Genomic DNA, 144,179 nt, shown 5'->3' with positions numbered 1-144,179 from the left:
GTGTACACATTCTTGGAGCCAGATGTTCCCATTGTAGGGTGATAATAATTTTGTGGTTATTTGGAAAAACTGGGACGGCTTCTGGAACATTTAGCTATATACACAAAAAGACCTGGAAATATGTCTATTGACATTCAAAATGAAAACAAAACGAAACAAAAAAACATACTTGCAGCAAGACAAAAAACAAAACAAAACAAGAAACAGAAAAATGGCAGTATTTCTCAAACTGAGTCTTTCTCAGATGCTAACGGACTCTGTATAATATGAACCACTGACAACACTTGGTCAAATGCTTGACCCTTTCTGTTTTCTGTTTCAGAAGCATAGACGGAGAGGAGCCAAAAGGCTGAGAAATTTAAAATTACTATAAAACTGCCCCCATTTTTTCCTAATTAAAGAGCAGCCTAGTCTGATTCAGAGAAGGGCTAAATTAGAGAACACCTCATAAGAAATACAATTTATGGCAATCCTTGACAGGAGAAGGAGAGCCAAATTAAAAGATTGAGTTTTTTTTTTTAATACCAATAAAGTCAGAACCCTTGTAAATCATTCATTACTGCACATAAAGGATACACTGGACTGGTTTCCTGTATTCTTTTGGAAAAAGCACAGCCACTTCAGTATTTATGTAGACTAAACACATCCCTTCTTTGATGATCACTGTCCGGCTGTGTGGTCTGTCTGGAGTGACATCAAAACCTAATTTAAGAGTCCAAACTAATGAATTACGTTGGCTGTTCCAATATTGTGCCAGTTAAGAGTTTAAATCGGTGAACGCTGTTGGCTTTGCCAATAACAAGGCTGGTAGAGTTGATGCTGGAGAGACAGCTTTTACTATTTTCAGAAAAAATTTAAGTGCATGACAAATAATGCACATTTCCAACGTGGCCACCAGAGGTCTACCGACACTGCGGAGGTAGCAGGCTGCCGCCGGAACTGTGGGTGCAGGTATGCGCATGCGCACTCTGCCTAGTGTGGGGGACAGACTCTCCAGCCCTTCCCAGGCCTGCTGACTCAGAGGTTTTCTGTAAACTGCTCCTTCCCCAACTCCAGGTGACTCACATAGGGCTGCTGCAAGGGATGAAAAGGAAATGTGGTGTGTTCTATGTGTGATGGGGATTGAGACAGTTAAAAGTTCAGACAAAGGCCGGGTGTGGAGGTACTTGCCCTTAATCCCAGCACTCAGGAGACAGAGGCAAGTGTTAGTTCAAAACCAGCCTGGCCTACTAGTGAGTTCCTGGGCAGCCAGGGCTACACAGTGAAACCGACTCTCTGTCTCTGTCTGTCTCTCTGTATGTCTCTATCTGATCTCTGTCCCTGTATCTCACTCTTTAGCTATCTTAACAGTTACAATTTAAATGCTATTTTCGTCTCAAAACCATCCTTCCTAGACCTGATGTCACAGGCCTATAATCCCACAGCTCGAAACAGAGGCAGGAGGATCCCAAGTTCAAGGTCTGCCTGGGTTAAAGAGTGAGCACCTATCTCAAACAAGAATGTCTCAAAATAAAAGGTTAAAATGGACTTGGGGGTATAGGCCAGTAGTATAATATTTTACTTGGCTTGCATAAGTCATAGCTTCAACCTGCAGCACAAAAACTATTTAAAACAAGAAGAAAAACACTAGTCCTGAAGTATTCCTTGTATGGTACAATCTAAGTCCATAAATGACCAAGGCTGTATTTTTAATTTATTATTTGGCTTCCAGATATTTGAAGATGAGGAAGCCCTAAATATCACCTAATGCTAGTCTACATTTTTTTGTTTTACAGAAGAAACACCTAACCAGGGATTGGAGTGAGATTCCATGTCCAATATGAGATAGAACCCAAACCTCCAGGGAGTCACTGAGGCTGTGGGTTCCCACTTTTGTAGAAAGATGGGGCTGAGCTAGGAAAGTGGTGTGAGAATCTGTCAATCAAGCTGGGCAGAGCCCTGAGGTTCAGGGATTCTGTCATTCTGAGTGTTCTGGGTTTCTCTGAAGGACATATCTGAATGATTGTTAGAATATTTTTTACTGTTTGTCATATTTTTCAGGCAGGAGAATTTCCTGTCTCCATGTTTCTCTGTGTTATTGTCAGTATAATCTTGCTGACTCTCTCTTTAAAGAATATATTATCTAGTTACTGAGGCTCCAATTTCCATTTTGTTCGTTCTTTCTTCTCTCTCTCTCTCTCTCTCTCTCTCTCTCTCCCTGTCTCTCCCTCCCTCCCTCCTTCCCCCCCTCTTTATTTTTCTTCCTTTCTTTCTTTCTAAGATAGTATATCACTACATAGACCTGGCTGGCTTAGAACTCACTATGTAGATCAGGCTGGCCTCGAACTCACAGAGATCTTCCTGCTTCTCACAGGGAAGTTATGCAGCACCACACCTGGCTGTCCCTTGGTCCTTCTTCAGGTCAATCCCATCAGTTCTCATGACCTCTTACACCCTTGTCATCCTCTCAATTCGCTCTGTCTTTCCTTTACACGTATTAAACACCACTACCATCTCTGTTGTCTCTTCACAACAAACTACCACCACGGTTCTGCTGAATCTTCTCTCAGCTGCCTGTCTTCCTTCTTTCCTGAGTAGGTAGTTGGGTTTACAGGCCTGGGACAATCTCCAGGTGGTCTAGGAACATGATCACCCAAAGGACCCTATCAGCTAAGAGCTACTTTAAGCTTCAGCCTGTGGTCTTCAAGTCACACAGAGAGCAAGCATTCCAGTTTTGAACACTTGTGGTTAGAAATTTTCACAGACCCTCTTCTACTTTCCCTTAGTCCCACCACAACCACATGAAACACAGGCAGAGCCACTCCCTACCTTTTCCTCCAGGGCAAGGTCTTTCTTTTAGTCCAAACTAAGCTGGTCACCCAGGAGTGACAGCATTGTGACAAAGGTTCTCAGGTGAGGTTCTCCATGTTCAGGTCCTAGGCTCATTCTGAGCAAGATATACTATGTTATTACTGGAAATAGATCTGGTTGGTTATTTGTGTGCACACAAAACTTGTTGCTTTGCCCCAGAAAATCTTTTAGAATCCTCTGTGGTGGTTTGAATGTGGTGGAATGAAAATGGCCCCTTTATAGGCAGAGTTTTCCTGTACCAGCTGTTGCTCCTAAATAACCACTTAGAAACTTAATATTAATTGTAAGTGCTTGGCCGATAGCTCAGGCTTGTTACTAGCTAACTCTTACAGTGAAATTAACCCATATTTCTTATCTATGCTTTACCATGTGGCTCATGGCTTGTTACCTCATTTTCTACACATTCTGCTTCCTTGGTGTCTGGCTGGTATCTCTCCTCTGACTCTGGTCTTCTTTGTCCCAGCCTCTTTAGTTTGGTTGTCCCACCTATAGGTTATTAAACCAGTTTGAGTGACAAATCTTTACAATGTACAAAAGGATTATTCCACAGCACATAGGCTCATAGGGAGTGGCATTGTTAGGAGGTATGGCCTTATTGGAGGATGTGTGGTCTTGTTGGAGGAAGTGTGTCACTGAGGGAGGGCTTCGAGGTTTCAGATGTTCAAGCCAGTCCCAATGTCACTCTCTCTTCCTGTTGCCTGAGAATCTGGATACAGAACTCTTAGCTATTTCTCAAACACCATGCCTGCCTGTATGCTGCCTTGCTTCCTGTTGTGGTGACAATGGAATAAGCCTCTGAACTAGAGCCAGCCCCCAATAACATGTTTTCCTTTAGGGGCGGAGAGATAATTCAGTGGTTAAGGGCACTGGCTGCTCTTCCAAAGGACTTAGGTTCAATTCTCAGCACCCATATGGCAGCTCATAACTGTCTGTAACTCTGGTTCTAGGGTATCCTACACCCTCACACAGACATACATGCAAGAAAAAAAAAAACGGTGCATATAAAAATAAGTTTTCCTTTATAAGAATTGCCATGGTCATAGTGTTTCTTCACAGCAATAGAAACCCTAACTAAGACAGCCTCTTTGGGGCTTTACTATACAGGTGGGCTACCTCAATTTTCTGCCTGTTCTTCAAGAGCATTCTAAAATCAATTTTGCTTTGATTAGGTTTTTTTGTTTTGTTTTGTTTGTTTGTTTGTTTGTTTGTTTATCTAGAGGCTGTTTCCTAGTAAAAATATGCAAACCATGTTCAGTAAACATCCAGGCTACAGAATTTAGTTTAGTTGTGCCTTCATAGCACAAAAATAAATGCACAGGAAGAGAAAGAATAAAAAGAAGACCAAACCAGTTAAGTAACCTTAAAAAGATTTCCTAGGTCTCATAGGACATGGGTATGGTGCCCATTGATGACTAATTGTGACAGTCACTAGAGTTACACTCAAGATAAGGTAACTTCATATGGACCTTGTCTTGGAAAGAATCCTCCATCCAGGTATACTTCACTGACCCATGTTAAGCACTTGAAAAGCACCACCAAAATCTATAAAAATCACCATTGGTGTTGATGGTGAGTTCTTTAAGTTCTTAATGTAAATATATCTGATGTCCAATTTCTTTTAAGTAAGCAAGACTATGGGGAATGAGCCAACTGGACTCCTTGATTAGCAGCTGTTGAACTCTCCTTTGCTGCCCTTGATGCCTTGATCAGAGAGACTGTCAGTCAAAACCATGTGGTCCTTATGCCAGCACCAGCCACCCTGAGCACTTTGTGACTGGCTTGAGAAAACAATGCAATAATAACTGATTGCCCTGGCTTCTGAAGGTTACAGCTTCATCCAGGGCTATATGAAGCAGTTTGTATCACATGGGTTTTGTTATTGTTTTTGTTTTTTTGTTTTTTGTTTTTGTTTTGTTTTTTTGTTTTTTTTGCTATGACAAATATTGGTGAACTTCATTTCTATCTAAGCAGGTGGTGGTGAGAAGGGACATTTCCCCTGATGAACTAGCAGAAGGACAGCCATGATTGGTGCTAAAGAGACAATGCTGTGGTTGGTGCAAACACAAACCCTCATTTGCATGTGGGGCTGTGCTGTGGTTGGTGCAAACACAAACCTTCATTTGCATGTAAAATGGGTTGTGATAGGAACAGACACTTGTTCTTTAGCAGGCTGTTTTAGCTCACTTAGTGAATTTGCTAGGAGACACCCTCCCTGCTGTCTCCCCAGTGGTGTAACATCAAGCCCAATAAATAGTGTCTCATCTCTCAGGTAGCCTTTGCTTTTCTATGTTCAGAATGCAGCTAAAACTAGTAATGTGAAGAAAGAGGCAGCATGCTGACTGTGAGAGCAGGGACAGTGTTGCTACAGCAGCGGCAATAGCCGGCGAAGCTGCAAAAGGGACAAGATGGTTGGCTGCTGGACAGCTGAATAGGAGGCGGCTAAACAGTTCCAGAGGATGGTAAGGATGGGAGCGATGGGATGGTGGAAGTCAAGAGGACAGAGTCAATGGGATGAAAGACAATCTTTAAGATTGGAACCAGACAGATGAGAAAGAGAAACCTTGGCCAGTGGAAGAGTACCAGAGAGCCATCAGGCTCAGAGCAAGGGTCTCGGTCACCCTAGATTGGGAGGCTGTAGTACTGACCTCTATCAAGGCTTGAGGAATCCTGATGTCTAGATCTATCCAGAAGCTCTAATGCCTGTTGAAGCCAAAGGCTGGTAATGCCTACTCTGTAGGCCAGCACAAGGAATGTTGCATGAGAAAGCTAAGGGGCTGAGTTTTCTTCAGTAGCATTTTCCAGCCCCATCTGGCTTCCTGCCCTCCCATTAAACACCTTCTATAATTAATAGTCAACTATTGGAAATTAAGGAAAGGATGTTCCAGAATTAAATTATCTCTGAGCAAATGAATCTGTGTGTGTAGTTTATGGATTCCTGGCTGGTGTCCTAAGTATGTATCAGTACAGTCCCCTGAAGCCTTATAATGTATTCTTAGTTCCCCCACTTGTCTTCAGAGCTGCTGGGGACTAATTACTTACCTCAGGCGTTTCTGGTAGGACAGAAAAATGGGAAACTGTTGAGTAACTTCTCATTTCCCAGTGCTGGAGTTCAGTGAAGATGATGAGTCTCTTAGGGCAGTGGTTTGCTTTTGTCCTCTCTGGGCCTGTCTCTACCTCTGTCTGTTTACCTTTCTCTGGGAAGATCACACAATCCATTGTACCGGGAACCCATGTCTAGTCTTCAGTAGTATTTCTAAGGAGACTATTGAAACTGGACATGAAGGATCCTTGGCAAAGGCAGCAGGGGCTGCTTTTTCTGAGAGAAGGATCAGCAAGGACAGCCCAAGGAAAAACACATGGGTCCTTTTTCTTTTTTCTAAGGACCAAGCAGACTTCCTGGGTTTGTATTTCGGAGAAAGGATGCAACCAGTTGCAAGGATTTTCCAGAATTTTCTTCTAGTCCTGCCAGGATAGGAATCATATGTCACTGAGGCTTTATGTTAAAAACAAACGGTTCTTTGTAAATGGTTTCTTCTGCACACAGATTTAGGTTTACAAGTGCATGCCCTCCCCCAAGTATCTGTGACCAGACAGCACCGTCCGTTCTCAGGCTGGCTGCACAGGTACGGGCCTCATTTCCACAGGAAGCTGTGGGAGTTTTGAGGCAGAGAGACCTACAAACCACAGTGATTCTATCCGCTTTTGAGAAACCCTGCGTGAAGATATTTACACAATACAGTGCTGAAAGGAATTGTTTTTCAATAAAACACACATCAGATATTGCTTAAAGAACTCGGAGTAAGACACCTGTGAAAGTACTGAATGTCCCCAAATCAAATCGCTTTAGAGAGTTATACCACTAAGCTGTACATTATAGTAAAATTTAAAAACAATCCTAGAGTTACCTGGAATAATTTTGAATTTCAAATTTGGCAGTTTTCTTGGATTCAATTATTCTTTCTTTTCTTCCTTTCCTTTTTTATTTATTTATTTTCAGGATAGGGTCTTATTTACTCTGTTGCCCTGACTGGATGGAAGGCATGTGCCACCACACCCCATGCCCAGCTGAAAGCTATGATTCTTTAATTTGCTTGAGCAAATATAATTGCCGTCCTGTGGGGCAAATATTTGTGCAGATTTCATATATTTCACCTATATACGTGAGAGGAGTTCTGCCTTCTGGTCCATATGTAAAAAACTTGAAGAATGTCACTCCTGTCTTCATAACCAGGAAAATAAGTGGACAGAGGAGAAATCCACGGCTGTCCTTAGAACTGCTGGAGGACTGAGGTTCCCTGGCTGAATGAGGAATTCATTCCCTGTCAGGAATGAGGAGGTTCTCAGGAAAGCTATTTGTGTCTTTCCCTTCAGCCATTAGACTCTTGAGACAATTGATCCAATGGCCGGAAAGAAGTTCAATGTTTCCCAGGAATCTCTGGGGGTGGTGGAATGAGGGGTAGCGGCCCTTAAGCCTCGGTGTCAGGATGGGCCAGGACTGTTTAATTATGTTTCCCTCTTGTCCTCCATTTAATCCTGAAGCTCAGATCCCTGCTCTGAAGATAGAGGTGTAAGGTGCCATGGGACCTCTTCCCAGGGTGGTCATGCTGAATGGCTCACCTTTCTCTGCTTTTCACTGTTACCTTGTCTATTTAATTGGCCCATTGACAATGGGCTTGTTAGGGCTTTGGGCTTTTACCTTCAACATTTTGATAACAACCTTCCCCCCACACCGCCCCTCCTGCTTCAAGAAATGATAGGCAGATGGGAAGAACCACAGCTTACTAGGAGCTGAGCAGGAGGCAGCTGCCTGCCGCAGCCCAAATCAGCAATGAAACTTCCATAGTAGGTATATTCATTATTTCATTGTTGGAGGTCTGTGGATTAGCCTGAGTTCAGAATTATGGATCTCTACACTGCCCAGGAGACCTAGCAGGTTCTTATTTTGAAGACCAGAGAAAGATGATCTTCCATTTCCAGCAAAGAAACAGCTGCATGTTTTTTGAAATTATCTTCTCTAGATTTCTTTCCAAGAAGACCTATCCTGAAGGGAAACCATGTTACCAGAGCCTGACCTCCTGGGGTTATTACCAAAGCCTGACCAGTAGGCTCAAGTGAAAGATAGAACTAAGGCTCTTGGAAGGCCTGAGCCCTAAGCATGGGTCTCTAAATGCCTCTTACTCCCCAGCTGAGGACATTGCCAGCTGCATATAAGGAGTCTCTGGGAAAGTTCGTCAACAATGGAGATGAGAAAGCAAAGACCCTAACAATTGTTTCAGTCTCTAACTCCGAAGCGTTGGCAAACAGTAATGCAGCCTAACCCCTGCCTGGATAACCCTCATCATACCTCCCAGCAAAGGCTGGCCCACTTCAGCCAATGTTGCCCTGTGAAAAAGAGAGCCCGATGTCATCAGAAAGCTCGAAGAGGCTGCCTCAGAGGTAGGATGCAGGCACACTCTGAATCACTGCTCACACATCTGCACAGGTTGCAATGACTATAGGAAATGGCATTACTAGAGCCTCAAAAAAAGACAGGTCCTTTCTTGACGACTGATCCTGAGCTCTGCAATCAGAAAATATCAGTGCTGGAAGAAATCCCTCAGTGTGCTCAGATCTTACTTGGTAGAGGATGACACTGTCCGGTCAGTGTACTGCATGCAAATAATTGGCAGAGCCACCTTGGAACCCAGCCTTCCTTTATGAAAAAAAATGCATATGGAATCAGTTTATATATTTAACACTCTGGGTCTTGGGATGTTGCCTTGAAGAGCCCTAGCTTGCCAGCTTCTGATCCACCCAGTCATGAGTAGGTAGCCCCACCTCCAGCTGAGTAGAATTGGTATTGCATTTACCGATGCTTCACCCTCTCCGTCTGCACTTGGGAGAAACAGCAGAGAACACATTCTTTGCTTTGGTCTTCTCCACCATTTTTTGAGCTTTCCTGCAGACTCCTTAGACGGGGTGGGGAATGGGGAGGCAGCTGGCAATCCTTTCAGCCACATAGGGCTGGTGGGACAGGTCTCAGATGTGTCCATATTTGTTCTCTTCATCATGGTTCATCACATCATGTCTGTACAGACTGCTCATGAATTGTTTATCCACCTAACATTTGTGGGCATTCAGGCTGACCCCAAGCTTGACAATCTATTTCACCATGCCATAAAAACTGTTAGCCAGCCAGCTAGGGATCACAGATTCCTGGGACGGAGTCAAAACCAACCTGCTGTCTCGTAGCTTCACTTTTGAGTCTGAGTTTTCTGAATGATTCTCTGAAGGCCCCTCACTTTGGTGTAAGAGGCAGACGGGGCTAGCAGGCAGAGGCAGTCAGACTCAACACTCCAGCAACAATAGCCTAATCATCTCTACTAATCCCTTCAAGTTGCAACAGTCAAACTACCTCTTGCCCTTGGCGTGGGTGGATGTCTAATGGGCTTTAAAGTCACCATGGGATAAGAAAATGGCGTCTTGTCCTCAAGCCTCAAACAAACCAAGACAGAAATGGCCTCATTTCTCTACTGTGTGGGTGGCGCTCCATGACACGCCTGCGCAGTGCCATCCCTTGTTCCTCTTTCCTCCCTGCACCTGATCCTCGAACCTTGAGGCTTCTCAGAGTGGAGTCACCGAGCTCTCCATCAATATCTGTGAAGGAACTATGGGGAGGGAGGCAGAAGGAAGGAGCCGCTGGCAGGGGAAACTTGAGACAGAAGAACAGGGGGCGAGGAACTGGAAACCCCGGCTGTATAGATGATGTGATGGTGCTCCCACTGAAACTCTCAGTTGTCCTTTCAAGGAAACACTTTAGTGTCTGCCCCACCTTTCTGCGGATTTCTAGAATAGTCAGCATTTATTCCTCTTTATTACCATGTTGGCAGGAAAGGTCGGCATCATAGCGCAGAGGTTGGTTTCACGATGGTCCAGCTACATTTGAGCCGTAGTCCACATTGTGGTAAAAGCAAAAAAAATGGCCATTGAAGTTCCAAGTGCGTGTATACCAACAGCAAACCACCTTTGGCTGGTTATGCGTGCGGCTCTATGTTAGAGCAGTTGCCTGGAATGCACAGGGCTGTTGGTTTAATCCTCAGCCCTAGCCAAAAATAAGAAAACCTTGGGGCTGGACAGGTGGCTCAGTGGTTAAGAGCACATATTATTGCAGAGGACTAGGAGCAAATTCCCAGCACCCACAGGGTGGCTTTCAACCATCTATAATTGCAATTCTAGGGGACCTACTGCTCTCCCTGGGCATCAGGCACACACAAACATGCAGGCAAAACACCCAGACCCATAAAGTAAATCTAAAATAAGTTTTAAAAAGAAGATTGCCTGTGGTGATTTCCCCATTTACTCAGAGTAAGCCTTATTATTGTCCATTTTGCCAGCATAATAAATGATGGCCCCTTTTCACTCTCCAAATATCCACATTTGAATACTAGATCATGCATCACTCTTTCTGTGACATTTAACTATAGTGCAGGATCTCTCACTGCTTGGAGGGCTTTAGAGTGCACCGTGCTTTATACTGTTGAAAGCAGAAGTGGAAAATTGTTCCTACTGACAGCAGCAATTTATAACTTGGGGGAAAGTACTTTTCTGAGAGTCAGTAACATATCTGGTGCTTATAGTCTTCAGGAATGAGGGGGTCGGTCCTTTAGCTAGACCCACTTGCAAAGGGAGGAACTGAGTCATCACATAAATGTAGCCCACATGCTGCTAGCCAGCCTGGCATCTTTCACACCAGAAACCAGAGGAACCCATTTCACCCGGGGTGCCACACACAGGCATTTCTAGACACAAAACATCATATCCCCTCCCTGCAAAGCACAATATTGTTGAGAATGTCCAAATAGTCACATGTGTTTCCCACAAACCACACTCATGTCCCCATGACAACTGGGACATTCCTCATTTCCTGCTTGGTCGTCCTTTCCATGTCTGCTGCCTACAAAGTCACTTGGAGGAGTCCCATTTTCAGGACAGCCTCCAATCAGAGTGAGAACCCACGCAAAGTCCTTGCCCAGTAGTCCCAAATCCACGCATGCTGAATGGCATTGCCAGTGTTGGATTCCAGAGGCTTTCAAGGAATGCCTTCCTCTCCCACTGCCACAGTTGGTCACTGGGTTCCTCAGAAGCAGGCTTGTGCTCATTTCCTGGCCTTTGGTTCCCATTCCCACAAGAGACCAAATCAAAACAAAGAACAAGGAGAAATCACGCAGCACGTATTTTCTGTCCCTTCCAAGGAGACCCCACCCCTGCCATGGTATCGTTTTGGGCACATAGTCTCAGCGAGGGAGATGCCAACTTCCGCAGGAATACAAACCCAGCCCCATATTATCCCACAAGGACTCGGTGATAATTAGACATGTTACAGCTACAATGCCACGTCTACTTGGATCATGATTTGTTCAAAAATACTAGTAATATCACAGGAATAACTGGTCTGTGTCACTATCCACAGAGGGAGTCTCTGCCATCATTGAGAACTTAGCTGTGAGGCCACTAGGCTACCTGCAGTTTCAAGTCTATGACATACTGCCTAGTGACATACTTAGAGAGATGAAAAATAGGTCTATGGTGAGCTGGGAGTATAGTTCAGTGGCAGAATGAGTGCTTAGTGTAAGTAAGGGATTGGCTTTAATCCTTGGCAACCAAAAAGAAAGAATAATTAAACTCATAATATGTTAATTAAGGCATGTTATTTCTGAGCTTGGAAAAGGGAACTGGACCAAGTTGTACTTCCTAAGCAAAGCTTTGCTCCAAAGTTCCTGCTTGCTTTGCCTCATACGCTCTTATGTGTCAGTTTGAGACCTGACATTCTTTGGGGGTTTGTATACCGTCTCTCTTTAGAGCTGAGTCTCAAAAGCTGTTTCAGCAGGCTGTAGGGTGAGTGGACCTCTCTCCATCCCCTCCAGCGTGCGTGTGAAATCACTCAGTTGCCCCACCTTCTCCTGCTAAGAGAAGCAGCCATTCCAGACAGTTTATCACTTCCTTGTTTCCGGTCACATACTATTCATCAGGGCGGGATAACGACAGGATGTGTGTGGAGCTGTGAGTAATTGTTCTTCCCCCCTCCAAGAGTACCTAATCTTTTAGTTGGTTGCTGTTGCTATCTCCCCACCCTCCTAACCCGGGCAGGAGGCCTGCTTGGCAGAAGAGCTGACATCCTGGGTGAAAATGAGGTCACAACAATGCCTCCTACTACTATCATTCCATTTGTTGAAGACTTAGAACTTTGGAGAATCAAAGACAGCTGAGAAACTAAATAGCCTGAAGACTTGCAACATGACAACTAAGAATATAACTTTACATAGCATATATGGTATGCATATGCTTAGCTTATGTAAAGTTATATTTTTAGATGTCATGTTGCAAGTCTTCAGGCTATTTAGGCTATTAATACATATATAGTGTAGGAAGGAAGGATATGTATATCATATATATGAAGTACATAAACATATACATGGTATGCATATATACAATATACATATAACATATGTATGAAATACATACATCATATATAGCACACATGCATGGTATATATATATATATGTGTGTGTATGACATATATCATACCCAAATATGGTATAAGGCATATATGTGTGGTGTGTGTATATATATATATATATATATATATATATATATATATATATATCATACACACATATATATCATATATAATGTATATATGCCATATATATGATATGCATATCCTTCCTTCTTCTACAGTGAAGCCTCATTATACAACCCTTGTATGATCCCTCCATCAAGTTCTTTGATATGCAGACAAGGATTATGGAAATGATTATTTATAAAAATGTAGTTACCATACTAAATGCATTTACTCTCACATGCAATAAACTAGGAAGTGGTCCCATGCCTGTAGTCACAGCAATGAGGAGGTAGAAGCATGAGGATCAGCAGTTCAAGGCCAGCCTTGGCTACATAGGAAGTTTGAAGCCAGCCTGGGAAAAATGAGACTGTCTCAAAAGGAAGGAAGGAAGTGGGGGAAAGATAGGAAAAGAAAAAAAAAGATAAGAAAAGAAAAAAGGAAAAAACCTAGGAAGTGTCTGCTTTATTGGTGCAGTGACATGAAAAACATGTCCTAGTGAGCCTCTCTGGCCCAGCTTCGTGCTGTAACTTGACTCCCCTCTGCCTTTCCTGAGCTTTCTAGCACATTCCTCCATTACTTGGCCTAGATCTAAGCTTGCTGCTCTGGACTTTACCTTTCTGTCTTGGAATTTTGAGCTCTTTGGAGAGGGGGGACAGAACTGGTGTTCCTTAAACCTTCTCACATCCAAGCCCTAATACTCTTAGTGTCTGTTTAAAAACTGTTTAAGATGATATTTAACACATGAAAAAAAAATATCGCATATGGAAGCTCACTGTGCAAAAATAAAAAATCTGCAGAACTGGAAATATTTCCCTCTTCTCTTCTCTGCATGTTTCTATTATAATTTGATTACAGAATGTAGTGACACACCCTGGCTTCTGTTTTGGTGCCTTGAGATGGGTATTGAAAGATGAAAGTCTGAGTGCTTTTCAAGGCTTAAATAAAGCTTGTAACAGCTCATGTCACCTGCTGCGAAGGCTTTTTATGTTTACCTGTTCCATCGTCATAGTCACTTTTAGGGGAGAGACCAACATACGGAAGCACAGATACTCCAAACACACCAGTGCAGACAGCCACACGGATTTGATGCGAAGTTGCTATGAGTTTCTTTTGCTTTGATTTTATTCAGTGTAAATTGATAGAGACAGCTCTGACGCAACAGCTTCCACAACTCGCATAGGTCAGTATGATGGAAGGTGGTTGGTTTTTTTTTCCAGTTTGCTTTTGATAAACAAGCGACATTAGGAAAAAGATTAGTTCCATGTATAAACATGTATTCCCTGTTCCCGGGATGTCAGATGTACACTAACTCCCTTTTGTGTAAAGAGATCATGTTTAAATCCCTTGAGTGGCCGTTCAGCTAAAGTTTAGAGTCTCTTAATCTAGTATTTGATGCTAAACCAAATAGGCCCTTAGGGAAGAATTAAGAACAAGCCAGACAGTATAAAATTCTTGTTTTGTTCAAGTTGAACAGTCTCTGTTGTAAGGGGTGTAACCAGGGCAGTCACTGTGGGGGTTAGTTGAGAACACTGTCTATATACAAACCCTCCAAAATAAAGCAATGTGGGATACAAACGGGCTAAAGAGGAGATGAATATTTTACCATAGTATTTGCTGCTCAGAGGCCTGCCCTTTTCAGTGAATCAAATGTCACTCAGATGAACAGTAAGGTCAAGCCAAAACAAACAACAAAAACAACAAAATGAGCCTTATATTGAAAATCTTGATCCAAATGCCATGGAACTTCCTCTCTTTATTTCTCCCAAGACAAGATTTCTCTGTGTAGCCCTGTCCTGGAACTTACTTTATAGACCAGGCTGGCCTCAAACTCAGACATCTGCCTGCCTCTGCCTCCTAGTGCTGGGATTAAAGTTGTGTGCCACCACCATCCAGCAACTTCTGTATTCTTGAGCCTTGGATTCTGTCCATGGAAACACTGGGGTTATCCAAACGAGGGAAAGAAGACTCACTAGCAATTAACAAAAAAAAAAAAAAAAAAAAAAGGAAAATGAAAACAAACATGAACTCCATGGAATACTTGGACCTGTAACAACTAACTCTCCATCAAGGCCGATAGCTCTTTCTTCCAAGGAAAACATAATAATTGGCATGAAGACATTTTTCTGCTAAATCATTGATCTTACTTAAAGCCTAAGACAAAATGAAAGTTCCTTCAGTATTTCCACAAAGCTGGCTGGGTTTTCTTCTTCTTGGAGGTTAGTTACACTTACAGCAATCACTTGTTTATTGGACCCTGCCTTGTATTGGATTTTCAGGGACTCTTTGCGAGCGTGTTCTTATATCTATTTGTGAATAAGATGGTTTTCTCTTTCTTCCTGTCTTTCTGTTTAAACATCACTTCGCTAAGTGTTTCTGTGAGGGCCAGGTCTCTGCATTGCTTCTAGACACTGTGGCAGCTTCTGTATGAATCCATAGATTCAGTGGCTCTTGTAGGGCATTCTGTCTTTCCTGGATGCTAGGCATGGGGCTGAGCAATACAAGGTTGCTGGGTGTCTGCCACCTGCCTCTGCCACCTATGGGCTACCAATGCCTCCCAGAGCCTGGCACCCATACAGCAAATCCTGCGACACTGAGCTTTGCAGATTGGTAAAAGCCTGCACAACAGGTTCTCTTCTAGGGGGTTCCACTAACTTCTACACTGCTTGTACATGAATGTTTTGAGAAACCACCCTATTCGTTTTTTGCTTCCTCTACTTTGACAATATTCCAGTAAGACTGAGACATGAGTCCATGGTCTGGACCAGGGGACAAATCTGAGGGGCAGACACACCCATCCTTTGCTTGGCTCCCTGAATCTTTAGGTTTTCTAAGACTTTACAAGACACCAGCCCAGCTTTCCTTCTCTTAGGTCCACATATGTATATATGTCTGTGCTTGCCTTTCTCAGGGTCCCTTTGGTCTTCATGGTGACAAACAGCTAGTTACCCATGCTGTGTGTCAGTGCCAGAGAAGGACATCGCTGAGGTCGGAGAAGGCATGACATTGGATAATGGGCATGCAGTCTTGCTTGGTGAGGAACAGGAAACATGTTATATGAGAAGGAGGGACACTGATTCCAAACCTCACCACTGAATTTATTCCTTGTATACTTACATGATGCGATACTCGGGTGGTGGAGTCCCTCTCCCCGCTCCCCACCTCCCAGCACAGGGGATTGAACCCCAGGGTCTAACATGCTAGGAGAGTGCTGGGTCACAGAGTCACTTCTCCCTTAGAGAATTCACTTACCCATAGCCTACAACCACGGATTATTTCTCCAATGCCTCAGTCCTCTCAGCCAGAGGAGTTAAATAAATTAATCCATGTTTCATGCTTCTAAAAATGCTTATGCGCACACGGCTATTTAAGTCTTAGCAATTATTATAACTTTCCTAGCTTTCTATTGATTTTGTCACGCCCTGTGTCTCAGGAGCTTGCTCAGTGGTTTCCACAGGTGACCTAAGCTGTTTTTCTCTTTCTCAATTTTATTTTTGTCTTCTCACTTCCTGTGTGAAGATTTGCCTTTGAAACATCCTTCCTGCCTTTGTGTAGCGTTTTTACCCCCCAGACACTCTCACTATGTTGCCCCAGGCTGGCCTCAAACTCTCAGTCCCCCTTCCTCTGCCTCCCCAGTGCTGGGATGAGACAGGCACTGTTGGTTACACAGCCTGTATGTCATCTTTGGTGCGAGTCCTGTCATGGTTGGCTTCTCTGTTCCTTAACTTAGATTCATGATGTTTTGTTTCCTCTCTGCATCAGGCAAATAATACATTATTGATAGGGACGGTGTCAGGTCTGGGTGGTAGTCATATAGCAAAGAATGATCCAGAAGGAGGCACGTTTTCAGTATTCCCCTCAGCCATCTTAAATTCAGACACTGTGTAAGTTTTTCATGATGACAGTCGGGGATCAGAAGTCTGGCCTTGCTTCTGCCTGACTTTCCCTGTACATACAAGGTTTATTATTGTTTGTTCGAAATGTCTGAAACCAGAAGGGAGAGACGAGGGAAGGAGTCAGACAGATTTCCCAGTAGGCAGACAGACAGGGAGAAGGGCCTTGATTAGGTAGTAAAGGCAGCAAACCCAAGATGGCTGACTTCTTCCTCACCTTCCCCATCTGAGACAAACACCTGGTGGCCAGTCTGTGCTCTACCCACTTGCACCCCCAACTCCCTGTAGGGCCCTCTGATGATGGACATGCTCTGACAAGTTCAAGGCCAGATCAGGACCTGTTTATACCAAAGTTGTGGGCCTATCGGCCACCGTGTCTTCGTTGAAACTGATCAACTCTAAATTAAGGGAGGAAGACCCCTTCATCCCCTCAAACCTCCAACCCTTGATGAAGCTGGATTTTCAGGTTTCTGAATGCCCTGTCTGCTTTGCATCTTTTTTGTGTGTGCTTTGCTGTGTGTGTGTGTGTGTGTGTGTGTGTGTGTGTGTACACATGTGCACGCGCACCTGTGCGAATGCGTGCACTTTCTCACACCTAACAAAAGCTTTTCTTCATCAGCTGAGTCTGTTTTCTGTGTTTGAGATTTTTTTCCTGCTCTTGTCACATTCAGGTTTTTTTGTTTGTTTGTTTGTTTTGTTTGTTTGTTTGTTTTGTTTTGTTTTTCCTGCCTTTTAATTCTTTAGCTATCAGAGAAAACAAACCCAATCAAGATCCCTGGATGGTAACAGAAGTGTTTGGATTCTTTTTAAATTTAGGACTATTTGCATACTGTATTAGTCAGGGTTCTCTAGAAGAACACAACTAATGGAATGAATACACACACACACACACACACACACACACACACACACACACACACTGTGGCCCAGGTAGTCCAACAATGACTGTATACCAATGGAAAGTTCAAGAATCCAGTAGTTGTTCAGTCCCATGAGCCTGGATGTCTCAGCTGGTCTTCTGGAAATGCTGGAATCTGAAATAGTCTCTAATACCAGTGAAGGAGTGGTCTTGCCAGTGAGAGCCTGCATAGTAAGAGATCACCATGTCTAAAGAAGTCAGAGCGAGAGGAAGCAATTATAAGGAAAAATATAAGCTTTTCTCTCCTGTAAACGAGGCACTTGATCGGGTTTTACCCTGGCTGCCTGGCTGGACCAGCTGAAGTTCTGTGTCCAACCTCCATTGATTGACTTCAGCGGAGATCAAGTTCACTACTTTTCATCCACTCTTTGATGGTACAAAAAGCTTCTTCCAGAGTAATGAGAGATGCTGGGACCAGCTCCAGCTCTAAAACATATCAAGCGTTCACTGAGCATCAAAGACCAGCAAAACCAGCTTATTACTCCATCTGCTGCAGGCTTCTTTGCTATCACGAGGCATTGTCCTTTATGCTCAGACCTAGCACAGCTGTGACCTTTAGAGCCCTTCAGAGCCTAGAACACCAAACCCATGCTCCAAGTAACATACCTACCCAACTCCAGTTTGGGGCCCCACCAGCATCATCCAAGTAGGTAGTCATTTTCAGTAAGGCCCATGATATCTTTAGAAATGAGTTGTCGTTTGGGATCCTCAGGAAATGGGATCCAATAATACCCCTCCCCTTACTGAATATCCATATCCACAGATACTCAAGTCCCCTGAACAAAACAATGTAGTATTTACATACAACCTCTGTGATTCTGCTACACACTTGAAATCATCTCCTAACACTTAAAATACATAAATACAACATAAATTCCATGTTAATGTTATTATACTATATTGTTTAAGGGATGATGGTGGGAAAAAAGTCTGTGCATGTTTCATGTAGACATAGTTCTTTTTCCCCCTGTATTTTTAATCTAAAGTTGGATGAATCCAGAAATACAGAACCAATATAAGGGCATGGAGTTGGGTGCTATATTTTGGGGAGTAACCATAGGCCATGTCTCACTATTAGGGCCCCTGAAATCTTCTCTCATTCTCTCAGCTATCAGAGTTCCATATTTCAAAGTACTGCAGCCACCAGGGCTGGTTCTGGGACAGTGAATTTTCCCCTTTGTTCTTTCTGAGAAAAGATGACTCAGTGACTGCTTAAGGGAGGGAGTTCTGGGACAAGGCGTAAAAACAGATCTTTTTTTCAACTCAGTGAATCAACAGGTGTTGGTTCCTTCCCGTGTGTAAGGTCAGCACATTGCCTTGCCCTTTGCACAGTTTAAGATTTCCCCCTTCCTTATGGAGGCAGCTGGTGGAGACCAGAGACTTCCAAGATGTCCAGAGGTGAGCTAAGTCATTCAGGAAGTATCAGAAAGTTCCCATTTGTTAGAAGAGAATGTGACAGTCTAGCTGGGTGGGATTTGAGTTGGGTGCCACCCCAGGTTCTAGCAACAGCTCAGTGAGTCCTCTCTGCTTCTCTGTTGGGGCCAGCACATCCTTCCTTCTTTTCTTTTTCTCTTTTATCCCCCATGGTGTGCAGTTTTGCATATGTCTACTAGGTTCCTCTCTTGCTTCTGACTCACAGAGCTCATCTTCAACCTTGACTGGAGGGAGTGAAACCCCGAACATTCCATTGAGTTGACTTCAGCAATCACCACCGCCTCACCCACAGGGCACTTAGTTCATGGCCACTGTCGGCTTGCCACCTCTCCTTTCACAAACATGTCCTATGAGAAGCCAATTTTCCTGGGAACTCTGCAAAGGACACCTTCTCAGAGGCCTGAGCATTTCCATATGGGGGCAAGATGGCTACCGAGCAGTGAGCCAGCTGTCTCTGTCGACTCTTGCAAGACTGCCGAAAGTTGCTTGTGTCCTTCTCCCATTTCTCAGGTATTATTATATTCCTTCTCAGGTCTTTGATGAGGTTGAAGACTAGCAGTTATAGTTACAACTTAGTATATATAAATACATATTATATATATATATATAATATCTTAGATAGAATATATTAAGTATTAGACTCAGGTTCTTTAGGATAGGACACCTTTTGGAATGATCTTTGTAACATGCCACCTACCCACACTCTAGACTTCCCTGGATTTTAGTATGTGTTTTTTGCTTGATATTGTTTGCATTGATTGTAATTCCAACTTATCTAGATCATTATCCCTCATTACTCCTGGACAATATTTGATAACCATTTCTTTGTATATAGTCTTGCATTAGGTTAGAACCTTCTTATTTATTCAAAAGGGGGAGATGTAGTGGGTAGCCATTCCAGCCTTGGCCTGGAAGTTCCAACCCCCATTGAGACTTCGGTAATGGTTACGCCTACAAGGCGGAGATGAGAGAGGACACTGAAGACCCAGGATCAAGAGGAGAGGCTTCTCTTGGTTCCAGGACCCTGGACGCTGGAGGTAGACCCAGCAGAGTTCTCCAGAGAACACCGCTGGACTGCACCATACCGTTCCCAGACCCTGCAAACTATCCCTTCATTTGTAAGCTACCCCACAAAATAAACGTGGAGTGGTCTTAATAATTTCACCAATAATACATGTATGGAAACAGAAAAAGACTGGATTAAGTCAAGGGCCACTTTGAGTTCTGCTGATTCAGATGACAATTCCAATAAGATGATGAAAATCTGAGTCATCATTGGCCTCTGAGTCATCAGGGAACCCAATAATGCAATGCTTGGCTCTGATCCCATCCTCCTCTCATTTTAAACAGAGTTAATGCTAGCTGTCTCCAGCCATATTCGAAGGACATGGTAGCAATACACACTTAAGCAGTATTGACAGTATGGTCAGAAAAATCAAGGATTCTGCTCTGCCAGAACAAGACTGGGAAAGACCAAGTATGGGAGAAAAATCCCCCTCCAGCTGCTGGCAGATGGGTTAGTATCTTGGGTCTGCAGCTCTGCTTTGGGAGGTGGGCAGACTCAGAAAGGAAATGAACTACTTCCAGGAGAGCTGGCCACCTGGACAGGGCCAAGGACTCAGCTGGGAAATCCCCCCTGGGTGGGGGAATTCTCTGGGAGTGTTTCAATTCATGGAAACGCCTTCCCACTAGCACAAGGTGAGAGAGAGCCCAGGGAAAACAGAGAGAGCAAGAGAAGGGTAACATGAGGAGAAAAGGGGCAAAGGAAGTTGCTTGTGAGGTGGAGGAGTCAGGAGCAAAGTCCTGCTACAGTGAGAGTTGATCATCTCCAAATGGTCTTGACTTCATATGAGAAAACAAACAAACAAACAAACAAACAAACAAAAACATGATCTGGACACAGTAACTCTCAAGAGACATTTCAGACGAATGATGGTAAGAAAAAAAGAGCTGGGGAAATATTCTTCTTTACTGACCTACATTATTAACGATGAAGATAGAGGCTTAGAATGGCCCATATGTAGTTAGAGTTTTCCTGCTTGGCCCACAGTCAGGACAAATCTCTGTCACCCGCCAGGCCTATAGTCACTCATGTTTTTCATGTTTCTCTTTGTCCACTACATAAGGCAAATCCTCCTGCTCTTATACATTGTCCTTGCGCACTGAAGCATCTCCATTATAGCACACAGGTATGTTCATGTTTATCGTTCTCCTGTGTGTCACAATTTCTATTGCTGTTTCAGTCAACATTAAGAGTCTAACAAAGGTTTGTGATATAGAGAACACCCTAAAGACCGCGGGGGCAGCACCTTAGGGACCTCAGCACAGATACTTAGGAAGATGTACAGAAAGCTGACGTTCAACTAATGGCAAATGGCTCTTCAAGCATAAGTCTGGCTTGCCTGGTGGAAGTCAGGGGGACCCACACAGCTTGAAGAGCACACTAGTGAGGGGAAGGCTGGGAAGAAGGAGCCACTGTCTTGGACTTGGCTTCTGTGTTGTTATCTTTCTATGAAGTCATTCTTTCCAAATGCTCTCAAACATCAGTAGAAACAGACAGTTATGAAGAGCTGATTTCTTACCGGAGCTCAGCCCAAATGCTGGAGAAACTTTATTAGGTGCCCAGTTACTACCTAGGGCTTCTAAGAGGATTACTGTAACCATAAGCCCAAATCTCTTCCTTCCCCCAAACTCGATCTTTTAGGTGCTCCTTGAAAAACTAATTTGCCAACTTCAATCACTTTCAATTATACTATCTACTAATACAATGAACTGGAAGCCAAAAGACAGAGTGACTAGATATTCTACTACTCCATAGGCAAAGCAATCACATAGATTTCAGCACCCTAGTGTTCTAAATGGATATAGATGGCTTTTGTTTTCTATGAATTCAGCATACAAATGCCTTAAAAATGTAACTCATAACTCAGCAAACTCAGTCTTAGATACCCAAGAGAGATGAGTAGGGGTCATATGGAAACCTCTTACCATAGAAGTGTCTTAAAACACGTATATAAAAGAAATCAAAATGTAACCACCAAATAATGGGGAGACAATGCCCCAACTGGACATCTTTTGCCGCCAAATGAAACTTCTGGTGCCAGGAATCTAATTGCATTATTGGCCTAAGGAGCCCCATGGAAACCATCTCCCCCACTCTCCCCCCATAAAACAACCTCAGGCTACTGAGATTGTTCTCCACAAACTGATGGTAAGGACCTAATGCTGAAGTCAACACTAACATGCCTAACTGAAGACAGAGGAGTCATGCTGGTGCCTAATTAGAGCCTTCACCCCTACTGACTAGCCTGCATGGTGTTGAAGGGCACTCACTCTTCATGCTACGAGAAGAGAAAGGTAAACACCAAGCCAGCTACACACCCTTTGATCTACAATGGTGTCCTGTCTGCATGATATGCTGGTGCTGTAGTGGTATAAACACCGTGGGAGTCACCAACCACTCTATGACTGGATTTAAGGCCCACTCTGCAGGACACTACTCAGGTAGCCAAGACGCTGGAACTAGTCAGGACATAGACCTAGGAGAAAACAATATAAGGACCCCTAACAACATTCTACTATACCCATGTGTTTGGCCCTGACTCCCGTTCCTTGGGTAGCTGTTGCCTTGCTTGCTGACCTTGATCAGATGTCCTCCCTAAGCTAATTCCCTGCTGGTTTCCTTTCTCCTAAACAGCTTACCAGAGGTTCCTTGTTTGTGTATCCTGCATATTGGTGTAATGCTAGAATATAAAACATCTGTAGTGAACTTTTGACCTCCCGGTTCTTCCACTGTGCTGTAAACCTGTACTTAAGACCTCTTCCCTCCTTCAATAAAGGGCATTCTACTGAGATGAATGACCCACTGTCTTGTCTCTGTTTTAATCCTCAGCCCCTCACTCGGACATGGTGAATGGGTAGTAGCTACACCCATGATCAGTGTATTTGTTTAGGCATCATCAGAAAAGCTTCTACTTGCAGTAGGTGGGAACAAATACAAAGGCCCACAACTGGACAATGTACAGAGAGTAAGAGACTTTGGAATACCCAATTCTAAGTGGAAAATCCTCATCAAAACCCTCCCATCAGAGATCAGAGAGCTATGTAGTAGTAGATGATGATGATGATGATGATGATGATGATGATGATTATTTATTTTGGTTTTTCAAGGCAGGGTTTCTCTGTGTAGCTTTGCACCTTTCCTGGAACTCTATAGCCCAGGATGGCCTCAAACTCACCAAGATTCACCTTCCTCTGCCTCCCAAGTGCTGGGATTAAAGGAATGTGCCACCACTGTCTGGCTAGAATATTGTTTTTAAGGTGTGTTATTTTTGTTTATGTTGCATTTGTTTAACTCTGTGAAGCTATGTGACTGTGCCTGTCTAAAGCACCTGATGGTCTAATAAAGAGCTGAATGGTCAATAACAAGGCAGGAGAAAGGGTAGGTAGGGCTGGCAGGCAGAGAGAATACATAGTAGGAGAAATCAAGGAATGAGAAAGAAATGAGGAGGGCTCCAGGAACCAGCTACACAGCTACACAGCAGGCCATGAACTAAGAGCAAGATTTACCGAAGTAAGAGAATAAGAAAGCTGAGAGACCAAAGGTAGACGGGATGATTTAAGTTAAGGAAAGCTGGCAAGAAACTAAGCCAAGCTAAGGCCGGGCATTTATAATTACGTATAAGCCACCAGGAGTGATTTTCTTGAGAGCTGGGTGGCAGCCCCCCTAAAAAGACCAAAAGAGCGAAACACAAACAACAACAGAGCTATGCAGAAGAAGAGGCAGAAAGATGAGATAAGGGTCAGAAGGAATGGAAGGAAGCAGTGTCATCCAGGCGTGGACTTACAGATGTTGTGGCAGCTTGCACAGGGCCTGCACAGGTTCAAGCCAGACGGGGTCCAGAGCTAACACGGGGATGTGGACATGATCTCCCATCCTTAACCAAGAAGCTACCTCCAAATGACGAAGTGTAAAGGAGAAATTAGTTTTCTTTAATGGTGTCTCACTGGGAATATAAACCACACTGACGGACAGCCTCCCCCCACCCCAGCCCCCTGCCATACCCAGCAGTGCATGGCACACACACACACACAAAACAAAACAAAACAAACAAACAAACAAACAAAAACCTCAATGGTGATTTTAAGTCTCATATTGATTTGTAAGGGCATCTTTTATCTTAGTGGGTTTTTTTTTGTTTTTTGTTTTTTTTTTGACCTGTATATTATGTTTTCCGGTTTCATATTTTTGTGGGTTCTGTTTATGTGTGTGTGCAGGTATTTCTTATGCTCTTTCATTGTCTTCCTTCCTTCCTTCCTCTCTTTGTTTCTTCTCTACTTCTTTCTGTCTTTATTCTGGTTTGTTTGTTTATTTATTTACCTGTTTTATTGAGAGAGAGAGAGAGAGAGAGAGAGAGAGAGAGAGAGAAAGAAGGTGTGGAGTTGGATGGTTGGGGAGATGGGGAGGATCTGGGGCAGATGGGGAAGGGAAAACTGTGATAAGAATATATGTATGAATTTTCAATAAAAATAAAGATAATAATAAAATGTGTCATGTAAGTGTGCAGAGCAATTGTAATCATGTTGCTAGATCCAAATATCCATCAACTGGTGGATGGCAACACATTTTGTACTAAGGATGTTGAGGTCATGTGGTACCCAACTGAAAGTATCTTAGGAGTATTAAAGGGATTTGGGATAACTGGCCAAGAGTACTACATAATAAATAATAAATAAACAAAGTTACAATTTCTATCAATTAAGAAAGCAGTGATGTCTAAGGTCTCAGAGAACACCAAACAGTGGTTTCGCTAGACTGTGTGGATTGACAAAGGGGAGACATGGCATATTCCAGGATTTTGATGTATGACATGGTCCATAAATTTTGAATGGAAACAAAATTCCTTGGGAGTTTTCTGGTCGCAAGAGTTGGTTAAACTGTTAAGATTTGCACATTTTACCTCTTGAGTAGTTTTAAAAAAAATAATTTCAGGGCTGGGGAGATGACCTAAAGATTGGAGTTCAATCCTTACAACCTATCTAAAAGGCTGGATGTAATGGCAGGTGTCTGTTATCCTATCTCTCCTACATCTATAAGGGAGGTGCAAACAAGAGAGTCACCTGGAGGCTTTTGAACCAGCTAGGCTGGAATACCTTGCTCCATGGCGGAAGCAAGACCTTGCCCCATGGCAGAAGCAAGACCTTGCCTCAACAAAGTAGGCAAACATGGGCTCCCCACAAGTTGGCCTCTGACCTCCATATGTGTGCTATGGAGCACATGCACCTGTGTGCACACACATTAATATGCATATTTAATTGAAAGATAATGTAGCTCTCTATCAAGATCTCAGAGTTTGCCAAGCTTTGGGTGTTGCCAACTACACTCCAGAGATAAGGTTTGCGGTCTTCTCAGCCAGTAGGTTCTGATCCTTTTTGGTGGTCTCTGGTTCTTAGTGTATGCATCAGTGCCTCTGTGTGTCCATGTGTGCGTGCACTCGCGAGTGTGTGTGTGTGTGTGTGTGTGTGTGTGTGTGTGTGTGTGTTGTGAGAGAGAGATCTGGGGAAATCAGCTCTTCACTTCCTGTTACCTTTCAGGATGATGGTCGCTGGAAAGAACCAGCAGCTGCTAGCTTACCCTGCTACCACAAGAGTCCTTGAAGACAGCCCAAGGCTCTACTCCGGATGCAGAGAAAATTGTCACTCTCGGCCAAAACAAACACTTCCCCATTTGGGAAGCCCACTGAGTGACAAGTAGCTTTTGATGTAGACATTACTGCCCCAGAGAGCTATTTATTTGGAAGCAGGAGGAGGAGGAGAAGAAGGAGGAGGAAGAGGAGGAGAAGGAGGAGGAGAAGGAGGAGGAGAAGGAGGAAGGAGCTTGTGTGCAGGGAACTGAGCTATATCCATACTTCCGGCAACACGATCTTCAGGGCCCTGGGCTGAGGAAATTAATTTCCCTGGCACCTTCAAAGTCGATTCTGAAGCCACATTCTTCCTGCCATAGCTCTGACATGGCTTTATGAGGCCCTGTGAAATGATTGGCTTGGGGTTTAGCTCATTTGGACAGACCTTCAGACCAGAAACGGGAGCGAAATCAGGCAGTCTGAACTCCCCCAACCGCAGCGCAAGAACTGGGGCAGCTTCATCAGATTCCCAAGTCTGAGAAGGCCAGAGCAATGACTTTGGGAAATCAAATTCCTGCTGTAAAAACAGAAGAGAGACAGCTCCAAAAGAAAGCACTGTGAGCCCCTGCCAAGATAGAGAAGTCTATCTTTTAATGCAAATCCAAATTTGGGGAAACTCATGAATGGATTTTATTTTTTTTCCTTTCTGGAATTGGGACAGTATTTAAAGGGTTTGTCTTTGTGACTCTCAGCATAGAGTTGCATATTCTGAGCCCCACTTACTTTTAGTGGCACCAGAATTGTTTTATTTGGGAGTTGTGAGACAGTCTTAGCATGAATACAAGCACTCAACAAGTTGGCATTATGATAACATGATGCTTTCTAGAGAAAAACCTCATGATGTAGAGTATAAAGCAGGCAGCTTAGGCAACCAAGGACTCTTGCTCCCTCTCTGTCCAGACAGCCTATTTGGTAAGGCAGAAAAATTGGGGATTTTGAACCACATGGTCTCTCGTCCAAGTTGAACACCTCAGGAGGTTGACTATGGCATCAGAGCAGTTTGAATGCAGGTTTGCTGCCGGGGGTGTGAGGAATTTTGAAGCAGAGACTGGTGTAGCGGGCTGGTGGGAGCTGGACCAGGTAGGTACCTCACCCATCTCACAAGGCTATACAAGGTCTTAGAACAAGAAGCTGGCATTGGGGCAGAGCATGGGCTCAAATGGAGGGGTTGGTCCAAGAGAGAATTTTCTTCCGTCGAGGTACCAGAAGGGATGTCACCAATGCAATTGGGATCATTCAATTGAAAATAATCCTAATGAAAATAGTGTGTGAACTGGACCTGGGAGAGCATTTCTGTGTTCTCAGTGCTTAGGAGCTGAGGCAGGAGATCATGAGTTCAAGGCTAGCCTGGGCTGTATAGCAAGACTTAGTCCCTAAAAAAAAAAAAAAAAAAAAAAAAAAAAAAAAAAAAAAAAAAAAAGTTTTCACTGATGTTGTTATCTCTCTATTCATCTCGGTGCTACCTGCTTCAGAAAGACAGATATTACATGCATGATATGCCTAACAAAACATAAAATGCTCATTTGAGCTTAATATTTTGTTGTTATTTTGAGATAGGGTCTTCTTTTATGGTCTAGATTGGTTGTAAACTCATGGTAATCCCCCTGCCTCAACTTCCCAAATGCTGGATTACAGGTGTGGACAATCACACCTAGCTGAATTTAGTTTTTAATGTTGCTAATGGCATACGATGCTGTCACGCTTGCAAGGGAAGCTGCCCAAGGCAAGAAAAATAAATTGCAGCCTTAGCATGAAGGGCAGAGGTTTGTGGGTCCTTGGTCAATGGCCCGTCCCCATTTTTCAGAAACAAGGAGAATGGTATATTGTGGTGGAAAGGACACTCAGCTCCGGCTGGGACCTGCCACTTTTCAGTCATAGGATGCTCTGGCAACTCAATTTCTCTGAGGCTCGTTGTCCTGCTGCCCTATAGGGATGCTGTCTGACCCTAGAGAGCTGTGGGAAGACAGCGCGTGAAAGCATTCTACCCACTATGAACCTGGTATGGCTTGTGGGGAACCATTTGTTTATCAGTCAACATCTGTAAGCCAAGCAACCATCAGAGACGCCGTAACGTATTTATAATGGTTTGAGTCTGAATGTCCTTCTCAGGCTCCCGGTTTGAGCTCTTGGTCCTCAACTGTCAGTCCATATTCGAGGGCTGTAGGGTTTTAGGAGATGCAACCAGACTGGCAGAAGTGACTTACTTGTAGGGCTTTGAAGATTACAGCTGCTGTTGTTTCTGGGCCTGGTTGATTCTGCAGCTATGGCAGGAGCTGCTGCCACCCTCATCCCTTTCTTCCTTTCATGACAGACTGAAACTTCTATGAAACAGGGGGCCAAAAGAAAGGGTTTCCTCCAAATTGTTTCTGTCCGGGTGACGAGAAAGTGGCAGTTACTTAACACTCACTGTATACAAGACAAGAGACTAGGGGGATGGGGAAGTTGTCTGGGACATGTTGTCAAATGGCTTACAGTCTACTTAATAAAAATAGTGTGCTTATGACGGAACCAAAGGATATAGTGACCCAGAAGTAAAATGAGTTCCAAGAGAGAAAGAGGCATTACTGTCTTGAGCCAAGATGACTTGAACTGAATGTTGAAGGAATACCGACATGCTGAAGGGTCTCTACCCAGTAGACATTTAATAACACAAATAGTACATTGGTGCTTAGCTTAGCAGAGAGTGCAAGGCACCCTGGCCAGACTAGGTGTGAGCACACACACACACACACACACACACCCTTTTTTAAATCACGTACACTTGTAAACATTAAGTTTCTGTTACACTTTGGCATACCTGTCCAGATTTCCCCTTAAAGCGGAGAAATGTTCTAAGGAGATAGAATAATATTTTAAATACCAAGACTCACTTAAGTCTTCTGGAATAGAGAAGGCAGGTCAACAAAGAGCCGATCATTACATCATTCATAATTTTCCAGTGTTTATACCAGACACCACACTAAAGCCTCTTCTCACTTACAATCGTGATAGGTCACTGGTACTAATGAATAACTGTTTGGACCCACAGACCACAGCGGTACTTGAGAGAAAGCTAGACAGACGACCCGAATGTCAGGCTGCTTTCTGGTCACCAAAGGGAGTGGTGTCCACTTACAGACTCACAGACACCACACAGAGACCAGTTGTAACATTCTTTCCCAGGGCTCCCCACCCGCTCTCGGCAACATCTCTCTTTCAGAATATTGAGTGTCTTTCTCCACCTCCTTTTATTTGCCCCTTCAGAGAATTGTCCACAAAAGAGAAATTCCAGACCTCACAGGGCCTGTTCCCTGGAATGTGATAATACCCCCCCCAGCAGAGCAACACCCACCCCCAGGCCTGAGCCCCAGTATAAAGCTCCTTTGTAGGGGAACACTTAGGAGCTGGGTGTTGCTTAGAAATGGTTATCCTACCAAAAGGACACAAATGGCCTCCATCTCCACTGAACAATGCCCTTGGTTTTTTGTCATTCCAACGCTGTCCCCAGTGGGCTATTATTGCCTTTTCAGAATTGAAACAAAAGGGACTGTGGGGTGATAAGCCAGAACCCAGCAGCTGGCCCAGGTCTTGGCTGCTATCAAATGTGTGATTCATAGCCCGGAGGAGCCTGCCAAGCCCAGCTGCAGGGGCTTGGTGAAAACGGGGCGGACTGAGAGGGCACTCAGCTCTGTGCCCTTTGCTGGGTGTGCTCTCTGAAGCTTGTCTCTGCAGGTTCACACCCAGCCAGCTTCATTCCCCCCATGTTCAATCAGGTGCTCGGCACAGCCAGTGACTCACAGGCAGAGCCAGCCAAAACTAATCACACCAGGCTTTTGGGGTCCAAGCTCCATAAATGATTTCGGTGAGTGGAGTTCTTGGTGCTGCTTTGGGTGAAGCTCTCTCAAGTCATGGAAAGAAAGTACCACAGTGGAGCCACCAAAATGCCAGGGCATAGGGTCATGTAGCCTCCTTCTTCCTGAGACACCAGTCTGGAAGCTTATGCTCAAGTACTTTCCCCTGAGAACTGGCCGCAGTCATCAGGTTGGGTTTGCTGCAAAAGATCAAAGACTTATTTTGGAAGTCGAGGTTCAAACGCAAACACTAGCCGTGTTGCTCCAGGCACGAACATGGATGTCAGGATGAATTTTATCGTTGAACTTAGGAGTCCACTGCCAACACCAACTGCGGTTTAGGGCACACCGGAAGATTTCCATATGGGAAGAAAACAATCTTTAATTTCCCGAGGGAAGAGAATAGGTTGTCCTAAAGCCTAACCCAAGAGGCAAGACCAGACGAGAAACTTAGATTTGCTGAGTTGGGGTTGTCCGAGCCTGCAAAGGGTGGGAGAAGTGATGAGACTTTTTCTGACAGAATGGAGAGGTGGGGATGTTTGCTTTTTCAGGACTCTTCCTATTGAGGTACTGTGCAGGGAAGAAAGCCAAATGCTCTTGCCTGCCTATTGTGCTAATGCAGTGTAAGAAAGAAGTACACAGTTATCCTTCCAGAGCCCGTGAATGCCCAGCTCCTTGTATACTCAAGTCCTTTATATAAAGCAGAATCGTATTTGCATATAGCTTATGTAATCCTCCTTTATACTTTAAATAACATTAGCCTGCTTACGATGCCTCACACTATGTTGTTACACAGCACTGTTTAGAGAATAATGACAAGGAAAATGTCTGCACGTTCAGTACAGGTGCAAGGGTTTTTCTCTCATGAATATTCATAATCTCTAGTTGGGTGATTCTGCACATACAGAAGCCACGGCTGTGGAGGGTGTCTGTGCAAATGAAACCCCGGCAGGGTAAAGCATAGACTGGTCAGTTTGGCTACTATAGTGAGTGGCTAGGACCAGAAGGAAGAAGGGTGGAATTCAGAACAGGATGGAAGCATCGGGGAAGATACGTCTCTTGGTTTACTGTTTGGAAAACCTTTATCTTTTCACTACCATCTATTATTTAGTTAACAAACAAACAAACACCCAAAACGCTGAGGAGGAAAGGGGAGAAAATCCCATTACTCCCTTAGGAAAACACAGGCTTGTTTACATCGTCATAGTGGTACAAAGTGTCGGGGTTGGGGATTTAGCTCAGTGGTAGAGTGCTCACCTAGCAAGCGCAAGGCCCTGGGTTCGGTCCTCAGCTTCAAGGGAAAGTGTCAATCCTGGGCATGAGAGAGGTAGCACAGCTCTAGGCTGAGGTGTAGTACAGGGAGGGCTTGCTGAGCACGCCCAAGCCTAAATGCCACCTTCAGTGCCACAGAGGGGCAAACTCTTCATCCTTTACTATTTCAGAAATCCAGGAGTTCCCATTTTGAAACCGAACCCCCCACAATCTAGAAAAGGGCAAACAGGCATCCCTTCCTCCTTCCTTCAGATATGCAAGAAGAACATAGACAGACCAATGTGTCTGTGATCCCAGAAAATGGCAGGCAGACACAGATGGACTTTCAGGGCTGCTGGGATGGTTGTGGGGTTGGTTGCTAGCATGTGGGAATGTGGCCTGCTTGTTCTATTCTCCTTTCCAGTCTCCTCCTCCACATTCAACTCCATCTGTCTCTACCGCCCCCCCCCCCCCCCCGTGACCTCTGAGAAGGTAGGACAGTGGCTAGGAAGGGCCTTTTAAGAAATGACCACAGGCTTGGCAGTAGTGCACACCTTTAATCCCAGCACTCGGAGGCAAAGCCAGGTGAATCTCTGTGAGTTCAAGGCCAGCCTGGGCTACAAAGTGAGTTCCAGGACAGCCAGGGTGACACGGAGAAAACCCTATTTTAAAAACAAAAACAAAAAAAAAACCAAACCAAACAAACAAAAGAGAAATGACCATAATTATTTCCTGGGTAAAGAGCTAAGTGACTTCACAACTTCACACCAGCATCTAGGATGTGTAGCCAGTGTGTACAGTGTGTGTGCTCAAGTTAGTTGTCACTGTGACAGAATGGGAAGAAGTGAAGTCAGTTTGACTTTGTTCCCCCTGACTCCATCAAGTAGGGATAAACTAGGTCCTGGGAGTTGGGGACAGAGAAGACCAAATCCCCTAGATCTGGTAAGGATCCACTGAGTACTGGTCCAATCTCATTTTTACCTGAATCAATGAAATCATTCATAAGTTAATGTGGAAATATTTTTCCTGGAACCATGAAACCCAGCAAGCTACCTTCTAACTCTTTTCTGAGATGCAAGTTCTGTTTCTAGGACAACCGTTTGTTACACACTGGCTACCCCTTTACCTATATTAATTTATACTGAACAAAGGAGAATGCCAGGCGGTGGTGGCGCACACCTTTAATCCCAGCACTCAGAAGGCAGAGCCAGGCGGATCTCTATGAGTTCGAGGCCAGCCTGGTCTCCAAAGTGAGTTCCAGGAAAGGCACAGAGCTACACAGAGAAACCCTATCTTGAAAAACAAAATAAACAAACAAACAAACAAAGGAGACAAGCTTGACTAGCACCTGTCCCAAGTATCTTATTATTTCTTAAAACAGTAACATAAACTGGGTTACATTTTAGGTTTGTGTGTGTGTGTGTGTACTTATTAAGAGTATGTAGAAGCCAGGGGTCAACTTCGGTTCTCATCTCTCTATGATAGCCACCTTGTAAACTTGAGACAGGGCTTTGCATTAGTCTAGAATTCATCAAGTTGACCAGAAAGCTTCATCTGCACATCCCAAGCACTGGGATTACAAATGCACACCATCATGGCTGGCTTTCAGGGTTTTTTTGTAATAAATTTTCGTTGATTCTTTGAGAAATTCATGCAAATGCATTTTATCATATTCCCCCTCCTCCCCGAACTCCTGGATTCACCATCTCCTCCCTATTTGATATCTTTGTTTCTCTCTCTCTCTCTCTCTCTCTCTCTCTCTCTCTCTCTCTCTCTCTCTCTTTCTGTCTGTCTCTCTCTCCCCCCATTAGTGAGCTCAATTTGTGTTGCTCCAGTACTCTTGGATGTGGGGCCTTCCCTGGAATGTTGATGTGTTACGGGGGGGGGGGTCATACCTTAAAGACAGCTGCCTCCCCCTCTTCCAGCAGGCATCAAATGGCAGGAACCCCTCAGTTTAGGGTGGGACTTCCCCTCTTCATGCTGGGATTATGTCAAGTTTAAGCTCACACAGGTCACAACCACTGTGAGTTCATAGAAGGTGCTGCCCTGAGGAGTCTAGAAAACATCGTTCTTTGTAGTCACCCACCACCTCTGACTCCTTTAACTTTCCACTTCGTCTTCAGAGGGCATTCCTGGGGCTTGGCAGGAGGAGCTCTGATGTAGATGTCTCATTTTGCGATCGCATTCCCTGCATGCTGACCAGTGGTAGGTCTCTGAATTAATTGATATCTACTGCAAGTAGAAGTTTCTCTGATGATATCCAGAGATGTACTAATCTATGGGTGTAGCAATAAGACATTAGGAGTTGTTTTAATTCTATGTCCACTTAGCAGAATAAATTCTTGGGTTCACCCCTAGGTCTCATGATCCATCTAGCCTCAGGTTCTTGGCCCTGAAAATGGTTCCATCTCATAGAGTAGGCCTTAAATCCATCCAGAAACTGGTTGGTTACTACCATAAAACTAAGTCCACTACTGTACCAGTGGGTGAACTACCAGAATGGTCACCATTGCAACTCATAGGGTTTCTAGCTGGCTAAGATTGGTGAGTGCTTTTCTTCTCTCATTTCATACATAGCATCTTCTGGCACTGTGAAAGCTAGCCGGTAGGGATGAAGCTTCCAGATCAGTACTCACTTCATTTCTCTACGTTTTATAACTCGAGTTGTGGTATCTTCAGGAATAGGGTCTTACTGTTAGATTCTAGATGATAATCAAGATCAATGACAACAGCCCGTATTATTTGAGGAGTCTTTGGGACCCTACTGTCCAACAACTCAAAAGGAGGTAGGCTGTTCCTGGTACTGGGGATTTTATGTGCTAGAATGAGAGATAACTAATACTAGAGACTCTTGAGAGAGCCACATGGAGACCTACGACTGTAGAAGATTCCCAAGATACACATAGACATGATACGCATGTGTAAAGAGTTAAAGTGATGGTACCCTATCAAGAGGAGGGGTTCCCCAGCGTGCCTGACGTTTTTTATATTGTTTTCTATAAGATGGATTCTGGAGCCTCAAACTCAAATTCTCATGCACTTACACAGTTGGCAAGGACTTTACCAACTGACTGATTGTCCATGGCCCCACAGTTTGGGCTCTGTGGAGTCAATTCCATCTCCATTACCCTTTATTAAAAATAACAATTACATTAAGATTAAAAATCTTCCACTTTTAAATTACCAGGTTTATCTTTAGATTTTGAAAGATTTTTAGATGTCAGCAGAGGGAACGTGGTCTGGCTAACTTACTGACTATCTTGTAAGTGTACGTTTTGGTGTGTGTTGGGGGGGAGGCAGTACTCATCTGTGGGTATATGTGAGGAGGATAGAGGGTGACATTTGGTGTCTTCACCTAAGGATCATTGACTCCCTAAACCTGTAGCTTGTCATTTTAGCTAGACAGGCTGGCAAGTGAGTCCTTGGGATTGGCTTACTTCACTCCACCAAGCACTGGGGTTACAAATGTGTACTGGCCTGGCTGGCTTTTACCTGGTTGATAGAGATCCAGATCCAGGTTTTCACGTTCTCATAGTGAGTAGTTCATCTGCTGAGCCCTCTCCCCAGCCCTGTTGGCAATGTGGTTAAAACACAGATTTCTGAGAAGTCACTGGAGTAACATGTATCTTCCCTCTTCCAAATGTTCATAATATTTTGTGTGCATGTGTACATCACACGAGTTTTCTCCAACCCTTGGCTCCGTGAACACCAGTAAGTGTTATATAAAGTGGTAACTGGAGCTCTACAGAGCCTGGGCTTTTTAGAGCTGAGCCATGTGTGATGATAAACAAACAACCCCCAAAGTGCCTGTCTTGCTTTTGGCAGGGGTGTTCAGGACTCAGCTGTGAGGCTTCGTCACTCCTACAGAAAGAATTTGGTGAAGAAAAAAAAAAAGGTTCCACTTCTTAGCACAAAAGTAGGAAAGGCCCATTAACAACAGAAATTACATATGTGCAAAAGATATGGGGGCGACCTGACTCAGAACAGAAGAAAAATACCAGTAGTTAGTCTTCAAGCGCAGAGGAGAAGCAGGAGGGGAGGGCGGGCTCACGGTAGAAGTATTTTCAAAAATCTCTGGTTTATTGTACTGACTTCTTTTATTTTTTTATGTTGGTGAGTGAATCAAGAGCCCTGCAACGCTTAGGCTCACCCTCTTGCACCAAGCTGCACCCTCAGCCCCAGAGGAAGTGCTCACTAGCAAGGTGCTGTACCAGGTCCTCAGACCCTGGCTATTTCTGACCCACAGCCCCAACACACCAAACTGTTGTTTCTGGTTGTGTGCAGAGTCAGCCCCTCCTGCTAGGCCAAGCAGCACACCCCGGTGAATTCAGAATGAACACGCCCCATGGTATTGACCCCCTGACCCCCTGACTGTAGCTAGACAGAAGCTATTTGCCAAACAGTTATTTGCAGCTGGATGTCACAATTACCTCAGGGACCTGCCTTGCTGGGAAGAGGCCTGAACGCCACACACTTAGACTTTGTCCACGGTGGATATAAGAAATTGCCCTATTTTAGAAAAAATGCTTTTTTCTTTCTTTCCCTTTCAAAACAGCTACTAGGATATTAATTATTCCATGTCTTCAAAGGAAGGCTCCTTGACAAATTCCCTCTAGAACTAAGGGCTGGGCAAAGGTTCGCTCCCCTTGGTGAATAGATCCTTCAAATTACATGAGAAGGAATTCTGCCAGAGGGTGCTTTTTCTTCTAGGTGAGGCTCGTGAGCAGTCCAGAAGTAAGTTTAATTGGTCTCCTTCCCTCAACTAGAATCACTGCCATGTTGCTTCTTTCACACACACACCCCTTTCTTTTTTTTGCTTTGCTTGGTTACTAAAAATCATCCTCATAAATACGACTTTTTTCTTTTCTCGAGGACAGTGGCATATTAAAAAGGTACCATTAACTCAGAGAATAGAAATACACCTCCCGAGACGTGTGTGCTTCCAGTGGACCCTACGCCCCCCCCCCCCCCACCAGCAGAATACTTCTTTCCTCCCTCTCCATTGTTTATTGATTTCAAGAGAGAAAGGACAAGAAAACAAAAGAAAGCTTCAAGGGCAGAGATTTGGGGCCTGGAAAATTCCCAGCCACAAACAGCAGACAAACACGGGTTCCATCCACTTAGACAGATCCTACAGAGAATCACAATTTCCATGTCCCAAGTTCCAAGACCTTCCACGGACAGAGTGAGAGCTGGTCTGAGCCAATTCTTTCCTCAAGGCTCAAGTGACACGTGTTATTAAGGCGCCCCAGGTGCTACCTTCATCACTGGTGGGAGGAAACAATGGGTGTGTTTACATGGTGTCAGAGGCCTGAGGATGGAGCTTGCCCAGGGAGAGGTGACTGCAGAGAGGAACAATCTGCTTGCTTGGCTGCTAATCACACCCCTAGATGTCCCGGACATCTATTACTATTACGATCTTCGTGTTTATAAGGATTATGTCCTTAATTATGTCACCAGCCTGCAACGGTGTCCCAGCCTAAAAAGCAGGTGGGCTCTCTCTGTGTCCTCTTCTTTCTGTTCTCTCTCTTTCCATATTCTCCCCCCTCCGCATGGTCCCTCTCTCTCTCTCTCTCTCTCTCTCTCTCTCTCTCTCTCTCTCTCTCTCCCACTATCCCTCTCTCTCCCAATAAAGTTCTAGAAAGGTAACCATGGCTCGTCATTCTTCCGCCACCACAACATCCGTTGGCATGGCCAGCCACTAGTGCCGCTTCCGCTTAACCAATAGTGTGTACTTAAAAATTGTCCATGGCCATTAACGAGAAATGAGAAACCAATGGGTTCAATAGCTGGAAGATGATCCTCAGGTAGACACACAAAGGCCTTGGGGATGTTTCTCCTTGAGGCCTCAGTGTGTGCACCTGGTTTTAGGAGGAAAGACTTAACTCTCCTAATTAGATTTTATTTCTCTTAATTAGATCTACTGTCTCTTCATTCTATGCATTAAAAAAAAGACATAGCAATAATATAATATCAGCTTCAGTAGAGAGCAGGTACATGTTAAATGAGTTTGATGAGTTTTGTCTTTGTAGACAGGGTTTCACTCTGTAGCCCTGCCTTAGCTGGAATTTGCTGTGTAGACCAGGCTGGCCTCCGGTTCAGAGATCCAACTGTCTCTGCCTCTCAAGTGCTGGGATTCCTGTGGCCAGCTGTTAAATGATTTTTTTTTTTTAAGCAAAAGAGCCACAGGTGGGTGTAAAACAGAGGTCTTCTGCTGGAAGCTGGACCCCAGAGTTCCATCCCTGCACTGGTCTTGTCTGGCAAGGAAGTGTGCTGCTTGTCACGTGGCATCCCTTTCCTTCTTCCTGCTTGGGAAGGCTGCTGCTTCGCCAGTGGCATCCCCCAAGCTCCTTTGCTGTCAGATGAGGCTGGCCATGGCAGGCAGGCAGGGAGCAGATGCGTGCGTGTCCCGGGCTTGCTTTTGTTTGGTCTTTTACTGGCCCCCACACTGGCTAAGAAGACTGTGTTAGGGGCTTTCCTTTGAACTAGGTGAGTGGATTTTTGTTTTCAGCCAGGTCTCCCAATGACACAATGGTGACAGCTTTGGCAAACTGGAGATGAGTTTGGAGCAGTGGGATTAAATTTCAAACCTCTGGGATCCCACCCAAGGATTCCTTCTTCCTAGCAGCCTGCTGGGTGGAAAGAGAAACAGGGAACATTTACCCACACCAACACACCCAACACACATAGATTTCTGTGGCTTGCTAGTAAGCCTCGTAAGAGGCGCCAGCCAGTCCGCTCCTCTGCAGTGGCTAATAAATGCTACTCATCGAAAGACCATAGGGCACTCAAGCACTTGGAGGTAAAAGGGCTTTGCTTGTGACTCAGTCCAATAACAATAACAATAACAACAACAACAATGTAAGACGTTTTTTATTTTTTTATTGTGGAGGTTGTTTTTTAAATAACAATTTTACAAAAGGGTGAGGAGACTCCATAATGGGGTAGTGAGGCCGGAGTCTAAGCTTCGTTCTGTTGGTGGAACTGTCCTCAGGACCTTGCATAAAGCTGGAACTGTACATAATTACAGAGGTGGTGGTGGTGGGATGGGGGCTCTGTGAGGAGAGGGGGCTGTCGTAAGTGAAATGACACCCTCGGTCTTTCATATTTATATTATATATGTATATCTATGTATAAAATATTACATCCAAGGGCGACAGTCATTTGTACCATTTCCCGGGGTAACTCGGATGCAGGCAAGGCAAGGACCCGGGGCGGGTGCAAAAGGCGGAGGTGGAAATGCCTGGTTGGAGGTTCAGAGAAGTTGCAGGAGCTTCAGGGATTGTAAGAGGGCCCCTGGCTCTGCCGAGGCCAGGTACTGACAGCACAGCCAGTCCTCCAGCTCCACACCCCGCCTTCGGTCCACCGCCTTCTCCGCAAACTTCATCATCATCAGGGCTCGCTTCATGTCGATCCAGTTGTGCAGGGTGCTACACAACACCTCCTCCGAGGTGCACGGCTGCTCCACCAGCTCCCGCCGGGGCCCCCACAGCAAGCACTGGAGCACCCGCTTAGCCTCACCTATGCGGATACGCTTAATGGGGTCCGCCTCGAGCAGCAGGTGAGCCAGCTGCTGCAGGCCCGGAGAGTAGAGGGACAGTGTGGGTAGTGGGGGTAAGTCCTCCCGCCGGTAATCCCGCTCCCGGAGCTGGGCCCGCACCTCGAATGGGTTGGGCTGGTGGAGCAGCTCGTAGATGAGGATACCGGTCTGGAACTCATCAAACTTGCGGTACTGGGAGGCAGACACGATCTCCGGGGCCAGCCGGGCCTGGCTCTTCTTCTGTTGCAGGTTGGTGGTGCTGCCTGGCTTCTGCTTGGCCTTCAGGAAGTTGCTGATGATGAGCCGGGGCAGGTGCTTCTCACCAGGCCCTCCTGGGCAGGAGGTGGTGGCTGTGGGCGTGGCAGAGGGGCACCGGGATGTGGTGGTGGTGGTGGTGGTTGGCGCGGTGGGAGTGACAGAGAGCCCGGGGGAGCCCTGAGGGTTACAATGCGCTAGCAGCAGGTTCTCCAGACACAGGTCCCGGTGGATGATCCCGTGCTCCTTCAGGTGCTCCAGCCCATTGCAGAGCTGCAGAAGCAGGAAACACACCCGCCGCTCGTAAACCTCAGGCTCGGCCCGGTGGCTGGCCGTAGAGTCCCGCACGAAGTCCGAGGCAGTCTGGTGAGGCACCTCCCGGGTGATGACCACCACGCAGTCTTGCTCCTGGGCAGGGGAATGTGAGGGTGCGGCAGGTGCAGGGTCCTTGCTGGATGTGTCCGGAGAGGCGAGCATGCTGGAGGGTACAGAGGCCACAAAGTGGCCGCAGTCTTGCTGGATGTTGAAGTGCACGGGCACAGACGGGCTGCAGTAAGAGGCTGATTTGGGTTCCGGGGTTTTGCAGATCTGTGGCGAGAAGAAAAAAGGAGGTTAGGATTGGGATCTGTGGTTGTGTGGAACAAAGGCCAGGATAGTCGGTGCCGTACCAAGAGGTAGACAACTCCTTTCCTCATATCATACATTCAGAAATCACTCAAAGGGGCTCACGAAGACTTCAGAGTTAATGTCAAAGCGTCCAAATTTCAGAAAAACATGGAAGAAACAGATGACAGTATCTCTTGAGACTCCAGTTTAAGCAGCGTTTTCTTCTCTCTCTCTCTCTCTCTCTCTCTCTCTCTCTCTTTTAATTTTTAGAGACAGGGTTTCTCTGTGTATCCTGGAACTCATTCTGTAGTCCAGACTGACCTCGAACTCACAGAGATCTGCCTGCCTCTGCCTCCCAAGTAATGGGATTAAAGGCCTGCACCACCACTGCCCAGCTGTTTTCTTTCTTTCTAAGAAGCTACACCAGAAGTGTGGTCCGCTGAAGAAAATAACCCAAGCCCAGGAGGATGCTTCAGGGGCACTGTGGAACAAGAGAAAGATAGCTCTTTGTCCACAGAGTGGCCAGGATGGAGTATCACAAAGCTACCCAGTCTGACTCCCCCAGCCTTTCTTGTGAAACCAGTGTGTGTGGAGGTGTGGGTGGAAATGGGTTGGGGAGGGGAGGCATGGGATACCTGGTATTCCCACACCTTTAGGACTTAGTCATGTTTTCTTAAGTTGCCTTGCTTCCTAGATCTAGGTAAACATGCAATGCCTGTTCTCTAAAATGACCTAAGGGGCTGACTGAGCAGCTGCTGGGCAGGGACTATCCTTTGCTCCAAGCCAGAGCCACAGCAGCTGGAAGAAAACAGAGCCCACATGGCTGGCTGGAGGCCATCCTCAGGACTGAAAGCAGGAATAAACAAGATACATAACCTCCAACTCCCCTGTGGGAGGGTGCCCCGGGGGAATCCACACAGCCATGATGATGTGGTCTCTTCTGCTCATACTAACAGGGTCAGCCATCAGAGGACAGCTAATGATCTACATTGCGCCCAACTCAACTGGAGATTCTCAAGCCAGCCTGGAAGGTCCTTTTGGGCCCCAGATTCCTTGTGATGACACTGTGAGGAACTGGGGATGTTTTCTCCATGTCTGTCTGTCTCTGTCTCTTTCTCTCTCATCCTCTGCCTTTCATGCAGCGTTGCCCAGGTTTAGGGAGGGGAAGAAAGGTACCTCCTATCCATCAATTACAAATGCCAGCAGCCAAGGGCTGGTCACAACAGTTACCAAGTGCCACAAGACTTGTGGGCAAAGTTTTCTGAAGTTCCGTTACTTATATGGTTCACAGTTATTTATTTCTGTTTCAGCTATATAGACCTTACAGCATGGGACTCTAAATCAAAGTGTTCACTCAGCCTCTGAATAAAGCTTTTTTAAAAAAAAATTTTTTAATAAAGCTAACCAAGGAGTGGGTTACACATTAATGCACGAATCTCTCTATTGTGGAGGCAGACTTGAAATAAAAGGAAAGTATATCTACCCCAGACATTATTCCTCAATATTCTAATAAAAACTGATTTGGAATCCCTGTGTAAAGGATCTAGCCTCAGGGTCACGTTGCACCATACACAGCCATGCTGCTTCTAAATGACATTCCTTCAGAATCCTTTCACTTATTAAGGGCAACGTTATTTTTGTTATAATGATGATGCTATGTGTGTGCAAGGGGAGGGGGGATGATGTGTGTGAGGGTGGGCCACAGAGTATGAGAGGAGGCGGGTATCAAAGGACAGCTTCCCCTAACCGGTTCTCTCTTTGCACAGTGCGTTCTGGGGCTCAAACACAGGTAAGGCTTGCACACAGCCCATGCTTTGCTGGCTGAGCTATCTCTTTGGCCTTGGGACACTTTTAAATGAAAGGAAATTGGTGGAGATAGGTCCTCAATAAAAGCCTTGCCTATAAATACTCAGTGAGTGTCCCCACTGCCTGCCAAGCTCTCAGTGGACAAGTGGAGGTTTCTCACTCTTCATTCACAGCAGTTACACGCTGGGCTCTTACATGTTTGGGGCACCCTGTCACCGATTCGGCTCTCACAAGACGTCTCCTTAAATGCCACGAAGCTCAAAGCAGTAGATGCTGTAACAGAGGGGGAAACTGAGGCTTTGAGTTGAAACTCCCCGACTAGGCACCTGGAAGTGTTCTCTAAGTCAAATGCCCAGGCTTTGGGAAGGAGAAGACATGGGTTTAAATAGCAACTCGGCAACCTTTAACAAGTGGCAGGCGATTCTTTTCTGAAGTAGTTGTGGTCTACAAAGGAGCTTCAAATACGGAATTGGCACATATGGAATGAGGGCAGGCTCTAATAAACATAGGGCAAGGTTTCAATGACTCTGGTTGCAGTATTTTTCAACAGCTGATGGCTATGTGACTTGGCCTTGTGCACATTTCTGTCTAGAGAAGCCTTATTTAATCTATAGTGTTGACAATGAATTCACAGCCAACATACTATACAACTCACATTTTCTCTGTAAGTCCCATTACCAGCTCCCTGCTTAGGAACACTAACAATCTTTTAGCATTACACTTGAGGAGGGGGGGTTGCTAAACACCAAATTCATGAACAATACAGACAATGAAAAGCACCCTGTGTAAAGGGGAGGCATTGAGCATACTCAAAAATAACACACACTTTTGGTCGGAGCAGAAAGCAGGTGCAGAGCACCTGATTCCCCATTAGCTGGAAATGCGCACACTCAGCCATCCCCATTTTTCCCTGCCCAGCACGTGTCCACAAAGGACAGGAAAACGCTTTGAGTATTGATCTGTGGGTTACATACAAATGAATTTCGGTGGGCAGATTATGTTACAAATACGGGAGCAACAATGCCAATGAGCAGTGGCATTTGTCTCTCATTCTGTTTTCTTTGTGCTTTTAACTGGGACGGTGGTGGCTCCTGAGGATTAGCTTAAATGATACAGGTATGGCTTTGGGCACCAAGCCTGGCCCGTGGTGAGCCTGCAATGAAAGGGTTGCTATGGTGACTGTTCTTGCCATTATGTCTGTAGCCATGTGGTGGGGTAGAGCTATCCAGAGCCCGTTTGCAAGTTCTCTACAGCCCTTACTGAGCAGTTTCCTTTACGGTACAAAAGGCCCCAGTCCAGCAAACACAGGGGCCCAGAGCCCCAGTTGAGCCACTGACATTTTGCACAGAGATGTAAATTAAGGGACTGGGTAAATCATAACCGGCTGGATGCATTACCAAATCAGTGAGGAGCAGCCTCAAGAAAGGCTCACATCACAACCACCTCCGCCATTGGAGTCAGTTGTTCCTGGGACAGCTAACCAGCCCCCCTCCCAGCCCTGGGTGGGGCATTCCAAAATCATTCTACAGAGTAAGATAAAGACTGAGGAATGGAGATGTGACAGTGATCTTCATCACTATCTTCTTCCTCTCATTTCCTAGGGACCTTGTCCTTGGTTTTAGCTCTAGAACTTTCCAAAGACCTTGGGCTCGGCTCGAACTTCAAACTTGGTGCAAACTTTGTCTTGTTTTAAGCTTTGGAACCAGAGCCTCATTGATGGGTGAAAATCTGGACTAAGCCATGTCTGTTAAGCAATATATAAATAAATAAAATAAAAAGAAAGAAAAAAAACAGCCCCAAGGCTCATAGGTCCCTAATTATGAGCTTCATCTCTACATGGCTGAGAAACAGCTTAAAAACCCCCGGGAACTAATGATTTTTTTTTCCTCTTTCTGCCACATATTCATGGAGTAAGGCTCTGAGAGCCAGTTTATGTCTCAATGTTGCAGGTCAATGAGCCTGTGATTGGAGGTTCTGGAGTCAGGTGCAAGCAGGTGCCCATCTGCTATTGTTCACTGGGATTCAGGAGCAACGCTGCATATGATTTCAGCGTCAGCTCCTGCTTCACACGCACAGATGAACTGAGCTCAGGGACACACAGGCGGGCGGCTGGGAAGGAGCCCAGCTCCCCCTCCTTTGGGCTCTCAGATGACTGTATTCCGTCTAGACGGCAGAGCTAATGAAGTGGAACAGCTGCATGTACCAAATGATGCTCACAGCTCACCGCCTCCCCCCATACTCCCTGCCCCCTCCATCGCCAGACCAGGCACATTTGCAAAGTCATACCGCCTTTCCCGATTACAGTATCACGCCGTGAGTATTAGATACTGTTCTCCAAACTTTGTTTTATGGAGGGTTCGATGAACTACCTCTTCTCCAGGAAAGTCAAACAGGGACCCTCTAGGACCCTCTTTATGGGATCGGTGCTTATCTTCAGGTTTCCTCCTGTTTAAACTCCTAATGCAATCTGGGGAATACTTCCTTCTACCATCCTCTGGGAAGACTGAACTTTTTGTTACGTATTGGGGCGCAATGGCTCGAGATTCCAAGCTACTTGGTACAGTTGCTCACAGAGAAAGATTCTCGACCTAAGGTTTGAGCTCAGTGCTAGGCCCTCCCTTGGTTCTTCCTGTGTTCTCCCACCACTTTCTTTGAATTAAATTTCTTCAAGACTGCATGCGACCTCCAGGTTCAGCAGCAGGAAGTAAGACCAGAGTAATGGAAGCTCATGAGCACAAGACAGGGTCAAAGACTAGAGGGCAAGTCACGTTCTCACACTCACTGAACATCTAAACTCCCTTCCAGTCTCACCACTCAGGGAGTCCACATGGAGACCTGGGGCATTCAGTTCCTCTTGTTCAGATTTTTCCAGTCACCCTATCTCCTTCAGATGGTCCCCAATTGCAAACAGTTACCTGAATGACCATCTTCTCTACTTCGTGATGGTGCAAAAGGACATAGAAATTCAGTAGCAATTGCCCTGCAAAGTTGCTCTTCCCCTCGGCTGGCATGATGCAGGAAGATTCTTCCTTGGGATGGGGCAGGAGCAGTAAGAAACACTTCTAGTCACCATGGGAAATAATGGCGACTCCACGCAGGCTGAGCGGTTGAGCCAGACGGTAGGTAGAGTACTCAATACATTTTCTACTTCCCGTATTTGTAACTTATACTGGGTATTTGCGGACATAGCTTCAGCATAAGTCAAGAAGTAAAGATACTGGATACAGCCATCCATACAGAAAAAACTATGGGCCCTTTTCTTTTTAACTTTGTTTGGCATGAGGTGAGGGGTGGACATGAGGTTTGGCTGACCCAGAAGTGAGTGTCTAGGTTCAGACATGAAGAGACAATGAGTTCCAAAAACTAGTACCACAGAAGCTCCCTTGGGACAGTGAGTGGCCTTCCTCCTCTCTCCCCTCCCTTCCTCCCTCCTCTCCATTTCCTGTGGCCTTGGTGATGAAAGCAGGAACCTCATGTGTGCTAAGCAAGTGTTTTACTACTAAGTTGAGTTATAGCCCCAGAACCCCTTGTTCGTTTGAAGACAGAGTCTGGTTGACTTACCCAGATTGGCCTCAAACTCACGGAGTAGCCCAGGCAGGCTGTGAACTTTGGATCCTTTTACTTACTTCAGCCTCCTGAGCAGCTGGGATCACCAGGCCTGGCAGGATGTTCTTACGACCAATGTCTATTCTCTTGGCCATAGCCTGATCCAGTTCTTTTGATCTGTCTAACTATGATCCTGGTGTGATCTGCCTAACTACGATACTGGTGTGATCTAACTATGTGGAGCTTCCTAGAAGCTGTCTCTGTGCCCTCTTTACAGAGGGGAGGCTTCTTCTAAGTGTACAGAGCTCCCTTGAACATACTCACCAGGGTTCTCAATCTGTCTTTTCTGGTGGTAACACAAGTTTCTTCAAAGAAAAATCTGGGCTACACGCTGCTTTGATAAAGCCATAGAGCCACTGTTTCTAAGAGTTGATGGTGGCTCCAGAGCTGGGGGAAAATATGTTGGGAAGCTGAGGCAGGCAGAGCCAGCAGCCAAAGATGCTGTTTTAGCCCTAGTAATTTAGCAGTTTAAAACCATAGATTCACAATAAGACAGATTCAGATGGAACAAGACTTTAAATGCTTTACAATGTGTGTAAAAATGTACGTAGGCTTATAAGAGAGAGAAAAAGGAATATATACAGTTATATAAACAAACAGACAGTTTTTAAAAATAAAGTCTTTAAAGAGACAGTAAAGGTAGTATAAAAAATAAACCAAGTAAAGATGGATATTACACAGAGAATCTGGATTATGTTGTCTTTGGGATTTTAATTAAAAAGAGATATTGCCAGCTGCTGCCATGACAAGCAAGATGTAAGGTACTGGTAAGCCACATGAGCCATGTGGCAATTTACAGACTAACAGAAATGAACCCATTTAAGATATAAGAACTAGATAGCAGTAAGCCTGCCACGGCCATACAGTTTGTAAGCAATATAAGTTTCTGTGTGTTTACTTGGTTGGGTCTGAGCGTCTATGGGCCTGGCGGGTGAGAGAGATTTGTCCTGACTGTGGGCCAGGCAGGAAAACTCTAACTACAGAAAAATCTCAAGTAAGATTCTCTCCAGTGGCATAGGTAACTAATCCATCAGCTAAGAATCTATCTGTTGATAGTAAATACTGAGCAAACATTACCGCCGCTTACACTATTCAGGACAATGTCCTGCCTCCAACACTTGAAGAGCAGGCACCTTAACAGTCCATTTGTGTTACTGGACTATAAACCCCATAAGGAACCTTGCATTCACACCTCTATCTTCAGATCCTTGCAAAAACGTAGCATAGAATAAAAGCCTGCCGAATACTTGACTGAACTCTGTGCACTGAAAGCTGATTTCCTATTGCAACCAGACCCACAAACATAAGAGTACAGAGCACATCTCACACTCATGCTAAGAATCTCATGGTGCTACTTCCCAGGGCCGGGCAGAGAGTGAGATCACCAAGAACCAATTCTAAAAGGAAGCTTGCTAACTAGCCCACTTCCAAAAGCTTGAAGAGGTGGAATGATTTCACAGGATCAGCTAGCCAAACCACAGAATGGAAGGAGGGATGGTACCCACCTTCACAGCATAGGTGCTGCCAGGGTCCTCGGAGCAGGTGGCGCAGTAGTAAATTGCATCCCCGGAGTCACAGCAAGGCTTGTTGCATGTCAGCTTGAAGAGTGACCAGTTATTCTCATTGAAGCGCAATTCTTTTTTCTGGCCACCCATGAAGAGGTCTTCACATTTGGTCACCAGACGGGCCAGGGACTGCGTGTAGAGACCCCCCAGCTTGGCATAGGTGCCCTCCTTGCTGCTGATGCTACTCAGCAGGCTGTGCAGCTGAAGCTGGGTGCTGCTGGAGGAGGTCTGGCTGGACACGCTGAGCTGGGAAGATGAGGTGGATGTGGCCACTCTGCACTGGAGACTGGAGCCTCCACAGCCACCTTTGCTGCCCGCCAGCCCCAGAGCTGGACCCCAGGGGGCACTGCCTTTGAAAGCTTTCTCCAGAGGCTCAGAAGAGGAGAGGACAGGATGGGAATGGTCTCCGGAGTTTAAGGAATAGCTAAAAGGAGGCTCATCATGGACACAAACATTGGTTTCTGAGTGGCTTAGGTTCAGTTTGGGACTGGCCGTCCGTGGCTTAGGGGAGCCTTGGGTCCAGAAGAAGCCATCAGGGGATGAGGCTGCACGGCTCACTATCTTTTTCTGGGGCAGAGGAGGAGGCTGTGCAGGACCACTGGGGGACACATCCTCAGTGGAGCCTGATGGAAAAGGGACAGGAGCAAAGAGTTTTTTTCCACTGATGGTGGGTGAGTGGGCAGGTTCATATGATGGACCTAAAAAAAAAGTAGCAGAAATCATCAGGTTAGAGATCAATCACTGGCCCAGGGGCTGTAGGATTTTTTTTTTAAATTGGTCAAAGCAATTCATTTTATTGTATTTCTTTTCTATTTCTTTAAATGGTGTGTGTACAGTAGATAAAATGCCAACCACGTGAACGGTGTGCACTGACAGTTAGGTCTCCCTTGTGCTTTTCCCCTTAGCACTGAGTACCTTAGATCAGAGGACTTCTCTGCCCATAATTTCTCACGCATTGTTCTAAAAACCCAAATACATCTGCATGCATGGGAGCACATGGTGTCCATTCTTTGGAATACTGCTTTTCTTTCAAGTCTTGGGGAGAGTTCATCTACTTGGTTCTCTGAACAGTGGTGTCATAATATATTATCGGAGGTAAGTATCACATTGTAACTAGCTGTCTTATGATAGGCATGTAAGTAACTCTAAAGCTTCACACATAACTCTGTAACAGCAACAGTGAAGTTGAATGCACGTGACTTGAGACCTCTTCCTGAAAAGTCAGGTTTAAGGAAGTGTCATTTACTAGCGTAAAATGTGCTTGCTCCCCATCTTTGATATCTGTGTTTCTGAGATGTGTGCATGTGTATGTTTATACATGTATGCACAAACACACGTGTGTATGACTGTGGAAGCCAGAGGTTAACCTTGGATATCATTTCTCAGGTGCCATCCATGCTGTTTTTTTTAGAAAGGGTCCTTTATTGGCAGGAGGCCGACAAGCTGGGTATCAAGCCCCAGGAGAAAGCTGTCTCTATTTTCCCAGCACTGGGATCATAGATGGAGTCACCACTCCCGATATATATGGGCTCCAGAGCACAGGTGGTCACGCTAGCACAGAATCGCAAACACCTTGATGACTGTGCCATCTCTCTAATCTAGATCTCTGTGTTTTAATGTGCAGTTCTTTGGGCTTCCACAAATACCTTTCTGATGTCAGAGAAAGGCAAATCTACAGAAATTTGAGAAATCAGAAAGATCAGATATTCAACATCATCTTTGGCTACATATTGAGTTCAAGGCTAGCCTGGGCTACACAAGACCATATCTCATGACAAAAAAAAAAAAAAAAAAAAAGAAGAGCAAACAGTAAGACATGTGGGGCTGGCACACTGTCCTTCTTCCAGTCTGTATTGGCTTCTGCTATTGCTTCCTGGTCTATCACACACACACACACACACACACACACACACACACACACACACACACGGAGTTTATCAGGATCACAGCAGCTATCCACCCCACCTGGCACTGCTTAGCCAATGGCAGGCAACCTCAGTGAGGGTGGGAGTGTTGGGTGTTCCTGCCAGCAAGGCTAAGTGAATGATTTATGTTTCTTCCAGAAAGCTAGGGTTAATAACAGCGATGGAGGCACAGTGGGGACCAGCAGGCTTTCCGTATCTAGGAATTCTTCTCTCGTAGTCACAGCAGACGGTGTTCCAGCACTAGCCAGTGTGAGGCCAGGAGACCATACTGGACTCTGCAAACCTGGAGTCCTCAGGTCTCCTGTCTCATGCTCCCCAGGAAAGTGGCTCCACTCCCATGGACTGGGTCAGTAATGGGGACAAAGTTTACAGATGATTCATTTCCTCTCCATGTTCACAGAAATGGAGGGGGGAGGAGAAGGCTTGCTTCCTCATACCCTGGATAAAAAAATCCAGGGGCATGACACCTGCCTATGAGGCTCCCCAAGCCAAGAAGGCCTCTGTTACTGAGTGAATCCGTAAGTCAGAAGCAAGAAAGCAGGTACATTAGGTACATCTATTTCCTCTTTGCCTTCTGGGTACCAGAACACAGCCAACGGATTATCACGGGGGCAGGGGCTGGAAGTGAAGGTTGGGACGGCAGTGAAATCTGAATACCCAAAGGCCTGAATCAGTGCCTCCAGGGTCAGCGGCCTAGAGACACGGTTCCTTTCCCATCCCAAGTTCAAGGTGCTGGTGGGGCTACTGACAGGTCAGTGTCTAGGCCTGTCCACTCTTTAAGTTTTGTTCGGATTTCCTAAGCTTGACTGGCTCTGTCTTCATCTTTAATGTCAACTCTATGGATGTCACCAACTTTTCCCTTTATGCTTCTACTTGGGATTGAGGGCCGGTGACAGGAATAAACTAGTCATATCCAGCTGAGTTACCCCATTAAAAAAAAAAGATGAAGAAGAAGAAAGAAAAGGCCTGCATTATACTGTTTGGGATTTCACCACTAATGATGTGTAATTTCAGCCACTCTCCATTTCAACCTTTCTAAATGAGCAATTTTGTCTGAAAGCAACCTCAGAAACCCCTATACAATCTCTAGGCAGATGGGTATCTCGCTTCCATCTTTCCTCTCTCCAACTTTGGTCCCTACACTGGAAGCTGGTGAATTTTCTAATCAGGAACGATGGAGGGACTTTCATCCATCTCATGCTCATTCCCTAGATTGCCAAGGAGAATCAAAATGTCAGTCACAGACCCTGTGCAGAACCAGCGTTCAGGAAGCTGAGGGGAAGATGCCCCTGCCTGCCGCCATTCTGTGTTCCCCTGACAATCCTGTAGGAACTGAGTCGGTAGGCAGTTTTGATTGGATCCAAACCCTACAGCTGCTTGGGGAGCCTGACACAGGAGCAGGTGCAGCTCCAAGGATTAGCAGGTAGGTTGGTCAAATATGTTTAATTTCTTAGATGGTGTGAATGTGTGCCATGATGCCCCAGCTAATGCGAGGGAGGCACTGCAGAGATGCTCCTGCATCATACGGTTCTGGTGGGAAGTTCACCTCAATTCCTCTCCCCCATCTCTTTGCCCAAACCTGCCCCTTCAAAGCCCACCAAACATGGACTATGACTAGTTTATTCCTGTCACTGGCCCTCAATCACACCTCCCCTAGAGATGCTCAAGACTACTCTAACAGGGTATTTAAGCTGCATCCCAGAAAACAGACACAGGGTTTTCTGGTCTCTCGGTCTCTCATCTCTGTCTCTTCTCTAGGGGGCCGGAGAGTCACCTGGGAATGTTTCACCCATTAAACCGGGGCTTTTTCTAATTCAGTCTGATTTGGATTGTTGCATTGGCGGAGAGACTTATCAGGGTACAAAAAACCTTTCACACACACACCTGCCCAGCAGAGGGACAAGCATGAAGCCACACAAAGCTTATCAGTGATGGTGGCTCACTTGAAGTGTGGACTTCATGTATCCAACTGGGTATTATATACACACATAAAAGATTTTCGTTTTTTAAATAAAAGTGGGTGTGGAGAGGTAGCTTAGGTGGTAAAGAGATGTGAGTCTGAGCTCCAGAACCCGCATAAAAAGAAAGGCATGGCGGAACAAGCTTGGAATGCCATCACTAGTGTTGAGGAGAGGGGACAGGCGGATTCCCCAGGGCTTACCCATCTAGGCTACTCTGCCAGTTTCAGGTCAATGAGTCCATGCCTTAAACCTTAACCCAATAACGACAAAATGTGGATACTTGAATTTGTTCTCCGACCTTTACACAAATGTGCATACATGTCCACATGCCTGTATTTCTGCAACCAGGTATATGAACCACAAGCTAGGGAGAAGGCAGCTGCACACACCTTGGGGTCCTATAATCTCTCACGTGTGGATATACTTGTGCTCCCTGCAAAAGGATGCTGAAATGTGACCTTCTACCTGGAACTGATTTATCTAGCATGGGACAGAGCTGTCCATGGCTGATTCCAGGCTGACCCCGACATTTTCTTGATTCTTTCTTGGAGAACCATTTCTTCAACACTGCCCCAGGCAAACAGCCTTTGAATTCCCTGACGAGCATCCTCCAACAATCAAAATGCTTTCATAATTCACAGATAAGCCATTGGTCCAGGAAAATCTGCCTAAAAAGAAATCCTGAATGACTTTGGCCAATGGCCAGAAAGACTCACATTCAATGGCACATGAGACCAATTCTATTATATCCTGGTTGTATGCTGGCATTTGGACCACTGTCTCCAAATTCTGGCTTACAGTGACCAGTAGGAAAGGCTGAGAAGAATTTCTGAGAACTGGGCAAGCACTGTAATGTTGAGCTAAATTCCCAGCTTTGCCTGTGAGCTAAGACCAAGGGTTCGAACACTATTTCCCAATTTTTCCTTTCAGTCTCCAGTTCCACACACAGCACACTCAGTTAGAGGTGGACATGCAGCAGCCCTTTAGTTGTGTAGACTTCTGACAAGAGAGGAAGCCTCCTCCAGTGGGAAGCATCACCTGTGGAATGCTGGGTGAGTCTCACAAGGGCAGAGGGAGGAGGTATACTAGTTTGGTGTCTTTATATTTAGAAAGCAAAGAAGGAGTTAGGACTTGAATGGTTGGGAAAAACACGTTAGTCCCCACTCAGCACGCAGGGCAAAAGTTCAAATGTGGTAGCGTGAGGTCTACCTTATGACAGTCTTCTCTTTTTGCTGGATTTAATAGGTACTTCCACTGGCTGGCTCTACAGCCAAATGAGAGCTGGGCTGACAGAGGAAGTGGTCAGCCCTGTTTTGAGCCATATGAGAGAGCCCTGTTCAGCTCTTCTATATACCATTCTCTGCCTGTAGTCAGGCTGCAGCAAGCATGGAGACAGAAGGCACCGTCCCTCCTGAGGTCTCCAAGTTCTGCACATGTGTGTGAGCCATTGCCCCAACTATGGGTGAGGCAAAGCCATGTGAACTTGTGTGTGTGTGTGTGTGTGTGTGTGTGTGTGTGTGTGTGCAAAACTTGGAATAGTCTATGGACTGACACATGTCAACAAAATGTAGCTGAGATTTGCCCACTTGTCAATTAAGATTTCTTAAGCATCTACTAAATTAGAAATGAATCAGATGGAGGAAACTCTGCCCAGACCCTGGGGCAGTTTGATTCCTCATTAGAGATGAGGAAAGTACAGCCAAACCACCTGTGTAGGCACCTTGGCATGCAGGAAGAGGCACTCAGGGAGGTTTCTGCCAACCAGTGGGTAAGGTGTGGGCTCAGGGGTTCTCAGGCCTCACAATTTTCCAAAGGGAACTTGTGGAACTTCCCATTTGGTTCCAGAACCTGAAGAGGCTCGGTATCACATGGAAAAATAAAAGGACAAAGGAATGCCTTGCTTGTCCGGAAAGATAAATGTGGCTTGAACTGAAAGCATGTTATTAGCATTTTGCAGCTAGATGGGAACATGTGGCATTTGTGAGGAATCTCTCCAGACCATTCGATCATCCCCACAAGCAACAATCAAGGCAATGACTGCATGGAGGGCAGGAAGAAGGTCTCCATTTGGAAGACAGCCCCCAGGCCTCCTCTGCCAGCTGGGACCCCTGCTGGGGCTCTGGAGTTGACATCTTTCAACCTCTTGCTTCAAAACAACCAGGGAGGGTTTTCTTCTTAGGTAGCTAAACTAAAACTTCCTCCAAATCACTTTCCATTGTTGGTAGAAAGGTAAGCCAACATTTTCAGAGGACAAGCTGAGGCTAACTACTTGAAACACATCCACATTTTAACGCACCAACTCTATTTCTTGGGGACTAAGTATTTATCTCAGCTATTCTAACCAAATCCCCTTAGTGTGTGCCTCAGGATCCCACTTTAGTTTTCTAACAGAACAGCTTAAACAAGCGTTGGTAAGTGGGCCCTGGGATGGGGTGTTGGGAGAGACTTTTCACCGCATACCTTTCTGCATTGTTTGATATTTAATCATAGATAACGTACGAGCTTACTGAAGTAATAGCTTAAAACTCAGTTTAAGGAAAACCATTTCAAGTGAAGCTTCTCTGCTCAGGATACTCAAAGAAAGTATTTAAATGTAATATACTTTCCTCTGAGACACACCCCTGTCCTTCAGTAATGTCTCCCAGGACATAATCCTGGACTCAGTTCTCGATGGACTGGGGGAATATACTGCGTTAGGACAGTGACTTACATAACTTACATATAGGACTGAACCTATGGATTTAAGATCAAGCGATCTAATAAGCCCATCTACTAGAGCATGCATTCAATTGAGGTAGACAGTTGCGCGTGCCTTTTTGAGAATCTCTTTGAACAATACTGCCTCTTCTTGGCAGAGCGGTGACTATCGGAGAGCGGAACAAGTGCTTGCTGAAAGGTCAGGCTGTCACTCGTTCTGACGACAGGCTAATCTTTGTGGACTTCCTGTCTCTCGCCTGGACAGGCCTTCCCACCCCTCCCCGCCCCCTTCCTGGCTCGCTCTTTGACCACAGCACTTATAGTATGTGTGGAACTAGCCATGCGCCCTATGAAGAAAAAGACTGGGCAGTTATTTCTGTGTCTTCAGGATCTGGAATGGTGCTGGTGCCCAGCACACAAGTTATACCAAACATCCATCAAATGAATGACAGAGTATGTATATAAACACACTCACACCCATCTACACATATGTATGTATTATTTTGACTTACTGGCATTATTGTGAGGAAAAAAAACCCATGATGACTGATGTCACAGTATATAGTTATGTTGCTCACGCTCTGGCTTGCTTGCTGTATGTCCTGATGTGCTAGCCTCGGGCGCTGCCCGCCCCCCAAGTGCTAGGATGGCAGACCTGCACCACCGTCCAAGGCTTTAGGTTTGTGTATTCAAAGGTGGCCACTTAAAGCACAAGAGTCTTCTGCTGGCCGTTTAGCTGATGACTTCCTCCTCTCGGCCACCCATCCATTCTCCCAACAGACCCGACCCTACAATGGCATTTGGCATCCCTGAACCAAGCTCCATCTAAACAACTGCTGAGACTGATTCATCCCTCTACCCAGTCGACTGTCTGCTTGACAAACTGCTCCCACGGGCAAAATGTCCTAACAGATGCACTCGGAGGGATATGAGATCTGACAAAGGTACAAAGTGGAAAATTTTACAATGATATAAAAATCCCATTTTGTTACTTTCAAATTTAGATAAACTCCTACATTAAAAAATTTAACAGGTTAATTTTTGGGTTTTTTTCCCAGGGTTTCTCTGTGTGTCCCTGGCTTCCTGGAACTTGCTCTGTAGATCAGGCTGGTCTTGAACTCAGAGATCCACCTGTCTCTGCCTCTCAACTGCTGGGATTAAAGGTGTGCACCACTACCAGGCCTTATATTCTTATAAAATTTAAATTTTGCTTTTCCTATGAAACCTGGACAGCAGATCTCTAACTTTGGCCACCAACCTTAATAAATTCCTAACAACTTGACCTAAACTACTCCTGTGATGAGCTCTGGAATGACTTTTTTCCTCAACTCAGACCACATCATGGATGCAAAACACCAGCAAGATGAGTTGTTTCACCAGGGAGTTCTTGCTGCAGGTGAATGCATAATCCAATAACTTCTTTGACTTTCCTTAGGACTCCAAAGAGGCTGACACTCATCCTCATTTCACACAACTTCAGCTTGAACAGATGCCTCAGCCCTCCTGATTCACTGTCTCTGTGGCTGTTCTAAATGTTAAGAAGTCAAGATATACAAGTGTTTCAGTAAACTGAAAGCAGATAAGAACTTACAGGCAAGCTGGGTGGTGGTGGTGCAAGCCTTTAATCCCAGCACTCAGGAGGCAGAGGCAGGTGGATATCTCTGAGTTCTAGGCCAGCCTGGTCTACAGAGTGAGTTCCAGGACAGCCAGGGCTACACAATGAAATCCTATCTCAAAAACAAAAACAAAACAAAACAAAACAAAACAAAAAACAAGAGTCTGAAAGCAAGTAGACCTGATCCATGGTGGGAAGTGGAACCAAGCATTTCTCTTGTCAGGTTCAAAACTTAGCCCTGATCCAGACTCATACAAAAGAGAGAAATGGTTTGCCCAAACGGGAAGGGTCATCACATCTTGTTGATGGCGGAATCTAAATTTGGAGATTCTTGCCAACCAAATATGTGATTTATGATAAATAACTGGAAATAAATTCATTTTGATTCATGTTATTCAGAAATTAATAATGGGAAAATGCCTCTATTGGGTGTCACCACTGTCCTCACAAGATGCAGGTGGATCTCTGTGTCCTACTCTACACACAGCTGCTGAGTGCCTTGCACCATGCAGCAAAGCTCCCCACCACCTGCACCCAGAATAGCGCATCAAACGGCTCTCCTTTTCCCAGCATGCAATGCTCCCCTGTGCCTTTGGCTCCTCTTGACTGTTATAGTATCCCGGAAAATCCTTTTCTCTGCCATTCTTACATCCTCGTGCCTAGCCACACCCGTCTTCTCAAAAAAAGCTTTCTGGAATCCGCCCTCAACACTCATTCTAGAAGCCCTCATGTTCTGGGGCAACCTGATTTCCTGTCTTACCCCATCCACCCATGTGGCATACATGTTTTAATCTTATCTTTTCCAGCTCATGATTTATGGGGAAGCACTTCAGTCTATTTCTCATGATACTAGCTATGTGGTGCCCAAGGGAGGGGTGCATTGTACATAGTCTTCTTAGAACTGGTCATGGTTTTCAAGAGAGTGAATTGGAACTGGCTGGTGTAGGTGCATGGCTCAGCTACCCAGGTCTTCAGGAAATAATCTGCCTCACTGAAATTTTGCACAGTGGGATGGGAAAAGGAAGGAGATATGAGCCCAGAAGAGCTACAGAAAAAAGACAATCTTGTTTTTGCTACATTTTCCCCAAATCTAGAAGAATACATTTTCAAGTGAGAGCTAGCAGAGCTTTCTCATTAGAAAACTTATAATCCACGTTTGTTGACAAGAATGTGCTGTGGGGTCCCCTACTCCAAAAATGCCCTTTGAGAAAAAGTACTTCCATAGAACGAGGAAGTTATGCCAGCACAGGTGTAACTCCAAAATGCTAAGGCTGCCTAGGAGAAGAGAGGGAAAGAATACACACAGAGCATGCCTAAGAGGTGAAAGGTCATAAACACTACCACAAAATCCACAAGTGCAGAAAGCCTCAAGCTCCTTTTTAGGAATATGCCGAACAGGACATATCCACACATTGTACTTCAGTGGTTAATATAGAAGAGGGGTGGGCAGTGATCTTACAAAGCCTTCACCTTTCAATTAACAAACATTTGGGTAAGTATCTATTGTGTACATATATGCATTCATGGGTATGCATGTAAATGAGACATCAAGACATTCCAAGGTTTCAGGGACTCCTGTAGACAGGAAGAAATATATATATGACTGGTGACTTGTTACTCAGAGAATCAGGAGCCTTCCAACATGGTGTGTGTGTGTGTGTGTGTGTGTGTGTGTGTTATGTGTTCATACACATGTGTTGGCCCGAGGTTAATGTCAGATGTCTTGCTCAATCACTTCTGCTCCTTATTTTTTGAGAAGAGGCATCCTAATGAACCCTCTGGGACCAAAACCCAGGCCTTCATGCTTGAATAGAAAGCACTTCATGAGCAGAGCCATCTGGTCAACCACAACATGTGTTTGTAGCCTCCTTCTACCCTGTCACCAAGCCAATGCACTTCTAATTACAGAGGGTGATACAATGAGGTAGACCCTCATGTATTCATGAGGAAATGAACGTCACCAGCCCCTGAAGGGTCTACTTCCTCACAAAGTGGCACCAGAACCAAAGGGTTTGTTCAAGCTTTTCTAATCTGGGTGCCTGACTTAGGTCTGGTTTGCAGACTCTGCATATTGCAAGCCTGTCTGTCAAGGACTGCTTTGTTACCTCCATCGCTGCAGGTCCGGGAGTCTGAGGTGAGGCTGTCGGTGGAGCCCGTGGTGAAGCTGACGTGGGCCCCTCTGAAGGATGGGCTGAGGCTTTCTGCAGAACTCTGGCTCACTTTTTCCAAGTCAGAGCTGCTCTTGTTCATTTTTAACAGGTGCCTGGAGAGGGAACAAACAGTGGATGTGATTCAGTTGGTTTCCACTGAGAGACCCTGCGGGTGGGTCACAGGCCTCCCATGCTCTCAAAAGCTGCCCGACACCAGAAAGTTATACTAAAAAATACTTTTGCGGAGCAGGAACGGGGGTTCTTATGAAATCTTATGCACTTGAATGGTGTTTGCTGAGAGGGTCTAGAAGAAGAGTCAATGAATTCAGACAAGCTCCAAATCCTGCCTTGGGAGGAGCTGGCTTTACATCTGATCCCATCTGCCATGTATATATCATCTACTATAGTCTGTGAAATGTGGCTTTGAGAAGAAAAATGCAGTAGCATCCAGTCCACTTCCTAGTGACACACAGATTGATAGAGAGCTGCAGAAACTGGATGCTTTGGTAGGCCCTGGACTGAACTGCAAACTAGGGCTAAAACAATGGGCAGTCTTTGTTTACTGGTGCCCTTCCTCCATAGCTTCAGTGGTCTGCTCCTTGGACCCAAGGAAAAGTTTGTCTACACTTTAACCAGACTTCCAGTGAAATGCTTAAATGGCATCAAATGAACCCTTTGGCTTTCTACAAGATGGCTTGCTCTATTACTCAGATAGCATGACCCACATATCAGAGACGTGAACACCAACTGTAAGAGCAAAGCCCCTGCCTCAAAACAAGCAGCACCAGGCAGAGCGTTCAGGTCACTGACCCCCTCCTGCCCTCCTTCTAAGAGCCACAGGACTATTCACTTGTCATGTGACAGTTCCACTATGAAATGAGACAGATCCACAATCAGTCCCCATTTGCCTGAATGGACACACTCCTTGATGGCCTCTTTGTCTTACTATAGTAGACCCACACCACAGTATCTGCTGTAGAAAACATTCAATGTGGTATTTTTTGGCAGCAGAACTGCCTTACTTAGTGTCCACATCCTTATAGTCAGGAATTGAGAGATGCTTCTTTGTGGTTGGATTCTCTTTGTTTTTATTCGAAAGATGTAGAGGGAGCTTGTTTGCTATCACAGAAAATGCTCTTCAGAAATCATGTCGTTTCCAACCTCAAGACCCAAAGTGGCATTTGTTTTAAAGCCTTCAAGTATGAAGTGACCGTGACAGTAATGGTAAGAGGAGATCTCAACGTCTTAGAACCACTGTCAAGAACTGGGAAACAAAACAAGACCAACAAAGAAATACAAGAAACAAAAACAGAGCAAAAGTACAAGGACCTCTTCGTGCTCTGGGAGCAACGGTCTTTATTTAAGCTCTGGCAAGATTAATAATATATTTTCTTCATCGGCTATTTCAGCAGTAGCATTACGGCTTATAGATTGTAATCAGCCTGCAAAGCTTGTGCGTTGGAGGCTTTGGCCTTCTGTGTAGCAGAGGATGAAAGTGGGGACTTTGGGAGGTGACTGGATGACCAGGTCTCTGACGTCATGGATGGATTAATCCACTTATAAATTCAGATCTTAATGAGGTTTAGGGAGGCAATGGAACACTTAGGAGATGAAGCCTGGTTGGAGGGAGCAGGTCATAGGGGATATGTCCTTGAAAGGTGTGTTTTGTACCTAGTCCTTTTCCCCGTTTGTTTTTCTGTTCCCAGGCTGCTGTGAAGTGAGCAGCGTTGCTCTGTCTCCTGGCACCAACCGTAATGTTCTGCCTTGTCCCAAACCCAGAAACAATGGATCCAAGTCAACACCAACTGAAACTTTTCCTCCTTCAAGTCAGCTTTCTCAAGCATTTAGTCACTGTGATGGAGTGCAAACAGAAGTGGCCTTCTCAGAAGTCACAAGATGAAGCTTCAACACAGACAACTCCATGAAGGGGAGAGTCTGGCTCCAAAGTGTTTTCTACATTTGCCTAGTCCCCAGACCTAGACAAACAGGGGCTAGGGAGATGGTTCAGTGGATGGGAGCCAGGTGTAGCTGTGGGAGGCAGAGACAGGCAGATCCTGGGAGCCTGCTGACTATCTAGCCTTGTGAAAGGATGAGCTTCATTTCAGTGGGAGACTTTATCTTGAGGGAAGAAGGCAGAAAGCAATAGAAGAAAGCTTCTTCAGGTCTCTGCATGACTAAATGGGCACATTTACTGGCACACACACACACACACACACACACACACACACACACACACACACAGAGCAGTGGTGGCGCCGGTTTTAATCCCATCGCTCGGGAGGCAGAGGCAGGTGGATCTCTGTGAGTTAGAGGCCAGCCTGGTCTACAAAGCAATTTCTTTTTTTCTTTCTTTTTCTTTTTTGTTTTTTGTTGTTGTTTTGTTTTTTGTTTTTTGTTTTTGAGACAGGGTTTCTCTGTGTAGCTTTGTGCCTGTCCTGGATCTCGCTCTGTAGACCAGGCTGGCCTCGAACTCACAGAGATCCGCCTGCCTCTGCCTCCCAAGTGCTGGGATTAAAGGTGTGTGCCACCACCGCCCAGCATACAAAGCCAGGACAGCCAGGGCTACATGGAGAAGCCCTGTCTCAAAAAAAACAAAACAAAACAAAAAACAAACAAACAAACAAACAAAAAACTAAAGAGAGAGAGAGAGGTGTGGGGGGAGGGGAGAGAGAGGGAGAGGGAGAATCACCAAGGAAGAAACTTGAACACCCTGATTACTGAGCTGGCACCGTGCCAACTCTACACACTGAGGAAACACTTGATGAGCTGTGTATAAATAAACAAATCTAAGAGGCTCACAAGTTCGCACATATGTGAACACACATATGCACACACACGCATATGCAAGTGTGCCAAATTTAAAAGCAAAGGGAGCTCTTGGGTGCTGGATGCAAGCTGGACTAAGGATGCTGCTTCTATACAAAGCAGGAATAAGGATGCTACTTCTATACAAAGCAGGGCAAAGGATGCTTCAGTACAAATCAGGACCAAGGATGCCTCAATACAAAACACGAGCTTGTTGTGGGCTCTGGCAGACTCATTTTATTTACAAATTATCACCCCAAAAAATCATTTAGGGATTTCATATTTATGTTCATTTAGAGGCCAGCCCACAATTTCTTTCTTGTCTTTTTGTAAAGGTTAAATCCAAAGTACAAAAATAAACCGAGTAATTTTTTTTTCTTTTTCAATTATCTGATGTCATTTTTATAGGGCTTCTGCGATTCTTGAAAGGTCACTGGAACTTCCCATAAAGTCGCCGAGGCCTTGCAGTGTAAATGACATCAGTAAAGAGTGTGCTCTGGCAATCATAGGACCAAGATAGGAAACGGGAGTCTCAAGGTACAGACCCGTAGGGGTCAGAACTTGCTGTGTGACACACGCAGCCCCGGAGAGATGGGAAGATGACAAGCCAGTCGGAAATATCAAGCGGCCAGTTATGACAGGACACAGTAATGCTGTATCTCAGACAGTGCACAAGTGTGGTCTTTTAAAGGGGGGGGGGGGTATTTAAATCTGTAAGTAGAAGCTATAAAAAAAACCCGTTTCTAACCTGAGGTAAGAAGGTATGACTTAAATAAGAAAAGAAAAGAGAAGAAAAGAAAAGAAAAAGAAATGTAGATAAATGGCTAGATAATTTGCAGGGCTTTGAAATTTCAAACTTCTGGGAGATGGAAGGCATCATACAGAAAATGAAAAAGTGAACCTTGGGGTGAATAAGGGACATTATCTGCAAACCCCACACACCATAAAAGTTGGAATCCAGAATATCCAAAGAAGGCCTACAGAAAACACCAGTGACTCCATTTTTAAAAAGGGCAACAGAAGAGGGCAGCAGGATGGCTCAGAGGGTAAGGGTGAGTACAGCCAAGTCTTCCTGGCACTCAGAAGCTAGAAGGAGAAAACTGGCTCCCGAAAGCTGTCCTTTGACCTCATCCACACATACACCATGGCAAGCACAGGCCCATACACATGTACTCAATAAGTTTTTAATTTTTCTGAGGCAATACAAATGAACAAACAATTCATAAAACAAGGCTCAAGAAGTCAGTCAATGCACGGAAAGGTGGTTAGCCTCGCTAAGTAAAAAAAAAATGTATGCCAAATAAGCTCTCACTTCATCCAGTAGGATTAGCAATAACAGGCATTGTTTAAAGATGTAGGAGAATGGGAATTTGCTTGCATTGTTTGTGGGACAATAGATTAGTATACAGACATACACACGCCACCACCACCAATTCAATGAATCTTGAAAATTAATCCAGTGTAACCCCGTGTCCACCTTGAGGCCTACTTATCCATGAGTGAAGTTATTAAAATCACTAGCAGAGAACAGGTGGCTGAATCATTCTGGGGGTCACAAAAGTTTACTAGCCGATGGTTCATTTCAACCAAGTAGGAATGACCAGAAAAATATACACAGTGAGCCTTTATGAAAACTTTTTTTGTAATAAAATATTGAATAGTCTCTATGTAGTCCTTGGCTTTCACAAAAGCTACTCTAGAATTCAGATCAACAGTTTTCCTTGAACAGTAAGGCAGCGAGTGCTTGAGGCTCCAGGACCATATGGACTGTAACTGCTCAACTCTGCTGGGAGGGCAGGAAAAGAGCCATAGAGACTGGAAAGGAGTGCAGGTGCTTCTTTACAGAAGGCTGAAGGTCTGCAAGTCCCCGACACCTGTTCTAGAGGAGCCTTCTCTAGCAGAGCTATAATGCCGACTATACGTGCAATTTACATTTTTCCAGCAGTTACATTTCGAAATATTAAAGATCAGTGTTGTATTTCAGTGTAGCAAACCAAAGGGCTGCCATCTCAACAGGTAATCACACTTTTTTCTTTTTCTTTTGACAAGATCTTATACAGCTCTGCTTGGCCTGGCACTTCCATATGGCCCACCCTGGCATCAGATTGTTGGCAATCCTCCTGCCTTGGTCTCCAAAGTGCTGAAATTACAAGCATGCAACCACCATATCCAGTTAAAAAAATAATATAAAAAAAAATGAGTCACTTTAAGATCATTTTTTATTCTAACTCTTCACAATCTTCCATGTATTTTATATCTATGGCACACTGGACATGCTAACTACACTTTAAACTAGGAGCCACCATACTATGGAGTGTCTACTTAGAGAAACTCTCGTTCATGTACAAGAATGTTCAGGACAGACAGAACTCTCCATCAGCAAAGGAACACAGAAATTGCGCTACAGTCTTCTAGTGGAATAAAGCATGGCTGTCAAAAACAAGTGAATGGGATCATGTGTAAACATAAAAAAAATTCTTAAAATGCTAAAAACTGAAAGCAGTTCGTATGAAGGTGCAAGTGCAATGTGATACCCTCTACAGGCTTGAAAAACACATAGTGACAGACTTACTCTTCAAAGTCATCTAATTAAATGTAAATGGTGCTTGTTGGGTTTAACTGTGCTCACTGTCAATGTGTGGAGGACTGTGGGAGCCCAGCTTCCACCTTTTCCCACCTATTCTAGGGTTCTAAGGAGGAGGACAGAAGGATAAGAAAATATCAGATAGAGAGCTCTAGCCAATGAAAAGAAAGACAAACACAGGATAGCTTCAAGAGGACCTGGATCAATACCACACAGTCTCAAAGGTTTCTTCAAAAGGCTTTTTATGACATGCTAAGGGAAGAGGCAAAAGACCTCCCCCTTGCAAGATCAAAGCACATCACACAGCCAAGTGTAGACCCTTCCAAACCTGCTAACCATGCCCGTGGTCAAATCATCCTATTATGCAGTCCTGCTGGGTAAAGCAAGCTCAGGTTCTCAGACCCTGAGTAATTTGGGCCTCCACACAATGGAAAGTCCTCCTGGATGGGGAGGACTCTTCCATGGCATCAGTCAAGTTTTACTAAGACAAACCTCGAGCTGAGGGAGCAGGTCAGTGGTACAGCATGTGCTTCATGCACTTCAGGTCCTGGGTTCCACCCCAACACCACACAAGTAAACAAAACAAACAGAAAACTAAAAACAGCAAAATGTTAATATTTGAAAAATCTTAGGGAAGACACCCAAGTATCAGTTAAATTATTACTAGAATTTCACTGTATGTGTGAAATATATGATACATGGAAAATAAATATGTCTCTTTCAGGTAGGGGGAGGAGACAGGATCCACTAGAGCCTGAATGGAAGGCAAGGACCTGATACGGCCTGGAAAAGCATCATCCATCCAACTCCCTAAGGAAACCATACGCTCAGAGATTATTGGTTCCCCCCTCAAGAGAGTCTGCAGATGGAGAGTGCTTCTTCTCAGACCTTAGTCCTTCCGAATCTGGCCCATATAATGGAGAAGGCATTTCTTGAGAGTCTTACCCAGTGGACACGATGCACATCCTTTTTGTCTGTGGGTTTCAAGGTACATTCTTAGTGTATGCATGTATGTACACTTGGGGAAGGACAGAGGTACCCAACAGGAGCCTGGGCAAATGTTCCTATCTGAGGCACAAGCAGAATTTGTGACTTCTGAAGATCAGAATACTTCTTCCTACCAGTAAATCTCATGCAGTTGGATTCCCAGAGGCAATTCAAAATTCAAGAGGCCTTGGGAGTGCTTAGGTATACATGAGGACATACTGTCTGATATACACCACAGGGGAGGACCCATTAAAGAAAAAAACAACAGTATAAAACAGTATAATGTTAGGAAGGGTCAGAGATGTACCAGGTAAAGCATTTGCCTATGTATATGAGGCCCTGGGTTACATTGGCACTGCCATCGAATTATATAACCAGCAGCCCAAACTCAGAAGCGATGACTCTCAACATGAACAGCTTCCCCCTGGGAAACCTGGGCCATCTGCCCTCTTTGAGGATTGCCACTTTAATCAGGGAAGGAGCCAAACCACATCAAATTTCAAAATGAAAGGCAAGCTTGCCATCAAAGCCCAGACTTAGAATCAAGATGGTTTTGATTCTTCAGTCTGTGTGTGCAATAGACTTCTTAAGACTGCCTGAGAAAGGGCTTAAAATCCCAAAGGTGGCCCCTGAACCTCTGAGGAGCGTTCTGTCAGATGTAAGGCCAAGTGACAGCAGGAGAAAGCTCGCGATGCACAACAAGGTTGTACTTATAACGATAATTCAATTTGTTTTGTTTTTTTTTTCTGCAAAGCCGGGGCCACCCCTCTATAAAACGAAATCTGACATCCTATGACGGAAGGAAGGAACTTCAATGGACAAAACCCACATACACTAGTCTTTTCTCTTTGGTGGGGAAATAGATCCCATGATGTCGGCTCCGTCCTGTGACACATGACCTATTCTTGCTCAGACTTCCTTTCCCGCCTCCCACTGTTGATTGTGTGCAGGGTCACAGGAGAGCTGTCTGAAACACACAGCTCCGTGGCACAGCGCCTTTCCATACCTCACTCTGCAGCTGCTACCGGGTGCTTTTAGAATGGCTTTTCCCTCCATTGTCCCGAGAGAGTGAAGTTTTGCAAACGTGCTCTCTACGCTACACTGGAAGAGAGCTAGGGGGGGGGGGGGGGGGGTCAGCCGGAAGAACCATCTGCCAGACTTCCTCATTCATAGGAACAAGCCTCATCTAAAAATATCCCCAGGGCCTCCAGAGTGAGAGTTTTCGGAATGGCTGCAACCCTTCACGGAGGCCATGTGCCAGTGCATGGCATGAGGCCACATGTCCAGTTGTTTCACATGGCTGCTAGAAACCGCTGGTGGCAGCGCAGTTGATGTGTGACCGAAGCAAACTGTCATTCCCTCAGCTGGTGTTAGTTTAACTCCCATACACTTAGAGAAGAGCTTCCTGCCTCTGTCGATAAAGATCTGAAAACACAGGCATCACCTGTGTTAGGAGTTTGAAGCGAACTCTTTGAATTTTGATAAACACACCCCCAAGTGTTGGAATCGATCACATCTACTAATAAGTTTAATGATAACACAGGGAAGACCTAAAGGAAAAAAAAAAAAAAAACCTAAAGACTAAAATCCACGTTCCAGAAGTGGAAACCACTAAACATTTCTACACACCTTTCGAAATCACTAAGCAGAGGTCAAGCATTTCAGGTTTGAACAGTCGGCAAACGCCTCCATGAACAATGAACAGCTCTTACCATCCTAGCCTCCAGCTCCAGTGTTGTCCTCATCAGGGTGGCCTCATGAGCCCCGTGACTGGCCAGCCAGTGACATCGGGGTTGCCTGGAGCAACCTGTGATGCGAAGAAGGGCCAGCTCCAGAGGTGGTCCAAAGTGCTGCCATACACTGCTGTGGTCCCCAGCTCCGGGGCTCTCTGCTTCCCTCAGTTCCTCTCTGACTTTTCTATAAAATGCACTTCCTGCAGGAGCACAGGAAAGCAGGGACGGCTCTGCCCCTGACCCGCGCCTTTAATCACCAATTGTCTCATTGGGCCGGCTCTAAAAATACATCAGTTTCTCTACTTACTTTTTAGCACTGAGCCTCTCTCTCTGAAAGTTTATTAAGTGATTCACGTTTGCTTGATGAATAGCAACGCCTCTCTGAACTTCTCTCAGACGTCCATGTTAATTGCAACACGTCCTCCTTGCTGTCTATCTGCAGTAGCAATCCTAGGGTCCCTGTCGTTCCATACACATAGTCTGCCCTGTGCTGAGTGTTGTGTTAGGAGCCGGAGGAGGCAATAGTGAGCGGACCTAACACAATCCTGTGCTGCAAACCTACAAACGGGGCAGGGAAATATTTTTTAAGCTCTTTTAGGAAGAAGGCAAGCCATATCTTCAGAAAGCCTTGCAATCCCAGCTCAAACTCTTTTTAGAACAATGCTATCATTGCAACAGATAAATGCTGAGTCCTATACAGAGTGCCCACAGGGATACTTTATCTTGTTTGCCATATTTTTGTCACTTGTTTGTGATTAAAAAAAAAAAAAATCACAGGCTTTCTTTGACATAGTCTCCTCTAGTATCTACATACACATTAGAAAACCCACCAGGGGATAGAGCCGGGTAGGTGGTACAAGTCTGTAATCACAGTGCTGGGCAGGGGTGGGTGGAAGTGAATGGATCCCAGAGCTTGAATGTCATCTAGACCAGTGGTCCTCAACCTTTCTAACCCTGTGACCCTTTAATACAGTTCCTCATGTTGTGGTGACCCCCAACCATAAAATTATTTCGTTGCTACTTCACAACTGTAATTTTGCTACTGGTATGAACAGTAATGTAAATATCCGAGATGCAGGACATCCGGTATGTGACAAGGTTGAGAAACATTCATCTAGCTGAATGGATAATGTGGTGGTTTTAATGCAAATGTCCCCTGACCTGCTCATCTTTTTAAACACTTCATCCTCAGGTGGTGAAGCTGTTTGGGAAGGTTTAGAAGGTGTGAGCTTGTTTGAAGAAGTATATCAGTGGCAACAGAATTTGAGAGTTTAAATACTCATGCCGTTTCCAGTTAGCTTTGTTAGATTTCTCTGATACATGTGTGTGGTTCAAGGTGAGGGTCCTTGGCTGCTGCTCCTGCCATCAAACCTGATGTCCCCTGCTTCCACAACTGCCATTATGAGCTCGAACCCTCTGGAACCAGAAGCTAAAATAAACTCTTTTTTGGTAAGTTGCCTTGGTCATGGTGTTTTAACATAGCAATGGAAATGTAGTTAATACAGTAAGCACTAGGTTCAGTGAGGAGCTATCTTAAAATAATAATTATTATAATAATAATAATAATAATAATAATAATAATAATAATTATAATTATAATTATAATTATAATTATAATTATAATTATAATTATAATTATAATAATAATAATTGGAGAGTGAAGGAGGAAGACTCCTAGTATTGCCCCGTGGCCTCCTGCACACATGCACATACACACACACACACACACACACACACACACACATCCCCATCTTCCCCCCTCCCAACATACATACAAATGTTGTGGGATATCTGTACACTGTGTGAAGGTGTACTGCTGTGATTGGTGTAATAAAAAGCTGAATGGCCAATAGCTAGGCAGGAGGTATAGGCGGGGCTTCAAGGGAGAAAAAGGAAGAGGAGGAGGAATCTAGGCACACAAGAGAAGCCAGGAGACTGGATAGGAAACAGGAGGTGCAAGATGGAAGAGAGGTAACACCAGGTGATAGAATGTAGATGTGATAGAATGTAGATTAATAGAAATGGGCTAATTTAAGTTATAAGGCCTAGTTAGGAACAAGCCTAAGCCATAGGCTGAGCTTTCACGATTAATAAGAAGTCTCCGTGTCATGATTTGTGAGCTGGCAGTGCACTCCAATGTGTGGCATGGCCACATGGGCAGAGAAGTCACACCAGCAGGCTCCATAGTTGTTACTGTGAGCACCCACAACAGTCAGATGCTGCTTGTGGAGACACCACAAAGTAGGCTCAGCAACTTCCAGAGCTGGGGCAGTAAATGAAGCTCCCTCCCAGACCCACTGGCCTGAGGCTAGGCTCTCAGGAAACTGAGGGGAGTGGAGCCAGCCACCAGAGCAAGCATTGAAGGGCCTGGGCACTGCCTAGCAGTTTAAGTTTTGGCTCATGTGGTCAGAGAATGCTGTGGGCACTTGCCAAAATCAGGTCCAGGACAAAAAACCAAAAAATCTCTAAATAGGTACAGAATTCTTTTAAAATGTGCTTAAATGGTAAAGTTAAAAAAAATGGATATAGATGGTCATAGGAAAAAATAGTTTAAAAATAATAAAGTCTTTAAGGAAAGAATAAAGTAATATTAAAAAAAAAACCCAATAAGCCACGTAAGGATGGAAAATACCCAGGACATTTGGATCCTGCATGTGGCTTTGTTGATTTTGAATTTTTTGAATGCCGATGAGTGAATGACAGCTGCACAGAGACACTGGGGTAAAGAAGGGGCTGCTGAATTCAACCAGCTTTTATACCTTAGAGATGTCTTGGCTTCAGAATGGAAGTTAGGAAATGTGTTGAGTTGGGGGAGAGGTTATGCCTTTGTTTCCACAGGAAACAAACAGCTATGGATTCCTTCAAAGTGAATAGAGAACAGATTTGACGAGGGGAGATGTCCTGAGGATCTTGGCTACAGATATGAGGGAGAAAGACAGAAAAGACTACAAGACAGGTGACGTGTATGCTGATCCCTCTGCATGGGAATCGCTCTGAGACTGGATGAGACATGATAAATCTTGTTGGCTACAGAGCTTTCATGACTTTTAATTACATGCCATTCTTTCATATGGCATGGACAGAGGTTTGGTTATACAGTTCAAACATAACATTGACAGATGCCTTTTACTTGCTCAAACAGAAAACAGAAAAGTGTCTTTAGTTGACTTGTGCACACTGCACATTCCATACAGTGTTAATGCAGATACATATGTTACCTTAAAAAGTTTATGTGTTTTCAGAAAAAAAAGGACCAGACACCAATAAAGAAAAGTATCCCAGGTTCAGCTTCTCAGAATACCTCTGTTGCAGATTTCCAAAAATTCTTCATCCAAAGCAACTTCAAAACTGCTAGCTGGGATCGTCCAGACTCACATGCTATCTAGCCAAGAATTCAGATAAGCTCTATACTTTCCCACCAAACAGACACTAAACAAAAAATACAGCTAGCTCTCCCAGGACTTGACCATTATTTCAATTTTCTCATGGTTCCCTAGAGATGCTGTCACTCCCAGACAACAGGAAGCAGGCTAGAGAACACAACGCCCACATTCTCAAGAGGTGGGTTGGATGGGTTTTGGTGATTCAATGGATTATGGATGTTTATTATCATTTAGTGGGGTTGGTTGCAAGTTGTTGGCCATGGTCAGGGGAAAAAAAAAACTGAGCAAAGGAGATTAGATTCAGGGCTCTCTTTAAGAAGGGAAAAGGGAGGATATAGTATAAAAATGATAGGATGAAAGGGTAGATTATTGAATCTACTTTTAGGCTAAAAAAGAACTACTAGTCTCAAATATTCTACATTGGTATGGATTTTAGTATATTGATACAAATTTAAGGCTATCTTTGTTAGACTATATATATGATTCTACTCTTAAGGTATTATACCTATGCAGCTCATTTAAAAATGTAATGCTAAGTTCTAGTCTTTAAAAGCTATTTAGGATAATAAAGAAAGACAGGTTAATAGTTAGTCATCTATAACAATCAAACTTATAGTCATGTTAGGTATATTTTTAGGGTCAAACAGAAATATATTTTAAATAGATAGATGGTCTTTAAACACTTTAAAGACCTACAGAATATGGCATTTAAAATGTTTTAATAACAATAGGCTTTTCATGCCAGTGAGACACATTTGCTCTTGGCAGCAGCAATTTACTTCAAAAGAGGATGATGGACACCAAAGAACCTCCATATGGAGTTTGCTTTCAATGTATCAAGGCTAACCATATGGGCAAGAATCTGCCTTTGCCTCAACTGCTGACAGTATACTGTTCAAACTGGACAAGCAGGACATAAAAGAGAGCAACTGCCAAACTTTACCAAGACAAGATAGGACAGTCCTTCAAAATTCCTGCTTTGCAAAAACGTCTGTCAGATATTCTAGGCCTTTAGGCCGAAGATAGATGCTCCAACACTGCAGAGGCACCTTGAGCCAGCTGGTTCATTCATTTCTATGGTTTTGGAAGCTGCTTGCTCTGCACTTCCTGTTTACTCAGATGATGTTATATCCTTCTTGGGTCTTTGATAGAGTTGAAGACTAGATAGTCACAGTTACAGTTTTTCTTGTTACCAAATTCAAAAAAGAAATTTACATAAGAGATGTAAAGTTTATGAGGTTGAGAAATGTAAAAGCTTAAGTTGTTTATCTAAAAAGATGTTTTAAGATCTAAAAAATATATTTTTAGGATGGTAATACACGTTATGATAAGAAATGGTTTAGGCATAAAGCTTTGGACTCACTAAGATTGGATAGATACTACAGTACTTTCTCTGAATTTGCAAAATACATATGGACTAAACATGTAATTCTTACTTGATAACTGTTTTTACCATGTTAGAATTAAAAAACTTCCTTGTTTTTTAGACAAAAAGGGGGGAATGTGGGATATTTGTACACTGTGTGAAGTGTATTACTGTGATTGGTGTAATAAAAAGCTGAACAGCTAATAAATAGCTAGGCAGGAGGTATAGGCGGGACTTCCAGGTAGAGAGAGAGGAAGAGAAGGAGGTATCTAGGTGGCAGGAGAAACCAAGAGAGGAAACAGGAGGTGCAAGACAGAAGAGAGGTAACACCATGTGATAGAACATAGATTAATAGAAATGGGTTAATTTAAGTTATAAGTGCTAGTTAGGAACAAGCCTAAGCTATAGGCCAAGCTTTCATAATTAATAAGAAGTCTACCATGTCATTATTTGTAAACTGGCAGCCCAAAGAAGAATCCAACCACATACAAACACTCCTCCACACACACTAAGAGGAACACCATTTGGGTCAACATCCAACCACTTTCCCTTATAGATCCTTTGCTCAAACAAAATTCCTCTTCTGCTTGACACCAAAGTGCCCAGCATTTCCTTTCCCTCTCCCTGTCCAGGCAGAGAGGAACTCCCTCCCTCTCCCCTTCCAGCCTTCTGCCCTTAGGTGAGCATTGGCTTCACTTACCTACAAATTCCTTCCCTGCTCCAGTCTTCTCTGGCAGCCCCTCTCTCTGGAACTCACACTGAACGGAGCGAGTCATCTCACTGGGCCTATCTATATAAATCTGTCTGAACTATTCTAATTGTTTCATGGGAAGCAAGGTTCTTACCACCCCCAAACCAGGCGCTGGTTGCAGAGCTGTGTCACACGCAGGACACGCTGGAACACAGAGTGATTATTAAGTACTTCTTGATTCAGATAACTGCCTCTGTTTCAAGATCTCCCTGGCATCTGGGAGAAGAAATACTCTCCTTAAGAAAGAATTAGCCTTGCTTGGCAAAACCTGCAAAAGGCAGGAATGCTTGTGATTGAATGAGAAAATCTACAAAATATAATGGTCTTAAAATAGCTTACATTTCAATGCATTGTATAGTATTTTTGGAGAATATAGAATTAGGCCGGCAACAAGGAATTTATTATTAATTATTTTTTGTCTGTTTTGTTTGTTTTTGAGACAGGTTTCTCTGTGTAGCCCTGGCTATCCTGGAACTTACTCTGCAGACCAGGCTGGCCTAGAACTCAGATCCACCTGCTTCTGCATCTGCTTCTGGGATTAAAGGCACCACTCCCATGATCCTTTTTTTTTCCCTTTTGTTTAGAGACAGGCTCTCATGTGTTCCAAGCTGGCTTTCAATGTGAGAGATCTAATGATGATGAGCCTGAACTTCTGAGTATCTGCCCTTTTCACCTGTTTGGTGAAGATGTTCTCAGAGTTATTCTGCAAGTGTCTCAGTACCACCTGAGAAGACTAAAAGGAACAGGCTGCTCTGGGGAACTTTCCCCACTCATTTATTTGCATGTATAAATTTAGAAGATCAGCTTCATCTGTGGTCAGATGAAGTCTCTCTCTGGTCCCCACAACGCAGGCTTGTTCATTTGCATGTGCAACCAATGCCTCGCCATTCTGATGAGATTTTACAGCCTTTAAAGGCCCTTTGGCTCAATTTTGCATTTAGTGCAAACCATGTAAAAGTCAGAATAAATCTTTTAAATAAAATAAAAATGGAGATAAAGCCATAATTAATTTGAGAGAAACTGTGGCAGTATAAAATGTATATTGAATCTTTGTCCTGGTGTCCTTGACACACAACTCCTGAAATTCTTAGACTCTCCAAAATGGTATCTTTTTATATACTAATGAGTTGGCTGATGGCTGATGGCATCTGGAAGAGTCGTAGGGTGGAAACTGATCACAGGAAGGATGACCATGGCAGGATTAGAGGGTTGGGACTTTGAGCCCCACTTCCCAAGCTCCAGCGAATGGAGAAAGCTGAAGGTTAAATTAATCACTCATGGGGAATGCTTAAATCAATCATGTCTGCGTCATAAAATCAAGGGGCGGGGCCAAAGTCCCTTCTGGGGAACTGAAGACATCTGGTTCCTGGGAGTGGTCCACCAGAAAGGACACAGAAGCTCCGCACCCAACCATGTCCCTTGACCTATGTGCACTCCACCTGGTATTCATCAGGAGCCTTTGGGAGATCTTTCTAATAAACCTGTAAATGGATCAATTTCCTGAGTTGCTCTAGCAGATCAATCAAGCCTAGAGGAGGAATTGTGGGAGCCCGATTTACAGCTCAGTCAGAAGCACAGGTAAAACAACTCAGGGCTTGTCACCGGGATCTGAAAGAGGGCAGAGGCAAGTAGGGACTAAGACCTTAGACCACGGACAATGTCTCCAGGCAGAAAGTGACAGGACAGGACTGAAGTAGAAGACACCTTGCTACCATTGTCTGTATAACTGACTGCCTGATGGGTACAGAAAGGCCCCATGTATTTGACCAGAGAAGTCTTCTGTGCTTATCACTGAGTGAGTGTACTGGACCAAGCGAGATTGGTTTTTCCTGTTGTTATACTTTGCACCTGGAATATCACCCACAGAATCAATGTCCCCCACTAACTCATATGCTGGCAGTCCCCAGCACAACCATGTGTCCACAGATGGCACCTTTAAGAGATTGGGCTATAGGGCTCTGACCTCCTTGGAAGTGTTAACTCACTCATGGGTGGGTCCTTCACCTGACACATTACTGTGAGACAGTAGTTTAGCAAATGTCGCCTAAAGGATGTGTTTGTTTGCAGCAGCCCCTTCCTCACTATCGCTCTGCTTCCTGGCTGACAGGAGGTGAGCAGGCTCCTCTGCTGGGACATTCTGAATTGCCTCAAGCCCAAAGTAAAGGAGCTAGCTGATCATCTACATAGTCTTCTGACCCATGAGCCAAAATGAATCCTCCATCTACTGAAGTGGAGTAAGCTGGCTAGCATATCGATAGTCTCAGATACACGCACGCACACACACACACACACACACACACACACACACACACACACACGATATTAGGGTTCCTATTTGCTTTCAGTCAACAATCAAAAGGCTAAAGTTGGTCAGCAGAAACAGGTATCTGCCCTGACTGTACATTTTGCTGCTAAAAAATATCCTATTTGTTAAAGACGGATCATTTGGGTTTCCAAGAAGCAGTCTTGTATTTATGTCATGAATATATGCTTTCTCATAGATGTGCTGGGCTGCCAGGTTCAAGGGTGAGATGGCAGATACTCGGAACTTCCTGGGATGAGAGTTCAGTGAAGGCTGAAGATGGAGGCAAAGCAGTTGAGGAATAAGTGGGGAGTGCTGAAGAACTGAGCATTTAGACTCCAGACTCCATTGCCCATCCCATGACCCTTCATCTCCAATACAACCCTCTAAGAACACAAGTTCCAGCTTACAGTCTGGAAAGCCTGTAGGGAAGAAGGAAGCTTTACCCTTCTGTTCACACAAGAGGGCTGGCTGAGAATAGGAGATGAAAGCAGGGACAAGCTAAGCCACTGCCCATCACTGAAGGGTACTCCCATGACCTATCCTGTACATAGGCAGGGCCCTCGGGAGCCTGTAGGAGAATGGCCATCCAAGCCATTGATTAACCTCCTGAGTGGGTTTCTAGGTCACCTTAGAGGCCACTGGTGTGGTAACTTAGCCTGAACACAGGGATTTCCCAAGATTACTGGCTGTCTTGGGAAAAAAATGTACTTGGTTTCTCTGTTTCACCTTCCAATGTATAATGTAAATCATGAACATTTGTCTCTAAGGATACTGGGAAGGTTCTGGGGTTAGCATTTACAAAGTACTCCAAATAATACCATGCACATAGAAAGTGCTCGTTAGATGTACAGACATACAGAGGAATAGGTGATAGATGGACAAATGGAGAGGTCACAGAGTGGTGACTTCATCAGCCTCTATTAAATCAAGCAGTGTCCTTATCACTATCAAATCAGAAGGGCTAGAGGGCTCATGCCGCCTTTATGCTTCTGTTTTCATTATGGCATTTTAAGGGGGAACCTTCAGTGGGGAAGAATAACCAAGATGATGCTTGGAGGACACACTCTATTCTAAACTAACCAGGAAGAGTTGATCTGTTCAACCTTCAGACTTCGTTTTGAATCTATGTGTTAAACATTTGGACCATTTAGAGCCTTGCTCCAGATGCAGATGCCCACACAGCGCCCCGCCAATCAAATTACTCAACTCATTGCCCCCAAGCCAGTCAGGATACTCGACTCATTGCCTGAATTTTAGTAGAGGAAAACATAGGAAAAGAACAGCCCTGATTATATTAGCCTCTCCTTTGCAGAAAAGAATCTCCTTCGAATACCTCAGGCTCCCTAGGACAAAAATCTTCCTCTTCATGTCTCATCTTCATGAGACAGCAAATACCTCTAGAGGCTGATTCAGCCAAGTCAGTGGTGACCTCTTCTCACTATGTGAGTCACTGGTTGTCATCTTTATCTTTATTTATAACAATCCACCCATGAGGATTACGTAGGCCCGATGGTAGTAGCTTTGTTTCTAAGCTATTGGTTTTGGTGAGTCTGGTTTCAGAATTCTCATCCTCTTGATCTTGATTGACAAATAGTTCAAGTCCACTTTCCAAATGACGTACCCATACCCCACTATTTGTCTTCAGAAATCAGTGTATATTTATAGTAGACCACACTTCTACCCAGCTTGCTTGGAAGGAAGCTGATAGGATGAATTCTTCCCCTTCTTCATGTTGCTCCAGTCTGGTAGCCAGGAAGGATGAGAACACTCACAGGCTCTTTTCACACTCCCCAGTCAGCTCCTCAACACTCTTTCCTCAGTGACTCCATTTCCCTACCCTCAGCCTTGCCTCCAACCACCTCAGTCTGTGTGACTCCAAACACCCACCATCCTTGCTTCTGCCTAGTTCTTTTCTAGAAAAATGTACAGACATGAATCTAAGGCCACAATTAACTCATTCTAGGTCCCCCCAGAAACTGGAGACTTCATCCTGAGATTGATAGGAACTTTTGAGCCACAACAAATAGATGAAATAGTCTTGTCAAAATACTGGAAATCTTGGGTTTCTTAATTTAAGAAGTTATCACCAAACTGTGGTAATCAAGAGTGTGGAACTTATCTGAGCACATTGTTCAGACAATATTCATCAAGATGGCAAGACCATTTGATGGAAAAGGACAGTCTTTCCAATAAGTGGTGTTAGATTAGAACAGCGGATGGATTTGAACCCTAACCAATGAAAACTAACCCTATGTGGATGGAAGACGTAAATGTAAAGCCTAAAGCGATCACATCATTAGAAGGAAACAGGACCAGAACTTCAGGACACTGCATTGGCAATGAGTTCTGGGAATTGAACCAAGAGATGCACAAAGACAATGATAAATTGGCCTGCATCAAAATGAAACGATTCATCCATCAGGGGATACCCTCAACATAGTGAGAAAGCAACCCATGGCCTGGGATAAAGACATTTGCAAACACTGCTTCTAATAAGGATTCAACATGCAGTGCACATCAACTTCCACAACTCAGTAACTATGGCAGTGGTATAGAACAGAAGTTTACAACGGGAAAAGTCCTTAAATAGACACGCCTCTAATGTTCAAAATAGCCCGAAAACACATGGAAAGACTTTTTTTTAACACTATTAATCATTAAAGAAATGCCAATCAAAATCACAATGAGATGCTACTTCATACTTACTCCTAAGAAGAGCTACTATATAAAAACAAAACAAACAATCCCCAGGAAGTAACAAGTTTGAGAGAGGATGTGGGGAAATCTGAGCCCTTGTTTATCTCTGGTGAGAATAACAACGCATCACTGTGTGGCAGCTCCTCCAAACAATTTTTTTTTTAATTAAATATAAAATGATTCAGCAATTCTAACTCCTGGCTATATACTCAAAAAAAAAAAAAAAAAAAAAAGAAAAAAGAAAAAAGAAAAAGAAAAAAATCAAAGGCAGGGCATAGGAGACCATGCACAAAGCAACATTATTCACAATAGCTATAAAAATGGAAGCCGTCCAAGTATCCATTAACAGATGAATAGACAAAGTACGGGACTCAGCAGAATATTAAGTCTTAGGAGGAAATTCTGTCAAAGCAAGACATGGATGAAACTTGAAGATGCTGTGCCAAGGGCAACAGCCCGTCACAAAAAAAGACATCTAGCACATGACCCCACTCCCATGAGATATCTAGTGCAGAATCAGAAACAGGAAATAGAATGGTTGCTGTCAGGGCCAGGGGTAAGGGAAAGTGGTGAGTTACTGTTTGATGTATAGTTTCAGTTTTGCAAGATGAAAAGAATTCTGGAGATCGACTGTACAACTATGTAGTCAACTCTCAACCCACAGGTTCCGTTTCTGCAGACCTAGCCAGCACAGGGAGACAGTATTTGGAAGTAAGCGGGGGTTTCTGCTGGGAATATTCACACTGGGCTTCTCACCATTGTTTGCTATGCACTCCACTACAACAACTACTTACAAATCATTTACACTGTGTGCGTTGTTGAAATAACTCTACTGGTGATTTAGAGCAATTAGGAGGGTGTGGGTAGGTCATAGGCAAATGCTAAATTACTTTACAAGAGGCCTGGGTATCCAGGGAGGTTGGTATCCTTGGGTAGTACTCCATCTCCTATGGATATGGGGTAATGACTGTGTTTACTACTCAGCTTTGCATGTAAAAATTGTTTTAAGACTGTAAACTCTATGCTAGAGGTAATTTACTACAGCTTAAAAAAAAATCACATAAAAAGATATGAAAGCATCTTTCCTTTGGTGGGAAGGGAAGCTGGGCCTGGCGGGGCAGACCTGTAATCCCAGCAAATTGAGTGGCGGGAAGGAAAACAGAAGACTCACAGATTTAGGGCCAGCCTGCAACTTAATGAAACCCCATCTTAAGCTTTAAGAAAGGCCTGTGTACTTCAGTGGTAGAGTACTTGCCTAGCAGGTACTAGGCCCTGGTTCACTTGCCAGAAACCTTCCCACAGCCCAGAGAGATATGATATGCCACACTGCTGCTTTGTGCCTGCATTAGTTTATATTGACTGTATTCTGCAATGTGTCCTTGGTCCTTCAATAATTTCACTCCAGTTTTAGGTCCATCTATGTTTTTGTACATGATTTTAATTCACTGCTTTTGGCTTACATTAAGCAGTTCCATTTTAGACTCAGTGACATTTCACTTACCAGTTTCTCGAGAGATGAATATCTGGGATTGTTCAAACTTCCGATACTTTAAGCAATATTGCAATGTTTTTTTTTTTCTTTTATATGTCCCTTTATTGACCCCTGGTGTATTTCTCAAGAATGAAGATTATGTGGATATGGTGTATTCTAATAGCTAATTTTATGAGATAACATACTATTTATAAAAACAAAACAAAATAACAAAACACTTCAGCCTCAACTTTTGCCGATAGGACATAATAGCTATTTTCCTCTCTTAGCCAAAATTTGGGTAATACCTGATGTATACACCTGGTATATGGCAAGCCTGTTTTTTAATTTAATTTCTCTTTATTGCTATTACCATGCTTTCTCATATTTGTGTGTGTGTATGCATGTGCACACATGTGTACCTGTGGTGTGAGTGTTGTGGTGGGCACGTTGAGGCCTGAGAACAACCTCAGGTCTCAGCCCTGGCCTTCTATTTTGAATGAGACAGAGTCTCTTGCTCATCGCACACAGTAGGCTAGCCATCCCACAAGCTTCTCGGGATTTTCCGATTTCTGCCTCCCATCTCACCCTAGGAACGCTGGGATTACACATGCATGCTATAGGCTCTGGTTTTCCATGGGTTCTGAGGATCTGAGCTCCAGAAAAACCTCACACCTGTGCAGCAGATGCTTTACCCACTGAGCCAACTCCCCACTCTCTTCCTTTGAGTATCAATAAGATTAAATAACTTTACCCTCCCCCCCCCCCCCCCCCCCCCCCCCCCGCGACATTTTGGTTTTTCCACAGTCGACCCATGTCTCTTGCCCACTTAGCTACCGGTTTCCTCATTTTGTCGCAAGTGCAAAGTGCATTTCGACCTTCTGAGACACCCTCTGTACCAATCTTTCTCCATCCTCTGTCACCGTTCATCTCTCACTCAGTGGTCTTCTGCTTGTGGTACCCTCCATTCAGTAGAAACCGCCCAAGTGTGTTAAAGCTTATGCCTTAGAGTGAATAGTTTTCAGTGCCCCCCCCCACACACAATGTCATTAACCCAGTCCATCTTCATATATGATGATACAAAGCAAACTTTCAGTATGGTTTTATTTTCATTTTTTTCCCCTTATGATAAACTAGTTTGCTGAAATCACCCAAGAAGCAATCCATACTTCCCCCACTAGTAAATGGTCCAGGCTCCAGTCACACCTGTGGTGGTATTGTGTTCCCCAAAATATTGTGCACCCTAATAAATTTATCTGGGGTCAGAGAATGGAACATCCACTAGACAGACATAGAGGCCAGAAAATGGTGTCACTCACACCTTTAATCCTACCATTCCAGTGGCAGAAATCCCTCTGGATCTCTGAGTTCAAGGCCACGTTAGAAACAGCCAAGCATGGTGACACACGCCTTTAATCCCAGGGAGTGACGGAAGAAAGAGAAAGATATATAAGGTGTGAAGACCAGAAACTAGAAGCTTTTGGCTGGTTAAGCATTTGGCTGGTTAAGCTTTTAGGCTTTGGAGCAGCACAATTCAGCTGAGAGCCATCCAGTCTGAGGAAACAGGATAAGCTGAGGAATTGGCGAGGTAAGGAAGCCGTGGCTTGTTCTGCTTCTCTGATCTTCCAGCATTCACCCCAATACCTGGCTCCAGGCTTAATTTTATTAATAAGAACTTTTAAGATTTCTGCTACACACACCCGCTCCTCACTGCATAAGGATCAAATAAACAATAACATAAAAGAAGTCTGAGACCCTGAGCCATGAGGGCGTGCACATACACACACACACACACACACACACACACACACACACACACACACGCACACACGTGCGCGCACACACACAGAAGGCACTTGGGATCTTTCTTTATGCTTTTGGAAGAAATATGGGCAAGCTTTGAGAATAGTGTGAGCAGAGGATCAAGGGTATCCATCCAGAGTCTACAGAAAATTTCCCTAATGCAAAATCTGGAGGTGATATGAATAGATAAAGGACATTTTTAACAAGTAATAAGTGAAGCTAAGGGAATCGCTCAGTCAGTAAAGAGCTTTGTGAAGTGCAAACATGAAGAACTGGGTTTGAACCCTATGCCCACACCAAAAATTGGAACCAGAGGCAATTAATAACCAGAGAGCTGGGGAGGTGGAGACAGGTAGGGGCAAGGGGCTTAGTGGTCAGCCAGCCTAGACCAATTGGCAATCCTCAGGTCCCAGTGAGAGAACCTGTCTCCAAAAAAAAAAAAAAAAAGCGTATATAACTTCTGAGGAAAAACCCTCCCAAGGGTGACCTTTGGCCTCCATATATGCATGCACACGTGTGTACGTCTCCTTAAATATACACACAAAAGAAAGAGAAGGGAAGAAGAAAGAAAGGGAGAGAGAGGGAGGAAGGGAGGGAGGGAGGGAGGGAGGGAGGGAGGGAGGGAGGGAACTGTGAATGAAGGTTGCTAAGTGTGTTCATGCTCTCCTCATCACTGTGAGCAGATACCTGGAAGGCAGCTAGAGGGCAGACAGGCTTATTTGGCTCATGTTTGAGATAGAGGCCCTCTCAGCTGGCAAGGCATGGCAGCAGGCAGCTCTGGGGTAGCAGGAATGTGAGGCAGTTGGCTTCCTCCATGGGCAGCCAGGAGCAGAAAGGAAACAGGAAACAGAATGGGTCTATAAACTCAAGGTCTCAAGCCCCTAGTGACCCACTTCTTTCAGCTAGACACTTCCCTCCTGATAAACGTTATAACTACAGAAGTATTCAAATACACGGGGGCATTCTAGACTCCACTCATAACCCCAAAGAAATGTGACAAAGACACATATCTGCCCTGTTCTTTTATCAACTCTGATAGATGTTCTCTGTCCCCAGAAAGCATCTTTATAAAAACGATGATCTATCTATCTTTTACCAGCATATGTTAGGAAAATCAGTTTTGTTCTGTTTGTCTAATTCAAATTCGTAATATTTCATTTCTGTATTCAGACTAACCCTCCTCAGGATTCTGACACCTTCTAGTGTCCAATCCCTCACCTTCTAGTCACGGACATAGAGAGCCCACGGGACAAACCAAACAGGAAAGGATTGAACACACACTGCTTAAAAGCTTTAAAGACTGAAAAAATAAATGTGAGGTCTATAAAAAGAAGTAACCCCTTAAGGAACAGGTAGTCACTTAGTGATAAGTCATGGATCACTCACTGAGAGGAAACAAGATATTTTGACATTCCAGTTACATTTTCTGCTAACACTCAACTTAGGAACTCTAGGCTAGACAGAATAGAGGTTCCCATCCCCAAAATAAAGGAATTATTGAATTCCTAAGTTAACATAGAGAATGGTTATTGAGGCTTTTTGCATCTTAGATGTTAATTTTTAGGTTTGAATGCTGATTATACAAATGGCTAACTTATGTCAGAACTTCTATCTCTGCACACCCTGCAGACACTACTAATCGATTGCAGAAAACTTTCTCACAGCCTAGGTTCTCTTGTAAAGCTCGAGGGAAGTATTCTAACTAATCTGAACTGGTGTAGTAGAGTCTGCCCTCCTGGTTCAAGGATATTGGGCTACAAAGCTTATGTGTGCTTCTACCAACACATTTAAGTAAGAATTATTTTAAATGATGACTGATTTTAAAAATTCCAGTCCTGAGGGCTGGAGAGATGGCTCAGAGGTTAAGAGCACCTGCTTCTCTTCTAGAGGTCCTGAGTTCAATTCCCAGCAACCACTCACAACCACCTATAATGAGATCTGATGCCCTCTTCTGGCCTGCATGCATGCATGAAGGCGGAACACTATACATAAAAAAAAAGAAACAGCCGGATGGTGGTGGCACACGCCTTTAATCCCAGCACTCGGGAGGCAGAGGCAGGTCGATCTCTGTGAGTTGAGGCCAGCCTGGTCTCCAAAGCGAGTTCCAAGAAAGGTGCAAAGCTACACAGAGAAACCCTGTCTCAAAACAAACAACAAAAAAACAAAACAAAACAAAAAACCAAAACCAGTCTCTCCTTGCTTTCTTACCTGCCTTCAAGTTTATGTTACTTACTGTTATGTTCACTGATCTCAACAACTTGTATTTATGCAGTCTATTTTATTCTTCTTAATCTTGACTGCCAACATGGAGCTCCCAAAGAGCAGTAGCCATCCTGATGGGTTTCCCACAATTCAGGAGCATACTGTGACACCCTGATGGCCTAGCTTGGTTTCAGACTGCTAAAGAGGTTGGACAACACTTAGGTAAATGGGTATGAAATGGCTGAAAGCCAAACCACTGAGAAATCAGAGTCATTTGCTGGTGACAGAAACAATAATTCGCTGAAGAACAGTTTCTGAGTCAAAAAAGAAGGCTGTTGGACTGGGAGATGGCTCCCTGGGTAACGTTTGTTGACCGAAAATGAAGACCTGGGTTGGGATGCCCACCGGACATGGTGGCGTAGGCCTGTGACTCCAGTGCTGGGGGGAAGAAGGGTGTATATGGGGAGGAGAGGCTTGTTGGCCAATCTAGGAGAAACAGGGAGCTTTAGGTTCAGTGAAAGAGCTTGTCTCAAAAGCTGAGGTGAAGAAATAACTAAGATAGGCAATAGCCTCTGGCCGCCACATGCACCCTCACAGTGCTACACACATAAATGCACATGCTGTTGTTTTACACACACACACACACACACACACACACACACACACACACACACGAGTAAATAAATAAAACAAAAGCAAAAGGGAAAGTTCTTTTTTGAAAAAACAGCCTTTCAATGTGGAAGCTTTCCTTTGTCACCCAGCAAAGGACAATTGTGTATAACAGTCTGCCTGTCAGGAAAGCATGGAGAATACGTCATCTAGGGCACTGGGCATAAGGTAGGTGAAGCAGGAAATTATACGAAGCTGCATGGGAAGAGTATGAACATGCTTATCACCTAACATTTCCTGGGATCTGCCCAAAGCCATTAGAAGCAAATGCTGAACAATTTCAATGCAGAGATTGAAGGTACTGAAAATCCAAAATGTACTTGCTGCCTGCACGGAGGACAGTAAGAACTCTCTCTAGTTCATCTCTCAATCATGAAAGAAGCAATTAAAGCTAATCAAATCAACTATCCCCATATAACAAAACATGCCCTGGGACACCAACGGAGGAAACTGCCTACCAGTTCCTTATTCCCAGGCCCTCAAAGCGATCAGGCCATCCTAGCAACCAAGTCCCTTTGGTTACTAGATGCAGACAGAGGGGTCTCCATCACACAGAGACCTCAGTCTGTGTTTCCTAACCTCCCTCAGAAAGGAAGAAAAAGTCATGCTCAGAGAAGCGACATCTTGTATTTCTTGTGTTCTTGTAATTCACTGCTGGGGAAGAAGATTCCAGATTACTACCCGAAAGGAACATTCTTGTGGCAAGAGGGGACTGGCTTCACACACCTGCTCAGCTTAAAAAAAAAAACAAAAACCCAAAGCTAAATAGTGGAGGCCACTTGCAAGACTAAAATGGACAATCACTGGAGAGTGATTAATCCATGAAAGAATGCATTGTGCTCCACCGTGTTTGCCCACCTTGAAGCATGAACAAATATTAACCTCGGCTTATTTAACTCAAGGTGGCAACGTTCTCTTGAGCGGGGACAGCCACGGAATCACGGTGGGTGTTGGTTGAAAAGTCAGATGAAGAGTTCTTCCATCCATAGTGTGCTATGGCCTTCTTAAAAATTTGAAATTCTGGGCTGGCAAGATGGCTCAGCAGGTAAGGACGTCTTTGCAGGCTTGGTGACCTGAGTTTCGTCCCCAGAACCCTCACAATGGTGGAACTGGCTCCACAAAGTTGTTTCCTGACCTTTAGACATGTCACCTGGTACATCCCCCCAACATGGCAATACTTTTTTAATGTTTAGTTATTTAATTTTATGTGTACCTGTGCAAGCCTGAGTGTATTATGTACAGCATGTGTGTGGAGGTCAAGGGTGGGTGTTGGATCCTCTGTAACTGGAATGGGTGCTGGGAACTGAACTTAGGTCTTTTCCGAGAGCAATAAACACTCTTAACAATGGAGCTATCTCTCCAGCCCATAATAATGTTTTTTAAAAATGGTGTCTGCACTGAATACCTACTACATATCTGGCTCTGTGCTGAAGAGTGGCGTGAAAATGCTAAGCAGGAACACATGTGACATGGCTCATGCACATGGGGGACTTCACAGTCTCTTGAGGAGCTGAAACCATGGGCCAAGTTTAGTGCAAAGAGAGACACCCTGTGTCACCCTCCCCGCATGAGGCATGAAGAGAGCACAGGGCCACCAAGAGACCTCGGCTCAGGACACTTCATAGCCCAAGCGATCGGCTTCTGCTGTCAGCGTCTCTTGGGCACCTCTTTTGTGTCAAGTCAGAAGGTAGATGCTTTTCTGGAGCGCGACATCAGCAGGGCATGAAGGAGAGAGCTGTAACCCATTGAGTCGTGCACACTGAGCTTAGTTCCCATTTCTGGTGCTGAACAGAACCCAGGATGCAGTGAAACGGATCTAGGAGGAACAGCCTCATCCAAGGAAGGCAAAGCACAGCTGAGCCTTTGGTGGTCAGACTGAACACCTGCTCATTTACTTCACACTGATGAAATCCTCAGAACCCAAGAGAAAAAAAACACCATTTATGGATTCTTAGCATATTGCATGCAGCTCAATAAAAGGTAGGTCATTAATAGATGTCCAATGATTTAGAGATTATCTAACTCCTAGGTGTAGTCAAGGACATGTGCTCAGAATTGCATAGAAATTCTTTAAAGATTACATATATGTCAGAAATTGTTTAAAAATTATAGAACAAGAAAACAAGAATTAATTTTAATACTTCTTGCTTACGGCATAGGAGATGCCCTGTTTTCAGATTTTGTCTACAAGCTCATGGGAAGGGGCCAGCTGCTGGCTTGTCTATAACACAGCAGAGTATAAACTTCGCTGTTGACACATGTGCCTTGTTCCATTTGCTAAACTGTGTGTGGAAGGTATGGAGTTTCTCCCACAGAATAAGCCCAGGATGCATTCTCCCCAACCCAATTCCACCTCTTACTTAAACATGGTCAGGAAGACTACACACATACCCAGTGCTTCCTAATACACACTGATATTTCACGTTGACACCCAGATGAGCCCATGAAGTCTTGAGACTTCCTATGCGTTCGTGTCATCCCCTGCAGCTGATTACAATACAAAGTGGGGCTGAAATCAAGAGTTAAAAGCTTTCATCAGATCGGATATGGAGTCTGAAGACACAGGCATCTTACTCATGCTCTTCCTGTCCTTGGTGACATGCTGTATGACCATGTTTCAGGAGAGACCACACAATGAAAATGTGTTGGTTCCTCCCATTAGCAAAGAGGCTGCCTTTGAGGACGGAGAAGAACTACCAGTGATGATGTCTCTCCAACACAGGAGGGAGCTGAACAAGGCACAGCATCGCTTCCCAGCATCCCCCAAAGGGAAAGAACAATGGATTGTGAAGTGGGTCAAATAGAAAACTGGCAACATCAAAACAAAAGTATCTCCTACTTTCGAGGGAAACTTTTCTCTGGATTAGCCTTACCTGGACCCAAACTGTACAGAAACATAAACCCACCTGTCCTCTTATTCCACCATCGAGTCCACCTCTGAGCCCAGGCCTACGCTTCTACCCTTCTAATTTGGGTCTCTTTGTGAACTGCTTGCCTGCTGGCCCTAACCAGATACGTTGCCTTCTACTGACCTTGTCGCTCAAAAGTCACAAGTCATGTCAAAGTAGATTTGCATCTGCAAATCATTCAGAAATGAAAGGCAGAAAGAAACTGGATTCTTGTGCATCCTAATTGTTTTCTCAGGTGCTGCTGCTGTCTTTGAACTGCCTCAAGTCTGGAAGGTGAAGTGTGCACACACAGCCCACACTTCTTGCCTGCAGGTTTTCTTTTTTGTTTCCTAGCCAACAACCAACAGTCCTTGTCAATCCTTATCTTATAATCCTGCCCTGAACTGGGACAAGGTGACCCAGAAACCTGGTAAGGTCCATCATCCTAAGCCATGTGAATTTGTGGATGTAGGCAGTTGCCTTGGCAGCAGTCAGTAAGAAAGAGTCCAGACTCAGCCAAGAAAGGCACCTTGGATAGGCTTGGAGAGTCCGTCTTGCAAAACATTACAGCAGGAGGTAATATCTCAAACAGATAGATAAGCTGCTCACTCAATATGGAGATGTAGAAAGCCAAGCCACTCCCCTCAAGACAGGGGTCAGGAAGCAGGTGAATGTGTTTCTGTTTCTCCACACTATGTAAGTAGAACACAACGCAATCCTGCATGAAGCAACCTCTGTCTAGGTGCTAAGCATACATAACACACATAACGAAGCTGATCGTTAGAAACAAAGCCTGGCTCTATGCATGGAAATCAGATTAACCTTCCATGTTGCCTGTAGATGCTCTGCAATTTCCATCTTGGAAAACTGCTATCATCTTCCATAATTACCGGTGTGCCCCGTGGTTGGTATTGACTCAGCTGGGGCTGTGTGGCCCCTAGCCTTCTCATTGGCCTACAACTTGACTTCTGAGATCAGAATACTTTGGGGTCAGTCCTTTGTAGTCTTCCTTAAAAGAATTCAATGCATCCTAAATTCCAGATTTCAAAGACAGTTTATAGTCCCAAGCCTGCCCTCTATCTACTCACAGGAGAGATGTAAAGATCCAAAAGACAGTGCCTGCCAGCAACACAGGTAAAAAGAGAATGCATCCCCAAACGAAGTTTGACTTACTCTAAACTGAATGCCATGGTTTAAAGGGGCATTTGTTTGGTTTTTTTGTTTGTTCTTGAAATGGAACCTAGAACCTCTGAGGTTCCTACTTTATTTGAGCTACATATAACCCAAAGGTTTCTGTCATAACTTATTGGACCTAGGGTTTCTGAATCACCCTAGATGCTAATTAAAACCCTTTCTGAGTCATGTTGCTATGGTTACCAAGACTTCTCCAAGTCCTATGACTCTTAAGTGAGAAGTTTTAGTTACTTTTCTAAGACTTGGGTGGTATTCCCAGGACTGGATCAGGCTGATTCCTACAAGACAGGGTTGCCACCGCCACACTTGGCACCCTGGGGCACCTTTTACCTGAATAATAACTAACCTCCTTGGTGAACTGTGTTCATTTCATTTTAATAATGGGGTGAGAGCTCACACTGCTTCAGCTGGAAAAGGCTCCCTGCAAAGGCTGATACCTACCGAAACCAATATGGTAGAAGGAGAGAGCCGACTCCTGAGAACTGTCCTCTGACCACAGCACATGTGTGTGTGTGTATGCAAGGGCACATATATGTAAGTATAAAATATGATTTAGAAAAATGGGTGTCAGGCGAGTATAAGCATCCCATTTAAGAGACTCCAGGAGACAGTACGTGGCTTGCTCAACTGATATATATGTGAAACAGAATAGGTTGGCTTTGTGATGTTGAATCTGGTGCTCCACGAGCACCCAGGACTGAGTCACACAGGCAATGTTCTCTCATACCCTGCTCTGTTACTATATGCCTGGATGTGCACTGTAAGGTCAAGAGCTGAGCTGCAAGTTGTGGCTAGGCCATCAGGGACAGATTTCATCTGCTCTCAATCCATTTTGTGATTTGTGCACTGTGGCTGGAAATTCATCTCTCAGGGGTTTAAGAATTAAGGGAGTTATTATGTCTAATGTCTGAAAAAAAAAAATCCATGCTTCCCCCATAGTAAGTGTCTTATAATGTGAACTCAGCTACTGAATCATTCATTCTTCCAGGGAGTTAAAACTGTAGCTGAGGGACCAGGCAGAGTCTACAATCACCCATGACCCTGGAAGGTGTCAATACCTCATGGTGGGGAGCCAATGGAATACCAGAACACAGCAGTGGTCATGAAAGCAAGCCCGTGTTAGATCACATCACAGCCTAAAACGCCTTGAAGTTCAAAGCCAAATGTCATGGCGGCTTCTCTCTGTGGTCAATTCCCTTGTTTCTGAGAGCAACCTAGAGGCCGCTGCTCCAACGGAACACCAGCAGAAACAGGGCTAGAGAGACCAGTTGGGGAGCCTGGCTTTCTGTAACAGCAGGTTATTCCTTTCGCGATCAAAACCAGTTTTGCCTTCACTAAAAGGGGAGGAAAAAAAAATTCCCCAGAATTTAAATGCCATTCACAGTTCAATAGCTTAGAAAAGACATTTACTTTCCTGGAGCTTTTGAAAGGCGCGTTAAACCAGCAGCAGAGTAACCAGGCAAGGAGAACGCTGTGAGCTTCGGCATGCTGACCCCAAACTGTACTCTTTTTTTTTGCCTTTGAAAAACCCACATCTGAAGGGCTTAACCATGTGTAAAGCTTCCTTTACAGAAACAAAAAACCCAAAAATTGTCCCCTAAGGCCTAATACAGCAGTAATCGTTTATTGCACACATTCTTGGCTTTACCTACCTATTTTCTGTAGTGTGACCCCCTTGAGCCCTCTTTTCTATGTTGCCACAGATGAAGTTACGGAGCTTTTCAAGATACTTAGAGATCGGAGGAGGAGGTAGATTTTTAAAAAGGAGGGGGCGGGGGCAAAGGATCAACAACTTGGTAAGGTTGTTCGGTTTTGTAGTGGTGGGATCCAACCCCAGGCCTCACTCCAGGACTCTGTCATGGAGCATGTCCACGCCCCAAGTGCTTTTTTCCCCCCCAGTGCTTGAGATCAAAAGAGGCGCAGCCTAACATCTGCTACAAGTGCTCTGCCACTGAACTATATCCTCAACACCCCCCCCCCCCCCCACACACACACCCTGCTTCTTTGCTTTGTAAGATTCATTACACATAGCCAGTCCACACACCCGCTTCTAGGCTTGTTTGACGAGCACACACACCAGGCAAGAGTTCCTGCTTTCTCAAGGCTGAGCTGGGGCTCGGGAAAATTTACATAATGCACAATGGCCTTTGGGCAGACACTGGTGCCCTGGTAGGCAGCACTCCAGGATGGGCCTTAGGCTTTCCTGAGAGGCTGCAAAAGCAAAGGTTTCTGGGAAAGGCCCTACAGACTGGTGTTTTGGTTTTTTTGTTGTTGTTGTTTTGTTTGTTTGTTTGTTTTCTTATGTCTGTTTCCACACAAGCAGCGGCACTCACCTTGACTTTGGAGGTGGGGGAGGTGGCGAGAACGCCTCCATCCTGCCTCTGTCCTTCGGGAACTCAAAAGCAAAGGAAGCTGATTTGCTCATGCCAGCGCTAACCTTGCCGCTCTGCCCGGAGGAGGAGGAGCCGTCAGTGGGATGGAGCCGGTGCCAGGTAGAGGAGTTTGAATGGTCTGTGGTACCATTTTCCACTCCTCTCCCCCAACTTTGACTCAGCAATTCCTGCCCGACCTCCTTCTCTTCCTCTATCCGACACTGGCGGCTCCAAGCGCCAGTCTGGTATCTTGGACGTCTCTGGTCCAAGGCTGAAGAGGAGGTGGCTGGTGGGGGACACTTGGCAGGGTCCCCGGTGGCAACGCCATTGGTCTGGCAGGAAGAAGTCAGTTTAGTAGGAATTCTAGACAAAAGCTGGGGTCCAACGCTGCTGCCACCAATGTTCCCATCACTGTGGTCAGCCAGAGAGGAGGCTGCCGATGACGCTGGGGACCCTCCAGGACTGCTTTTAGACAGCTTAGGAGGAATGGCCGGCTTCTCCTTGGGCGTGTTTTCAGTCACATTATGTGGGTGGCTCTCCCGTGAGCTTAGCCCCTTCACAGCCGATGGTTCCTCTTCGCCAGCCTGTATGTCCTGGTTCACGGGCCCACGTGGCCACTGCACCCCAACTGCGGAGTCAGGACTGCTCAGATAGATAGTCCTGTGGTCCTCCTCTGGATGGGCAGCAATGACGGTAATGGTGGTTGCCACCTGAGGCGCCATATTTGTGCCTTCCCTGTCCTGGCTCCAGCCAGAGGATGTCTTCTGAGCCCAGGTATCGCCTGTCCACACTTGGCCCTGGCTGTGGCCAGCAGCTACCTGCTCTGCCTTGGTCTCGGGCCTGGAAGGCACGGGCACAGCCTTCTTCCTCTTGGTACTTTCTGCGTAGATGGGTTCAGGCTGCGCAGCCTCCCTAGGAAGGGCTGGGGGCTGGAGCTCCCCAGCTTGCCCCCCACATTTGCCAGAGGTGATGACATGGCAGCTGGAGTCCTGCTGCTTCCCCAGGGCTGGTTCCTTCACAAGAGAGCAGTAGTCGTTGTCAAGGTGGGGAGCAAAGGGGCTGCTGGCCCCGCTGCGGCTGCTGCCACAGGACAGGCCGTCGGAAGAGCTAGCAGCCTCTGAGTTGAGGGATGGCTTCTTGGGGCCCAGACAAGGTGGGCTTGCTGTGGATCCCTGGACACAACACTCTCTGGGGAAGTTCAGAACTCGCTTTTCCTCTTCCGTTGGTCTTGTACATGTCCCTTTCTCCCAGCACATGGGTGAGCAGTCCCCTCCACGTCTGCCAGAGCCCTCAGTGCTATGCACAGCGTCCTTGGATTCTGGACAACAGTCCAGAATGGAGCAGTACTCTCCACCTTCACTGTCTCCGGAGGGTGAGCACCTCTGGTCACTGTCATCCTCTGAGGGCAGGGACTCCCGCAGGGGCTGTGGAGAAGGGCAGGGCCTGGGGCCCTTGGGACAGCTGGACGTCATCCCCGCAAAGGCAGCTAGCTTCTGGCGGAAGCTCTCCTGAGCCGAGGGAAGCTCTTCCCTCCTGGTCTTCTCTTCCTGGAAGCTCACTGGTTGAAAGGCAGTGTTCCTTTCCACTCGGGCCTCTAGGTTGTGCAGTCCAACCATGGTGTAGGTTGGGGGACAACAAGAGCTGCCATCTGCGCAGGCAAGGGAGCCCGGGGGCTTCTGCATTCCTCGGAAGCTGCCTAGGTAAACTATCGGCCCGTCTTCCTGCTTCTGGAGCGGGAGCTTGCCGGGGGTTCTTCTCCAGTTGACCTAAACAGCCCCAGGGTTAAAAAAAACAACAACAACCACACATGTTACCCTTTATCAGAGAAGGGAAAAGAGAGGAAAAGTGAAAAGCAAATAATAACCTTGTCACCTGTCTCAGGCAGCATGCAGGTCCACCCCGGGAGCGTGGGCAAGCAATGGCCATGGTCACCTTTGACCTCTCCAGTGGAATGATCATGATTAAGGCACCCACGGAGCCATCTGTCTTTAGATCCTAAGCTATGCATCCCACCCAGGGGTTGTAATGCTCTTGGCTTATGTCCGTTAGGTAAGACAGATCAAAACATCAAAACCAGAAATTGAAAAAGAGTAAAATTCAAGGGCTAGGTGAAAGAATTCCTCTGGATAGGGAATAGTTTGAAATTTTGTTTGGTATTCCCTTCTGTTGACTGGTCACTGGATAACCCAGCAATGGCACATTCCAGAAGAAACAAGCTTTGATGTTTTGTTTTGTTTTGTTTTTCCTTTTAAAAAAATTACTTTATTATTCTGTGTATCTGGGTGTTTTGGCTGTATGTATGTCTGAGCACCACATATGAGTGCCCGGTGCCCAAGAAGGACAGAAGAGGGCATCAGATTTCCTAGAATTGGAGTCATAGACTATTGTATGTACACATGTGGGTGCTGGAAATCAAGCCTGGGTCCTCTGGAAGGGCAGCCATCTCCCCAGGCCCCTTGTATGATTTTGTTTGGTTTTTTGTTGTTGTTGTTGTTGTTGTTGTTTTTGAGGCAGGGTTTGTCTGTGTGACAGCTCTGGCTATCCTGGAACTTGCTCTGTAGCCCAGGCTGGCCTCAAATTCACAGAGATCTGCCTGCCTCTGCTTCCCAACTGCTGGGATTAAAGGCGTGCACCACCACTGCCCAGCTCCTGAATGATTTTTAAAAGCACCTCATAGAGGAAGTAGATGCAGACCAGGAGGCAAAGGGATAGGTTCTGAGCTGAGTCCAGGCTTCCTGGCTTTTTGATAAGCGTTCCTTGGAGCTAAGTCACACAGCTGCCCTTTCTGCCAGTTTACAGCCATGAGCTCAGCACCCCACCTGTGTAAGTGGCCGGACTAGTTGGGCAACAAGACAAAGATGTGACCTGATCATTCCCATCCATGAAGTTATTGTCCCATTTCTTTCTCTTCTTACCCACTCCCATTTGTTCAGATAGCCTCAGCGCAGGGCTTGCATGGGGCTCCTCACCCAGGGGATTCTGAGTGCAGAGTCACTGGCTTCTATAGGTGAAAGTTGAAAGTGTCAGGACTGGCTGAGTGAATGAATGGGTGTAGCCAGCCCAGGAAAAACGGAACAGCTCTAAAAAGGACATGGAGCTTGCTGCCTCCACAGGGAGTGCCTCTCTTCACATAAACCTCTCTAGATTTAAAACTGACCTTTGTTTTCACATACACACTCACACACCCTTCCTGATGCACGCATGTCCCGTCCTGGTTGAGGAAATCCAGAAGAGGTCATTGTGGAACAAAAGTTCTTAGAATGTCTTAGGCATATGGTCTCAGGGACACGTCCACAGACAGCAGCCCCCAGCATACCCTCTCCCATAATTATACCTTTCTATGGGTTTCTTTCCAGAAATGAAGAAAAGTCTAACCTCTGGCAATATAAATAAATGTTTAGTGGCCCTAGATAAAGCTAGCTAAACCTATACTTCAAAATTAGAAGTATGAGGCCTGGGAGGAGATGGTTCAGTGGGTTAAGTGTTCACTACGTAAGCATACATCCCTGAGTATGTATGAGTGTGTATGAGAACTCTCCTAAGAGGCTGGGTGTGGTTTACAAACCTTAACCCCAGTGCTGGGGGAGTGGGCAGAGACAGGCAGATGCTGGGGGCTCACTAGCCAGTCAGTCTAGCTGAGAAATGTTGAACTCCTCAAAAATAAGAGAGAGCAAGCAGGAGTGATGGCTAAGAGTACTTCCTGCTCCTCCAGAGGACCTAGGTTTGGAGCTTGCTTCTCAGCACTAATATGGCAGCCAACAGCCATCTCCAATTCCAATTCCAGGAGACCTGAAAGCTTTTTCTGGCCTTTGCAGGCACCAGGCATGCACATGGTGAACACATATGCAAGCGAGATATTCAGACATGTAAAATAAAAATAAAGAAATCATTAAAAATAAACAAACAAATGAAGAAGAAGGTGGAGAAAAACTGAGGAAGAAACCCTGGTGGACCTCTGGCATGTGCACAGGTACATGCCTACATACACCCCACACACATGACCACACATATGCATACAATTTAAAAAAGAAAAACTATAAACATGAACAATGGCTGGACAGTAAATAATTATAAGGAATTGTTCTGCTGGTATTTTAGATGTGACTGTGCATTGTGGTTGTATCTTTCAGGCTTTCTTTTTAAATATATGTGCTTATGGCTTCTCTACAATGCGCAGGGAAGGAAAGTGGGTGGAAAGACGGACGAAATGGCAGTGGTCATGAAACTCACTGTAGAGGGGGTTGCCGGGTGCGTGGCAGGCACTACACAATGGATGCCGCTTCTGTAAATACCTAACGTGAGAGCCAATAATTCCACGCTCTTGTTTTTCTTTGTTTTTGCTTTCCCTTTTATAAATCTCCAAATCAGGAGAAAATCCTGCCATCCTGGACTAAAGGAGATCAGCCTACAGGAAGAAATAGAAAGGTAGATGGGAACCGCCAAACAGCAGCTGTTGGGGAACGGCAACCTCGGGGCATGCTGGTAGGCAACTGTCCTGCAGGATTCCTGCTCCACCAGCCCGCCCTGGCTGCCAGCCAGCTACCATGTGTTAGAGTAGGGAACAGCTCCTGTAAAAATACCAGCTGGGTTAGTCAGCCTCACCTTGGGGACTTCAGCACTCAGGCTGGCCTCGGTCCACAAGTCGGAGGACTCAGAACTCATCATGGTAGGCTTTACAGCAATGGTGGGTTTTGTATAGGCCACGCCGTTCACACCTTCATCCTCTGGGCGGCAGTGCTCAGGCCTGGCAGGCAGGCGACTTACGGCGGGTAGGCTGCTTGCTCTAGCCTTGGGATGGGCGGTTGTCAGCTGGTGGTCGCTCCGTAAGCAGAAGCAGTTCTTGCAAGAGCCGGGTTTCCAGATGTGCTCCACAAAGTCGCTGCACGCAGACATTTTTGGGCTCTCGGGGTTCAGTCGAAAGGTCTGGAGCACTGAGAGCCGATAGGATGCAGGTTCATCTTGGGCCCAGCGCTCTGGTGTGGTGTTGTAGGAGGCAGAGATGGGTTCCAGATCAGCTCCCTGGAAGGCAGATCATTGCCTGATTAGGAATCTACCCCACCAGAAGATATGTGATTAGCAATATGAGACTGGAAACAAGGAAGAAAAAAGTAAAGAGGCAAAGATAAGATAGCCAATGGGGAACAGTCCTTGTTTTCTGGGGTCAGGGCTCAGCTCACAAGCTCTGTGATATTCCTTATTCGGGCAGCTTTATTAGGAAGTGTACAAACTTGCATCATCCTTTTCCTCAAACAGACAACACAGAAAACATTCTGGGGCCGGTGAAGAGGGATCAATCGGTAAAACACTTGTCAGGCAAGCATGAGGACCTGGGTTCAGATCCCCAGCACCCACTGAAAAGCTGGGCATGATGACCCAGTACACATCTGTAATCCCAGAACTGGGTGGTGGAAACAGGAAGATCCCAGGGGCTCGATGTCCAAGCAGTCTAGCCAATCAGTGAGCTCCAGGCTTAGTGAGTAATCCTGTCTCAAAATAAAAAGTGTACAACCATGGATGAAGGCACCAAATGTCAACATCTGGCCTCCACACGTGCATGTATATGGGGGCACGCACACACACAAATGCACATAAACTCACACATACACACACATAAACACACACACACACACACACACACACACACACACACACACACACGCATCATTTCAGTCCCCCATACACTGAGTGTTTTAGAGTTTGATATGAGAGCACTGTACCTGCTCCCTACATTTTTCCAGAAATCGAGGTGTCCAAAGGCTAGGGTACTGCCCAAGAACAAAAACCACCAAGTAGTACCCCATATAAAATCGAGGCTTTATAGGTAATAACATGCAGGTTTTGAACAAAAACTGAACGGGAACAGAAGCAGGCAGGGACTCTGAAATGGAACTTGTTATCCATACTTCTGACAAGTTGTTGAAAAAGGGGAGAGGTGTGGTGCTGGCCTGTTCCATAGGGACACCTTGTCAGGATGTTTGGCATCATGGGAAGTCTGCTCCACCACCTCCCACCCCTCCCACCCCCGCCCCTTGCTTACTTGATACCATTCAATTCTGTGCTGAGGTAAACAAAACAGGGTGCTGCATGCCAAGTTGGAAGCAGAAGACAGAAATGCCTGACTCCACAGTCCTGGCCTAAGAGAGACTGGGCAGAATCCGAGAGAAGAGGCTATCCAATAGTTTTGTCCTATCATATCCCCGGGGAGAGGTGGTCACCTTGTCAAAACAGCTCAACGGTTCTGAAACTCATTATAAAAGCCAATTTGCTCCCATAGTCCTCAGTAAGTGAATTCACTCCTTAGGAAGAGTGCACAGGGCTATGGCATTACCCAGGTAACACAAACAGCATCCTAAGAGGTCTCTGTGAATCCCATTCTACAGGTGCAGATTTTAGAGCAAAGATAGGAATCTGGCCATGGACACCAAGTCTGCTGGTCTAGGAAGGAAGATAAACCAACTGACTGACTGGACCGCACCAGTCACCTTCACCTTGTTCAGGCTACTAAGTATTATAGCTTGCCGTTATCCACCTGCCTGCTGCTCATTGCTACTTTTTCTTTACTAAGGGTGAATTGGCATCCTTTAGGAGAGTGCTCTAGAGGGAAAATCTTGTGGCTAATCCTGAGATAAACAGATTCTCCTTAAACAGGGAATAACCCACCTCATCTGGTGAGAATTTGCCTGAGGTTAATTCTCTCTAACCAGGCATCAGGACTAGCCAGATAGAATCACCCCGGAGCTTCAAAGATCATTCCAGACTCCTTGTGGGAAGCACTCCTTCTCTGGTCTCCCACACTCATAGAGTGGAGCTTGAGTGAGTGTAGAGGCCAGATGTACCCTACTTCAGTCAGTTAATGAGGAACCGGCTTCATCATTAAGCTAAATGAACACTCCGGAATCTGAATGTTTCTGCAGTCACTGTAGGGTCTTTCTTTAATGATGCTGGCTAGGTTCTTCTCCCCCAATACACCCAAAGAGAGGGTTCTTTATGTCAAATCTTCCAAAAAAGGTCACAGGCTTTCAACAAGCCAAGGAATCATGACTACATTATGTCTCTCTCCTACAGACATCAGCCCCAGAGAGCTCTATAGGCTTGTTGCTAAATTTTGTAAGGGGTGCACGGGCAGGGGTGGGAGAGGGTGGGAGGGAGGAAATATTTTGGTCTTCAGAGAAGTTGAATTTGATATTCTAGGGACTCTGATGCGTGGTGTCTAACTAGACCCACCAGATCACAGGAAAGCCATGTTCAGGCCCACGACTACTGTAGACAAGGCTCCAGTGCCCCTCAGTGAGCTTTGGGGAGAGAGCATGGACAGCAGCTCCTTGGGGCTCCTCAGCTTCCTGGCTCTAGGTCAGGCTGGGGGAGCTGAGGAGGTTGGCATCCAACCACTTCCTCAGAGGCTGCCACACATTCACACAGAAGCAGTTTGGGTGGCCACATCTCATTTCCTGTTCAGTCGGCAATCCAGAACACCCAGACACCCCACTTTCTAAGGTCCCCTCTCCTTTTCTTGGTAGCCATTAGCCTCTGATAGCCCAGGGAGTTCAGTAGGCTCCTGATTACTATGCTATCTTGTCAGAAGCTGCCTTGAGACCCTTCACTAATCTATGAGCACTCTCTTCTCTGTTTTCCTTAATTCTGACATCTTTCTACAGGCTGGCCACAGCGTGGACCATATACCTGCCCAGAAACACAAAGGAACTTAAGGGGAAATCACTGAATAAAAGAAACAAAGGAAACCCTGGGCTCCCCACCATTATTAACTCATTATGTCCTCTTAAAACTGGTTTCTTAGTCTCTGCAAACAGAAAATCCCACCTTGTCGAGGGAGCTAGAACAGCCTCTTCAAGTTGCCCGTCAGTGCCTGGAACTGTCTCCTGTTTGCTTTCAGTAAAAAGATGATCAGACATGCCAGCGATACTCACAAAGCAGGAGCCGAGAGCCCGGGGTAGTGCCAGCTCTCTAAAGCCTGGGAATGGTACCTTTCTGGCTCACATTCCTACCTCAGAGGGTAGGCGGGCCCCCAGAATTATGCAAATTCTCCCATTTCTCAGTGGGAGGCTGCAGTGTAAGATTAGAAAAAAAGATCTCAGCATTCTTTGAGATCCAAGTCATGATAAAACAGCCTTGCCTCTGCAAACTTCTGCACTAGGTTTGCGGCTACAGTTTACAAGGCTGAGCTGTCAGATACACCCCCACCCCGCCTCAAAAAGAAGCTGAAGCATCAGGGTGGCCAGATCCATTAAACAAAGTATTTTGGCTCCAAATACCCCTCATATTGGTATCCACATTTGCTTATGTCTTACCCCGATATAATTCCAGAAAATTCTCCTCTTAATAATTCTATTATATTTTTACAAAGAAATTAACATCGATTAAAAAAATTAAATTAATGCAACATCCAAAAAAAGTATGTATGGAAAGTATCTAGATTGCATTACATTCTACTGGCCAGAGTGGTCTAGGCAGAAAGCAGGAGGTGACCACCCTAACACCTCCCCCCAGACATACAGGGAAAATTACGATATTTACATAACTTTTTATTTTCTGCTTTCTCCATTGCTGAGCAATCTAACTCAGCAGGAGGAATATGGACTTGCAGCTTCTGCAGTCTGAACCAAAAAGGAGAGCAAAGTTCTGAAGGACCCCAGGAAAGCTAACTTGCTTTCCCTGGGGCTTCCTGTCAAATGTCCTCAGAAGGAGCTATCAAGGATAGTTGAGAGCAGCAGATCATTTAAACCTTGGAAACCTGAGTCTGGACTGAAAGCATTGCAAAACTCCTTACCCTTGGGCTCTGCAATCAGCTTTTCAAAACCATGCTAGAGCTTTACCTGGGAGAACAGACAGGGCGAGCTAGTCTGTGAGCTGGGAATGCTCAGCCTCCTCCATTCCCATTCCCAGGACTCACAAGTGGAGATTCTATTTTCCAAGTGTAAGCGTGCATGCGTGTGCTTGTGGGTTCATGTGGGTGTGTGCGCCCGGCTGGAGAGGGGGCAGCACAAGCAAAGCTTGCGAGCCAGCTCCAGGTATGGAATGCTCACCAAGGTTCGCCAAAAGGGCATCACCTTCCTTTGGAGATCCGCTGCTGCCTAGAGGTGGTTTCTCTGAACTCCCAAATCGTCACCTCGGAGCAGCCCGGACGGCCTCTGCCCCTCTGACAATACTCAAGGCGGAAAGCAGTCCCCAAGAAACAAAACAGCGTGGCTAGACCAGCCAGACCAGTGAAACCATCACAGCAGTCGATCCCCCTTCCTGGAACTCCAAGGAAAAGTTTCCCGGTTTCAAAGCGAGCTTTTCTCGAATGAATTGAAAACACCCCTCCGACTCCCCAGCCTTCCCGGCTCGGCGCCTGCACCGAAGGCACAACCCGGCGCACGCGGTCCGGACTCTCCATGCGCTCGGATCCCTCGCCTGTCACCCCGGGGGACGCCAGCAGGGGCTGGCCCGCTCGGGCCACCGCAGCGACCCCGCGAAAGCCCCTGGGCCTCCACGTTCGCCAGACAAAAAGCAGCGGGATCTGAAGAGAGCGTGATGGGCTCACCTCGGGGCTGCACTCCCGCAGCCTCGCCGTCGGTGGCCCAGCCGTCCGCTGCCCCTCTGGGCGCCTCCGAGCATTGTCTGTAGCGTGTCTGCGCGCGGAGCTTGCCCGGCCGCGGGCGGCTGTCTTCTGCCTGGGCCCGGCGGCCGGGTGGCAGCTGCGATCGCGGCTCCGCCCCCTCCGCCTGGGGTGACGCCGCCCGCCCAGCTCCCGCCGCACCCCCGCAGTCCTCCGCGGTGCCGGGCGTCCCCACCCGGCCTGTGCGTCCCGCCACTCCGCTCGTCCCCAGACCAGCTAGGAAGGCGACCGCCCCTGCCCAACTCCGCACCGCGCCCCGCCCTCTCCTCGCCAACCCTAGGCTCCGCCTCCAGCCCGAGCCTTGGCGCCCCTCGACCTGGAGCCGAGCCCCCTCCCGGAGTGTCCCCAGCTCAATCCCTGCTCAGCACAGTTCGGCTTGCATGAGCTCCGATGCTCCCAACCTTCCTTAACCACAATGCACACATAGGTGTGTCGGGGTAGATGGTTTCTGCATCCCTCCATCCAGCCGACCCTGGGAGACCCTGGCAGGGAGCGAGAAAAAGGACGCAACGCGGAAGAGAGGGGTCGAGAGTTCCATAATGAGATCAAGGGCGGTGGGTTGTGAAAGGGGCGTGGGCATCGGCACTGCCACTTACTGTTATCCTAAAAGAACCTAAAGCTGACTGGAGCAGGGGTAGCAATATTGAGATTCCAGGTCCTGCTCAACACTTCTCGCCCAGGCCTTTGGCAAATGGCTCAGCACGTCTCTTTGAACTTTACTGTTTAGCAATGGAATGCTAGAGTTGGCCTGGAGGACTGGCCTTCAATCATGCTGGGGCACCCAGGTCTTCCACCTGTGTTTACACCGTTTCCAGCGCGTGACTCATTCCCTGAGATACAAGGAGCTCCGAGATAATTGTTCCTCGGGCGAAAAATCTTTTAACTCCCAGGAGGACAGCCTATGAACCAGGCTGTCCCACTTCCTTCCTTCAGCTGCCTTAGTAGGACAGACTTGCACCTTGACCTGGGTGTTTCCTAAGCACCCAGGCACTGAAGTTGTCGCTCAGGGCTAGGCCTGAACGAAAACGGACAAGCCCCCACAAACACCTGGATGCTTCCCTCTGCCCCCCTGCTTCACAGAGAGGCGGCTTGGTGTTACTCCTACTTGGGTCCTTAATCGTGATAACTCCACGGAGAGAAGGAAGGTACCACCCCAGAATCCCATGTCCTCTTCCTCTTTATGTGGTATTAACACAGCAGGACTATGTCAAAGATGAAAGAGGGAGCTATGGATAGCTTCTATGTGAGAAGTGGAAAGGGACCATAAGGAGTATTTACTCATCACTCAATGTCCCCCATTAGTTCTGAGAGTATGGATAGGGTGGAAGGAAGGGGTAAATGGATGGGAGTAGTCCTACCATTCATAAAGAACCTGTTTTGTGCTAGGACCTGGTTATCCCATCTTACACAGCGTAAAACATGCCCGGGAGGTCATACAATTTGCCTGGGCTCCTCAGGTGAAAAGTGACAGTGTTGGGACTGGAACCAAGAGCCTCCTGACTCCACGGATCAGTCTGCCAAGTTGCCCAACCAGACACAGGCAGTTCCACCCCGTGACTCTTCTCAACGGGAGGGGGAAATCATTTCAACGAACACGTGAGGAAAACTCTGATTGAACTCCAGCAGCTTTCAGTTCTGATGAAGGATCCAGCCCGCTTACAAAGACACCAGAGGGGAAGATGCCAACGAGCAGGCTGGTATAAAATGGTCCGTACTGGAGAACCACGATCGAGACACTACTGGAGCTTGCAGCTCAGTAACTCTGGGTCCTCTTCCAGGGTCTCTGAGACATCCGTGGTTCCTAGGATTCGGGCTCGGCAAGTCCTTTGCTTCTTTCTCTGTAAAGTCCTCTCCAAGGGGCACACCCACCTCATAGGAGAGATAAAAGTCATGCCAAACACATAGGAGACACATTCACAGTTTTTAGTCTCTTTACCTAGCTTATCCTTAGCGCACCAATAACCCGAGGAACATAATGAAAAGAATGGAATTTTGCACCACAGCAGGACTACTGCCTCTAGAGCATACCATAGCAAGCGAGGGGTTAATTGGGAGTTTCTGCTCAATAAACTGTTCTCCCATGATTTGCTGCACTCACAGGAGATAAATGCACAATACTGCTGCTGCTGCTCCATAACGTGGCTTCTTTTTTAATGATAGCAACATGGCCGCAAAGAGGACTTCAGCCTGCCTAATGAAAAGAATAAAAGAGAAAAAAAAAAAAAAAACTTCAAAAGAATGGCTGAGACGCACATGAAATACCATACTCTTGCACATTGTTCCTCCGGTGGCTGTTAAGTGTGTTGCAGCCTCTGTGAAGCTGGTAAGCTCATGCATGTGGTGGACATTCTGGGAGTTGCAGCCTGCACCCTGCAATGCAGTGCAATTTGTGTATACACAGCCTTTTGCAACTGGCTGGCAACTGACTGGTTGATTTTCATTGGTGCTTTCTGCTTGGGGCTTGAGGTCTCTGATACGGATCAGACTTTCCCCAAGAGCAATTCTCTTGGGTGTTTTTGTGCTTAGGCACCACTCTGTACAAGAGAGCAGTTCAATTGTAGAAGATTGAGAGACAAGATTGGGACAGGGGGGTGCTTTGGGGGTAAGGTAAAGTAGTTTATAACTAAAATGTCAAAGAGACCGAATCAGGAAGTGTGTGCCATTCAATTATCCTGGGAAAAGGCAAGCTGGGATATTTGAGAAGGCTCAGACAGCATGAAGAGTAGGCCAAAGAATTCTCATGCGTGGTCTTTCCCCATCTGGATGAGACAGAAATGTCTCTCACCTTAGCATAAGAAAGGTATTCAGTTTCAGCCAATGAATATTTATTGAGTTGCTCCTACTTAGGAAGCACTGGATGAAATTTTGTACAAAAAAAAAAAAAAAAAAAACAACAACAACAACAAGAGACAAATAGAAACTCTCAGAAGGGAATGAATGTGAGTTGGGGCAGTCCAGAAAAAGAGACACAAGCCATCCTTCATGGAGGAAGGGGCCTTTGCACAACAAAAAAATAAGATTGCTATTTGGGGACAGTGGGGACTTTCCAGACTGAAGGAATGGTAGCTACAAAGAATGGATGTGGGAGCGGCCCATGACTGCTCTGGCAGTCTGGCTGGAGCTTGACAGGAGACACACTAGAATTGTAAGGTGACCCTGAGTAGAAAGGGTTGGTTTCCAGGTGAGCCCACAAGAAAGCAAGGACACTTCTGAGTGGCAGGATCACCTAGGTTAATTTCTCGTCCAATGCTCCGGATGGACCAGGAAGTGGGGGAGGGGTTGCTGAGGAAGGTATCACCCCACCCCCTTTCAACATCCATTAGGCTGCCCTAAAGAAACCTTCCTCATGGACAGATCCTTTGGGGAACGGTCGCACAATTTCTTTACAGGTTATAACTTGTCACATGACCCAGCAGTCCCATGCTAGCCATCTACCCAGGAGACATGAAAAAGTATGCCCACACCCAGGCTTGCACACACAATCATACAGCCTAACCAGTAATAGGCAGAGTGGGAAGAACGCCCATGTCCATCAGTTCAGGAAGGAGTACATTATATGTGATATACTTGGTACAATGGAATTACTATTCAGACACTGAAAAAAAGAATAAACTATTGATTCACAGTATAACACTCTATGTTCTTCTGGAATCCCACCACCCCTACGCAAAATGAAAGCGGATGAACACGGACAACCGTTTGTGGTATTATCCATTTGTATGCACATCCAGAAAAGGCAAGTCTGTGAAGACAGGAAGGAGACCAGGGGTAGAATGGAGCAGAGGAAGCTAAAGGGCTTTGAGAATGAGGACCTGCCATCACTAGGCACGAGGGTTCTGGGAGAGATATTGAAAATGTTCCAAAACGAAATTTTTGACCATGGTTGAACAACATGGCCCATTTGCTATAATTTATCACCGATCTTAGTTTTATGTGGATTGCGCCTCAGCCACGTTGCTCAAGGAGGAAAGGGCAGCTGACTGGTTGGTGTTTCAGGCTGGAAAGAGGGAAATTCTGATGTCCGCTCCAACACTCATGAGCACAGAGAAAATGGTGCCCAGTAAAAAAGCCAGTTTTAAAATGACATTCTTTGTTTGTTTGTTTGTTTGTTTTTTGAGCTTTGCGCCCTTCCTGGATCTGCTCTGTAGACCAGGCTGGCCTCGAACTCACAGAGATCTGCCTGCCTCTGCCTCCCGAGTGCTGGGATTAAAGGCGTGCGCCACCACCCATACAGTTCCATTTATTTGAGATGCACAGAGTAATCGATTTCAAAGAGGCAGGACAGATAACGTGAGCGGTCAGAGCTGGGAGAGGGAGACTTCAAGTTTAATGGGCACAAAGCTGTAGTTTTAGAAGATGCAAAGTTCTGCAGATGGATGGTCCTGATGGGTGCAGAACAGTGAGAAAATGTACTTGGTACCCTTGAATTTGTGTGTTTAAAATGGATAAAACAGTAAACCTTATGATATATATCAATATACACCCAACACACACACACACACACACACACACACACACACACACACACACACACACACACACACTTCTCATGGTTTGAGCCAGAGAGAGGGAATCTGTTTCTGTAACATTTCTTGAAAGTTGAGATAGGTCAGAGAAGCCTCACAGCCTTAGTCACTAAACAGGCCATCCTTTATAAAGCTTGTAAAGGAAAGAGATCAATCTGTGATCCTACAAAATTATGGAAACTCTGGTTAGTTTGCTGCTTAGCAGCTCTTTGTGAGAAAACAGTATAACTTCGCCGAGGTCCCATGCCTACTAGAGTCTATTCTCTGTCTTCCCACAGTCCCTGGGGCTCTGGTTGCTCTGGGCACCAGTGGGCCTCACCATCGCTGGCATTTTGCTCATAACCAGAGCTGGGGAAATCCCATCTGGGAAAATTTCGTATTTCTCTGCATGGTACATCACAAGGTAAAACCAATCCAAATAAAAATAAATGTTAACATCTCTCTTTTCAGGCTTCTGATGGCATCAAATTTGGCCCAGAGACAGATAGATATTATCTGATCTCTGTGAGGGACATGGGAGGTGACAGGGAGCAAGCGAAATTTCCAGTCTAAAATCTGAGGGTGAGTGAAGACTCCCTTCCAATTCAGGCCCACAGTACACAGTTGCCAAGGTTGTCTCTAAGCCCATCGGGCCAGTCATAGAGACATCTACAAATGCAAGTGCATCTTCCTAGTCATAGCCCATAGGATTAATAGTCTTCTCATTTGAATCTCAGTGAAGTGAGGTGGGGGAGACTTTCATAGCTAGACCAGTCAATAACCCACCATCGAAAGTTCTAGAAAATAGATGTTTCTTACCAGTCCCCTATCTCAGTTAGGATCTTTATTGCTGTGAAGAGACTCCATGACCAAGACAACTCTTATAAAGGAAAACATTTAATTGGGGCTGGCTATAGTTCAGAGCTTAAGTCCATTATCAGCATGGCGGGAAGCATGGGGTCATGCAGGTAGACCTGGTGCTGGAGAGGTAGCTGAGAGTTCTACATCTGAGTCCTCAGGCAGCAGAAAGAGAGCGTGACAGTGGGTCTGGCTTGAGCATCTGAAACCTCCAAGCCTACCCCCAGTGACACACTTCCTCCAACAAGGCCACGCCTCTTAGTGGTATCATTTCCTATGAACCTATGGGGGCCATCTTCCTTCAAACTACCGCGTCACTAATTAAATCACTCAATAGCTGCGCACAGTACCACCACTGCTGCCTTTCACATATAGTCAGAGGGTGGCGAACATGAGGATTGACATTCCCAGTTCGTTCTAAAAGGGAAGATACAGTGATGGCAGCTGAGAGGCTTCCCAGAATGCCCAGTGGCCACGGAACATAGAGTTAGCAAGCTCCGCAGTGACCCAGAAATGGGAGAAGGTTTGGGGGGCAGGGGGCAGCTGGTTTAGAGGCGGGAGGGGAAGAGCAGCTTGGACTCGTTTACTGGAAAGCTCTAGGCCTTGCTAAGGACTCTTTAGGATAATAGCTCTTTTGACAGGCTGTTTGGCTTTTTCTCCTTTCAAAGTAGTAGCAGCAGTTAGCTGGAAGAGATGGGGAAAAAGCAGGGTAGGAAGGGGGTCAAAAGACACGTGATGGGCTGATTAACAAGTAGGCTTTGTGAGCCCTGGCTGAGGGGGACACCCGCAGAGCTGCCAGACAGGCTTGCCCGGGTGTGTGTGTGTGTGTGTGTGTGTGTGTGGAGGGGGGTTTGGGGTTGGAAGGGCTGGGGAGGGGTAAAGGGATGGGGGTGTGGGGAGTTGGATGAGAAAGCAGGTTCCAGAATGATGCAACACAGAAGCATAAAAGCAGACAAGGGAACTGAAGAGTGTTATCTCTAATTCTCCTTTACACAAATCTTCCATTATCTAATATTCTCACCCCAGGTCAGCATCACACCAGAGAGAGGACTCTAGCCATGGCACAGAGCTGGGGTTTTGATCACTACGGATTCTGTCTTCCAACAGAAATGGATTTTCACAAAAATAATAAAACAAATACAAAAATCTCTTGCCACTCAGCTGCCTGAGCCCGGGATGGCAGCAGCCTTCCCTTGCAAGGCCCTCCAGAGCTAGTGTCCAGAGGACAAGAAATGTGACTTTCAGATCACGGCACAGACCAGCTTTGTTTATTGACCAGTGGCACACACTATAATGCTATTGTATTGCAGAGAGTAGCCTGAGAGCCCCATTTCTTCAGTGTAACCTGTGCTGGGCAAACTGGCCTCAGTGACTCATGGTGGACAGAAGGAGCCCAGTCCTTGTTTTCCAAGGAGCTACATTTGGGTGGCATGGCGGAGAGAGAATGGAAAAAATTTCTATGCCTTCTATAACCAATCAATTCAGCCTAGATTTATCCCAGATGACCATGTCTTGATAAATATAAATTTGTGTATATTGTATATCTACAGAGATGGCTTGGATGCCAGGTAAGTCAATTCCTTTTGTTTGTTTTTCAAGACAGGGTTTCTCTGTGTAACCCTGGCTGTCCTGGATCTCACTCTGTAGACCAGGCTGCCCTCGAACTCACAGAGATCCACCTGCCTCTGCCTCTCAAGTGCTGGGATTAAAGGAGTACACCAACAACACCTGGCAGCGTGGGGTGCTGGATAAGCCAACTCTTAAATTCAGTCCAGGATTTAAACAAGGATAACATCACTATTATCCCTCTGACTCTGGGATGGTCCTTCTTGGTTCTGTTATTGACTTTCATTTCCTTACCTATCAAATGGGATGTATGTACATCTTCAGGGTGATTAATTTTTTAAAAATTGTTTTTATTTTATTTTATGTATATGGGTGCTTTGCTTGCATGTATGTCTGTTTGCCACATGCATGCCTGGTACCTACAGAGGCTAGAAAAGGGCATCAGATCCCTTGGAACTAGAGTTATAGACTGTTATGAGTTGCCATGAAGGTGCTGGGAGATATACCTATGTCCGCTGGAAGAGGAACAGGTGTTCCTAACCACTGAGCCATCTCTCCAGCCCTCAGAGGGATTACTTTGTAAGTTAAGGACACTAAGTTTTATGTTGTATCTAGTTTGGAGTCTGATATATATTTTCAATAGAGCAGATGGTTTTAAAGAATCCATCAAATGATGAAGGCTGTTTTTGTTGTTGTTTTGTTTTGTTTCTTCAGACAGGGTTTCTGTGTGTATCCCTGGCTCTTCTGGAACTCACTCCATAGACCAGGCTGGCCTCAAACTCAGAGATCTGCTGCCTCGATGTCTCTGCCTCCCAAGTGTTGGGTTCAAAGGTGAGCACCACCACCACCACCACCACCACCACCACCACCACCACCACCACCACCACCGCCTGGCAATGAAGGCCATTTTTTTTTTTTTTTTTACATAGCAATGCCCCATAACTGAGGACACTTGCTAGGCCAGGCTTTCCTCACAGCTAGGTGCTTCATGACTTTCTTAATGGGACAGAGCCAGTGGAATCACAATTTTATACTTTGGAGGGACACCGCACTCCAAGGCCACAGAGTGGGAACTCTGAGGTTCAGGGAACCAAACTGGACTTCCCTACCTACCCGGGGATGTTGGGATCTGAGAGCTCAAGGACCCAAGAGCCAGGATGTGGGAAAGGCTATCTAGTCTGTTATTCAATTTCATGCTCTTGGGAGATCAGAGTATCGACTGATGTGGACTAGGAAGAGCTACATCCCAGTGCTCTTTGAGGGATGCGGGTTCTACTCTGCAACACAGAGACCCGATGATGCTAGAGAGAACGGCTGTGGAGACCACACATGGGTGAGTGGCCTAGGCAGAAGGAAGGTGAAGGTGTCATAGGATATAGTACAGCAGGGCACTAGGAGCCCGGACCGGGAGGTGGGAGGGTTGAATACCATCTCTGGTCATGAGAAAGTTGGAGTTCAAAAGGGTGGTGCATTTACCCAGGGTATATCCCTTAGGGTGGGACTCAGGCTAAAGTCCAGGCCTTTGAATTCCAGATCCCTGGACTATGCCACTCTTCGGAGCTGTGAAACAGAAGCTAGAAACATGACCTCTGGGCTCCCTTCCGGGTCCAAAGAATAATACTATGAAGGATGCATGTGAAGTCTCTTTAACATCCAAAGAGAAGGAAGAAAGGAGAAATGAAGTTCAGTAAGACAGGAAGGGAAAACAGGAAGGATGGAATAAAAGAGGAAAAAACCTTAAATTCTGTGTTTTCAACTTTGGACCACGCAAATCAGACTGCCTCCAGAAGATTAAAATCCACATCCCAGCCATCACCACCGGAAACTTCTGCCTCCATCCTACTGAATGACCAATCCCAGAGACTCGGGGTATTTCCATGTTACTCTAATGCAGCAGTTCTCAACCTGTGGGTTGTGATGGGGGAGGGGAGACAGTGGGGGGGTGAGGTTGAGGCGGGGTGGGGGGATTGTCAAATGATCCTTTCACTGGGGTTGCCTGAGATCATTGGAAATGTCAGATATTTGCATTACGATTTGTAACAGTAGTAAAACTACAGTAGCAATGAAGATGGTGTTATGGTTGGGATCACCCCAACATCACTGTATTAAAGGGTCACAGCGTTAGGAAGGTTGAGAACCACTGTTCTAATGACCATCTCAGCTGTGCATGGTTCTGTGTGCCAAGCTCAAGGCAAGCCATAGAGACACAAACCCCTCTGAGAGTTCAACCTGCGCATCCTTACTTCCAACATCCTCAGAGATGCAAAAGCTGCCATGCTGGAAGTTTCTGCTGGGCTCACTTCCCTTCATCACCTCCCTGGTCTTGTTTTATGCCTACAGGTTAAAACAGGAAATTTTCTCACTCTGTGAAATTAGGTTCCAACAACTGTGTAACAACTTGGTCTTTGTTGTTGTTTGGATTTAAAAAAATTTTTTTTTAATGATTTACTTTTATTTTATGATCATTGGTGTTTTGCCTGCATGTATGTCTGTGTGAGGGTGTCTGAACCTCCGGAACTGGAGTTACCCAGTTGTGGGGTGCCCTGTGGGTGCTGGGAATTGAAGAACCAGGGACCTCTGGAAGAGCAGTCATTGCTCTTAACCTCTAAGCCTACCTTTGTTTATTGTCTTGCCTTTTCTTTTTTTTTCCTTTTCTTTGTTTGTTTGTTTTTCTCTATGTAGACAGGGCAGGCCTCCAACACAGAGATCCTCCTGCCTCTGCCTCCCAAGTGCTGGGATTAAAGCCATGCACCACCACAACCCCCAGCTTGTTCCGCTAGGATTTATATTAGCTCTTCTTTGGTTACTCCTGGTATCAGACCAATATACTTTCTCAGAAGGCATTTCGAATATCTATTTAATCCCCAAGGTCACGGTAACCACAAGCAGTGTTTCAGCTTGCCTCTGCACACACACTCATTTTCTCTTTATACTTTAAGAAAAGTAATCTAAATGTATTCCAGTTAAATAGAATTTTAAGTATCTAATAATCTCTGTTGGTTTCTGTTAGGAGAAAGGAATCATGACAAAAGATAAGTTTTCTAGTTCTAATGTAAGTTCAGAATCTTTTAAAAGGTTTTATTACATTTAGTGGGTGCGTGCCTACGTGTGTGTGTGTGTGTGTGTGTGTGTGTGTGTGTGTGTGTGTGTGTTTTGCGTGAATGCTTGCCTGCACGCTGGAGATCAAACTCATGTCCTCAGTTTTGGTGACAAGCACCTTTGCCATTAAGTCATTTCACTGACCATTTTATGTGTAAATCTTGAAACAGCCATTCCTTACGAAAAACAAAACAAGAACCCCCCAAACTCATTTTATAAATTACCAAAAAAAAAAAAAAGTAGAACCTGCTTTTTCTAGAGACTATAAATGTAGACAGGAGATGAGAAGTTGCTAGCAATACTTATCTCTTGGGTTTTCTGTCGCATAGAAAAAGAAAACTTGGAATTACTACCCTGGTGCCCTGGTGTATGGTAGCGAATACCTCTAACCCCAGCAGCACTCAGGAGGCAGAGGCTGGTGGATCTTTATGAGTTTGAGGCCAGCCTGCTCTAGTTCCAGTCTTGCCAGGGTTACAAACTGAGATCCTGTTCAAAAAAAGGGAAGGTTTCTAATGATTTAATGAAGCGATGTTCAATTTGATTCCTCCAAAAGCTGGTGTCTCCTACATCCAACAGTTAGTCTGCTCTCCCATTCAGGCTCCAGGAAGGAGTTCACAATCTCTATTTCTCAAGTTACCTCCCTCCAGGGCTTCCCTAAGCTTTAGAGTACAAGGTCACCTAAGTGGCACCTCCTTTCATGGGTCGACATTGGCAGGTGGCTCTACGGACTTTTCCTTCCATGATTTCTATTTTAATGAGTTCTAGAACCCTCATTTGCCCTTTCTCCTCCCCAAACTAACATTGTTGTCTGATTTTTGTTGGTTTGTTTGTGCAACGCTCATCTTAGGTCATTTGTCTCCCCCTACCCCCGTCCCCACACCCTCCGTCCCTACACCCCTTCCCCCTCCCCCCAACTGTGCCTGTGCCCTCTTGTCCAGTCCATCCATCCTGACTTCCAGCCACCAGCCTCCTTTAGGGCTTACTTCCAAACCTCCATTTGTTGCTTTTAAACATTTTACATCATTGTTCTCGTCTCAATGATAACCACAACGAAAAAACCCAACCAACCAACCAAACAATAAGCCAGAGGTCAGAATTCCTGATTCAGGGCCATTTTCCATCCATTCCCATCTGCAGTGGCTGTTTTAGAGACCGGCAGCTTTCCGGCCAACCTTTGTTGGGAAGGCATTACTCTAACTTGGTCTTACAGCGAAATTTGTTTCCTGCCTTGATCCAAGTTTTTATTTTTGCTGCCTAAGCACCCAAGAGCTCCTGTGAGCAGAGACCCGAGGCATTCCAGCAGGAAGAAGCAGGAAGGGGGACGGTTCCTTGAGCTATGGTGGTGGGTGAAGATCTGCTATATGTGGGGTACCTGCGGATCTCAGGGATCAGTAGCGTAAGAATCCCAAGTTCTTGCGTAAAAGTACTGAATCTGAGTCACTTCCGGCTGCTGAAACAGCCAAATGTTACTCCTTTCCTAAGCCCGGTGTGTTCTGTCTTTTAACCTGCATCAGTGCTAATGATCTTCCTGCCGCAGACAGCATGACCTTCAGGATGCTCGAGCACACATGCCAGGCAGGGCCTTATGACTACTGTTCTGACAGAGGGGGCTCGTTTTTTTTTTTCTCCCATGCAATCCTTATTATCATAGGTTAGTGTTAAAGCCAACACCAAGTCAATAAGTTACCAAAAACAAGCCAGTGCCCTATCAAGCAAAGCTGAAAGTCCAACTCAACCCAGAGTTCCATGTTGCCGAGAAACAGTAAATTAGGAGAAGCTCTATCCCCCAGAAAGGAGGAGGACTTGGTGCAGAGAGGTGTACCACGTGAGTGGTCTCAGGTGTGGAAGAATGCACATCGCCCAGAGCAGGCGGGGTTCTGCAGTGCATATGCAGCGCTTGGCTGAGTGGATTAGTTAGCGTGGTGCTAATGATGCAATTTTTTTTCTGCAGCTCTCACAGGAAGGGAGGGACCCGCAGTGCCCATGCAAGTCAGCAGTATGCCAGGCGGCAGTGCATGCATTAATGACCCTGTGTAGCCAAGAAGTAAACAAGTTTAGACCCAGGTGAATCTGAGGGAGAAAAGAAGGAATACAAATTACCCTCTGGGGATGGTTCACAGTTCAAGTCCCTGCTGGGTGCCATTTGAGAGACTCACATCAATTTGATTGGGCTTATCTTTCAGCTGTCTCTTCTCATCCCTGTGAAGCCTCCTGTTTCTCTCCCCACTCCTCCTCTTCAGTCAATTAGGATTCAATTATACTGTTTCAGGCTAACAGCTCATGGCCTTGAGTTCAAATGAAATACTGGCTGGCACTGTCAGTGGCACATCACTGCTCTGAAATCTAATAGCTTTACCTTAGCCACCCTCACCCATTTACCTTGTTTCAATCCTGGAAGCCAAATAAAAATCCTGTCTTTTTAGTTGTCTTGGCAGAATATCCAAAGTTACTGTAGTAGTCTGTTTTCTGTTGCTATAACGCAATACTAAAGACTGAGTTAGTTATGAAGAATCTAGTTTGGCCCACAGTTCTGGTTCAAGGCTCGGGGACCATGTCTAGCGATGGCTAGCTTGCTGGCAAGGTCAGGAGGGATATCATGTGGTAAAACAGGGCATGTGTGTGTGTGTGTGTGTGTGTGTGTGTGTGTGTGTGTGTGTGTCTATTTCCTGGTTTCTCTCTTATACAAATGGGAGGATTCAATAACAAGGCTTCACCCTGATGACCTTATCTAGCCCTAATCACCTCCCAGAGGCCCTATCTCTAAACATCAGGATTAAGTTAAATTTCCAACCCCTGACTATCTCACAGTGGGGGTTAAATTCCAACAGGAGCCTGGAAGCCACAAGCCACACTCTAACAGTAGCATGTGCAGGAAGAGAGAAGAAACCGCTTCCTTGGTGGAAGCCCACTTAAAGCCTTCCAGGCAGATAGTAAACCAGCTGGGACCACAGCAGGCTTCTCTGGGGAACTCCCCCACTCAAGAACCCAGAGGGTTTAAGTTGACTTGTATGATTCCAGTCTTCCAAGACATAAGGAAAATGTTGGAGAAAGAACCTAGGTGCGGGCAACGCTCACCTCTCAGAACTGCTTGGGAATCTGGGTTTGTGCTCTGTGCTTTCTGTCTCCCCTACAGGCAGTGGTTTGGGTGCTCATGGATGCCTGGAGCTCTGGGAGAGGAAGAGGGATGAAAGGTCAGCAGCAGGCTTTTCCCAGTCACCTTTTTTCCTTGGCAACTGGTTTCCAGGAATTACCATCTCTTGAGAGTCTTTGCGTGGTCACGCACCCCCATTTCATGGTCATGTGTGCTGAGATAGTTTATGGACCCCAAACTAGCCACCTTCAGGTGTTAGAGTTTTAGGATTTACTTTAAGTAAATCCCCTTAGATACTATTTTCTGAAATTTTACACAAAATAAGGCAGTCGTGGGCCCCCCACCGTTCAAGAGAGCCCCACATACCCCTCCTTCATCACCCCACACCTATGAGCACTGCTCGTCCAGATGGAGAAGAGCACCCCTGTCCACATCTATACCAGCGAGGGGAACACCAGCCACAGGGACAAAGACTGGTGCAGCCACAGATGTCTGCTCCCAGAGTGCCTTTTGCAGTAGAGCTTACGTAAATAATTGTATGCGAAAGGTTTTAAAACTTTTCCCATAGGAAATTGGGAGCCAAACTTCAGTGCTTTAAATGCTTCTTTCATTTTGGAAATTACCTACCAGAGTAAGAAGAAAAATACATATAGAGACATCAAAGGGCTAAGTTCGGTAGGTGCTGAATTACGGTATGGTGTGCACCTAAAAGAGGAATTTGTCTCACACACATTTGCCTCAGGCATAAGAGTGTTGCAACATGCCGTGGTATCGCCCTGTAAAAGTATTGCAGTTAAACTGTCTTTTCTTTTTTTTTTCCTCCAGCATCTTTCTCCTCTAAGAAGAACTTGGGGGAGGGAGCCTGGAGGGGAGCTGGAGGATATAAGAAGAAGAGAAATGGGAAGAGGGGATGGAAAAGAAGGAAGTGGGAAACACGGGGCAGTTTTACAGGACCTTGTTTCACCGCCCAAGTTGTTTTCAAGATCAGACCCATTTGATATTCCATGATCGCCAGGACGTGGGAAAACTCAATAGAAACTGGAGTGAGTTATTACGAACCATAGCGTGGTGGTTAATTTTATGTGCCAACTTGGCTGAGGCCTGGGGTGTCTGGGTATGCGGACAGTCATTGTTTTGGTTGTTTCTTGAGGAAGATGGAATAAAGATTAACCTTCCAATGTGGGTGGGTCTTGCCCAGGCACTTGAGGCCTTAGTAGAACAAAGAGTCAGCTTCTCTGAGGAAGGGAGGGATTCTGCCAGCAGATGACCTTTGGACCTGAGCTGCAGGTCTCTGAGTTTCCTGCCTGCTGGTCTACCCCAAAGATCTTGGATTTACCAAACCTCCAAATCTCCAAAACTCCATATGATGGTTGTCTAATGAGCCTCCTCCTTCCCTCCCCCTGCCCTCCCTTCCCTCCCCTTCCCTTCTCTTCCCTCTTTTCTCCTTTTCTCTCTCCCCCTCCTCTTCTCCCTTCCTCTCCCTCCCCACTTCAAACTCCATCTCTCCTCCCTTTCCCTGTGTTCTCTGTGAACATACACATACAGACACATACTCCTTCCCAAAGAATCACAGTCCAGATGTTGTTATTAAAGACATCTTTCCAGCCCTTCCTCATCCATCTCTTATACCTAAGCAAGCATCGGGACCTCAGCTGAGCATTTTCTTTCCAGGAACACGCTGGCCCAAAGCAGGTGCCATCAATTTTGGACGGCCCTAATCATTTCAATTTTGTTGTCCTTGTTTGTTTGCTTCAAATAGCGAGTTTGCAGAACTTCTCAGTGTCTTCTGGACTTCAGCTTCATTCCCGAGAACTCCACAGGCTATTTGTACACAGGTGCGCATCCCCCTCATTCGATCCATCTTAATTTGAATGATCTATGTGGCAGAGAGATTCTGAACCATTAACTAGGTTTTTCCCCCTTTCTATGTGTACGCCTCTGTCCATTTCATTTCCTTGTACCCTTTACCCTTCTTTCATAAATCACCTAGGACATTAATGCCTCTTGCCCCAGGGGTGGGAAAGAATCAGGATGTAGAGGACAGAGTCAACTGTGTGTGCCTGATGGATCAGGGACAGAGCAGAAGAAGCGCTACACTGGCAGGCACTGCCAAGATGGTAAATAGCAACAACACATTGGCTCCAGGGTACCTGATGCCCAGGGTTAGCCAGTGGCATGGCCCCTCGGGGATGCAGCTGGACAGGGATTGTCCTAGGACTAGATGGAGCCCGGATCCCACAATGGTTCAAAAAAAGGAGCTGCAAGAACCAGACTAAGCCTCTTCCACTGAGACCAGAGGAGCATGAAACACAATTTTAGTTGGGTTTATTAAAAAAATCTACTAATAGCTCTTGTTCAACTGAGTGTACAGAATGAATGCCGTTATCAGTTTGCTCCTCCCTGGAATGAGGCTACCACAATGAGTCTTCTCTCTGAGAATGGCCCTGTCCCTGGAAGAGGCTGCATACAGGGTAGGAAATCAGAGTCCCCAAGAAAACACCCTGCAAGTCACAGGCTGCTACTTTGATCTTATATTAGTTCCTTGTCTCCATTCCATCCTGTAGCTGCCAACATTCCTTCAGAAGACATCCACTGAGTGCTGGCTATACGATCACCACTGTGCTAATTATTGGAAAATCAAAGACAAAAGAAGCCTTGTGTCTAGAGGACAGGGACAGGAACACAAAAATGTGAGCTCATGCAATTAAAGGATGCCGTAAATGGACTTAAAACATGTGGAAAGAACTCTGATCCTTTCCCTAGGTGGGCCTGCTTAAAGGCAACGAATGGATATTTATCCTTCATGATGATCACCAGGTGAGACCCTGAAAGAGCCAGGCAGGATTTGGATCTTTTAGGGAGAGACAAGCTTGATCATGGTTGGAACCAGTTTATAGAGCTTATAGCTTACTCAGACAGCTTAACAGACAGGGGACGCAAAGCTTGGCTCTCTTGTTGACAAATGCGGACTTTTGAGGACACTGTATGTGGGTGACAGTGCAGTCATTAAACAGTTATCATGATGGACAACTATTGTTTTCCCCAATCTTCAGCACAATTCAAAACGATTAGCAGCAATATTGATATGGAAATGAAGGCTTCGAAAGTCAAATGACACGCCTAATGTCACATGGCTTATTAGGGGCAGAGCAAGCATTCAAATCCAGCATCCTTTATCCATCATGGGTGATGACAACCTAAAAACTGTGCGGAATGGGTGTTAGGAATACAAAGAACTTGCAATGTTTTTGGTCCTTCTTGGGAATCCATGCTTTTCCACAGCTGAGCTGCTGTGACCAAGGCCATACAAAGCCTACAAAGACGAAGATGTTTACTACCCAGAATTTTCTAGAATGTTTGCTTGTGGTGATATTGTGTTCCCCCAAAATACTGTGTACCCTAACAAGCTTATTTGGGGTCAGAGAACAGAATAGCCACTAGATATAGAGGCCAGAAAATGGTGGCACACATGCCTTTAATCCTATCACTTCTGAGGCAGAGATCTATGCGGATCTCTGTGAGTGAGTTTAAAGCCACACTGGAAACAGCCAGGCATGGTGACACATGCCTTTAATCCCAGAAAGTGAGCCTTTAATCTTAGGAAGTGATGGCAGAAAGCAGAAAGGTTTATAAGGCGTGAAGACCAGAAACCAGCAGCATTTGGCTGGTTAAGCTTTTAGGCTTTGAGCAGCACAGTTCAGCTGAGACTCATTCTGGATGAGAACTGAGAGGCTTCCAGTCTGAGGAAACAGGATCAGCTGAGGAACTGGCAAGGGGAGGTGGCTGTGGCTTGTTCTGCTTCTCTTATCTTCCAGTGGTCACCCAAATACCTGGCTCCAGATTTGTTTTTATTAATAAGACCTGTTAAAATTCATGTTATATTTGCTCACCTCTGAAAATAAACTTTCCCAAGAAATTTGACCAGGTAGTGGTCTCCATTCCAAACTCTGCTCTTCCATACTCATTTTGCGACTGGTGTCCCTGTGTCAGATTTCAGGAATTTTACAGATGCCAGACAATTTTTCGAGGTCTCTCTGACCCAAGTGATTATGCTGGAATGGAAATTAGTCCCCATGCTTTCTTGACTAGGATCCTTCTGGTTCTATTGGAAGTGTTAATGTCATGAGTAGCAAGCTTCAACCACCTTATTGCTGGGAATTAGCGGTATGGCCTAATCACCTTTGAGAGAAGGACAGAAATAATTACTTTAAAACTAAATATTATCTGGGTTTTGTAATGACAAGGTGAGTGATTCTGCTGGGATTATCTCATTTGAATTAGTGCCAGTCATGGCAAGCCAAGAAATTTCTTCTCAGGGGCAGAGGCAAACACATCCCAGGTGGCTGGCACATTCTTTTACAAAGCAGTAGGTATGCTACACATATGGCCTATGTCTCACATTTATGTACAGACGCACACTTCAGGCAAAACTTTTCCCCTGTTGGGACTGATTTTGATATAACTCTCCTGCATTGCTTCCAAGATGCAATTTTCATCTGAGGGTGAGGACATTAATTCTGGCCTTCTCCCATGTGCTGATATCTGCACTGGTGATTTCAGAGTAGGCAGTATCGACCTTGCAAACCACTCTCCTCCCCAACACCAACCCATCCTGCTTCCTTATCACCATTCTTGCTTCACCGTATCTGCATGGGCAAATGTTCAAGCCGTAATCATGACACCATTCAGGGAGTGTTCGCCCGCTGGAGGGTGGTCCTGCCATAGATGTGATGGGAACACATGCTGTCTAAGTTATTGTAGTACAAGAGCCATTTCCTCAAAGAACATGATTAGGATCTTATGTGTAAGTAATGGTTATTCCCAAGGAAGTGAAAGAGAAAAGCAGGGAAGGGATGGGAAGAGTTTCAGAGAGCAGGTGGCAGAAAGGTAGGTCTTGGGCAGTCTCTCACTAGCTGGTTCTGGATAGCCTTTTTCTAGGTGGGATTTCCATCTCACCCTATGGCCCACCTCCAGAGTACAGATGGTGTTGGGAAGATGAATGAAGCCCAGCCCCATTTTGAGGTAGCACTGTGGACATCCCGCGATGCCTGGAATAGTTGGCTTACCAAGGCAGGGCCAGCTATAGATCATTGGGTTAGACAGGAATAGGGCATCCCATTCTATCAGGGAGGCCGTTTAGACAAAGATCCACCATCAAGACTTTCCATATTTAATGAAACAATTGTCAAAACACCACAGCTATACCCAGGCTCACACCCACAGCACATTGAAACCAGGTAACATTCTAAGCACCTTGGAACTTTTCCTTTACCTCCAGACATTGTTACCTTTTATGAAGGAGAGTTCAGATGCCACCCTGGTGGTTTCATTAGCATTTTTCATTAATATTCTGTAGTGGCTAGCCATTCCAGCATTGGCCTGGAAATTCCAACCCCCACTGAGGCTTCGGTAACAGTCACACCTACAAGGCGGGGCCGAGAGAGGACACTGAAGACCCAGGATCCAAATGAGAAGGATCTCTTGGTGCCGGGACCCTGGATGCTGGAGGTAGACTGAGCAGAGTTCTCCAGAGAACACAGCCGGACTGCACCATACCTTTGCCAGACCCTACAATCTACCCATCCCTTCATTTGTAAGTTACACCACAAAATAAACCTCCCTTTTAACTATGTGGAGTGGCCTTAATAATTTCACCAATAATATTCAGCATTAATAAACTCTTTTCTGGGGTACAACTTCAATACAGTATAAAGAGCAGTGAGCATGTTGAGGCTGTGTGTAAATGGCTTTTTCTCCCACTGATGTTCATAGACTTAAAGTGTCTCTTTCTTGAGCGAAATAATAATTTTAATGAAATTCACCCATACTAAAAAACCTTTGAGTGCACACTGCTAAGCATTGGTAGACTGAGCTGAGCTGACTACTTCTGACACTTGCGGGTGGCTCCTGACTACTCTATATAGAGTAGATCTGTGTATTGATTCGAGCACTGCCTCCCACAGTAACTCGACACAAGCTCCTGGCATTCAGCACACTTTGGAGCAAAAGCGTGACACTAAGACCCTCTGACAGGACTCCACTTTGACCCCTTGTAGATTACAATGGGGGCATTCTTTTTTCCAAGACAGCCATGGAGATCGGTGTAATCAGTCTCTGATTATGGCTTGTTAACTATTTGTCATTTGGAGTTGATGTAAAAACCTGACACCCCCAATCAAAGTTCCCTGGGACCAAATGTAGTCTAAGAAAAAATAAAACAAGTTAAAACTATTAAAAATGATCTCAGTAGCTTTCTTAACCCTTAAAACATTTGACGAAATATTGTAGAAAACAGTGTGTCATTATTGATTGTCAGTTTTTATAAATCCCTTCTGTTCTGTGGGTTTGCTCAGGAGAGAGCACATTCAAGGCCTGATTACAAGTGCCTCATTTTCTATTTGTAGAAAGTGCTGCTAAAAGGAGGCCAGGTCACTATAAGTAGCTTGGATGATTCCATTACATCTGACACATTGGAAAGTTGATCGAAGGGATCAACTTTCAGATACATTCCAATACACAGAGGGAATCTTCTGAAAATGACAATAATGTTTTGAGCATGGGAAGGAAGTGCAAAGAGGCACTGCCATCTCAGAAGCAGACATAGCTCCAGCATTTCTTCATGAGCATCCTCAGGAGCAGCCAGCCATAGGTGCAGAGTTTCCTCAGGAGCATCCTCAGGAGCAGCCATAGAGCCAGCATTTCCTCAGGAGCATCCTCAGGAGCAGCTGTAGATGCAGGGTTTCCTCTGAAGCATCCTCAGGAGCAGCAGTAGGTTCAGTGTGTCCTCAGGAGCATCCTCAGGAGCAGCCATAGGCTCAGTGTTTCCTCAGGAGCATCCTCAGGAGCAGCCATAGAGCCAGCATTTCCTCAGGAGCATCCTCAGGAGCATCTGTAGATGCAGGGTTTCCTCTGAAGCATCCTCAGGAGCAGCCATAGGCTCAGTGTTTCCTCAGGAGCAGCTGTAGATGCAGGGTTTCCTCTGAAGCATCCTCAGGAGCAGCTGTAGGTTCAGTGTGTCCTCAGGAGCATCCTCAGGAGCAGCCATAGGCTCAGTGTGTCCTCAGGAGCAGCTGTAGGTCCAGCTTTCCTCATGAAAATCCCCTCCAGTCTCTAGCCTCATCCTCACACAGTGACATTGATTACCCATACTCTAACCTGCTTCTCCTGTGCATCTGTCAGCTGCTGATACCTGTTGTCTGTCATTCATGTTGGTTTCCCTGAATCCTCACAGGGAAGATGCTCACTAAGCATTTTGGAAAGGAGAGAGAGAGAAAGGGAAGAGGAATGGAGAATGACAGCAAAAGCTCACTTATCATATCTAGGAAGGCACTGGGTGAGACAGAACATGTACTTAGTCTGATAAGACAAAACATTAACATTTAATAGGAGAATAAAATATTTATCGCCGAGAAAGATTTCCTTAGGATTAACATAAATTTAAAATTTAACAGGCACCGTGGGCCTTATGCAATGAAAAATGAGTGCAATACAAAGGGCTTTTAAGTCATAAATATAAACTAAATGGGCGAGAGTTTTCATCTCCAAGAATGACCTAGAATATTAGCTATGTGGAGAAGAATACATACAAGTAAGGTGTTACTAAAATGTGTTTCTTGAGTGACTACACAATCACTGTAGACTTCTAAAGGCTCTCACAAGTCAACAAAGAACTATTACTAAAATAAGGTCTCCTTACTTGTCATATTTATATGTCATGTAAACAAAATATTTTAGTAAGTCTTACTGATAAGTGTTTGATTGAATTCCTTGGAAATGAAGAAAGACTTTGCTTTTTCCTTGTTGTAACTAGAACAAGGCAAACATGTGGGTTAATCATTAGAGGACTCCCCAAGCCTCCCTTCTTGTTCCAACCCTTAAACAACAAGATCATAAATCCTCGAGTGTCTTTGGAGTTATCGCGGCTGAGGTTCAGAGTTTAAGATTGTATTCCATCGGCCACAAGCCTTGCCGCCAAAGAGCTCATGGTTGCAGCTGAGCACCCAGCCCTCTTTCACTGTGCCTTCAAACCCATTTCTCTGAGGATTTATATGCATTTGGTTGTTTACACACTATGGAAGGGGGGAAAAAGACTTTACATTTTAGAGCAGTTTTGGATTTTCCTGATGTAGTGATAAAATACTCTTGATAAAAACAACTGAGAGGCTTATTTGGCTCATGATTCCAAATTAACAGTCTATCATTGTAGAGTGGCAGGGGCTTGAGAGAAGTCTTTGAGTTCTATCCTCCCAATGAATGAACACATGCTGGTGCTTGCTTACTTCCTCTATTATGTCCAGGGCCCTCTGCCTAGGGAATAGTGCCACCCACAATGAAAATGACCTTCCCACATTAATGAATGAGATTAAGACAGTTTTCCACAGGCATTCTCAGAAGCTAACCTTAAGGTCAATAATACTTCACAGGTGTGCCTGGAGGCCTGCCTCCTAGATATCAACTTAACAGGTTTATAAAGGGAAAAATATAAGGGTAGTACAGAGAATCCTCACATGGCCTGAACCTAGTTTTCTATGTTATTATGGTATGTTTGTTGTAATTCATAGATGAATATGCATTTAAGCCTAGCACTCAGGAGGTAGAGCCAGGAAGATCTCTGAGTTCAAGGCCAGCCTGATCTAAAAAGCGACTTCCAAGACAGCCGGGGCCACACAGGGTTTCCTGTCTCAAAAAAACAAAAACAAAAAACAAAAAAACAAAACAAAAAAACCCCACAAGTTCATAATTTATGCATATTTCCTTGGTTTTTAAGTAATTTCCCCCCTTTATTCTGGTTTTGGATCCCACTCTAAACATTATGTAACACCTAACTGTCACGTGCTCTTTAAGCCCCTGCTTGGTCGATGGCTTTGACAGTTGAGTGAGGAGTTGTCACGTGTTCTGTAGAAGGTACCTCAAGTGGAATTCATCTCGCTCCTTTTCATGACCCCACATGGGTTTCAGGTTTGAGGAGGCAGGACACAGAGCAAGGGGAATCTGGTTGCATTGCCCCCATTAGATCTGTGGTCATTATGACTGTTCACTGTCATTGGCTTTGATCTCCAAACAAGGAAGTGTTCTGTTTGCTATAGTGGGTGGTCACTTTCTCTTCCGTTTCCACATGCACTCTTGGAGAATGTCACTTTGCACAACCCACACTCAACAAATAGAGAGTTGTACTTGCCTCCATCAGGGAGATGCACTTCAACTATTTGAATTTTTCTGCACAAATGTCTCTTCCTTACCTGCTTCCCCTGACTCTGTGTCCTTCTTCTGCAAACCCTGAAATGCATGTGGAGTCATGAGAAAGAAGGGGGATGCATCCCATTTTTGGTACATTCTATAAAGCAGGTGATGAGTGCCCATCCCCAAAACTGTCAGTCATCAACTAAAAAGGGACTATAGAACACTTGATAGGTGCAGCATAGTGCTTGGAATAGGATCCAAAGCCAGGTCTACTCAATGTTTTGGGTTGGCATAGACTCTAATTTTATTTAGGTCCTAAGTTCATTCTACTTTGTTGCTCTAATTGTTCTAACCTCCAGCATGAGGAAATCCTTTGTGGCTTCGGCACCTCTTTGTTATATCCTTTTATTGTGCATATGTGTCCATGTGTATCCATGTGTGCATGCATGTGTAGGCCAGAAGTCAGCCTAGAGTATCGGTCTTCAGGAGCCACCCTAGAGTATCGGTCTTCAGGAGCCACCCACCTTGTTTTTGAGACATGGTCTCTGATTGGTCCAAGGATGGCTGATTAGGCTAGGCTAGACCAGCAAGCTCCAGCTATCCTTCTGGCTCTGCCTCCCCAGTGCTGGTTGCAAGCATAAATCGTCATGTCCAGCTTTTTCACACATGTTCAGAGGCTGAAACTCTGACCCCTGATCTCATACGGCAAGCATTGTACTAACTGAGCAATCCCCAGCTCTTGTAGGTTTTAAAAGTGTATTCCTACTTTTTGGCGCTATTGAGATTCTGGTCCCTCTGGTATTTTCTGGCTCAGGTCTAACAGTTAGCCCTTCTTTCCGTGGACCCTCATCTCTCCTATTGAAGAATTGGAAGGTGCCATTGATAAGCAAGATCTGGACACTAGGTTTGCGACCTGCCATTTATCATAGTCCCTCTACTTCGGCAGAATGGGGGAGTGCATCTATAAATATTCTATATGTAAGCAAAGTGCATTCAGATGCACTTGTAGCTATGATAAGCAGAAAATAAATTCATACTGAGTGGTCCAATTTAAATTCAGGAACTCACGGATGCTTATCTGTCAACTTTCATTCCAACAGGAGATGCCTGACCCCTGCCATCTGTTTGCTTGCTCACTTCCGGTATATGCACCCATAGCAGCGTGTGAGGTGTTAGGTGGTACCGCCATGGAAAGCTGCTGTGTCAGCCAGGGCACATGTTCTTGGAGGCTGTGCTCAGTCCCCAGGGAGTCAGGTCAGCACCCCCCCACCCTGCTTCTTCCAGGGATGTTGCTTTATCCAGTGCACTGAGACCTTTTGGCCACTTTTTACATTCTATCCTGGATTCTCCAGTGACCTAACTGATGGACATATATTTAAGAATTTTTAATGGAAATATGGCAATTGAGAATACTTATGGGTACCATGTGACTTTTCAATACACGTCACTATACACTGTACAGTGACAGATCAGAGTAGTTGGCATATCAGTCACTTCAGATAGTTATAGCTTCTTCATGTGGGCAACATTTGAAATCCATTCCAGCAGCTACTTTGAAGTATGAAATTAATTGTTGCCCACCAGGGGCTAGGGTTGTAGCTCTGTTGAGTGAGCACTTGCCTAGCATGGTCAAAGCCCTGGGTTCCATTTCCAGCACTGTATAGACTCAGCTCTGTGTCCAACACATCTGTAATCCCAGTACCCAAGAGGCAGAGGAGTTAGTTAGTCCTCTTACCCAGCTGCTCCCAAATCTCCTTAGCCACTCTCTCTTTCCCTCTCACACGCCCTTCCCAAGCTCTGGTAACCACTCTTCTGCTCTGAGTTTTTGAGATCAGATTTGTATCTTCCACATATAAGTGAGAACATGTGTGTCTTTCTGTGCCTGACTCATTTCATATAGCATGCACTCCACTGGTCCCATCCCTGTTGCCACAGGAAACTGATTTATATTCTTCTTTTCATCTGAATAGTATTCCACTGGAAAATCTCCCACATTTCCTTAACCCACATCCATAGATGAACACCTGGGCTGAACTCTACATCTCAGCTATTATGAATAGAATGTAATACATATAGGAGAGCAGCTATTTAACAAAATGACTTTATTCCCTTTGCATGTACTCCACAATGGGACTGCTAGACTATAGAATAGTTCTCTTTCTGATAGTCTAAGCAACTTCTTTCCATATCACATAAATATACATAAATATAATATAATACATGTATTATATAGTATCTATGCTAATTAACAGTTCTCCTGGCAGTGTCTGAGAGTTCCCCTTCCCCATGTCCACTCTAGGATTTGTTATTTGGGACTTTAAAATAGCATTATTTTAAACTCAGCCAATCTTACCAAGGTAAGATGAGATCTCACTGTAGATTTGATCTGCATCCCCCTCTAATGATTAGTCATGTTGAATGATTTGTTTTCATTCACTCATTAGCCATTTATATCATGGGAAATGTCTACTGGAGTCATTTTCCATTTTAAATGGATTATTTGTTTTTTTATTGCTACGGAGTCTTTTGAGTTTGTATTAGTTTGATGTTAGTCGTTGTAACTTTGACAAGCACCTCTGAGGAGATTCTGAGATGTCCAGTTTCAGAGGTTCAGGCCCATGGTCACATGACTTCACGGTTCCTTGGTCATGGTGAGGTTCCATGTCACTTGCCAAGGCATGTGGTAGAACATGGCTGCTCACTTTGTGGTGACTAGGATGAGGTGGGGGAGCCTGAGGGAAAGAAAGGAGAGGGCATTCGCTCAGGCTGGAATAAGACATAGTCCCCAAAGACAAGGGACTCAAGTGTCTTGATTCTTCTCATTCTGAAATCTCCTACTACCTCCCAATAATTCCATCAAATGATGAATCTTTTAGTAGAATCGGCCAGAGCCCTCACAATCCAGTCATTCTCAATGGCCAGATCCACCAGCTGGGGACCAAGCCTTCAACTCATGAGCCTTTTGAGGGGGACACTCCATATTTAAACTATGACGGGGGCGAGAGGTCCATGTCTCTTCAGCATAATTCCCTGCTGGGTGAATACTTCACAAATATTTTCTCCCATTTTGTCAGTTTTCTTTTCATCCCATTGATGATTTTCTTTGATGCTCAAACGCCTTTTGGTTTGATTTCGTCTCATATGGTAATTCTTGCTTTTGTTGTCTACACTTTTAGGATCATATCCAGAAATTCCTTTGTCTGAACCATTAAATAGCTTCTAAAATGCAGTCATTTCAATTTATTCTTTTTTAAAGGCTTATGCTAATAGGAAAATAATGTTTTAATCACTCAACATCCAGGAAAACCGATAAGCCGCAGCCATTTATTAATTCAACTAGTATTTCCCGAGTATCTACCTTTATGTTGGGCTCTGGGACAGGATCAGCTGGTGGGTGGGACTCTCTCATACACTTTCCAGATCCTTTATGCCCTTACATAATCTAGACTCAAGCATCTCCATTTTAAAAGCTCCAGAAACCAAACTGTGGCAACCACAGCACCTTTCTGAAATTCTCTGAGTTCTTAGACAGCTCTAACCTCTCCCAATGGTTCCAGAGTCTGCAAAACTAATCTATTTGGAAACTGGTATTTCCATAAGGGCAGGATCATTTTTCTTCCACAGCTCTTTTGCTTTTAGTTTTTTTTTTTTTTTTAAGCAATTTAAATTTCAAGGGAGAATAATAACTACCAAAGGCTCTGTAGTTTTTGTCTAATACATACTCTGCCAGCATAATGTAAATTAGAATCCCAGTTGTCGATCTTGGAACGCTGAAAACAACAATTAAGCTCCTCTACCCTTGCAGGCGACCTACAATCTTGCTTTTCCATGGACTGTATTTGTTGCACCAACCACATTATCTAAACCGCTAAAGAAACTGCACGTGCAAAACTATGTCAATGCGAAAGGAAAAAGTGGTTGTCTGCTGCTCTTTGGGAGCAGAGGTGAGACAAGAGGCTGGCCACCACCAGCAAATTAACAAGGAATCTTCCTTATTGGATGTTGAAGGTTTCTTTGTAAACCTTCATCTTACCTGACTCCCACGATGACCACATCTGCAATGGTTGTATTTGGTACCTTGGATGAGAACCAACTGTTTCTACAGATGCTATAACAGAAGGTGTGACTGAAGACTAGATGAGAACAATATTCTGAGAGTGCGGGATTGAGTTGAAAAGCTCTAAGAAAGGCTTACTTAAAGTCAGCATTTTTGGAACAGGGTGCCCTGTGGATAGAGGGCTGGATCTTTTGCTGTGTGAGCATGACAGAGTTGAGGGTATAGACAATATTGTTGGGGTGTAGCCTCCCCTTGTGGTAGGAGGGGCTTCTGTATAGGACCTTTTAGCACATGAACTGTAAGGCCAACAGATGTCCTCTGTTTACAGGGAACTTGGAAGCCAGAGAAGGTATGTGGCAATTCTGATTGGTTAGAATGCTTGTATCAGTTGAGCTAGAAAAACATTACGCCTAGAAACTTCCCAGAAGTTGTTTTTGTGTGTGCAGAGTGTGTTTGGCCATCCACTTGCTTTGGAAGACTGGGAATGGACAGGGGGAGCAAGGATGTTCTTTTCCAAGCTCTCTTCCGACTGGAGGAGGAAATGAGAAGAGGAAGGATGACTTGAGCCCCCGGCACCCACGCTGCTGCCAGGGCCCATAGGAGTCAGGATTGGAAGTGGCTAGGCCAGCCATCAGGATCTTCTTGTGACTTCTGTGATGGGCATGACCGAATTCTGGAAGACGGTGTACAGACTTGACGGCAGGGTACCTGGAGAAAAGGATTCTTAATTACCCCGGGAGATGAGAGGTAGGGTTTTGAACCAGAAATAAAAAGACAGACTCTTTCCTTTGAGTGACTGAGTGGCACGTGGCTTGTGATATGAGTGAAGTCCTGGAATTTTCCTTATTGGATGTTGATGCTTTCTTTCTAAACCTTCACCTTACCTGACTCCCAGGATGACCGGGAAAAGTTAGATCTGAGCCTGAAATTAGGTGTGTACTAAAATTCTGAAAGCAGTTGTGAACGTACTTAGTGGTGCCCAAGGCTTCTGTGGAAGATTCATATTTCATGAATATGAACAGCCATTCTATGGACTATGTTTGGCTGTACTACCAGGAGTTGAGGTGACTGAGTCCCTCCTGGAGGCTGGGCAGTGATCAAGGACTCTTCTAAGTGGCAATAGGATCTAAAAAAATAAAAATAAACAAACTCAGACTTGTCCTTGAGGACACACATTATCTCACCTTGAGAAAGCATGTAATAGCCAGGAGGTCAGGGATAAAGCTTTGTGTGGAGGCCATATTCTAGCAAATGAGTTAGGAAGACTCATGCATTCATATCTCAGGAGTACAGAGACCCCAGAGAGTTTCAGGTGAAGGTCACCATAATTGGGAATTTCAGAGATGCAAAAGTTACACCTGAGATTGCAACTCCTTGACACTGTTCTACTCATTTTCTGTCATAAAAAGCATGATATTGATAATCAGAAACAAATTCAGCACTCAATTTAAAAAAAGAGAAGGCATTACATCTAAAATGACTTAAACCAATAACAGCTCACAGGAGCCACGCTTCCCTTTGTTCATGTTATATAGACTCTAATGAAAGGGTAGGCATGCGCACACATGTACTCATTCACATTTTAGAGATCTTCTCTGCAGGTGGAGGACCCATGCTATTCTATTCTAAGAAACCTTTGATTGGAGTGTCACTAAAATAGCAAAGGCGCTCCATGTAAACTCTGTCCTTCATAATGTGATTGAAACAGGTTTGACCTCACTAGAGTAACATATTCTCACCAGTGTGGCTGTGCGGCTTTCGCTCTTCTCTACTGTGTATTGTTTTAAAGTACAGGCATACACAACAGCACATCACACAGGATGAGGCAGACACCAGCTCCTGTTTGCTTTCTAGATGCAGCACAAAGGAGAATGTGTTCTGTTTCCTGTAGGGAGTCTTTCTCTCTCCCACCAGTTAGCTCCCCCCTCCAAAATGACATGAAGACTTCTTATTAATTATGAAAGCTCAGCCGATAGCTTAGGCTTGTTTCCAACCAGCTCTTATATCTTCAGTTAACCCATTTCTGTTCATTTACTTTCTGCCTCATGGCTTTATTACCTTACCTCTGTACTGCCCACACTGCTTTTCTGTTTCCTCCATCTCTGGCTGGTGACTCTCTGCATCTCTGCTCTTCTTCTTCCCAGCCTCTGCCCCCCAAAATCCTGTCTGGATATTGGCCATTCAGCTTTTTATTAAACTAAGCAGTGTGATAAATCTTCACAGTGTACAAAAAGATTATTCCACAACAGTTTCCTTATTTGGTATCAAAGGCCCTGGCCCTCACACAAATACATGACGTGGATCTCCAAACTCCTAGTGGAAGTAAGGTGGTTACTGACATTTGAGACTCCCTGATACTTGACACACTCAAACAACAAATACCTAGCCACTCATTTTACAACATGGTCAAGAATTAGCCCCTCGACGAACCCACAGGACTGTGCTCAGGTGTTTGGCAGGCAGAACTCTGTCCCTTGCATCCTTTCTGTATCTTTCTTGAGTGCCCAGCTAAGAGTCTGGCACAAAGGAAGTGGCTGCTGTTTACTTGTTGAAAAGGGAAGAATAGGCTAATTGCCAGCATGGGAACCACCCAGTCTGTACTCGCCAACAGAGCCAGACTGAGTCCATCTTCTTAAACTGTCATGTGATGCATTGATTGCAACCCTTACAACAGAAAACTGTGGCCCGCCATCTTTCTCTGCTTAACACTACACAGTAGAACAGAAAGAGAGAGCTGGGATTCGAATCACATTCTCCAGATTCTGATTATTGAACAACCATGCAATTGACAAACAAACAAACCAACCTGGAGTGGAAATATAGCTCAGCAGAGTGATGGTAGAGTGCTTGCCCCAATTCAATTCTCGGCACCCAAAACAAAACAACGACAAAAATAAATAAAATATGATTAACTTCTAGAAGGATCATGTTCATCTTGTTGATGATAAAAATGATATTTCAAGATCTCGTATAGACATAAATGTATGCTTCTTATAAAATTTGCCGAAGAAAAACAAAACTTAAGGGAGGCTTGAAATGTGAATTTCCATGGTTGGAATGACAGGTCTGGGAATTAACGCTCTCACAGCCCAGATTCACCACGGTGGGAACATGACTTCTGAAGCGAAAAGTGGTCTCTCTCTACCTGCACTCTCTCTGCCTGATCCTGTGCAGCTTCTCCTCTGAGGTCATCAGAAACCTCAGGAAGGCAAGCTGTATGTTTCAGTGGAGCCAGCTGAGCAAGAGGGGTGAGGAAATCTAAAAAGTGTCTCTACTGTATGATGTTACCACTGTGTCTCTACTGTATGATGTCACCTCTGTGTCTCTACTGTATGATGTCACCTCTGTGTCTCTACTGTAAGATGTCACCTCTGTGTCTCTATTGTATGATGTCACCACTGTGTCTCTACTGTATGATGTCACCTCTGTGTCTCTACTGTAGGACAGTCACCTCTGTGTCTCTACTGTATGATGTCACCATTGTGTCTCTACTGTATGATGTCACCACTGTGTCTCTACTGTATGATGTCACCACTGTGTCTCTACTGTATGATGTCACCTCTGTGTCTCTACTGTATGATGTTACCACTGTGTCTCTACTGTATGATGTCACCACTGTGTCTCTACTGTATGATGTCACCTCTGTGTCTCTACTGTATAATGTCACCTCTGTGTCTCTATTGTATGATGTCACCACTGTCGCAGCCATTTTGCCCCTGTCTTCAGATAGTTATCATCAGATTCTCCTTGCACTGGGGTGGTTTTCTTTTCCTCACGTGACTACTATATTCATGCCCCACCTCATCTCAGGATATTGCCTGTGGTCACCCATCTTCTCTTCAACTTCAGCTACTTCAGTCTCGACTTCAGGGACAGACCTATAGTGAGCAAAGACAAACAGCCAAGCTGCATCCACCAGAGAGGACAGCAGCCTCCTTCTCTCTGATCATTCAAGTTCCTGTTCGCTATGAAGTGGTTGATTCCACAGACGTCTTTGCATGGACTGGCTCAGATGGCTGCACGGGTAGAGTTGACTGCTGCCACACTCAAGGGCATGGACTCTAAGCCTGGGGACCCACAGGATGGACAAAAGACTGCTGCAAGTAGTCCTCATTTTCACATGTGTGTCATGCCACATGTATGTGCCCTCCAAAAACACACACATACATATAGACACACATACTCACACATACATACACACATACATACACACACATACACACATATACACACACAAATACATGCACATACACACAGACATATACACATACACAGACATACACACACACATCACACACGGTTGTTTTTATTAGATATATCTATTCCTTTGAGAACCGCATATTAAATTTAGACATTCAATCTTTGTACATGTTCTCGATGCTGACCCTGTGTTTGTGTTTGACATACAGTTGGTAAAGATTCCCTCCTATTCCATGCCTTCTGTTCTGCTGATGGTTTCCTTTGCTGTGGAGAGCCTTTTTGTTTCATGCTGTTCTGTTTGTCCCTTTGCAGGTCATTCCCCGTGCCATTGGAGCCCTGTTCAGAAAGCCTGTGCCTTTTCTTCTACTACTTTCCTTATATTCAAAGCTTTGACAGGTTTTTAAAAAATAGCTTTATTAATTTTTAAGACATAATTCTTTATTGATTCTTTAGAAGTTTTTACATCATGCACCCCAATCCTGCTCACCTCTCAGTCTCTCCATATCTGCCCCTCACTCCTGCAGTGTGCCCTCCCCAAAAATTTAAAAACAAAACAAACAAACAAACAAAAAACCCACCTTACTCCTCCATCTTCCCAACATGTCATCATAGTGGCATCGGGAGCTGTGGTGTGTCACGGAGTACACCCCTTTTGTCCAATCAGTCCCACCTGCAAACTATTAATTGCGATGTGAGACATTGGTCCACTTCAAGGCCTCTGGTTTTTGGTCCACCATCATCAGTGGGTCCTCAACAAAACTCCTCTTGGCTATCCTGCTGTTGCCTTGAGTCATGGAGATCCTGTGGTTATTGTTCTGCAGGACCAATCCCTTCGCTCACTCCAGCAGGTCATAGATGGGGCAGCTGTTAGGATGGGCCGACCCAAGGCCCAGGATGTGGGTCTGGGTGTTAGCAGGACTGGTTGGTCCAGGCCATTGGAACCACCCTCTCAGGTGAGGGGTAGAACCAGCTCTCCTAGGTCCTTGCCACTGGGGCCAGCTCTTCTATGCCTGTGGTGAGGGGGTAGGGCTGTCTCTCCTGAGTGCTGGAGTTAGATCTTCCATGGTGAGGGGTGGCATCAGCTCTCCTGCTGCAGTTTCCAGCAAGGGACTGGGCAATCTATCCCAGGGCCAGTGACTGATAGGGCTGGCTTAGTGCAGTTCTCTGATTTCTACACATGTGGTTCCTAGGACTCCCTGTGGTAACACAGCCATGGACATCAGTCCAGATCCAGGCTGTTGTTAGGTCACAGACCCAGACATGGCCCTTGGCAGCAGCCCTGGCCTGGATGACACCATGGCCCTGGGTGGCAGCATGGCCCGTGGATGCTAACATGGCCTGGGCTTGGATGTCACTTTGGCCTGAGGGGGCAGCACAGGCCACTCTAATTGGTAAGGCTCCAGAGGTAGTGTGGCACTCAGACACAAATATGACCCTAGTTGGCAGTCCAGACTCCTGGCATCAGCATGGCTGCTTCAGGACGGTGGACCCAGACACGGCCCTCAGCAGCAACCAAGGTCAGTATGTTATTATGTCCCCTACTGGCAGCACATGCCACTCAGATCAACATGTCTCTCTGCAGCTGTTGTTCCTTTCTCATTAGCATTTAGAAAATTCACAGTTAATAAAGCATTGTGCAATCTATCTCTGGGGGGGGGGTGTCTCTGCTGATGATGACAGTGAAGTGTAAGGCTGGCTGTCACTGTGAGGCACATCTGGGCAGAGAACACAGGTGGTACCCAGCCTGGCTGAGGACAGCTGCTGCTGATCTCACATGGTTGTGAGCTGAGAGTATGTGGCTGTTGCCTGAGCTGGTGGGGAGGTGGCTACCCTAGTGTGGCAGCAGCCTGAGGAGAGGTTCCAGGGGAAGTCCACAACCCACGGGGGGAAAAGGAGCCAAAGAGCCAGCCTTCTGAAAGGCAGACACAGGGGAACGTGTGAAAGCAGCCTGTGTGACAGGCTGGAGGTGAAAGCACAGAGTTGCCTGAAGGCAGAGCTAGATGGTGATGAGGGGCTAACTCTGGTGGCATTTGGAGCCCAGGTACCTTTGGAGTTGGAGCTTATAGAGATGGCAACAGGAAAATCCCAGACTTGCTCAGAGGGCAACAGGTGTAGTTCCTGTGCATAGCTCTAGTGGTGCCGGTGGCTACAAAGCCATGGGCAAGTAGCTATCTCATGAATTCAAGCCCCAAAGGTTGCACACCAGGTGAAGCATTAATCTAGTTAATCTTTATCAATAAAAAAAATCGAGAGTCAGATATTGGGGTAAGAACCTGAAAAATGAGAGAAGGAGGGAGCAGCCACCAGTTGTCCCCTACCTCTACTATTCCTCCATCTAAAAGGGGCTGAGATCCTCTCTCAGCCCCGCCTTACTACTTCCTGTTTCCTCTCTGTCTATAGTTCTCCAAAATTCTATGGTTAATTTTGGTCAGCTAATGGCTAGCTCTACTCTTTGAATCCAAAAAAGCTTTATTTGTCACAACACAATCAAACTATCACATGACAATCAGCCTGTTTGAAGATAGTGGATAATCAGGGTGATTTTCTAAAAACTTTTTGTTGAAAGCAGGTCAACAAAAACATAGTCTATGATTTTCAGTGAATAAGTAAAAATTATATTGATCTATTCTATCTGTGGCATATTTTGAAAATGTATAAACAATTGAAAAAAAACAGTCTTGTTATCAGTAGATAAAGAGCAAATGTAAATTTCAATTTCTGACTTAAACTTTAAATCAGAATTTAAGCCTTAAACTTAAAGTCTAAAAACTTAAACTTTAAGTCCTAAAGCTTTTATTTGGTCTAATAAGGGATTTTGGGTTTGGTATACACAGCAGCTGAAGAACTCTAAGATACGCCCCCCACACACACACACACAAGAGATCTGAATTTTCAAAAGATAACACATACTGCTGAAATAAGATGGATTGATTCAGTGACTCCTAATTTGACTTCAAAAACAATTAGAAAATAGGACTCTTGAACGATTTTAACACCTTGCAGTCTCCAAGGTGACCATTTATTTTATTATTAAAGTTGGGGTGCATTTATTTAGACATCAGAGTAATGCTTGATATTCCCACATTTCCTTCCTATTGAAAAGCTGAAAGGCTTTGTGTACTCCCACAATTCAAATGGAAGAACAAGTTGGCTACATGACATCTCTTTACTGGATTAGTCTAAAGATTGTCTCAAACTTTAGGTTCTAGACTACCTTAAACTTTAGCTTTAGAGAGAAATACTAAATGAAACATGGCACATTCACACTGTTGGATTTTAGGTCTTGACCATCTTCTAGGTCAACCCCTATCAACAGATCTGTCTTCCAAGTGCATCAGAAGGAAAACAATCCACAGTGCCACCCATTTAGAGCTTTCTGAGCATATGTGTTTGCTGTGTGTATTTGTGTGTGTGTGTGTGTGTGTGTGTGTGTGTGTGTGTGTGTGTGTATGCCTATTTGTGTGCAAGTGCTGTGTGTGTTCATATGCTATGATGTGTGTGGACAGAGGACAACCTTGGGTGTTAGCCCTCATCTTCCCCTTGTTTGAGACAGATTCTCTTTGGTGTCACTGCTGTGGTAGTATACCAGGCTAGTTGTCCCACAAGCTTCTGGGCATTCTCCAGTTTCTGCCTCCCATCTCAACAAATCTGAACTCATGTCCTCAAGCTGTTGGAGCAAAGGCTTTAGTCACAGAGCCATCTCCACAGACCAAGATATGTTAACCAGTGTGAAAATCAATATGAAGGTGTCTGGATAAAAGAAGCCACAACTCTTGATTCTTGACATCCAAAAGACAGGGTGGACATTGAAGTGTAATGCATTCCCACACCTAAGATAATGATCCATGCATTTCCCACTCTGCAAAACCCCATTGCAGACATAGAGTGTCTTGTCTATCAGTGCCCAATTTCTTCTACAAGAGAACAGCAAGTCAAAAGTTGTGTCATGAGCCAGCAGCTTTTCCAACATGTAAAGTTTTTGCTGCCTCCCTGTGAAGCTGTTTTGCATGGCTGGAGCAGCTGTGCATTCATGGAAATCCAACCAAGGCAAATGTCAGGAAGAAATCCCCTGATGGAGCCCAGGATATGATTCATCTATTTTGGGGCTTCAGCTGGTGCCCCTCCCCATTGCACACCATTAAGAAGACACTGTGCTTCCTCTTGATAAGATAATTTGGGAAGGGTGGAATTCAGGCTCTGTGTTACTGCCAGTGCTGCTTTCCAATAAACAAGTTCTTAGCATTCTTTCCACCAACCTGATAAGCTCTGCTGCTACCTCCTCAAGTCTAGAGTGTAGAGGAAATTATGGTGGGATAGAAACATTGGAGAGTCTCGGGCTCTATCATGGTATTAGCAACACAAGGTGGTGGGATCACCTTCCATAGTAATTTTCCTTCCTGGCTCTGCAGTGAAAGACAGATTTGCACCACATACCTAGGGGGCCCTGACGTATTTATATCCCTAAACCCCTTCAAGGTCTTCTGACTACACTCTCAAAGGAGGAAGTCCCCAAACTTGCATTTTCAAAGGACTTCTGGGTGGTTCTTCTACACATGACTGACCATTGAACAGAGTCAGACTCCAGTGTTCTCGGTTGCCCCAGCCATTCTCCATTCACACCTTTGACATAGTGGATGCCTCTCTATACTACCGCTCAAAGAAATGCTTCTGGGACAAGAAAATAAAATGCTAGTATGCTTCTCTTTTCACTGCTATCAAAGCACCATATATATATATATATATATATATATATATATGTTTTAAGGAAAAATGATTTATTTCGGCTCCTGTGTTATAGTTCATCATGACAGGGGAGGTATGGTGCTCATGTCAGCCGGAGCGTGATGATGCAACACCTCACATGTTGACAGATCAGAGACCCAAGAGCAGGGCAATGGTGGCACTTGTCTGGCTTTCTCCTCTTTTTCACTTTCATTCAGCCTAGGACCCCAGCCCATAGAAAGACACCAACCACATTCAATGTGGGTCTTCTTTTCTTTGTTAAGTCTCTCTGGAAAGAATGTCACAGACTTGTCCCAGAGTGCCTTGTTAAAGCCCCTTTGAGTTTCACTCTCTTGCTTTAGTGAAATGTAATAGCAGCAACAAAATCTTGGGAAGAATGTGGGGTTTTGTTGTTGTTGTTGTTTTGTTTTGTTTTTGGCTTTTTGTTGTTGTTGTTTTTCTTTTTTTAGCTTACAATTCCAGGTTACAATCTACTATTGTTGGGAAGTCAAGGCAGGGACTTAAAGCATCACATGGACAGCCAAGAACAGAGAAAGATGAATGCATGAACCCTTACTTGTTGCTTGCTCTCAGCTAGCTTTCTCCTCTCTTACATTGTTCAAGAATCCCTGCCTAGGGAATGTTACCACCCACAATCAGCTGGGTCTTCCTAGGTCAGCTAACAAGTAAAACAAATCTCATAGGTATGCCCTGACCTAGATAAGTCTTCATCTTTAAGATTCTTTTCCCAGGTAATTCTAGGTTGTGTTGAGTTGACAGATAAAACCAACCAGCAGAATAACCTAGGTGTCCCTTAATTCAATTAAGTTGACAATGAAGATAAACCATCACTCTTAGCAGAAACCTCTCCAGCACACACATTTGTAAGGACCTTTCTGATTCTTATCTTCAGTAATGGCATCTGGCTAGTGAGGAAACCAATGAATGTACAATAAAGTGATTTTGTTCACGTGACTTCAGGCTCTAGAACAGTGTTTCTCAACCTCCCTAATGCAGCAACCCCTTAACACAGTTCCTTGTGTTGTGGTGACCTGCAACCACACCATTATTTCACTGTCACCTCCTAACTGTCATTTTGCTGCTGTTATGTAGGAGAGCAGATCCCACTTTTTCCCTCCAGGTGCTCTTGAGGAGAGAGGGATAAGAGATATTAGATAGAAGGACAGAGGGGAGAGAGACAGATAGAAACACAGGATAGCCTTGGGAGGGCCTGGATCATTATCTGCCAGCCCCTTCTGTCTCTTCTAAAGGGCTTTTTAAAGGAATGGCAAGGGGTGGAGCAGAAGACTTTCCCCTAACACAGCCAAGTACAAAACCCTTCTAGTCACCTAGTAACCATGCATGTGGTCAAGCCATCTTCTAATGCAGCCCTGCCGGGTAAAGCAAGCTCAGATCTCACTAGGAAACTTTGTGGGCCTCCACACTATTAGGAGTTGTAAGGTAAATATCTGATATGTGACTCCAAAGGGGTCGCAGCCCACAGGTTGAGAACTACTGCTCCAGGCAGTCATTTGCTTCTCCCATGCCTAGCACATGCTTTGGCTTCTGTAGCTGCAACTGATCTGTGGACTCTCAGTTCCCCAAAGACCCTCACGAGTGATGATGGCCTGGGTATCTGGCATTAATGCCTCACCCTCAGCTGCACACCCAGTCCCCTGTCTCCATCTAACACTCTATCATGGCCTTCTCCTGAGTTTCTAGTTTCAAATAAAGTCTGGCATAGACAAACATGGTCAAAGAATGCATTCCATAAGCCACATAGAATAAAGACACTAAAACATGTTTGTATGGTTGCTCACCGGACAAATTTGTATTTTGTGAGCCTGTGTCCATGTGTGGTTTCCTAAATGCCTGAAATAAGCTGTCTTTACTATGCTTATTTTAGCAAGTAGTTTAGAAAATGGAAGGTAGCAAATCAAGATAAATAATAAAAATAAAAAGAACAGTGGTTCTTCAGAGTTTGAAACCCATCCCACACTCATAGACACATTTAGTTTTATGTGTTAGAACGTATTAATGATTCAAATGAGTCAATAGGTTACAGTTCTAAACCCACACAAATTATAGTACATAATGTCTCATATATGTCAATGACCAATTAAGCACCGGATACATACAATGCCCAGTACTGCCTGTTTATGGGACCTAGAAAGAAAATCATAGACTTGAGTCAGGTCTCCAAGAAATGTGCAATTGGATAAGTTGCAGAGGCGGCAAGAGCTAATGTTCATACTAGCCATTACAGCAAATAAGAGGATTAGACAGCCCTGTTATTACACAGGAGGGGAGGGAGAGGCAGGGGACTTCTCTGTCTGCTTTCTCCCCACAGAGATCTATCGCTCCATGATAGCAAGCTTTGTCAAGTGCGTGCATGCAAATCTCTTGTTGCATATGTATTACTTTAATGGCTACCTTGGACATTTTACAGACTTAGAACTCTAAAACTAATCGATATATCTACTACTGTCTTAAATAATACATGCTATAAACACTGTGACTACTTCATCTGCACTGCTATCCCAGGATGTTTTTAGTTTCATCTTTTTCTCTTGTTGACACAGAAAGATGATATTGTTATTCTCACTCATATTATGATGTGATTACATTATCCAGAATTTTTACTAATTTCTTTACTCACATGAGTGACTGGGATTTATATTTTTTTTTCACTAGGGAATGCTTATTCAGAAATTGTTAGAGACATGGCCTATTCAATACATTACTACTTGTTATTTGTTTTAGAACATAGATCTCATTCTTATTTTTGAATACTAAATCCATGTAGTTTAAATTCTAGTTTTTGAGTTATTTTTCTTAGGTTATTGAAAAATCTCATTCCAGTGTCTTCTGACTTTCATTGTTGGGACAAGAAGTCAGCTGCTAGGCTAATTGCCACTCTCTTGTGATTTTTATACACAGACACACGGACACACAGGGACATATAGGGTTTTTTTCCTTACTTCTAAGTAAACCTTATTATTTTATATTATATGCTGGTTTTAGTATAGTTGTAGATTCCTAGAAATTTAATTTTCTTTGGATTTGTTAGTCTTTGAAACATGAAAATTGGATTTTTACAGTTACAAAAACCCTTAGCCATTTTCAGTGTGGATACTACCTTATCCCCATTCTAGTATATTCTTTTGTGACTGTTTGATTCTGAAACTAATGCAATACTGCAAGGTTCATAAGGTCTTTAAAAGTGATATCTTTCGTTATTTATTTGTGTGTGTGTGTGTGTGTGTGTGTGTGTGTGTGTGTGTACCCCAGTAGTCCAGAAGAGACTGTTAGCTCCCCTGGAGCTAGAGCCAGACACTCGGGACAGAACTCCAGTTCTCTGAGAGAGCAATGAGCATTCTTGACCTCTGAGCCATCTCTTCAGGCCCCGTACGGTCTTCAACTGTTTTTCTACCTCATTTTTTTTCTGAGCTGAACTGTAATTCCTCCAATGCCGTTTTCATATCCTTTGTTTTCACTGTAATCTGGATTGGCTGAGTTTACTATATTTTTAATCCTAAATATTCTTCTGGATTATCTTGTAATCTTTTCATTGATTTTCAGATCTTCCATTCATAGTATCTTGTGTTTGTATGCCTACTGTGAATGTTTCTGTGGATTTGAATATTCCCAGTGTAGGACATAAATTCGGGTCTTGGTTGCCAGTATACTTTTTTTTTTTCCTTTTGATCAGCTTTTACTGTCTGGTGATTTTTTTTCCTTCTTACTTTATGAATTAATTTAGAGGGAATTTTATTTCTGAAAAGACAAATAAACAAATAGAACATCTATCTTTGCCAGTCCCAGTAGGAGAAGAGATTAGTTGATTCTGTCAGAAGCATGCCAAGAAACAGCAGCTCATGGAAAGTTTAAAGGCTGAGCTTCACTTTTTAATTACTTCCCAAAGCCCCATCAGTCCTTGACTCTGAAGAATAGGCTAAAACATAGCCTTCTATAATGCTTGGCCTGCACTCACAGTTTTACAGGGATGTAATTTGTATAGTCATAGATAGACTCATCATGGAGGTTATAGCAAGCATAGTTACAGGGTCAGGGGGTGCAGTTCAAACGTAGAGCACTTGGCTAACATGTCAGAAGCTCCAGACTGGATCCCCAACATTGCAAAAGAAAAAAAAAGGTTGCCAACAAATAGGGTGTAGCACTAAGGCTCAGGAGCACTGTCAGTAACCAAGATGCCCTTTCCCAGGGTACATATAGAAACCCATGAACACGATTAAGATCCTAAAACTTGAGAACAGGAAGAGATCACAGGCGCAAGACCATTCATAGGAATGAATAAGAAGGATCAACTATGTTACCACCACAACATGAGAGGAAAGGAAAAGGGATATAAAAATGGAGAAGGTCTTCTTGCTATTTCCCAACATCATTCGGGCGTCTCTGCTTGGCTTGCCTGACTTATTTTTAATAATCACCCTGCTGGCACAAATCCAACTCACCACAAATGATAATCTAGGTAATGTTTGCACTTGCTGGTACAATGATTTCTTGCAGAGGGCTCTGAATTGCTTATAGAGTTTATCCTGAACCATCTCTGTGTTTCCTCCAAACAGCGAGTCATGTTTGGCCTAGACCCAAGCCCTCCCTCTGCTCCCTGATTAGAGAAGTGAGAAGCTGTGGTAATTGTTGTTCCAAGGTATTCTAGAGCAGTGGTTCTCCACCTTCCTAATGCTGTGGCCCTTTAATACAGTTCCTCATGCTGTGGTGACCCCCAGCCATAAAATGATTTTGTTACCACTTTACAACTGAAATTTTGCTCCTGTTAGAAATCATAATGTAAATATCTGATATGCAAGATATTTCATATGGTACCTCCAAAGGGGTTATGACCCACATGTTAAGAGCTGCTGCTTCAGAAGTACAAAGAACGCTATTGTTTTCTTTGAGATATTTTTAAACTTGAGATGTTAAATTCCCTTCTCAAAGGGGAAAATCCTGTAGAGGACTGCCTATGTTGCAATCATGGGGTGTAGAGTTCTGAAAATTATACAGAGGATAAGAGCTCTGAATTTTCCTGCCTGAATTCCATGAGACATGTAGAATCATATGTGTAACCCCCCAAGTTGTCCAGGAACCAGAGGAGTCCACCTAAAACAGCTCTCAGTGATGCTGTGCTTGGCTCTCAGGGGCAAATTCACATTGCATGATGAATGAGCAAGCAACAGAGTCCTTTGTTGGTTCCAAACAATTTCAGCAAATTTCATCTCTTACTTTATTATAAAGAGACATTACTGATGGGCCAGGGCTGAATTGGGGTGGAGGCCAGACTCAGTTAGTTTCTTCTTTGCTGGGTATTGAAGGTACAAAAATTAGAAGAGCAGCTTCCCTTCTGGATTTTTCTAGTACAGCCCTGAGACATGTGCTTAATGAAACTATATGTGTACTTGGGTCTATGCAGGACTTTTCCCCTGGGAGGTACCCTGGATACTGTGAAAAGTTCTGAGAACAAAACAACAGCAGCAGCAACAAACAACAGCAGCAAAACTAAGGATGGCTGTTTTGGAGACAATAGTCTTGAATACCTTTGCATTCAAAAGTAGTTCTCAGAATGGGTAGAGCCACGAAGGCCTGTAGAGTCAAACCCCTGGAACTGGCAGGGCCTTTTCAGAGGTCGGGTACCTACCATAACCCACTGCTGAAAGGTCAAAGGTCAGTGAAGGCCATGGCTGTAGTGCTGGTGATGGTAGACACTGCCTTTAAATACTTCTAGGACTTGCTTCTCTTTCTTGATTTCTTTTGACATGCCAGGAGATGACTGACAGGTGTCTCATAGTTATCAAAGTTAAATCCCAACATAAGCAGAAATAGGAAGGCGCCGTCATAATATTTCAAACATGCCTTCTCCTACACATCCTGAAAGGATGGGTGATAGAGTGTTGGTTCGTAAGAAAGTGTCCTTAGAGGGCTAGAGTGCAGAATCTACAGCAGTGGTTCTCAACCTTCCTAATGCTGTGACCCTTTAATACAGTTCCTCGTATGTGGTGACCCCCAGCCATAAAATTTCTGTTGCTACTTCGTAACTGTAATTTTGCTACTGTTATGAATTGTAATGTAAATGTCTGTGTTTTCTGATGGTCTTGGGCAATGACCCCTGTGAAAGGGTTGTTTGATACTCCCAAAGGGGTTGCAACCAACAGGCTGGGAATCACTGCTCTAGAGCAGGCTTCCCGCGTTTGGAAGTCTCAGCTCCTGCGCTTGGTCTCTGCTTAGCCTCTGATTCCTCACTGTGGAATGGAATGATGGTGGTACCTGCCTCATTGGACGGCTGGGGCTTACCCGTCGGTTTATGTTTGCAAATCTTCAGAACAGTGCTGGCTCTGCTGCACACACTTACCTTCTTCGCTGTATTTCCCTCATCGCGTTAGTTGCCTTTGGCTCGCCCTGGCCTTTCTCTCCAGTCAGTGGCTATACTGTGATCATTAGCAAGGGAAGAGACAGGATGGCAAAGATCAAAAGAAAGAAAAAAGAATCTTCTGAGGCTTTTGATTTTCAAAAGATAAGCTCTTAGGAAATGGAAACAGGACTGGGCTAATGGATTTGATAGGCATCAGATGGGTACAGGAAGTCATTCTGTCCTGTACCCCGATTGCACACTATCTGGAACAGGATGCTGTCAACTGAAGGAGAAGAGCACATTGGATAGAGAGGATGTAAAATTGCAAATATTGGTAGGTTTCTGAGACACAGACCTTTTAGTCTTGGTTCCTGTGCCCTGTATTAGGGATGCTAGAACCAGAACCAAAGCAACCCCCAAACCCTGCATATCTGAGCTCAGACAATTGAAAAGCAGAGCGGTCCCATGTCTCATCACGGTAAGGTGGCAACGGCTGGTGAGACTTGATGGTGACTTCTGTCGAACCACAGAGTTCTTTGTCCTGGTACCTGCATGGCCTTGTGGCCTCCAATAGCTATAAATGGGGGATGGGATTGAGACCTCATCTGATGGGAGTAAGGCCACCTCAGCAGCCACCTGTGTGGAGAGGGTAAGGTGGTAGGCATTCCCAGTAAGAGCTCCTGTAAGCAAGTGGCAGGGAGAATGAAGATGAGATTAGCCTTTCCCCCAACCTTCAAGGCCCTCAGCTGTTTGGAGAAGGCTGGGGGGGGGGGTCAAGAAAGGCCAGCTCCCAAAATAAACACAAGACCAAAATAGACATTAAAATGAGTCGTGAAAAAGATCAAGATACATTTTTTTCCTTCCTCTCCTGCACATTTGAATTTGCAAACAGAAAGTCACACCTGCTCTACCTGTTTCCTCCTGACTCCCACATGGCCCACTTTCGGTGACAATGACCTAAGCTTTGGCTGGAAGGATCCAGTTCACCACTGGCAACATGGGAGTCATCAGGGTGTGTCTCCACAGCCTGTCGTGGCCCAACCAAGACCAGAAGAGCCTGGGGGACTTGGGAGCAGCTGATTCCATGAGCTCACAGTTGGAGCATCTTAGGATGGGGGAGGGTGGGTGCTGGAGAGCTCTCCATGGGGAGGAGCAGAGAAGGGGAGCACTGGTCAGACTGGTAGGCTCCATAGTGCATCAGCTGTGGTCATCTGGACGCTGGTAAGATTGGAATGCTATTATCCTGGGGTCTCCATTCCTTCCCAAACAGGGTTCACACAGCAAACACAAATCAATGTCTACTGTACTTCGGGCATTGGGTTTCTGCCTTCACTAAGTGTGTCTATTCCAGGCTAGACATGTCTGGTGGCAAGTAGATATCATGGAGACACAAAGGGAAGTCCAGTCCAGAGGCTCCAGAGCAATATTCAGCCCAGAGGATTCCAAAGCTAAGTCTTGGAACTTAAATGGGAACTCATTATACCAGACATGGCAGGCGGAAAAGAAGTCTCTGGCTAAAGAGATAGTCTGAGCAAAGATATGTAGATGAGGGATGCCGTGTGTGCAAAGCTCAAGGCATTCAGCATCACTGGATGCTTAGCAGCGGTGAGCCTGAAGGTGGAAAGTTGAGTCAAGGAAGTCACAGAAGGTCTCGAATGCCATGATTAAGAATTTGACCTCACTTCTGAAGTTGACAGGGAGCAAGCTAGTGGCTGGTTCGTGATAGGTGAGTAGTAGGTTTATATTTTACAAAGCTTGGCAATGTGTCCAGGGATGGAAACAAGGGTATTGAGGGGCAGAAAGAAAGAAAGCAAAACAAAAAACAAAAGACAAACAAACAAACAAAATCCCAAAAAGCAAGGCTTTCAAATCAGCTCCAGCCAGTCTTCAGACTGTATCACAGACCCATTTCTTGCTTCTTGTGGAAGAAGGTTCAGAGAAGTTTTCAGACTAGATACAAACCGTCTAGGATCAGACATATCTGAGCTGAGATCTGGTCCCTAGGCTGGTTCCAGTTGACCAAGAATAGCGATGAGTCTGTACTCCTTGGAGTCTAAGCCTCTGGCTTAGTTCCCTTCTGGCAGCTGAGGATCTGGATTCCTCTCTCCTGCCTTCTGACCTGGCTGCTATGTGGAATTTCCAGTTCCAGCCCTTCTAACAATCCCCTTCCAGCTGTTCCCTGCCCCCACCCGAAACCTGGCAATGATATTCCTGGAATGAGCCGGTAGGTCACTGGTCAGTGTGATGAGAGCAGGTGACACCTTGGCTTCAGCTTGCTTGAAGCTGGGATGAATTCGGCCCTCAGCCCAAATCTAAAGACTGGATTCCTACTTAGAGCTGGGTTTTCGTAATTAGCAGTGTTGTCTGGGGCTTCCGGGATTGCAGTAATGCGATACTGCCTCCTTCAATGACTTGGCTGTGTTTTTGAAACACTGTTCTCCGTTCTGCTGGCTTCAGTCTGCCTTCCCCGACTTATTATTCATGCCTGTGTCTCAGATTTTCACATCTCACACCCGTCCGCGGCCCAGAAATATTGTCTTGGAAGTGGCAGGATAGGAGGAAGGGGGCAAGACTACAAGATGGAGAGAATGGCCAATTGTAAAGGAGGCTCCTGTAGAGGATATCGGGGCCAGAGCAAAGGGGCAGATTTATGGACAATTTGAGGACCATGTAGGACCGGGTAGGCTGAGAAATAAGAATATAAAGAGCTGTGAGAGGAAAGAGGAGGATGGGGCAGAGCGAAGTGTGTCTGTCACTGCCCTAGAAAAGGGAATTGTGTGACATGCTTGCAAGATGAAATTGCTGCTCTTGCTATTGATTCAATTAGTTTATCTGTGCAGCCCAGCTCTGAGCTGCAACGGAGGAATGTCTCAGGGTGTGAGCAGCAAATGAGCTTGCTGCTCAGAGGTCCTAGAGAGAAAAGAGCTGGCTTCATTGCTATCCTGCTGTTTTCTTAGGGGCCCCAAGGATTCCTTTAACAATAGAGCCTCTGCTCCCCACTGGCAGCCTTGCCACATCCTGTAGGTGGGTCGTCCAGCTGACTGCAGGTGTCTCAGCACACCGTGCTGGAGCTGTGGGCCTGTCGACTTAAGCACATGGACTTTTCCATTAGAGAAGAGCCGGCAGGCAACGTGGCCAGCCGAGGAGACAGCAGAGCTGAGAGGGCCCTGAAGGAAGAGAACCAGTTCTAGTACAGTGTCAACGTGGTGAGACCCCAGAGATGCTCCATCCTGGCTGTGCAACAGCGTCTCCTGTGGGAACTTTAAAGAGCACAGTATCTTCAAGTTGGCTGAATTTGGTTACAAGTATGGCTCTTTTGTGCCTAATTTTTTCCCTTGACATCAAGTGAGTCTAGTGAGTATCAGGGTGGAGATGCCCTGACTTAAAACATTTCATTTTTCTGGATAGGAGAACTGCAGCCTCTAGTGTCATGTGATGTTATCCGGTTTCCACAGCTACAAAATGCAAAGGTGCTCCAAGCCGCAGGGGCACAGGGGCCTCTCCGTTAAGTCAGATGTCTCTTAGCACATATGCCCTCACAAGCTGCCTTCTGGCCTTTCCTTATAAGAATTGCCCGGGGACTCCTCTTCGAAATGGTTATCTGGGACGTGGCATCTCCAGAAGGATTTCTCCAGCCTGTAGAATGCAGCATCTTGAAGGACAGACCCAGAAGTAATCCTTACAGGGAAATATCCAGGCTATTGTCTTCCAGCCCCAGTTCAGACTCACCGGCATGTGAGTGCATGCATACACACACCACAAGGACCGCCCTGTCACTCCTGCGTGATATCAGGTGGCTTTGTTTATGAAATGCAGTCACTGTAATGTAGAGGGGAACAATGAGCTAAGGAAACTGCCTGACAGAAGCCACCCCTCTGAAGTCAGCAGGGCAAGGGACTTCTTAGAGAGCTCCGGTTCTCCTGCACAGCAGACTGGGCATAGTAAATAGAAACAGTGAGGTGGACAAATCCACCGAGAGAATGCCCGTCTCAAAGGAAGGAGCTTGGAGGATTTCAAATGCATAACACACTGTGTGCTTTTCTCTTTTCTAATCTTCCATTTGAATGATTTTTTTTCCTCCTCCCTTTTTTCAAGTAAATAGAATATCTTCACAGCCTTTTCTGCTTTCTTTGAAAAAAAACAAAAAACAAAAAACAAAAACCCACAATAGCTTTACAGCCTACTAGCACTCAGGACACATACTCTCTGTTGCAAAACAAATAAGAGATTAATTGAATTTCATACCAGGCTGCACTCCATTTTGGAAGATCTTTGGATCACACATAACGAGAAGGAATGAAAACAGATGAAATGGCTTTAATATGGAGACGGCACTCCTGAACCCGGCTTTGTATTCCCGAGTCCAGTGGAGCATGATGCAGAGTAAATGACTCTTACTATGGACACTCGGGCAGCCCTCCTCCTCAGATGGCATCTCATGGCACAGGTGGCAGTGGCCTCGTAAAGTGCTGGGAGAACAATCTCCCCTTGTGTCGGGATGTAGCAGGAATCTTAACGAGTCTTATTAATAAAATCAAACTCAGGCCAGTTATTGTGGTGAATGCTGTCACTCATTTAGACATTTGAAACAGTTTTTAAAACAAAACAAAACAAAACAAAAACAAAAAAGCTGAGCTTTGTGGTGCATGCTTGTAATCCCAAACCTCAAGAGACTGAGGCAGGAGGATCACCATGAATTCAAGGCCAGTTTGGGCTATATAATGAGTTTAAGGCCAGCCTGGGCTATCTTCTTTGTTACTCTTGTCTACAGTGTTCTTGTTATAGACCAACATTTATTTAACCAGAGTAAGCTAATAAGTATCCATCTGCCTTATGGTTTGTTTGGACTTTGTTTCACCTGGTACTTAATTAACATGGTGTTGGGGGATGGAATCCACACCATAGGGTGTCCTCCCTGGGGAGGAGTAAGTTGTCAGGGGGGGGGGGTGACGGTGGGGGGGCAGGGGGGGCAGTTTTCCCCATAGTTTGTAGATCATTGCCCTATGAGGAGGTTAGTGGGTAGACTTAGGACCAAGGCTTCTGATTAAAATGCTATGCTCTGAACTGGGGCCACTGTGCCGTGCCAGACATCACCAGAGGCTAGACAGAATTGGAGCTTCTGATCAATTGCTTAGTGTTAAAAGATAAAAGATGTAGCCTCAGAGAGAAGAAAAATATATTTCCTAAGTGAAGCTGGGAGGCTAAGGGAAAAATGACCCCAGTGGATGGGGGTAAGCGGAGAGGAGAAGCATGGATGCTGGCTGGAATCCCCACCAGCTGGTTTTGATATCTGAAGAGTAGCCGATGAGCCACTGCTACGCAATGGATGGCTCTGTATTAACCATGGGGAGGACCTGGAGGCGCCCTGACAGGTGAGAGGCTGCCGTGATCTTCGAGCAATGCTTTGGCTAAAACGCACAAACTGGCAATGGAGTCTATGGCTCCTAACAGAGCAAGGTGAGCGAAGGCTAAACAAGAGCAACAGCTAAACAAAGCCCCAGCGCCCCTACCTACTGGT

The 144,179-nt window shown here is 45.1% G+C and overlaps 1 protein-coding gene across 1 annotated transcript; it reads right to left on the bottom strand.

Moving 5' to 3' along the window:
- Positions 1-37,320: 37,320 nt before the first annotated feature.
- Positions 37,321-97,191, bottom strand: Prag1 (PEAK1 related, kinase-activating pseudokinase 1). The gene is made up of 6 exons (XM_036166629.1): positions 96,936-97,191; positions 91,997-92,413; positions 87,356-89,160; positions 56,140-56,297; positions 45,777-46,534; positions 37,321-38,841 (listed from the first exon to the last, which is right to left on the bottom strand). The coding sequence occupies exons 2-6, from the start codon at positions 92,285-92,287 to the stop codon at positions 37,714-37,716; spliced, it is 4,140 nt and encodes a 1,379-aa protein (XP_036022522.1). The 5' UTR covers positions 92,288-92,413; positions 96,936-97,191; the 3' UTR covers positions 37,321-37,713.
- Between the last annotated feature and the right edge of the window lie 46,988 nt (positions 97,192-144,179).

This window comes from Onychomys torridus, chromosome 17 (genome assembly GCF_903995425.1).
Source record: "Onychomys torridus chromosome 17, mOncTor1.1, whole genome shotgun sequence".
NCBI lineage: Eukaryota > Metazoa > Chordata > Mammalia > Rodentia > Cricetidae > Onychomys > Onychomys torridus.
Note: the sequence above shows the minus strand (reverse complement) of the source record. Positions and strands in the feature narration are given on the sequence as shown.

Excerpts from the sequence above, each read along its gene's own strand:
- Prag1 (XM_036166629.1), bottom strand. The coding sequence starts at position 92,287 with ATGTCTGCGTGCAGCGACTTTGTGGAGCACATCTGGAAACCCGGCTCT. Across the intron at positions 56,298-87,355 it reads CCCCCACCTCCAAAGTCAAG|GCACCTGTTAAAAATGAACA; the intron begins GTGAGTGCCGCT and ends TTCCCTCTCCAG. Across the intron at positions 46,535-56,139 it reads CCGGACCTGCAGCGATGGAG|GTCCATCATATGAACCTGCC; the intron begins GTAACAAAGCAG and ends CTTTTTTTTTAG.